Genomic DNA, 144,179 nt, shown 5'->3' on the forward strand with positions numbered 1-144,179 from the left:
CGCTGAAAATGAACGTGCGCGTCTTTCACTCTTCCCGAGGGACTTAGAAGAATTTTGTGATATTTTTTATTAAAATGGTGAATAAGGGTATATATATAAATTTATTTTATGCACTGTATATGAGCTGGCGATTTCTAAGTCTGTGGTTCCGAGAGGGGGTAACCAGGCTCACTAATAAAGGTCAAGCCACTTGGCTGCCAGAATGCCCTGCTTCAGCACAGACCAGAAAGGCATTGTGATAAGCGTATCCCCGGTATAGTCAGGGGTTAATGGGAGTCGTCCCCGTCCCCCCAGTATACGCCCAGAACCATCGACCCGGTACTTGTTGTTCGGACTGTCTCCAACCAGCCATAATGTTGTGAGAGTGAAATTATGTCTAAGTCCAGCTTTGGTACATTAGAAGCAACTCTGAAAATTAACCTAAGCGTTTTTCGAAGCTACTTTTTGGCTAACTTCTTATAGGAAGGTCTAGCAGCTCTGAAAATGAACGTCCGCGTCTTTCACTCTTCCCGAGGGACTTAGAAGAATTTTGTGATATTTTTTATTAAAATGGTGTATAAGGGTATATATATAAATATATTTTATGCACTGTATATGAGCTGGCGATTTCTATGTCTGTGGTTCCGAGAGGGGGTAACCAGGCTCACTAATAAAGGTCAAGCCACTTGGCTGCCAGAATGCCCTGCTTCAGCACAGACCAGAAAGGCATTGTGATAAGCGTATCCCCTTTATAGTCAGGGGTTAATGGGAGTCGTCCCCGTCCCCCCCAGTATACGCCCAGAACCATGGACCCGGTACTTGTGGTTCGGACTGTCTCCAACCAGCCATAATGTTGTGAGAGTGAAATTATGTCTAAGTCCAGCTTTGGTACATTAGAAGCAACTCTGAAACTTAACCTAAGCGTTTTTCGAAGCTACTTTTTGGCTAACTTCTTATAGGAAGGTCTAGGAGCGCTGAAAATAAACGTGCGCGTCTTTCACTCTTCCCGAGGGACTTAGAAGAATTTTGTGATATTTTTTATTATAATGGTGTATAAGGGTATATATATAAATATATTATATAAATATATTTTATGCACTGTATATGAGCTGGCGATTTCTAAGTCTGTGGTTCCGAGAGGGGGTAACCAGGCTCACTAATAAAGGTCAAGCCACTTGGTTTCCAGAATGCCCTGCTTCAGCACAGACCAGAAAGGCATTGTGATAAGCGTATCCCCGGTATAGTCAGGGGTTAATGGGAGTCGTCCCCGTCCCCCCAGTATACGCCCAGATCCATCGACCCGGGACTTGTGGTTCGGACTGTCTCCAACCAGCCATAATGTTGTGAGAGTGAAATTATGTCTAAGTCCAGCTTTGGTACATTAGAAGCAACTCTGAAACTTAACCTAAGCGTTTTTCGAAGCTACTTTTTGGCTAACTTCTTATAGGAAGGTCTAGGAGCGCTGAAAATGAACGTGCGCGTCTTTCACTCTTCCCGAGGGACTTAGAAGAATTTTGTGATATTTTTTATTAAAATGGTGTATAAGGGTATATATATAAATATATTATATAAATTTATTTTATGCACTGTATGAGCTGGCGATTTCTAAGTCTGTGGTTCCGAGAGGGGTTAACCAGGCTCACTAATAAAGGTCAAGCCACTTGGTTTCCAGAATGCCCTGCTTCAGCACAGACCAGAAAGGCATTGTGATAAGCGTATCCCCGGTATAGTCAGGGGTTAATGGGAGTCGTCCCCGTCCCCCCAGTATACGCCCAGATCCATCGACCCGGGACTTGTGGTTCGGACTGTCTCCAACCAGCCATAATGTTGTGAGAGTGAAATTATGTCTAAGTCCAGCTTTGGTACATTAGAAGCAACTCTGAAACTTAACCTAAGCGTTTTTCGAAGCTACTTTTTATCTAACTTCTTATAGGAAGGTCTAGGAGCGCTGAAAATGAACGTGCGCGTCTTTCACTCTTCCCGAGGGACTTAGAAGAATTTTGTGATATTTTTTATTAAAATGGTGTATAAGGGTATATATATAAATATATTTTATGCACTGTATATGAGCTGGCGATTTCTAAGTCTGTGGTTCCGAGAGGGGGTAACCAGGCTCACTAATAAAGGTCAAACCACTTGGTTTCCAGAATGCCCTGCTTCAGCACAGACCAGAAAGGCATTGTGATAAGCGTATCCCCGGTATAGTCAGGGGTTAATGGGAGTCGTCCCCGTCCCCCCAGTATACGGCCAGAGCCATGGACCCGGTACTTGTGCTTCGGACTGTCTCCAACCAGCCATAATGTTGTGAGAGTGAAATTATGTCTAAGTCCAGCTTTGGTACATTAGAAGCAACTCTGAAACTTAACCTAAGCGTTTTTCGAAGCTACTTTTTGGCTAACTTCTTATAGGAAGGTCTAGGAGCGCTGAAAATGAACGTGCGCGTCTTTCACTCTTCCCGAGGGACTTAGAAGTATTTTGTGATATTTTTTATTAAAATGGTGTATAAGGGTATATATATAAATATATTATATAAATATATTTTATGCACTGTATATGAGCTGGCGATTTCTAAGTCTGTTGTTCCGAGACGGGGTAACCAGGCTCACTAATAAAGGTCAAGCCACTTGGTTTCCAGAATGCCCTGCTTCAGCACAGACCAGAAAGGCATTGTGATAAGCGTATCCCCGGTATAGTCAGGGGTTAATGGGAGTCGTCCCCGTCCCCCCAGTATACGGCCAGAACCATGGACCCGGTACTTGTGCTTCGGACTGTCTCCAACCAGCCATAATGTTGTGAGAGTGAAATTATGTCTAAGTCCAGCTTTGGTACATTAGAAGCAACTCTGAAAATTAACCTAAGCGTTTTTCGAAGCTACTTTTTTGCTAACTTCTTATAGGAAGGTCTAGGAGCTCTGAAAATGAACGTGCGCGTCTTTCACTCTTCCCGAGGGACTTAGAAGAATTTTGTGATATTTTTTATTAAAATGGTGTATAAGGGTATATATATAAATATATTTTATGCACTGTATATGAGCTGGCGATTTCTAAGTCTGTGGTTCCGAGAGGGGGTAACCAGGCTCACTAATAAAGGTCAAGCCACTTGGTTTCCAGAATGCCCTGCTTCAGCACAGACCAGAAAGGCATTGTGATAAGCGTATCCCCGGTATAGTCAGGGGTTAATGGGAGTCGTCCCCGTCCCCCCAGTATACGGCCAGAACCATGGACCCGGTACTTGTGCTTCGGACTGTCTCCAACCAGCCATAATGTTGTGAGAGTGAAATTATGTCTAAGTCCAGCTTTGGTACATTAGAAGCAACTCTGAAACTTAACCTAAGCGTTTTTCGAAGCTACTTTTTGGCTAACTTCTTATAGGAAGGTCTAGGAGCGCTGAAAATGAACGTGCGCGTCTTTCACTCTTCCCGAGGGACTTAGAAGAATTTTGTGATATTTTTTATTAAAATGGTGTATAAGGGTATATATATAAATATATTATATAAATATATTTTATGCACTGTATATGAGCTGGCGATTTCTAAGTCTGTGGTTCCGAGAGGGGGTAACCAGGCTCACTAATAAAGGTCAAGCCACTTGGCTGCCAGAATGCCCTGCTTCAGCACAGACCAGAAAGGCATTGTGATAAGCGTATCCCCGGTATAGTCAGGGGTTAATGGGAGTCGTCCCCATCCCCCCCCAGTATACGCCCAGAACCATGGACCCGGTACTTGTGGTTCGGACTGTCTCCAACCAGCCATAATGTTGTGAGAGTCAAATTATGTCTAAGTCCAGCTTTGGTACATTAGAAGCAACTCTGAAACTTAACCTAAGCGTTTTTCGAAGCTACTTTTTGGCTAACTTCTTATAGGAAGGTCTAGGAGCTCTGAAAATGAACGTGCGCGTCTTTCACTCTTCCCGAGGGACTTAGAAGAATTTTGTGATATTTTTTATTAAAATGGTGTATAAGGGTATATATATAAATATATTTTATGCACTGTATATGAGCTGGCGATTTCTAAGTCTGTGGTTCCGAGAGGGGGTAACCAGGCTCACTAATAAAGGTCAAGCCACTTGGTTTCCAGAATGCCCTGCTTCAGCACAGACCAGAAAGGCATTGTGATAAGCGTATCCCCGGTATAGTCAGGGGTTAATGGGAGTCGTCCCCGTCCCCCCAGTATACGGCCAGAACCATGGACCCGGTACTTGTGCTTCGGACTGTCTCCAACCAGCCATAATGTTGTGAGAGTGAAATTATGTCTAAGTCCAGCTTTGGTACATTAGAAGCAACTCTGAAACTTAACCTAAGCGTTTTTCGAAGCTACTTTTTGGCTAACTTCTTATAGGAAGGTCTAGGAGCGCTGAAAATGAACGTGCGCGTCTTTCACTCTTCCCGAGGGACTTAGAAGAATTTTGTGATATTTTTTATTAAAATGGTGTATAAGGGTATATATATAAATATATTATATAAATATATTTTATGCACTGTATATGAGCTGGCGATTTCTAAGTCTGTGGTTCGAAGAGGGGGTAACCAGGCTCACTAATAAAGGTCAAGCCACTTGGCTGCCAGAATGCCCTGCTTCAGCACAGACCAGAAAGGCATTGTGATAAGCGTATCCCCGGTATAGTCAGGGGTTAATGGGAGTCGTCCCCGTCCCCCCCAGTATACGCCCAGAACCATGGACCCGGTACTTGTGGTTCGGACTGTCTCCAACCAGCCATAATGTTGTGAGAGTGAAATTATGTCTAAGTCCAGCTTTGGTACATTAGAAGCAACTCTGAAACTTAACCTAAGCGTTTTTCGAAGCTACTTTTTGGCTAACTTCTTATAGGAAGGTCTAGGAGCGCTGAAAATGAACGTGCGCGTCTTTCACTCTTCCCGAGGGACTTAGAAGAATTTTGTGATATTTTTTATTAAAATGGTGTATAAGGGTATATATATAAATATATTATATAAATATATTTTATGCACTGTATATGAGCTGGCGATTTCTAAGTCTGTGGTTCGAAGAGGGGGTAACCAGGCTCACTAATAAAGGTCAAGCCACTTGGCTGCCAGAATGCCCTGCTTCAGCACAGACCAGAAAGGCATTGTGATAAGCGTATCCCCGGTATAGTCAGGGGTTAATGGGAGTCGTCCCCGTCCCCCCCAGTATACGCCCAGAACCATGGACCCGGTACTTGTGGTTCGGACTGTCTCCAACCAGCCATAATGTTGTGAGAGTGAAATTATGTCTAAGTCCAGCTTTGGTACATTAGAAGCAACTCTGAAAATTAACCTAAGCGTTTTTCGAAGCTACTTTTTGGCTAACTTCTTATAGGAAAGTCTAGGAGCTCTGAAAATGAACGTCCGCGTCTTTCACTCTTCCCGAGGGACTTTGAAGAATTTTGTGATATTTTTTATTAAAATGGTGTATAAGGGTATATATATAAATATATTTTATGCACTGTATATGAGCTGGCGATTTCTAAGTCTGTGGTTCCGAGAGGGGGTAACCAGGCTCACTAATAAAGGTCAAACCACTTGGTTTCCAGAATGCCCTGCTTCAGCACAGACCAGAAAGGCATTGTGATAAGCGTATCCCCGGTATAGTCAGGTGTTAATGGGAGTCGTCCCCGTCCCCCCAGTATACGGCCAGAACCATCGACCCGGTACTTGTGGTTCGGACTGTCTCCAACCAGCCATAATGTTGTGAGAGTGAAATTATGTCTAAGTCCAGCTTTGGTACATTAGAAGCAACTCTGAAAATTAACCTAAGCGTTTTTCGAAGCTACTTTTTGGCTAACTTCTTATAGGAAGGTCTAGGAGCTCTGAAAATGAACGTCCGCGTCTTTCACTCTTCCCGAGGGACTTAGAAGAATTTTGTGATATTTTTTATTAAAATGGTGTATAAGGGTATATATATAAATATATTTTATGCACTGTATATGAGCTGGCGATTTCTAAGTCTGTGGTTCCGAGAGGGGGTAACCAGGCTCACTAATAAAGGTCAAACCACTTGGTTTCCAGAATGCCCTGCTTCAGCACAGACCAGAAAGGCATTGTGATAAGCGTATCCCCGGTATAGTCAGGGGTTAATGGGAGTCGTCCCCGTCCCCCCAGTATACGGCCAGAACCATGGACCCGGTACTTGTGCTTCGGACTGTCTCCAACCAGCCATAATGTTGTGAGAGTGAAATTATGTCTAAGTCCAGCTTTGGTACATTAGAAGCAACTCTGAAACTTAACCTAAGCGTTTTTCGAAGCTACTTTTTGGCTAACTTCTTATAGGAAGGTCTAGGAGCGCTGAAAATGAACGTGCGCGTCTTTCACTCTTCCCGAGGGACTTAGAAGAATTTTGTGATATTTTGTATTAAAATGGTGTATAAGGGTATATATATAAATATATTATATAAATATATTTTATGCACTGTATATGAGCTGGCGATTTCTAAGTCTGTGGTTCCGAGAGGGGGTAACCAGGCTCACTAATAAAGGTCAAGCCACTTGGCTGCCAGAATGCCCTGCTTCAGCACAGACCAGAAAGGCATTGTGATAAGCGTATCCCCGGTATAGTCAGGGGTTAATGGGAGTCGTCCCCGTCCCCCCAGTATACGCCCAGAACCATCGACCCGGGACTTGTGGTTCGGACTGTCTCCAACCAGCCATAATGTTGTGAGAGTGAAATTATGTCTAAGTCCAGCTTTGGTACATTAGAAGCAACTCTGAAACTTAACCTAAGCGTTTTTCGAAGCTACTTTTTGGCTAACTTCTTATAGGAAGGTCTAGGAGCGCTGAAAATGAACGTGCGCGTCTTTCACTCTTCCCGAGGGACTTAGAAGAATTTTGTGATATTTTTTATTAAAATGGTGAATAAGGGTATATATATAAATTTATTTTATGCACTGTATATGAGCTGGCGATTTCTAAGTCTGTGGTTCCGAGAGGGGGTAACCAGGCTCACTAATAAAGGTCAAGCCACTTGGCTGCCAGAATGCCCTGCTTCAGCACAGACCAGAAAGGCATTGTGATAAGCGTATCCCCGGTATAGTCAGGGGTTAATGGGAGTCGTCCCCGTCCCCCCAGTATACGCCCAGAACCATCGACCCGGTACTTGTTGTTCGGACTGTCTCCAACCAGCCATAATGTTGTGAGAGTGAAATTATGTCTAAGTCCAGCTTTGGTACATTAGAAGCAACTCTGAAAATTAACCTAAGCGTTTTTCGAAGCTACTTTTTGGCTAACTTCTTATAGGAAGGTCTAGCAGCTCTGAAAATGAACGTCCGCGTCTTTCACTCTTCCCGAGGGACTTAGAAGAATTTTGTGATATTTTTTATTAAAATGGTGTATAAGGGTATATATATAAATATATTTTATGCACTGTATATGAGCTGGCGATTTCTATGTCTGTGGTTCCGAGAGGGGGTAACCAGGCTCACTAATAAAGGTCAAGCCACTTGGCTGCCAGAATGCCCTGCTTCAGCACAGACCAGAAAGGCATTGTGATAAGCGTATCCCCTTTATAGTCAGGGGTTAATGGGAGTCGTCCCCGTCCCCCCCAGTATACGCCCAGAACCATGGACCCGGTACTTGTGGTTCGGACTGTCTCCAACCAGCCATAATGTTGTGAGAGTGAAATTATGTCTAAGTCCAGCTTTGGTACATTAGAAGCAACTCTGAAACTTAACCTAAGCGTTTTTCGAAGCTACTTTTTGGCTAACTTCTTATAGGAAGGTCTAGGAGCGCTGAAAATAAACGTGCGCGTCTTTCACTCTTCCCGAGGGACTTAGAAGAATTTTGTGATATTTTTTATTATAATGGTGTATAAGGGTATATATATAAATATATTATATAAATATATTTTATGCACTGTATATGAGCTGGCGATTTCTAAGTCTGTGGTTCCGAGAGGGGGTAACCAGGCTCACTAATAAAGGTCAAGCCACTTGGTTTCCAGAATGCCCTGCTTCAGCACAGACCAGAAAGGCATTGTGATAAGCGTATCCCCGGTATAGTCAGGGGTTAATGGGAGTCGTCCCCGTCCCCCCAGTATACGCCCAGATCCATCGACCCGGGACTTGTGGTTCGGACTGTCTCCAACCAGCCATAATGTTGTGAGAGTGAAATTATGTCTAAGTCCAGCTTTGGTACATTAGAAGCAACTCTGAAACTTAACCTAAGCGTTTTTCGAAGCTACTTTTTGGCTAACTTCTTATAGGAAGGTCTAGGAGCGCTGAAAATGAACGTGCGCGTCTTTCACTCTTCCCGAGGGACTTAGAAGAATTTTGTGATATTTTTTATTAAAATGGTGTATAAGGGTATATATATAAATATATTATATAAATTTATTTTATGCACTGTATGAGCTGGCGATTTCTAAGTCTGTGGTTCCGAGAGGGGTTAACCAGGCTCACTAATAAAGGTCAAGCCACTTGGTTTCCAGAATGCCCTGCTTCAGCACAGACCAGAAAGGCATTGTGATAAGCGTATCCCCGGTATAGTCAGGGGTTAATGGGAGTCGTCCCCGTCCCCCCAGTATACGCCCAGATCCATCGACCCGGGACTTGTGGTTCGGACTGTCTCCAACCAGCCATAATGTTGTGAGAGTGAAATTATGTCTAAGTCCAGCTTTGGTACATTAGAAGCAACTCTGAAACTTAACCTAAGCGTTTTTCGAAGCTACTTTTTATCTAACTTCTTATAGGAAGGTCTAGGAGCGCTGAAAATGAACGTGCGCGTCTTTCACTCTTCCCGAGGGACTTAGAAGAATTTTGTGATATTTTTTATTAAAATGGTGTATAAGGGTATATATATAAATATATTTTATGCACTGTATATGAGCTGGCGATTTCTAAGTCTGTGGTTCCGAGAGGGGGTAACCAGGCTCACTAATAAAGGTCAAACCACTTGGTTTCCAGAATGCCCTGCTTCAGCACAGACCAGAAAGGCATTGTGATAAGCGTATCCCCGGTATAGTCAGGGGTTAATGGGAGTCGTCCCCGTCCCCCCAGTATACGGCCAGAGCCATGGACCCGGTACTTGTGCTTCGGACTGTCTCCAACCAGCCATAATGTTGTGAGAGTGAAATTATGTCTAAGTCCAGCTTTGGTACATTAGAAGCAACTCTGAAACTTAACCTAAGCGTTTTTCGAAGCTACTTTTTGGCTAACTTCTTATAGGAAGGTCTAGGAGCGCTGAAAATGAACGTGCGCGTCTTTCACTCTTCCCGAGGGACTTAGAAGTATTTTATGATATTTTTTATTAAAATGGTGTATAAGGGTATATATATAAATATATTATATAAATATATTTTATGCACTGTATATGAGCTGGCGATTTCTAAGTCTGTTGTTCCGAGACGGGGTAACCAGGCTCACTAATAAAGGTCAAGCCACTTGGTTTCCAGAATGCCCTGCTTCAGCACAGACCAGAAAGGCATTGTGATAAGCGTATCCCCGGTATAGTCAGGGGTTAATGGGAGTCGTCCCCGTCCCCCCAGTATACGGCCAGAACCATGGACCCGGTACTTGTGCTTCGGACTGTCTCCAACCAGCCATAATGTTGTGAGAGTGAAATTATGTCTAAGTCCAGCTTTGGTACATTAGAAGCAACTCTGAAAATTAACCTAAGCGTTTTTCGAAGCTACTTTTTTGCTAACTTCTTATAGGAAGGTCTAGGAGCTCTGAAAATGAACGTCCGCGTCTTTCACTCTTCCCGAGGGACTTAGAAGAATTTTGTGATATTTTTTATTAAAATGGTGTATAAGGGTATATATATAAATATATTTTATGCACTGTATATGAGCTGGCGATTTCTAAGTCTGTGGTTCCGAGAGGGGGTAACCAGGCTCACTAATAAAGGTCAAACCACTTGGTTTCCAGAATGCCCTGCTTCAGCACAGACCAGAAAGGCATTGTGATAAGCGTATCCCCGGTATAGTCAGGGGTTAATGGGAGTCGTACCCGTCCCCCCAGTATACGGCCAGAACCATGGACCCGGTACTTGTGCTTCGGACTGTCTCCAACCAGCCATAATGTTGTGAGAGTGAAATTATGTCTAAGTCCAGCTTTGGTACATTAGAAGCAACTCTGAAACTTAACCTAAGCGTTTTTCGAAGCTACTTTTTGGCTAACTTCTTATAGGAAGGTCTAGGAGCGCTGAAAATGAACGTGCGCGTCTTTCACTCTTCCCGAGGGACTTAGAAGAATTTTGTGATATTTTTTATTAAAATGGTGTATAAGGGTATATATATAAATATATTATATAAATATATTTTATGCACTGTATATGAGCTGGCGATTTCTAAGTCTGTGGTTCCGAGAGGGGGTAACCAGGCTCACTAATAAAGGTCAAGCCACTTGGCTGCCAGAATGCCCTGCTTCAGCACAGACCAGAAAGGCATTGTGATAAGCGTATCCCCGGTATAGTCAGGGGTTAATGGGAGTCGTCCCCGTCCCCCCAGTATACGCCCAGAACCATCGACCCGGGACTTGTGGTTCGGACTGTCTCCAACCAGCCATATTGTTGTGAGAGTGAAATTATGTCTAAGTCCAGCTTTGGTACATTAGAAGCAACTCTGAAACTTAACCTAAGCGTTTTTCGAAGCTACTTTTTGGCTAACTTCTTATAGGAAGGTCTAGGAGCGCTGAAAATGAACGTGCGCGTCTTTGACTCTTCCCGAGGGACTTAGAAGAATTTTGTGATATTTTTTATTAAAATGGTGAATAAGGGTATATATATAAATTTATTTTATGCACTGTATATGAGCTGGCGATTTCTAAGACTGTGGTTCCGAGAGGGGGTAACCAGGCTCACTAATAAAGGTCAAGCCACTTGGCTGCCAGAATGCCCTGCTTCAGCACAGACCAGAAAGGCATTGTGATAAGCGTATCCCCGGTATAGTCAGGGGTTAATGGGAGTCGTCCCCGTCCCCCCAGTATACGCCCAGAACCATCGACCCGGTACTTGTTGTTCGGACTGTCTCCAACCAGCCATAATGTTGTGAGAGTGAAATTATGTCTAAGTCCAGCTTTGGTACATTAGAAGCAACTCTGAAAATTAACCTAAGCGTTTTTCGAAGCTACTTTTTGGCTAACTTCTTATAGGAAGGTCTAGGAGCTCTGAAAATGAACGTCCGCGTCTTTCACTCTTCCCGAGGGACTTAGAAGAATTTTGTGATATTTTTTATTAAAATGGTGTATAAGGGTATATATATAAATATATTTTATGCACTGTATATGAGCTGGCGATTTCTATGTCTGTGGTTCCGAGAGGGGGTAACCAGGCTCACTAATAAAGGTCAAGCCACTTGGCTGCCAGAATGCCCTGCTTCAGCACAGACCAGAAAGGCATTGTGATAAGCGTATCCCCTTTATAGTCAGGGGTTAATGGGAGTCGTCCCCGTCCCCCCCAGTATACGCCCAGAACCATGGACCCGGTACTTGTGGTTCGGACTGTCTCCAACCAGCCATAATGTTGTGAGAGTGAAATTATGTCTAAGTCCAGCTTTGGTACATTAGAAGCAACTCTGAAACTTAACCTAAGCGTTTTTCGAAGCTACTTTTTGGCTAACTTCTTATAGGAAGGTCTAGGAGCGCTGAAAATGAACGTGCGCGTCTTTCACTCTTCCCGAGGGACTTAGAAGAATTTTGTGATATTTTTTATTATAATGGTGTATAAGGGTATATATATAAATATATTATATAAATATATTTTATGCACTGTATATGAGCTGGCGATTTCTAAGTCTGTGGTTCCGAGAGGGGGTAACCAGGCTCACTAATAAAGGTCAAGCCACTTGGTTTCCAGAATGCCCTGCTTCAGCACAGACCAGAAAGGCATTGTGATAAGCGTATCCCCGGTATAGTCAGGGGTTAATGGGAGTCGTCCCCGTCCCCCCAGTATACGCCCAGATCCATCGACCCGGGACTTGTGGTTCGGACTGTCTCCAACCAGCCATAATGTTGTGAGAGTGAAATTATGTCTAAGTCCAGCTTTGGTACATTAGAAGCAACTCTGAAACTTAACCTAAGCGTTTTTCGAAGCTACTTTTTGGCTAACTTCTTATAGGAAGGTCTAGGAGCGCTGAAAATGAACGTGCGCGTCTTTCACTTTTCCCGAGGGACTTAGAAGAATTTTGTGATATTTTTTATTAAAATGGTGTATAAGGGTATATATATAAATATATTATATAAATTTATTTTATGCACTGTATGAGCTGGCGATTTCTAAGTCTGTGGTTCCGAGAGGGGTTAACCAGGCTCACTAATAAAGGTCAAGCCACTTGGTTTCCAGAATGCCCTGCTTCAGCACAGACCAGAAAGGCATTGTGATAAGCGTATCCCCGGTATAGTCAGGGGTTAATGGGAGTCGTCCCCGTCCCCCCAGTATACGCCCAGATCCATCGACCCGGGACTTGTGGTTCGGACTGTCTCCAACCAGCCATAATGTTGTGAGAGTGAAATTATGTCTAAGTCCAGCTTTGGTACATTAGAAGCAACTCTGAAACTTAACCTAAGCGTTTTTCGAAGCTACTTTTTATCTAACTTCTTATAGGAAGGTCTAGGAGCGCTGAAAATGAACGTGCGCGTCTTTCACTCTTCCCGAGGGACTTAGAAGAATTTTGTGATATTTTTTATTAAAATGGTGTATAAGGGTATATATATAAATATATTTTATGCACTGTATATGAGCTGGCGATTTCTAAGTCTGTGGTTCCGAGAGGGGGTAACCAGGCTCACTAATAAAGGTCAAACCACTTGGTTTCCAGAATGCCCTGCTTCAGCACAGACCAGAAAGGCATTGTGATAAGCGTATCCCCGGTATAGTCAGGGGTTAATGGGAGTCGTCCCCGTCCCCCCAGTATACGGCCAGAGCCATGGACCCGGTACTTGTGCTTCGGACTGTCTCCAACCAGCCATAATGTTGTGAGAGTGAAATTATGTCTAAGTCCAGCTTTGGTACATTAGAAGCAACTCTGAAACTTAACCTAAGCGTTTTTCGAAGCTACTTTTTGGCTAACTTCTTATAGGAAGGTCTAGGAGCGCTGAAAATGAACGTGCGCGTCTTTCACTCTTCCCGAGGGACTTAGAAGTATTTTGTGATATTTTTTATTAAAATGGTGTATAAGGGTATATATATAAATATATTATATAAATATATTTTATGCACTGTATATGAGCTGGCGATTTCTAAGTCTGTGGTTCCGAGACGGGGTAACCAGGCTCACTAATAAAGGTCAAGCCACTTGGTTTCCAGAATGCCCTGCTTCAGCACAGACCAGAAAGGCATTGTGATAAGCGTATCCCCGGTATAGTCAGGGGTTAATGGGAGTCGTCCCCGTCCCCCCAGTATACGGCCAGAACCATGGACCCGGTACTTGTGCTTCGGACTGTCTCCAACCAGCCATAATGTTGTGAGAGTGAAATTATGTCTAAGTCCAGCTTTGGTACATTAGAAGCAACTCTGAAACTTAACCTAAGCGTTTTTCGAAGCTACTTTTTGGCTAACTTCTTATAGGAAGGTCTAGGAGCGCTGAAAATGAACGTGCGCGTCTTTCACTCTTCCCGAGGGACTTAGAAGAATTTTGTGATATTTTTTATTAAAATGGTGTATAAGGGTATATATATAAATATATTATATAAATATATTTTATGCACTGTATATGAGCTGGCGATTTCTAAGTCTGTGGTTCCGAGAGGGGGTAACCAGGCTCACTAATAAAGGTCAAGCCACTTGGCTGCCAGAATGCCCTGCTTCAGCACAGACCAGAAAGGCATTGTGATAAGCGTATCCCCTTTATAGTCAGGGGTTAATGGGAGTCGTCCCCGTCCCCCCCAGTATACGCCCAGAACCATGGACCCGGTACTTGTGGTTCGGACTGTCTCCAACCAGCCATAATGTTGTGAGAGTGAAATTATGTCTAAGTCCAGCTTTGGTACATTAGAAGCAACTCTGAAACTTAACCTAAGCGTTTTTCGAAGCTACTTTTTGGCTAACTTCTTATAGGAAGGTCTAGGAGCGCTGAAAATGAACGTGCGCGTCTTTCACTCTTCCCGAGGGACTTAGAAGAATTTTGTGATATTTTTTATTAAAATGGTGTATAAGGGTATATATATAAATATATTATATAAATTTATTTTATGCACTGTATGAGCTGGCGATTTCTAAGTCTGTGGTTCCGAGAGGGGTTAACCAGGCTCACTAATAAAGGTCAAGCCACTTGGTTTCCAGAATGCCCTGCTTCAGCACAGACCAGAAAGGCATTGTGATAAGCGTATCCCCGGTATAGTCAGGGGTTAATGGGAGTCGTCCCCGTCCCCCCAGTATACGCCCAGAACCATCGACCCGGGACTTGTGGTTCGGACTGTCTCCAACCAGCCATAATGTTGTGAGAGTGAAATTATGTCTAAGTCCAGCTTTGGTACATTAGAAGCAACTCTGAAACTTAACCTAAGCGTTTTTCGAAGCTACTTTTTGGCTAACTTCTTATAGGAAGGTCTAGGAGCGCTGAAAATGAACGTGCGCGTCTTTCACTCTTCCCGAGGGACTTAGAAGAATTTTGTGATATTTTTTATTAAAATGGTGTATAAGGGTATATATATAAATATATTTTATGCACTGTATATGAGCTGGCGATTTCTAAGTCTGTGGTTCCGAGAGGGGGTAACCAGGCTCACTAATAAAGGTCAAACCACTTGGTTTCCAGAATGCCCTGCTTCAGCACAGACCAGAAAGGCATTGTGATAAGCGTATCCCCGGTATAGTCAGGGGTTAATGGGAGTCGTCCCCGTCCCCCCAGTATACGGCCAGAGCCATGGACCCGGTACTTGTGCTTCGGACTGTCTCCAACCAGCCATAATGTTGTGAGAGTGAAATTATGTCTAAGTCCAGCTTTGGTACATTAGAAGCAACTCTGAAACTTAACCTAAGCGTTTTTCGAAGCTACTTTTTGGCTAACTTCTTATAGGAAGGTCTAGGAGCGCTGAAAATGAACGTGCGCGTCTTTCACTCTTCCCGAGGGACTTAGAAGAATTTTGTGATATTTTTTATTAAAATGGTGTATAAGGGTATATATATAAATATATTTTATGCACTGTATATGAGCTGGCGATTTCTAAGTCTGTGGTTCCGAGAGGGGGTAACCAGGCTCACTAATAAAGGTCAAGCCACTTGGTTTCCAGAATGCCCTGCTTCAGCACAGACCAGAAAGGCATTGTGATAAGCGTATCCCCGGTATAGTCAGGGGTTAATGGGAGTCGTCCCCGTCCCCCCAGTATACGGCCAGAACCATGGACCCGGTACTTGTGCTTCGGACTGTCTCCAACCAGCCATAATGTTGTGAGAGTGAAATTATGTCTAAGTCCAGCTTTGGTACATTAGAAGCAACTCTGAAACTTAACCTAAGCGTTTTTCGAAGCTACTTTTTGGCTAACTTCTTATAGGAAGGTCTAGGAGCGCTGAAAATGAACGTGCGCGTCTTTCACTCTTCCCGAGGGACTTAGAAGAATTTTGTGATATTTTTTATTAAAATGGTGTATAAGGGTATATATATAAATATATTATATAAATATATTTTATGCACTGTATATGAGCTGGCGATTTCTAAGTCTGTGGTTCCGAGAGGGGGTAACCAGGCTCACTAATAAAAGTCAAGCCACTTGGCTGCCAGAATGCCCTGCTTCAGCACAGACCAGAAAGGCATTGTGATAAGCGTATCCCCGGTATAGTCAGGGGTTAATGGGAGTCGTCCCCGTCCCCCCAGTATACGCCCAGAACCATGGACCCGGTACTTGTGGTTCGGACTGTCTCCAACCAGCCATAATGTTGTGAGAGTGAAATGATGTCTAAGTCCAGCTTTGGTACATTAGAAGCAACTCTGAAACTTAACCTAAGCGTTTTTCGAAGCTACTTTTTGGCTAACTTCTTATAGGAAGGTCTAGGAGCTCTGAAAATGAACGTGCGCGTCTTTCACTCTTCCCGAGGGACTTAGAAGAATTTTGTGATATTTTTTATTAAAATGGTGTATAAGGGTATATATATAAATATATTTTATGCACTGTATATGAGCTGGCGATTTCTAAGTCTGTGGTTCCGAGAGGGGGTAACCAGGCTCACTAATAAAGGTCAAACCACTTGGTTTCCAGAATGCCCTGCTTCAGCACAGACCAGAAAGGCATTGTGATAAGCGTATCCCCGGTATAGTCAGGTGTTAATGGGAGTCGTCCCCGCCCCCCCAGTATACGGCCAGAACCATCGACCCGGTACTTGTGGTTCGGACTGTCTCCAACCAGCCATAATGTTGTGAGAGTGAAATTATGTCTAAGTCCAGCTTTGGTACATTAGAAGCAACTCTGAAAATTAACCTAAGCGTTTTTCGAAGCTACTTTTTGGCTAACTTCTTATAGAAAGGTCTAGGAGCTCTGAAAATGAACGTCCGCGTCTTTCACTCTTCCCGAGGGACTTAGAAGAATTTTGTGATATTTTTTATTAAAATGGTGTATAAGGGTATATATATAAATATATTTTATGCACTGTATATGAGCTGGCGATTTCTAAGTCTGTGGTTCCGAGAGGGGGTAACCAGGCTCACTAATAAAGGTCAAACCACTTGGTTTCCAGAATGCCCTGCTTCAGCACAGACCAGAAAGGCATTGTGATAAGCGTACAGTATCCCCGGTATAGTCAGGGGTTAATGGGAGTCGTCCCCGTCCCCCCAGTATACGGCCAGAGCCATGGACCCGGTACTTGTGCTTCGGACTGTCTCCAACCAGCCATAATGTTGTGAGAGTGAAATTATGTCTAAGTCCAGCTTTGGTACATTAGAAGCAACTCTGAAACTTAACCTAAGCGTTTTTCGAAGCTACTTTTTGGCTAACTTCTTATAGGAAGGTCTAGGAGCGCTGAAAATGAACGTGCGCGTCTTTCACTCTTCCCGAGGGACTTAGAAGTATTTTGTGATATTTTTTATTAAAATGGTGTATAAGGGTATATATATAAATATATTATATAAATATATTTTATGCACTGTATATGAGCTGGCGATTTCTAAGTCTGTGGTTCCGAGACGGGGTAACCAGGCTCACTAATAAAGGTCAAGCCACTTGGTTTCCAGAATGCCCTGCTTCAGCACAGACCAGAAAGGCATTGTGATAAGCGTATCCCCGGTATAGTCAGGGGTTAATGGGAGTCGTCCCCGTCCCCCCAGTATACGGCCAGAACCATGGACCCGGTACTTGTGCTTCGGACTGTCTCCAACCAGCCATAATGTTGTGAGAGTGAAATTATGTCTAAGTCCAGCTTTGGTACATTAGAAGCAACTCTGAAACTTAACCTAAGCGTTTTTCGAAGCTACTTTTTGGCTAACTTCTTATAGGAAGGTCTAGGAGCGCTGAAAATGAACGTGCGCGTCTTTCACTCTTCCCGAGGGACTTAGAAGAATTTTGTGATATTTTTTATTAAAATGGTGTATAAGGGTATATATATAAATATATTATATAAATATATTTTATGCACTGTATATGAGCTGGCGATTTCTAAGTCTGTGGTTCCGAGAGGGGGTAACCAGGCTCACTAATAAAGGTCAAGCCACTTGGCTGCCAGAATGCCCTGCTTCAGCACAGACCAGAAAGGCATTGTGATAAGCGTATCCCCGGTATAGTCAGGGGTTAATGGGAGTCGTCCCCGTCCCCCCCAGTATACGCCCAGAACCATGGACCCGGTACTTGTGGTTCGGACTGTCTCCAACCAGCCATAATGTTGTGAGAGTGAAATTATGTCTAAGTCCAGCTTTGGTACATTAGAAGCAACTCTGAAACTTAACCTAAGCGTTTTTCGAAGCTACTTTTTGGCTAACTTCTTATAGGAAGGTCTAGGAGCGCTGAAAATGAACGTGCGCGTCTTTCACTCTTCCCGAGGGACTTAGAAGAATTTTGTGATATTTTTTATTAAAATGGTGTATAAGGGTATATATATAAATATATTATATAAATTTATTTTATGCACTGTATGAGCTGGCGATTTCTAAGTCTGTGGTTCCGAGAGGGGTTAACCAGGCTCACTAATAAAGGTCAAGCCACTTGGTTTCCAGAATGCCCTGCTTCAGCACAGACCAGAAAGGCATTGTGATAAGCATATCCCCGGTATAGTCAGAGGTTAATGGGAGTCGTCCCCGTCCCCCCAGTATACGCCCAGAACCATCGACCCGGGACTTGTGGTTCGGACTGTCTCCAACCAGCCATAATGTTGTGAGAGTGAAATTATGTCTAAGTCCAGCTTTGGTACATTAGAAGCAACTCTGAAACTTAACCTAAGCGTTTTTCGAAGCTACTTTTTATCTAACTTCTTATAGGAAGGTCTAGGAGCGCTGAAAATGAACGTGCGCGTCTTTCACTCTTCCCGAGGGACTTAGAAGAATTTTGTGATATTTTTTATTAAAATGGTGTATAAGGGTATATATATAAATATATTTTATGCACTGTATATGAGCTGGCGATTTCTAAGTCTGTGGTTCCGAGAGGGGGTAACCAGGCTCACTAATAAAGGTCAAACCACTTGGTTTCCAGAATGCCCTGCTTCAGCACAGACCAGAAAGGCATTGTGATAAGCGTATCCCCGGTATAGTCAGGGGTTAATGGGAGTCGTCCCCGTCCCCCCAGTATACGGCCAGAGCCATGGACCCGGTACTTGTGCTTCGGACTGTCTCCAACCAGCCATAATGTTGTGAGAGTGAAATTATGTCTAAGTCCAGCTTTGGTACATTAGAAGCAACTCTGAAACTTAACCTAAGCGTTTTTCGAAGCTACTTTTTGGCTAACTTCTTATAGGAAGGTCTAGGAGCGCTGAAAATGAACGTGCGCGTCTTTCACTCTTCCCGAGGGACTTAGAAGAATTTTGTGATATTTTTTATTAAAATGGTGTATAAGGGTATATATATAAATATATTTTATGCACTGTATATGAGCTGGCGATTTCTAAGTCTGTGGTTCCGAGAGGGGGTAACCAGGCTCACTAATAAAGGTCAAGCCACTTGGTTTCCAGAATGCCCTGCTTCAGCACAGACCAGAAAGGCATTGTGATAAGCGTATCCCCGGTATAGTCAGGGGTTAATGGGAGTCGTCCCCGTCCCCCCAGTATACGGCCAGAACCATGGACCCGGTACTTGTGCTTCGGACTGTCTCCAACCAGCCATAATGTTGTGAGAGTGAAATTATGTCTAAGTCCAGCTTTGGTACATTAGAAGCAACTCTGAAACTTAACCTAAGCGTTTTTCGAAGCTACTTTTTGGCTAACTTCTTATAGGAAGGTCTAGGAGCGCTGAAAATGAACGTGCGCGTCTTTCACTCTTCCCGAGGGACTTAGAAGAATTTTGTGATATTTTTTATTAAAATGGTGTATAAGGGTATATATATAAATATATTATATAAATATATTTTATGCACTGTATATGAGCTGGCGATTTCTAAGTCTGTGGTTCCGAGAGGGGGTAACCAGGCTCACTAATAAAGGTCAAGCCACTTGGCTGCCAGAATGCCCTGCTTCAGCACAGACCAGAAAGGCATTGTGATAAGCGTATCCCCGGTATAGTCAGGGGTTAATGGGAGTCGTCCCCGTCCCCCCCAGTATACGCCCAGAACCATGGACCCGGTACTTGTGGTTCGGACTGTCTCCAACCAGCCATAATGTTGTGAGAGTGAAATTATGTCTAAGTCCAGCTTTGGTACATTAGAAGCAACTCTGAAACTTAACCTAAGCGTTTTTCGAAGCTACTTTTTGGCTAACTTCTTATAGGAAGGTCTAGGAGCTCTGAAAATGAACGTGCGCGTCTTTCACTCTTCCCGAGGGACTTAGAAGAATTTTGTGATATTTTTTATTAAAATGGTGTATAAGGGTATATATATAAATATATTTTATGCACTGTATATGAGCTGGCGATTTCTAAGTCTGTGGTTCCGAGAGGGGGTAACCAGGCTCACTAATAAAGGTCAAACCACTTGGTTTCCAGAATGCCCTGCTTCAGCACAGACCAGAAAGGCATTGTGATAAGCGTATCCCCGGTATAGTCAGGTGTTAATGGGAGTCGTCCCCGCCCCCCCAGTATACGGCCAGAACCATCGACCCGGTACTTGTGGTTCGGACTGTCTCCAACCAGCCATAATGTTGTGAGAGTGAAATTATGTCTAAGTCCAGCTTTGGTACATTAGAAGCAACTCTGAAAATTAACCTAAGCGTTTTTCGAAGCTACTTTTTGGCGAACTTCTTATAGAAAGGTCTAGGAGCTCTGAAAATGAACGTCCGCGTCTTTCACTCTTCCCGAGGGACTTAGAAGAATTTTGTGATATTTTTTATTAAAATGGTGTATAAGGGTATATATATAAATATATTTTATGCACTGTATATGAGCTGGCGATTTCTAAGTCTGTGGTTCCGAGAGGGGGTAACCAGGCTCACTAATAAAGGTCAAACCACTTGGTTTCCAGAATGCCCTGCTTCAGCACAGACCAGAAAGGCATTGTGATAAGCGTATCCCCGGTATAGTCAGGGGTTAATGGGAGTCGTCCCCGTCCCCCCAGTATACGGCCAGAGCCATGGACCCGGTACTTGTGCTTCGGACTGTCTCCAACCAGCCATAATGTTGTGAGAGTGAAATTATGTCTAAGTCCAGCTTTGGTACATTAGAAGCAACTCTGAAACTTAACCTAAGCGTTTTTCGAAGCTACTTTTTGGCTAACTTCTTATAGGAAGGTCTAGGAGCGCTGAAAATGAACGTGCGCGTCTTTCACTCTTCCCGAGGGACTTAGAAGAATTTTGTGATATTTTTTATTAAAATGGTGTATAAGGGTATATATATAAATATATTTTATGCACTGTATATGAGCTGGCGATTTCTAAGTCTGTGGTTCCGAGAGGGGGTAACCAGGCTCACTAATAAAGGTCAAGCCACTTGGTTTCCAGAATGCCCTGCTTCAGCACAGACCAGAAAGGCATTGTGATAAGCGTATCCCCGGTATAGTCAGGGGTTAATGGGAGTCGTCCCCGTCCCCCCAGTATACGGCCAGAACCATGGACCCGGTACTTGTGCTTCGGACTGTCTCCAACCAGCCATAATGTTGTGAGAGTGAAATTATGTCTAAGTCCAGCTTTGGTACATTAGAAGCAACTCTGAAACTTAACCTAAGCGTTTTTCGAAGCTACTTTTTGGCTAACTTCTTATAGGAAGGTCTAGGAGCGCTGAAAATGAACGTGCGCGTCTTTCACTCTTCCCGAGGGACTTAGAAGAATTTTGTGATATTTTTTATTAAAATGGTGTATAAGGGTATATATATAAATATATTATATAAATATATTTTATGCACTGTATATGAGCTGGCGATTTCTAAGTCTGTGGTTCCGAGAGGGGGTAACCAGGCTCACTAATAAAGGTCAAGCCACTTGGCTGCCAGAATGCCCTGCTTCAGCACAGACCAGAAAGGCATTGTGATAAGCGTATCCCCGGTATAGTCAGGGGTTAATGGGAGTCGTCCCCGTCCCCCCCAGTATACGCCCAGAACCATGGACCCGGTACTTGTGGTTCGGACTGTCTCCAACCAGCCATAATGTTGTGAGAGTGAAATTATGTCTAAGTCCAGCTTTGGTACATTAGAAGCAACTCTGAAACTTAACCTAAGCGTTTTTCGAAGCTACTTTTTGGCTAACTTCTTATAGGAAGGTCTAGGAGCTCTGAAAATGAACGTGCGCGTCTTTCACTCTTCCCGAGGGACTTAGAAGAATTTTGTGATATTTTTTATTAAAATGGTGTATAAGGGTATATATATAAATATATTTTATGCACTGTATATGAGCTGGCGATTTCTAAGTCTGTGGTTCCGAGAGGGGGTAACCAGGCTCACTAATAAAGGTCAAACCACTTGGTTTCCAGAATGCCCTGCTTCAGCACAGACCAGAAAGGCATTGTGATAAGCGTATCCCCGGTATAGTCAGGTGTTAATGGGAGTCGTCCCCGCCCCCCCAGTATACGGCCAGAACCATCGACCCGGTACTTGTGGTTCGGACTGTCTCCAACCAGCCATAATGTTGTGAGAGTCAAATTATGTCTAAGTCCAGCTTTGGTACATTAGAAGCAACTCTGAAAATTAACCTAAGCGTTTTTCGAAGCTACTTTTTGGCTAACTTCTTATAGAAAGGTCTAGGAGCTCTGAAAATGAACGTCCGCGTCTTTCACTCTTCCCGAGGGACTTAGAAGAATTTTGTGATATTTTTTATTAAAATGGTGTATAAGGGTATATATATAAATATATTTTATGCACTGTATATGAGCTGGCGATTTCTAAGTCTGTGGTTCCGAGAGGGGGTAACCAGGCTCACTAATAAAGGTCAAACCACTTGGTTTCCAGAATGCCCTGCTTCAGCACAGACCAGAAAGGCATTGTGATAAGCGTATCCCCGGTATAGTCAGGGGTTAATGGGAGTCGTCCCCGTCCCCCCAGTATACGGCCAGAACCATGGACCCGGTACTTGTGCTTCGGACTGTCTCCAACCAGCCATAATGTTGTGAGAGTGAAATTATGTCTAAGTCCAGCTTTGGTACATTAGAAGCAACTCTGAAACTTAACCTAAGCGTTTTTCGAAGCTACTTTTTGGCTAACTTCTTATAGGAAGGTCTAGGAGCTCTGAAAATGAACATGCGCGTCTTTCACTCTTCCCGAGGGACTTAGAAGAATTTTGTGATATTTTTTATTAAAATGGTGTATAAGGGTATATATATAAATATATTTTATGCACTGTATATGAGCTGGCGATTTCTAAGTCTGTGGTTCCGAGAGGGGGTAACCAGGCTCACTAATAAAGGTCAAACCACTTGGTTTCCAGAATGCCCTGCTTCAGCACAGACCAGAAAGGCATTGTGATAAGCGTATCCCCGGTATAGTCAGGTGTTAATGGGAGTCGTCCCCGCCCCCCCAGTATACGGCCAGAACCATCGACCCGGTACTTGTGGTTCGGACTGTCTCCAACCAGCCATAATGTTGTGAGAGTGAAATTATGTCTAAGTCCAGCTTTGGTACATTAGAAGCAACTCTGAAAATTAACCTAAGCGTTTTTCGAAGCTACTTTTTGGCTAACTTCTTATAGAAAGGTCTAGGAGCTCTGAAAATGAACGTCCGCGTCTTTCACTCTTCCCGAGGGACTTAGAAGAATTTTGTGATATTTTTTATTAAAATGGTGTATAAGGGTATATATATAAATATATTTTATGCACTGTATATGAGCTGGCGATTTCTAAGTCTGTGGTTCCGAGAGGGGGTAACCAGGCTCACTAATAAAGGTCAAACCACTTGGTTTCCAGAATGCCCTGCTTCAGCACAGACCAGAAAGGCATTGTGATAAGCGTATCCCCGGTATAGTCAGGGGTTAATGGGAGTCGTCCCCGTCCCCCCAGTATACGGCCAGAGCCATGGACCCGGTACTTGTGCTTCGGACTGTCTCCAACCAGCCATAATGTTGTGAGTGAAATTATGTCTAAGTCCAGCTTTGGTACATTAGAAGCAACTCTGAAACTTAACCTAAGCGTTTTTCGAAGCTACTTTTTGGCTAACTTCTTATAGGAAGGTCTAGGAGCGCTGAAAATGAACGTGCGCGTCTTTCACTCTTCCCGAGGGACTTAGAAGAATTTTGTGATATTTTTTATTAAAATGGTGTATAAGGGTATATATATAAATATATTTTATGCACTGTATATGAGCTGGCGATTTCTAAGTCTGTGGTTCCGAGAGGGGGTAACCAGGCTCACTAATAAAGGTCAAGCCACTTGGTTTCCAGAATGCCCTGCTTCAGCACAGACCAGAAAGGCATTGTGATAAGCGTATCCCCGGTATAGTCAGGGGTTAATGGGAGTCGTCCCCGTCCCCCCAGTATACGGCCAGAACCATGGACCCGGTACTTGTGCTTCGGACTGTCTCCAACCAGCCATAATGTTGTGAGAGTGAAATTATGTCTAAGTCCAGCTTTGGTACATTAGAAGCAACTCTGAAACTTAACCTAAGCGTTTTTCGAAGCTACTTTTTGGCTAACTTCTTATAGGAAGGTCTAGGAGCGCTGAAAATGAACGTGCGCGTCTTTCACTCTTCCCGAGGGACTTAGAAGAATTTTGTGATATTTTTTATTAAAATGGTGTATAAGGGTATATATATAAATATATTATATAAATATATTTTATGCACTGTATATGAGCTGGCGATTTCTAAGTCTGTGGTTCCGAGAGGGGGTAACCAGGCTCACTAATAAAGGTCAAGCCACTTGGTTTCCAGAATGCCCTGCTTCAGCACAGACCAGAAAGGCATTGTGATAAGCGTATCCCCGGTATAGTCAGGGGTTAATGGGAGTCGTCCCCGTCCCCCCAGTATACGGCCAGAACCATGGACCCGGTACTTGTGCTTCGGACTGTCTCCAACCAGCCATAATGTTGTGAGAGTGAAATTATGTCTAAGTCCAGCTTTGGTACATTAGAAGCAACTCTGAAACTTAACCTAAGCGTTTTTCGAAGCTACTTTTTGGCTAACTTCTTATAGGAAGGTCTAGGAGCGCTGAAAATGAACGTGCGCGTCTTTCACTCTTCCCGAGGGACTTAGAAGAATTTTGTGATATTTTTTATTAAAATGGTGTATAAGGGTATATATATAAATATATTATATAAATATATTTTATGCACTGTATATGAGCTGGCGATTTCTAAGTCTGTGGTTCCGAGAGGGGGTAACCAGGCTCACTAATAAAGGTCAAGCCACTTGGCTGCCAGAATGCCCTGCTTCAGCACAGACCAGAAAGGCATTGTGATAAGCGTATCCCCGGTATAGTCAGGGGTTAATGGGAGTCGTCCCCGTCCCCCCCAGTATACGCCCAGAACCATGGACCCGGTACTTGTGGTTCGGACTGTCTCCAACCAGCCATAATGTTGTGAGAGTGAAATTATGTCTAAGTCCAGCTTTGGTACATTAGAAGCAACTCTGAAACTTAACCTAAGCGTTTTTCGAAGCTACTTTTTGGCTAACTTCTTATAGGAAGGTCTAGGAGCTCTGAAAATGAACGTGCGCGTCTTTCACTCTTCCCGAGGGACTTAGAAGAATTTTGTGATATTTTTTATTAAAATGGTGTATAAGGGTATATATATAAATATATTTTATGCACTGTATATGAGCTGGCGATTTCTAAGTCTGTGGTTCCGAGAGGGGGTAACCAGGCTCACTAATAAAGGTCAAACCACTTGGTTTCCAGAATGCCCTGCTTCAGCACAGACCAGAAAGGCATTGTGATAAGCGTATCCCCGGTATAGTCATGTGTTAATGGGAGTCGTCCCCGCCCCCCCAGTATACGGCCAGAACCATCGACCCGGTACTTGTGGTTCGGACTGTCTCCAACCAGCCATAATGTTGTGAGAGTGAAATTATGTCTAAGTCCAGCTTTGGTACATTAGAAGCAACTCTGAAAATTAACCTAAGCGTTTTTCGAAGCTACTTTTTGGCTAACTTCTTATAGAAAGGTCTAGGAGCTCTGAAAATGAACGTCCGCGTCTTTCACTCTTCCCGAGGGACTTAGAAGAATTTTGTGATATTTTTTATTAAAATGGTGTATAAGGGTTTATATATAAATATATTTTATGCACTGTATATGAGCTGGCGATTTCTAAGTCTGTGGTTCCGAGAGGGGGTAACCAGGCTCACTAATAAAGGTCAAACCACTTGGTTTCCAGAATGCCCTGCTTCAGCACAGACCAGAAAGGCATTGTGATAAGCGTATCCCCGGTATAGTCAGGGGTTAATGGGAGTCGTCCCCGTCCCCCCAGTATACGGCCAGAACCATGGACCCGGTACTTGTGCTTCGGACTGTCTCCAACCAGCCATAATGTTGTGAGAGTGAAATTATGTCTAAGTCCAGCTTTGGTACATTAGAAGCAACTCTGAAACTTAACCTAAGCGTTTTTCGAAGCTACTTTTTGGCTAACTTCTTATAGGAAGGTCTAGGAGCGCTAAAAATGAACGTGCGCGTCTTTCACTCTTCCCGAGGGACTTAGAAGAATTTTGTGATATTTTTTATTAAAATGGTGTATAAGGGTATATATATAAATATATTATATAAATATATTTTATGCACTGTATATGAGCTGGCGATTTCTAAGTCTGTGGTTCCGAGAGGGGGTAACCAGGCTCACTAATAAAGGTCAAGCCACTTGGCTGCCAGAATGCCCTGCTTCAGCACAGACCAGAAAGGCATTGTGATAAGCGTATCCCCGGTATAGTCAGGGGTTAATGGGAGTCGTCCCCGTCCCCCCCAGTATACGCCCAGAACCATGGACCCGGTACTTGTGGTTCGGACTGTCTCCAACCAGCCATAATGTTGTGAGAGTGAAATTATGTCTAAGTCCAGCTTTGGTACATTAGAAGCAACTCTGAAACTTAACCTAAGCGTTTTTCGAAGCTACTTTTTGGCTAACTTCTTATAGGAAGGTCTAGGAGCTCTGAAAATGAACGTGCGCGTCTTTCACTCTTCCCGAGGGACTTAGAAGAATTTTGTGATATTTTTTATTAAAATGGTGTATAAGGGTATATATATAAATATATTTTATGCACTGTATATGAGCTGGCGATTTCTAAGTCTGTGGTTCCGAGAGGGGGTAACCAGGCTCACTAATAAAGGTCAAACCACTTGGTTTCCAGAATGCCCTGCTTCAGCACAGACCAGAAAGGCATTGTGATAAGCGTATCCCCGGTATAGTCAGGGGTTAATGGGAGTCGTCCCCGCCCCCCAGTATACGGCCAGAACCATCGACCCGGTACTTGTGGTTCGGACTGTCTCCAACCAGCCATAATGTTGTGAGAGTGAAATTATGTCTAAGTCCAGCTTTGGTACATTAGAAGCAACTCTGAAAATTAACCTAAGCGTTTTTCGAAGCTACTTTTTGGCTAACTTCTTATAGAAAGGTCTAGGAGCTCTGAAAATGAACGTCCGCGTCTTTCACTCTTCCCGAGGGACTTAGAAGAATTTTGTGATATTTTTTATTAAAATGGTGTATAAGGGTTTATATATAAATATATTTTATGCACTGTATATGAGCTGGCGATTTCTAAGTCTGTGGTTCCGAGAGGGGGTAACCAGGCTCACTAATAAAGGTCAAACCACTTGGTTTCCAGAATGCCCTGCTTCAGCACAGACCAGAAAGGCATTGTGATAAGCGTATCCCCGGTATAGTCAGGGGTTAATGGGAGTCGTCCCCGTCCCCCCAGTATACGGCCAGAACCATGGACCCGGTACTTGTGCTTCGGACTGTCTCCAACCAGCCATAATGTTGTGAGAGTGAAATTATGTCTAAGTCCAGCTTTGGTACATTAGAAGCAACTCTGAAACTTAACCTAAGCGTTTTTCGAAGCTACTTTTTGGCTAACTTCTTATAGGAAGGTCTAGGAGCGCTAAAAATGAACGTGCGCGTCTTTCACTCTTCCCGAGGGACTTAGAAGAATTTTGTGATATTTTTTATTAAAATGGTGTATAAGGGTATATATATAAATATATTATATAAATATATTTTATGCACTGTATATGAGCTGGCGATTTCTAAGTCTGTGGTTCCGAGAGGGGGTAACCAGGCTCACTAATAAAGGTCAAGCCACTTGGCTGCCAGAATGCCCTGCTTCAGCACAGACCAGAAAGGCATTGTGATAAGCGTATCCCCGGTATAGTCAGGGGTTAATGGGAGTCGTCCCCGTCCCCCCCAGTATACGCCCAGAACCATGGACCCGGTACTTGTGGTTCGGACTGTCTCCAACCAGCCATAATGTTGTGAGAGTGAAATTATGTCTAAGTCCAGCTTTGGTACATTAGAAGCAACTCTGAAACTTAACCTAAGCGTTTTTCGAAGCTACTTTTTGGCTAACTTCTTATAGGAAGGTCTAGGAGCTCTGAAAATGAACGTGCGCGTCTTTCACTCTTCCCGAGGGACTTAGAAGAATTTTGTGATATTTTTTATTAAAATGGTGTATAAGGGTATATATATAAATATATTTTATGCACTGTATATGAGCTGGCGATTTCTAAGTCTGTGGTTCCGAGAGGGGGTAACCAGGCTCACTAATAAAGGTCAAACCACTTGGTTTCCAGAATGCCCTGCTTCAGCACAGACCAGAAAGGCATTGTGATAAGCGTATCCCCGGTATAGTCAGGGGTTAATGGGAGTCGTCCCCGTCCCCCCAGTATACGGCCAGAACCATGGACCCGGTACTTGTGCTTCGGACTGTCTCCAACCAGCCATAATGTTGTGAGAGTGAAATTATGTCTAAGTCCAGCTTTGGTACATTAGAAGCAACTCTGAAACTTAACCTAAGCGTTTTTCGAAGCTTCTTTTTGGCTAACTTCTTATAGGAAGGTCTAGGAGCTCTGAAAATGAACGTGCGCGTCTTTCACTCTTCCCGAGGGACTTAGAAGAATTTTGTGATATTTTTTATTAAAATGGTGTATAAGGGTATATATATAAATATATTTTATGCACTGTATATGAGCTGGCGATTTCTAAGTCTGTGGTTCCGAGAGGGGGTAACCAGGCTCACTAATAAAGGTCAAACCACTTGGTTTCCAGAATGCCCTGCTTCAGCACAGACCAGAAAGGCATTGTGATAAGCGTATCCCCGGTATAGTCAGGTGTTAATGGGAGTCGTCCCCGCCCCCCCAGTATACGGCCAGAACCATCGACCCGGTACTTGTGGTTCGGACTGTCTCCAACCAGCCATAATGTTGTGAGAGTGAAATTATGTCTAAGTCCAGCTTTGGTACATTAGAAGCAACTCTGAAAATTAACCTAAGCGTTTTTCGAAGCTACTTTTTGGCTAACTTCTTATAGAAAGGTCTAGGAGCTCTGAAAATGAACGTCCGCGTCTTTCACTCTTCCCGAGGGACTTAGAAGAATTTTGTGATATTTTTTATTAAAATGGTGTATAAGGGTATATATATAAATATATTTTATGCACTGTATATGAGCTGGCGATTTCTAAGTCTGTGGTTCCGAGAGGGGGTAACCAGGCTCACTAATAAAGGTCAAACCACTTGGTTTCCAGAATGCCCTGCTTCAGCACAGACCAGAAAGGCATTGTGATAAGCGTATCCCCGGTATAGTCAGGGGTTAATGGGAGTCGTCCCCGTCCCCCCAGTATACGGCCAGAGCCATGGACCCGGTACTTGTGCTTCGGACTGTCTCCAACCAGCCATAATGTTGTGAGAGTGAAATTATGTCTAAGTCCAGCTTTGGTACATTAGAAGCAACTCTGAAACTTAACCTAAGCGTTTTTCGAAGCTACTTTTTGGCTAACTTCTTATAGGAAGGTCTAGGAGCGCTGAAAATGAACGTGCGCGTCTTTCACTCTTCCCGAGGGACTTAGAAGAATTTTGTGATATTTTTTATTAAAATGGTGTATAAGGGTATATATATAAATATATTTTATGCACTGTATATGAGCTGGCGATTTCTAAGTCTGTGGTTCCGAGAGGGGGTAACCAGGCTCACTAATAAAGGTCAAGCCACTTGGTTTCCAGAATGCCCTGCTTCAGCACAGACCAGAAAGGCATTGTGATAAGCGTATCCCCGGTATAGTCAGGGGTTAATGGGAGTCGTCCCCGTCCCCCCAGTATACGGCCAGAACCATGGACCCGGTACTTGTGCTTCGGACTGTCTCCAACCAGCCATAATGTTGTGAGAGTGAAATTATGTCTAAGTCCAGCTTTGGTACATTAGAAGCAACTCTGAAACTTAACCTAAGCGTTTTTCGAAGCTACTTTTTGGCTAACTTCTTATAGGAAGGTCTAGGAGCGCTGAAAATGAACGTGCGCGTCTTTCACTCTTCCCGAGGGACTTAGAAGAATTTTGTGATATTTTTTATTAAAATGGTGTATAAGGGTATATATATAAATATATTATATAAATATATTTTATGCACTGTATATGAGCTGGCGATTTCTAAGTCTGTGGTTCCGAGAGGGGGTAACCAGGCTCACTAATAAAGGTCAAGCCACTTGGCTGCCAGAATGCCCTGCTTCAGCACAGACCAGAAAGGCATTGTGATAAGCGTATCCCCGGTATAGTCAGGGGTTAATGGGAGTCGTCCCCGTCCCCCCCAGTATACGCCCAGAACCATGGACCCGGTACTTGTGGTTCGGACTGTCTCCAACCAGCCATAATGTTGTGAGAGTGAAATGATGTCTAAGTCCAGCTTTGGTACATTAGAAGCAACTCTGAAACTTAACCTAAGCGTTTTTCGAAGCTACTTTTTGGCTAACTTCTTATAGGAAGGTCTAGGAGCTCTGAAAATGAACGTGCGCGTCTTTCACTCTTCCCGAGGGACTTAGAAGAATTTTGTGATATTTTTTATTAAAATGGTGTATAAGGGTATATATATAAATATATTTTATGCACTGTATATGAGCTGGCGATTTCTAAGTCTGTGGTTCCGAGAGGGGGTAACCAGGCTCACTAATAAAGGTCAAACCACTTGGTTTCCAGAATGCCCTGCTTCAGCACAGACCAGAAAGGCATTGTGATAAGCGTATCCCCGGTATAGTCAGGTGTTAATGGGAGTCGTCCCCGCCCCCCCAGTATACGGCCAGAACCATCGACCCGGTACTTGTGGTTCGGACTGTCTCCAACCAGCCATAATGTTGTGAGAGTCAAATTATGTCTAAGTCCAGCTTTGGTACATTAGAAGCAACTCTGAAAATTAACCTAAGCGTTTTTCGAAGCTACTTTTTGGCTAACTTCTTATAGAAAGGTCTAGGAGCTCTGAAAATGAACGTCCGCGTCTTTCACTCTTCCCGAGGGACTTAGAAGAATTTTGTGATATTTTTTATTAAAATGGTGTATAAGGGTATATATATAAATATATTTTATGCACTGTATATGAGCTGGCGATTTCTAAGTCTGTGGTTCCGAGAGGGGGTAACCAGGCTCACTAATAAAGGTCAAACCACTTGGTTTCCAGAATGCCCTGCTTCAGCACAGACCAGAAAGGCATTGTGATAAGCGTATCCCCGGTATAGTCAGGGGTTAATGGGAGTCGTCCCCGTCCCCCCAGTATACGGCCAGAATCATGGACCCGGTACTTGTGCTTCGGACTGTCTCCAACCAGCCATAATGTTGTGAGAGTGAAATTATGTCTAAGTCCAGCTTTGGTACATTAGAAGCAACTCTGAAACTTAACCTAAGCGTTTTTCGAAGCTACTTTTTGGCTAACTTCTTATAGGAAGTTCTAGGAGCGCTGAAAATGAACGTGCGCGTCTTTCACTCTTCCCGAGGGACTTAGAAGAATTTTGTGATATTTTTTATTAAAATGGTGTATAAGGGTATATATATAAATATATTATATAAATATATTTTATGCACTGTATATGAGCTGGCGATTTCTAAGTCTGTGGTTCCGAGAGGGGGTAACCAGGCTCACTAATAAAGGTCAAGCCACTTGGTTTCCAGAATGCCCTGCTTCAGCACAGACCAGAAAGGCATTGTGATAAGCGTATCCCCGGTATAGTCAGGGGTTAATGGGAGTCGTCCCCGTCCCCCCAGTATACGGCCAGAACCATGGACCCGGTACTTGTGCTTCGGACTGTCTCCAACCAGCCATAATGTTGTGAGAGTGAAATTATGTCTAAGTCCAGCTTTGGTACATTAGAAGCAACTCTGAAACTTAACCTAAGCGTTTTTCGAAGCTACTTTTTGGCTAACTTCTTATAGGAAGGTCTAGGAGCGCTGAAAATGAACGTGCGCGTCTTTCACTCTTCCCGAGGGACTTAGAAGAATTTTGTGATATTTTTTATTAAAATGGTGTATAAGGGTATATATATAAATATATTATATAAATATATTTTATGCACTGTATATGAGCTGGCGATTTCTAAGTCTGTGGTTCCGAGAGGGGGTAACCAGGCTCACTAATAAAGGTCAAGCCACTTGGCTGCCAGAATGCCCTGCTTCAGCACAGACCAGAAAGGCATTGTGATAAGCGTATCCCCGGTATAGTCAGGGGTTAATGGGAGTCGTCCCCGTCCCCCCCAGTATACGCCCAGAACCATGGACCCGGTACTTGTGGTTCGGACTGTCTCCAACCAGCCATAATGTTGTGAGAGTGAAATTATGTCTAAGTCCAGCTTTGGTACATTAGAAGCAACTCTGAAACTTAACCTAAGCGTTTTTCGAAGCTACTTTTTGGCTAACTTCTTATAGGAAGGTCTAGGAGCTCTGAAAATGAACGTGCGCGTCTTTCACTCTTCCCGAGGGACTTAGAAGAATTTTGTGATATTTTTTATTAAAATGGTGTATAAGGGTATATATATAAATATATTTTATGCACTGTATATGAGCTGGCGATTTCTAAGTCTGTGGTTCCGAGAGGGGGTAACCAGGCTCACTAATAAAGGTCAAACCACTTGGTTTCCAGAATGCCCTGCTTCAGCACAGACCAGAAAGGCATTGTGATAAGCGTATCCCCGGTATAGTCATGTGTTAATGGGAGTCGTCCCCGCCCCCCCAGTATACGGCCAGAACCATCGACCCGGTACTTGTGGTTCGGACTGTCTCCAACCAGCCATAATGTTGTGAGAGTGAAATTATGTCTAAGTCCAGCTTTGGTACATTAGAAGCAACTCTGAAAATTAACCTAAGCGTTTTTCGAAGCTACTTTTTGGCTAACTTCTTATAGAAAGGTCTAGGAGCTCTGAAAATGAACGTCCGCGTCTTTCACTCTTCCCGAGGGACTTAGAAGAATTTTGTGATATTTTTTATTAAAATGGTGTATAAGGGTATATATATAAATATATTTTATGCACTGTATATGAGCTGGCGATTTCTAAGTCTGTGGTTCCGAGAGGGGGTAACCAGGCTCACTAATAAAGGTCAAACCACTTGGTTTCCAGAATGCCCTGCTTCAGCACAGACCAGAAAGGCATTGTGATAAGCGTATCCCCGGTATAGTCAGGGGTTAATGGGAGTCGTCCCCGTCCCCCCAGTATACGGCCAGAACCATGGACCCGGTACTTGTGCTTCGGACTGTCTCCAACCAGCCATAATGTTGTGAGAGTGAAATTATGTCTAAGTCCAGCTTTGGTACATTAGAAGCAACTCTGAAACTTAACCTAAGCGTTTTTCGAAGATACTTTTTGGCTAACTTCTTATAGGAAGGTCTAGGAGCGCTAAAAATGAACGTGCGCGTCTTTCACTCTTCCCGAGGGACTTAGAAGAATTTTGTGATATTTTTTATTAAAATGGTGTATAAGGGTATATATATAAATATATTATATAAATATATTTTATGCACTGTATATGAGCTGGCGATTTCTAAGTCTGTGGTTCCGAGAGGGGGTAACCAGGCTCACTAATAAAGGTCAAGCCACTTGGCTGCCAGAATGCCCTGCTTCAGCACAGACCAGAAAGGCATTGTGATAAGCGTATCCCCGGTATAGTCAGGGGTTAATGGGAGTCGTCCCCGTCCCCCCCAGTATACGCCCAGAACCATGGACCCGGTACTTGTGGTTCGGACTGTCTCCAACCAGCCATAATGTTGTGAGAGTGAAATTATGTCTAAGTCCAGCTTTGGTACATTAGAAGCAACTCTGAAACTTAACCTAAGCGTTTTTCGAAGCTACTTTTTGGCTAACTTCTTATAGGAAGGTCTAGGAGCTCTGAAAATGAACGTGCGCGTCTTTCACTCTTCCCGAGGGACTTAGAAGAATTTTGTGATATTTTTTATTAAAATGGTGTATAAGGGTATATATATAAATATATTTTATGCACTGTATATGAGCTGGCGATTTCTAAGTCTGTGGTTCCGAGAGGGGGTAACCAGGCTCACTAATAAAGGTCAAACCACTTGGTTTCCAGAATGCCCTGCTTCAGCACAGACCAGAAAGGCATTGTGATAAGCGTATCCCCGGTATAGTCAGGGGTTAATGGGAGTCGTCCCCGTCCCCCCAGTATACGGCCAGAACCATGGACCCGGTACTTGTGCTTCGGACTGTCTCCAACCAGCCATAATGTTGTGAGAGTGAAATTATGTCTAAGTCCAGCTTTGGTACATTAGAAGCAACTCTGAAACTTAACCTAAGCGTTTTTCGAAGCTACTTTTTGGCTAACTTCTTATAGGAAGGTCTAGGAGCTCTGAAAATGAACGTGCGCGTCTTTCACTCTTCCCGAGGGACTTAGAAGAATTTTGTGATATTTTTTATTAAAATGGTGTATAAGGGTATATATATAAATATATTTTATGCACTGTATATGAGCTGGCGATTTCTAAGTCTGTGGTTCCGAGAGGGGGTAACCAGGCTCACTAATAAAGGTCAAACCACTTGGTTTCCAGAATGCCCTGCTTCAGCACAGACCAGAAAGGCATTGTGATAAGCGTATCCCCGGTATAGTCAGGGGTTAATGGGAGTCGTCCCCGTCCCCCCAGTATACGGCCAGAGCCATGGACCCGGTACTTGTGCTTCGGACTGTCTCCAACCAGCCATAATGTTGTGAGAGTGAAATTATGTCTAAGTCCAGCTTTGGTACATTAGAAGCAACTCTGAAACTTAACCTAAGCGTTTTTCGAAGTTACTTTTTGGCTAACTTCTTATAGGAAGGTCTAGGAGCGCTGAAAATGAACGTGCGCGTCTTTCACTCTTCCCGAGGGACTTAGAAGAATTTTGTGATATTTTTTATTAAAATGGTGTATAAGGGTATATATATAAATATATTTTATGCACTGTATATGAGCTGGCGATTTCTAAGTCTGTGGTTCCGAGAGGGGGTAACCAGGCTCACTAATAAAGGTCAAGCCACTTGGTTTCCAGAATGCCCTGCTTCAGCACAGACCAGAAAGGCATTGTGATAAGCGTATCCCCGGTATAGTCAGGGGTTAATGGGAGTCGTCCCCGTCCCCCCAGTATACGGCCAGAACCATGGACCCGGTACTTGTGCTTCGGACTGTCTCCAACCAGCCATAATGTTGTGAGAGTGAAATTATGTCTAAGTCCAGCTTTGGTACATTAGAAGCAACTCTGAAACTTAACCTAAGCGTTTTTCGAAGCTACTTTTTGGCTAACTTCTTATAGGAAGGTCTAGGAGCGCTGAAAATGAACGTGCGCGTCTTTCACTCTTCCCGAGGGACTTAGAAGAATTTTGTGATATTTTTTATTAAAATGGTGTATAAGGGTATATATATAAATATATTATATAAATATATTTTATGCACTGTATATGAGCTGGCGATTTCTAAGTCTGTGGTTCCGAGAGGGGGTAACCAGGCTCACTAATAAAGGTCAAGCCACTTGGCTGCCAGAATGCCCTGCTTCAGCACAGACCAGAAAGGCATTGTGATAAGCGTATCCCCGGTATAGTCAGGGGTTAATGGGAGTCGTCCCCGTCCCCCCCAGTATACGCCCAGAACCATGGACCCGGTACTTGTGGTTCGGACTGTCTCCAACCAGCCATAATGTTGTGAGAGTGAAATTATGTCTAAGTCCAGCTTTGGTACATTAGAAGCAACTCTGAAACTTAACCTAAGCGTTTTTCGAAGCTACTTTTTGGCTAACTTCTTATAGGAAGGTCTAGGAGCTCTGAAAATGAACGTGCGCGTCTTTCACTCTTCCCGAGGGACTTAGAAGAATTTTGTGATATTTTTTATTAAAATGGTGTATAAGGGTATATATATAAATATATTTTATGCACTGTATATGAGCTGGCGATTTCTAAGTCTGTGGTTCCGAGAGGGGGTAACCAGGCTCACTAATAAAGGTCAAACCACTTGGTTTCCAGAATGCCCTGCTTCAGCACAGACCAGAAAGGCATTGTGATAAGCGTATCCCCGGTATAGTCAGGTGTTAATGGGAGTCGTCCCCGCCCCCCCAGTATACGGCCAGAACCATCGACCCGGTACTTGTGGTTCGGACTGTCTCCAACCAGCCATAATGTTGTGAGAGTCAAATTATGTCTAAGTCCAGCTTTGGTACATTAGAAGCAACTCTGAAAATTAACCTAAGCGTTTTTCGAAGCTACTTTTTGGCTAACTTCTTATAGAAAGGTCTAGGAGCTCTGAAAATGAACGTCCGCGTCTTTCACTCTTCCCGAGGGACTTAGAAGAATTTTGTGATATTTTTTATTAAAATGGTGTATAAGGGTATATATATAAATATATTTTATGCACTGTATATGAGCTGGCGATTTCTAAGTCTGTGGTTCCGAGAGGGGGTAACCAGGCTCACTAATAAAGGTCAAACCACTTGGTTTCCAGAATGCCCTGCTTCAGCACAGACCAGAAAGGCATTGTGATAAGCGTATCCCCGGTATAGTCAGGGGTTAATGGGAGTCGTCCCCGTCCCCCCAGTATACGGCCAGAACCATGGACCCGGTACTTGTGCTTCGGACTGTCTCCAACCAGCCATAATGTTGTGAGAGTGAAATTATGTCTAAGTCCAGCTTTGGTACATTAGAAGCAACTCTGAAACTTAACCTAAGCGTTTTTCGAAGCTACTTTTTGGCTAACTTCTTATAGGAAGTTCTAGGAGCGCTGAAAATGAACGTGCGCGTCTTTCACTCTTCCCGAGGGACTTAGAAGAATTTTGTGATATTTTTTATTAAAATGGTGTATAAGGGTATATATATAAATATATTATATAAATATATTTTATGCACTGTATATGAGCTGGCGATTTCTAAGTCTGTGGTTCCGAGAGGGGGTAACCAGGCTCACTAATAAAGGTCAAGCCACTTGGTTTCCAGAATGCCCTGCTTCAGCACAGACCAGAAAGGCATTGTGATAAGCGTATCCCCGGTATAGTCAGGGGTTAATGGGAGTCGTCCCCGTCCCCCCAGTATACGGCCAGAACCATGGACCCGGTACTTGTGCTTCGGACTGTCTCCAACCAGCCATAATGTTGTGAGAGTGAAATTATGTCTAAGTCCAGCTTTGGTACATTAGAAGCAACTCTGAAACTTAACCTAAGCGTTTTTCGAAGCTACTTTTTGGCTAACTTCTTATAGGAAGGTCTAGGAGCGCTGAAAATGAACGTGCGCGTCTTTCACTCTTCCCGAGGGACTTAGAAGAATTTTGTGATATTTTTTATTAAAATGGTGTATAAGGGTATATATATAAATATATTATATAAATATATTTTATGCACTGTATATGAGCTGGCGATTTCTAAGTCTGTGGTTCCGAGAGGGGGTAACCAGGCTCACTAATAAAGGTCAAGCCACTTGGCTGCCAGAATGCCCTGCTTCAGCACAGACCAGAAAGGCATTGTGATAAGCGTATCCCCGGTATAGTCAGGGGTTAATGGGAGTCGTCCCCGTCCCCCCCAGTATACGCCCAGAACCATGGACCCGGTACTTGTGGTTCGGACTGTCTCCAACCAGCCATAATGTTGTGAGAGTGAAATTATGTCTAAGTCCAGCTTTGGTACATTAGAAGCAACTCTGAAACTTAACCTAAGCGTTTTTCGAAGCTACTTTTTGGCTAACTTCTTATAGGAAGGTCTAGGAGCTCTGAAAATGAACGTGCGCGTCTTTCACTCTTCCCGAGGGACTTAGAAGAATTTTGTGATATTTTTTATTAAAATGGTGTATAAGGGTATATATATAAATATATTTTATGCACTGTATATGAGCTGGCGATTTCTAAGTCTGTGGTTCCGAGAGGGGGTAACCAGGCTCACTAATAAAGGTCAAACCACTTGGTTTCCAGAATGCCCTGCTTCAGCACAGACCAGAAAGGCATTGTGATAAGCGTATCCCCGGTATAGTCATGTGTTAATGGGAGTCGTCCCCGCCCCCCCAGTATACGGCCAGAACCATCGACCCGGTACTTGTGGTTCGGACTGTCTCCAACCAGCCATAATGTTGTGAGAGTGAAATTATGTCTAAGTCCAGCTTTGGTACATTAGAAGCAACTCTGAAAATTAACCTAAGCGTTTTTCGAAGCTACTTTTTGGCTAACTTCTTATAGAAAGGTCTAGGAGCTCTGAAAATGAACGTCCGCGTCTTTCACTCTTCCCGAGGGACTTAGAAGAATTTTGTGATATTTTTTATTAAAATGGTGTATAAGGGTATATATATAAATATATTTTATGCACTGTATATGAGCTGGCGATTTCTAAGTCTGTGGTTCCGAGAGGGGGTAACCAGGCTCACTAATAAAGGTCAAACCACTTGGTTTCCAGAATGCCCTGCTTCAGCACAGACCAGAAAGGCATTGTGATAAGCGTATCCCCGGTATAGTCAGGGGTTAATGGGAGTCGTCCCCGTCCCCCCAGTATACGGCCAGAACCATGGACCCGGTACTTGTGCTTCGGACTGTCTCCAACCAGCCATAATGTTGTGAGAGTGAAATTATGTCTAAGTCCAGCTTTGGTACATTAGAAGCAACTCTGAAAATTAACCTAAGCGTTTTTCGAAGCTACTTTTTGGCTAACTTCTTATAGAAAGGTCTAGGAGCTCTGAAAATGAACGTCCGCGTCTTTCACTCTTCCCGAGGGACTTAGAAGAATTTTGTGATATTTTTTATTAAAATGGTGTATAAGGGTATATATATAAATATATTTTATGCACTGTATATGAGCTGGCGATTTCTAAGTCTGTGGTTCCGAGAGGGGGTAACCAGGCTCACTAATAAAGGTCAAACCACTTGGTTTCCAGAATGCCCTGCTTCAGCACAGACCAGAAAGGCATTGTGATAAGCGTATCCCCGGTATAGTCAGGGGTTAATGGGAGTCGTCCCCGTCCCCCCAGTATACGGCCAGAACCATGGACCCGGTACTTGTGCTTCGGACTGTCTCCAACCAACCATAATGTTGTGAGAGTGAAATTATGTCTAAGTCCAGCTTTGGTACATTAGAAGCAACTCTGAAACTTAACCTAAGCGTTTTTCGAAGCTACTTTTTGGCTAACTTCTTATAGGAAGTTCTAGGAGCGCTGAAAATGAACGTGCGCGTCTTTCACTCTTCCCGAGGGACTTAGAAGAATTTTGTGATATTTTTTATTAAAATGGTGTATAAGGGTATATATATAAATATATTATATAAATATATTTTATGCACTGTATATGAGCTGGCGATTTCTAAGTCTGTGGTTCCGAGAGGGGGTAACCAGGCTCACTAATAAAGGTCAAGCCACTTGGCTGCCAGAATGCCCTGCTTCAGCACAGACCAGAAAGGCATTGTGATAAGCGTATCCCCGGTATAGTCAGGGGTTAATGGGAGTCGTCCCCGTCCCCCCAGTATACGCCCAGAACCATCGACCCGGGACTTGTGGTTCGGACTGTCTCCAACCAGCCATAATGTTGTGAGAGTGAAATTATGTCTAAGTCCAGCTTTGGTACATTAGAAGCAACTCTGAAACTTAACCTAAGCGTTTTTCGAAGCTACTTTTTGGCTAACTTCTTATAGGAAGGTCTAGGAGCGCTGAAAATGAACGTGCGCGTCTTTCACTCATCCCGAGGGACTTAGAAGAATTTTGTGATATTTTTTATTAAAATGGTGAATAAGGGTATATATATAAATTTATTTTATGCACTGTATATGAGCTGGCGATTTCTAAGTCTGTGGTTCCGAGAGGGGGTAACCAGGCTCACTAATAAAGGTCAAGCCACTTGGTTTCCAGAATGCCCTGCTTCAGCACAGACCAGAAAGGCATTGTGATAAGCGTATCCCCGGTATAGTCAGGGGTTAATGGGAGTCGTCCCCGTCCCCCCAGTATACGGCCAGAACCATGGACCCGGTACTTGTGCTTCGGACTGTCTCCAACCAGCCATAATGTTGTGAGAGTGAAATTATGTCTAAGTCCAGCTTTGGTACATTAGAAGCAACTCTGAAACTTAACCTAAGCGTTTTTCGAAGCTACTTTTTGGCTAACTTCTTATAGGAAGGTCTAGGAGCGCTGAAAATGAACGTGCGCGTCTTTCACTCTTCCCGAGGGACTTAGAAGAATTTTGTGATATTTTTTATTAAAATGGTGTATAAGGGTATATATATATAAATATATTATATAAATATATTTTATGCACTGTATATGAGCTGGCGATTTCTAAGTCTGTGGTTCCGAGAGGGGGTAACCAGGCTCACTAATAAAGGTCAAGCCACTTGGCTGCCAGAATGCCCTGCTTCAGCACAGACCAGAAAGGCATTGTGATAAGCGTATCCCCGGTATAGTCAGGGGTTAATGGGAGTCGTCCCCGTCCCCCCCAGTACACGCCCAGAACCATGGACCCGGTACTTGTGGTTCGGACTGTCTCCAACCAGCCATAATGTTGTGAGAGTGAAATTATGTCTAAGTCCAGCTTTGGTACATTAGAAGCAACTCTGAAACTTAACCTAAGCGTTTTTCGAAGCTACTTTTTGGCTAACTTCTTATAGGAAGGTCTAGGAGCTCTGAAAATGAACGTGCGCGTCTTTCACTCTTCCCGAGGGACTTAGAAGAATTTTGTGATATTTTTTATTAAAATGGTGTATAAGGGTATATATATAAATATATTTTATGCACTGTATATGAGCTGGCGATTTCTAAGTCTGTGGTTCCGAGAGGGGGTAACCAGGCTCACTAATAAAGGTCAAACCACTTGGTTTCCAGAGAAAGGCATTGTGATAAGCGTATCCCCGGTATAGTCAGGTGTTAATGGGAGTCGTCCCCGCCCCCCCAGTATACGGCCAGAACCATCGACCCGGTACTTGTGGTTCGGACTGTCTCCAACCAGCCATAATGTTGTGAGAGTGAAATTATGTCTAAGTCCAGTTTTGGTACATTAGAAGCAACTCTGAAAATTAACCTAAGCGTTTTTCGAAGCTACTTTTTGGCTAACTTCTTATAGAAAGGTCTAGGAGCTCTGAAAATGAACGTCCGCGTCTTTCACTCTTCCCGAGGGACTTAGAAGAATTTTGTGATATTTTTTATTAAAATGGTGTATAAGGGTATATATATAAATATATTTTATGCACTGTATATGAGCTGGCGATTTCTAAGTCTGTGGTTCCGAGAGGGGGTAACCAGGCTCACTAATAAAGGTCAAACCACTTGGTTTCCAGAATGCCCTGCTTCAGCACAGACCAGAAAGGCATTGTGATAAGCGTATCCCCGGTATAGTCATGTGTTAATGGGAGTCGTCCCCGCCCCCCCAGTATACGGCCAGAACCATCGACCCGGTACTTGTGGTTCGGACTGTCTCCAACCAGCCATAATGTTGTGAGAGTGAAATTATGTCTAAGTCCAGCTTTGGTACATTAGAAGCAACTCTGAAAATTAACCTAAGCGTTTTTCGAAGCTACTTTTTGGCTAACTTCTTATAGAAAGGTCTAGGAGCTCTGAAAATGAACGTCCGCGTCTTTCACTCTTCCCGAGGGACTTAGAAGAATTTTGTGATATTTTTTATTAAAATGGTGTATAAGGGTATATATATAAATATATTTTATGCACTGTATATGAGCTGGCGATTTCTAAGTCTGTGGTTCCGAGAGGGGGTAACCAGGCTCACTAATAAAGGTCAAACCACTTGGTTTCCAGAATGCCCTGCTTCAGCACAGACCAGAAAGGCATTGTGATAAGCGTATCCCCGGTATAGTCAGGGGTTAATGGGAGTCGTCCCCGTCCCCCCAGTATACGGCCAGAACCATGGACCCGGTACTTGTGCTTCGGACTGTCTCCAACCAGCCATAATGTTGTGAGAGTGAAATTATGTCTAAGTCCAGCTTTGGTACATTAGAAGCAACTCTGAAAATTAACCTAAGCGTTTTTCGAAGCTACTTTTTGGCTAACTTCTTATAGAAAGGTCTAGGAGCTCTGAAAATGAACGTCCGCGTCTTTCACTCTTCCCGAGGGACTTAGAAGAATTTTGTGATATTTTTTATTAAAATGGTGTATAAGGGTATATATATAAATATATTTTATGCACTGTATATGAGCTGGCGATTTCTAAGTCTGTGGTTCCGAGAGGGGGTAACCAGGCTCACTAATAAAGGTCAAACCACTTGGTTTCCAGAATGCCCTGCTTCAGCACAGACCAGAAAGGCATTGTGATAAGCGTATCCCCGGTATAGTCAGGGGTTAATGGGAGTCGTCCCCGTCCCCCCAGTATACGGCCAGAACCATGGACCCGGTACTTGTGCTTCGGACTGTCTCCAACCAACCATAATGTTGTGAGAGTGAAATTATGTCTAAGTCCAGCTTTGGTACATTAGAAGCAACTCTGAAACTTAACCTAAGCGTTTTTCGAAGCTACTTTTTGGCTAACTTCTTATAGGAAGTTCTAGGAGCGCTGAAAATGAACGTGCGCGTCTTTCACTCTTCCCGAGGGACTTAGAAGAATTTTGTGATATTTTTTATTAAAATGGTGTATAAGGGTATATATATAAATATATTATATAAATATATTTTATGCACTGTATATGAGCTGGCGATTTCTAAGTCTGTGGTTCCGAGAGGGGGTAACCAGGCTCACTAATAAAGGTCAAGCCACTTGGCTGCCAGAATGCCCTGCTTCAGCACAGACCAGAAAGGCATTGTGATAAGCGTATCCCCGGTATAGTCAGGGGTTAATGGGAGTCGTCCCCGTCCCCCCAGTATACGCCCAGAACCATCGACCCGGGACTTGTGGTTCGGACTGTCTCCAACCAGCCATAATGTTGTGAGAGTGAAATTATGTCTAAGTCCAGCTTTGGTACATTAGAAGCAACTCTGAAACTTAACCTAAGCGTTTTTCGAAGCTACTTTTTGGCTAACTTCTTATAGGAAGGTCTAGGAGCGCTGAAAATGAACGTGCGCGTCTTTCACTCATCCCGAGGGACTTAGAAGAATTTTGTGATATTTTTTATTAAAATGGTGAATAAGGGTATATATATAAATTTATTTTATGCACTGTATATGAGCTGGCGATTTCTAAGTCTGTGGTTCCGAGAGGGGGTAACCAGGCTCACTAATAAAGGTCAAGCCACTTGGTTTCCAGAATGCCCTGCTTCAGCACAGACCAGAAAGGCATTGTGATAAGCGTATCCCCGGTATAGTCAGGGGTTAATGGGAGTCGTCCCCGTCCCCCCAGTATACGGCCAGAACCATGGACCCGGTACTTGTGCTTCGGACTGTCTCCAACCAGCCATAATGTTGTGAGAGTGAAATTATGTCTAAGTCCAGCTTTGGTACATTAGAAGCAACTCTGAAACTTAACCTAAGCGTTTTTCGAAGCTACTTTTTGGCTAACTTCTTATAGGAAGGTCTAGGAGCGCTGAAAATGAACGTGCGCGTCTTTCACTCTTCCCGAGGGACTTAGAAGAATTTTGTGATATTTTTTATTAAAATGGTGTATAAGGGTATATATATATAAATATATTATATAAATATATTTTATGCACTGTATATGAGCTGGCGATTTCTAAGTCTGTGGTTCCGAGAGGGGGTAACCAGGCTCACTAATAAAGGTCAAGCCACTTGGCTGCCAGAATGCCCTGCTTCAGCACAGACCAGAAAGGCATTGTGATAAGCGTATCCCCGGTATAGTCAGGGGTTAATGGGAGTCGTCCCCGTCCCCCCCAGTACACGCCCAGAACCATGGACCCGGTACTTGTGGTTCGGACTGTCTCCAACCAGCCATAATGTTGTGAGAGTGAAATTATGTCTAAGTCCAGCTTTGGTACATTAGAAGCAACTCTGAAACTTAACCTAAGCGTTTTTCGAAGCTACTTTTTGGCTAACTTCTTATAGGAAGGTCTAGGAGCTCTGAAAATGAACGTGCGCGTCTTTCACTCTTCCCGAGGGACTTAGAAGAATTTTGTGATATTTTTTATTAAAATGGTGTATAAGGGTATATATATAAATATATTTTATGCACTGTATATGAGCTGGCGATTTCTAAGTCTGTGGTTCCGAGAGGGGGTAACCAGGCTCACTAATAAAGGTCAAACCACTTGGTTTCCAGAGAAAGGCATTGTGATAAGCGTATCCCCGGTATAGTCAGGTGTTAATGGGAGTCGTCCCCGCCCCCCCAGTATACGGCCAGAACCATCGACCCGGTACTTGTGGTTCGGACTGTCTCCAACCAGCCATAATGTTGTGAGAGTGAAATTATGTCTAAGTCCAGTTTTGGTACATTAGAAGCAACTCTGAAAATTAACCTAAGCGTTTTTCGAAGCTACTTTTTGGCTAACTTCTTATAGAAAGGTCTAGGAGCTCTGAAAATGAACGTCCGCGTCTTTCACTCTTCCCGAGGGACTTAGAAGAATTTTGTGATATTTTTTATTAAAATGGTGTATAAGGGTATATATATAAATATATTTTATGCACTGTATATGAGCTGGCGATTTCTAAGTCTGTGGTTCCGAGAGGGGGTAACCAGGCTCACTAATAAAGGTCAAACCACTTGGTTTCCAGAATGCCCTGCTTCAGCACAGACCAGAAAGGCATTGTGATAAGCGTATCCCCGGTATAGTCAGGGGTTAATGGGAGTCGTCCCCGTCCCCCCAGTATACGGCCAGAACCATGGACCCGGTACTTGTGCTTCGGACTGTCTCCAACCAGCCATAATGTTGTGAGAGTGAAATTATGTCTAAGTCCAGCTTTGGTACATTAGAAGCAACTCTGAAACTTAACCTAAGCGTTTTTCGAAGCTACTTTTTGGCTAACTTCTTATAGGAAGGTCTAGGAGCGCTGAAAATGAACGTGCGCGTCTTTCACTCTTCCCGAGGGACTTAGAAGAATTTTGTGATATTTTTTATTAAAATGGTGTATAAGGGTATATATATAAATATATTATATAAATATATTTTATGCACTGTATATGAGCTGGCGATTTCTAAGTCTGTGGTTCCGAGAGGGGGTAACCAGGCTCACTAATAAAGGTCAAGCCACTTGGCTGCCAGAATGCCCTGCTTCAGCACAGACCAGAAAGGCATTGTGATAAGCGTATCCCCGGTATAGTCAGGGGTTAATGGGAGTCGTCCCCGTCCCCCCAGTATACGCCCAGAACCATCGACCCGGGACTTGTGGTTCGGACTGTCTCCAACCAGCCATAATGTTGTGAGAGTGAAATTATGTCTAAGTCCAGCTTTGGTACATTAGAAGCAACTCTGAAACTTAACCTAAGCGTTTTTCGAAGCTACTTTTTGGCTAACTTCTTATAGGAAGGTCTAGGAGCGCTGAAAATGAACGTGCGCGTCTTTCACTCTTCCCGAGGGACTTAGAAGAATTTTGTGATATTTTTTATTAAAATGGTGTATAAGGGTATATATATAAATATATTTTATGCACTGTATATGAGCTGGCGATTTCTAAGTCTGTGGTTCCGAGAGGGGGTAACCAGGCTCACTAATAAAGGTCAAACCACTTGGTTTCCAGAGAAAGGCATTGTGATAAGCGTATCCCCGGTATAGTCAGGTGTTAATGGGAGTCGTCCCCGCCCCCCCAGTATACGGCCAGAACCATCGACCCGGTACTTGTGGTTCGGACTGTCTCCAACCAGCCATAATGTTGTGAGAGTGAAATTATGTCTAAGTCCAGCTTTGGTACATTAGAAGCAACTCTGAAAATTAACCTAAGCGTTTTTCGAAGCTACTTTTTGGCTAACTTCTTATAGAAAGGTCTAGGAGCTCTGAAAATGAACGTCCGCGTCTTTCACTCTTCCCGAGGGACTTAGAAGAATTTTGTGATATTTTTTATTAAAATGGTGTATAAGGGTATATATATAAATATATTTTATGCACTGTATATGAGCTGGCGATTTCTAAGTCTGTGGTTCCGAGAGGGGGTAACCAGGCTCACTAATAAAGGTCAAACCACTTGGTTTCCAGAATGCCCTGCTTCAGCACAGACCAGAAAGGCATTGTGATAAGCGTATCCCCGGTATAGTCAGGGGTTAATGGGAGTCGTCCCCGTCCCCCCAGTATACGCCCAGAACCATCGACCCGGGACTTGTGGTTCGGACTGTCTCCAACCAGCCATAATGTTGTGAGAGTGAAATTATGTCTAAGTCCAGCTTTGGTACATTAGAAGCAACTCTGAAACTTAACCTAAGCGTTTTTCGAAGCTACTTTTTGGCTAACTTCTTATAGGAAGGTCTAGGAGCGCTGAAAATGAACGTGCGCGTCTTTCACTCTTCCCGAGGGACTTAGAAGAATTTTGTGATATTTTTTATTAAAATGGTGTATAAGGGTATATATATAAATATATTTTATGCACTGTATATGAGCTGGCGATTTCTAAGTCTGTGGTTCCGAGAGGGGGTAACCAGGCTCACTAATAAAGGTCAAACCACTTGGTTTCCAGAGAAAGGCATTGTGATAAGCGTATCCCCGGTATAGTCAGGTGTTAATGGGAGTCGTCCCCGCCCCCCCAGTATACGGCCAGAACCATCGACCCGGTACTTGTGGTTCGGACTGTCTCCAACCAGCCATAATGTTGTGAGAGTGAAATTATGTCTAAGTCCAGCTTTGGTACATTAGAAGCAACTCTGAAAATTAACCTAAGCGTTTTTCGAAGCTACTTTTTGGCTAACTTCTTATAGAAAGGTCTAGGAGCTCTGAAAATGAACGTCCGCGTCTTTCACTCTTCCCGAGGGACTTAGAAGAATTTTGTGATATTTTTTATTAAAATGGTGTATAAGGGTATATATATAAATATATTTTATGCACTGTATATGAGCTGGCGATTTCTAAGTCTGTGGTTCCGAGAGGGGGTAACCAGGCTCACTAATAAAGGTCAAACCACTTGGTTTCCAGAATGCCCTGCTTCAGCACAGACCAGAAAGGCATTGTGATAAGCGTATCCCCGGTATAGTCAGGGGTTAATGGGAGTCGTCCCCGTCCCCCCAGTATACGGCCAGAACCATGGACCCGGTACTTGTGCTTCGGACTGTCTCCAACCAGCCATAATGTTGTGAGAGTGAAATTATGTCTAAGTCCAGCTTTGGTACATTAGAAGCAACTCTGAAACTTAACCTAAGCGTTTTTCGAAGCTACTTTTTGGCTAACTTCTTATAGGAAGGTCTAGGAGCGCTGAAAATGAACGTGCGCGTCTTTCACTCTTCCCGAGGGACTTAGAAGAATTTTGTGATATTTTTTATTAAAATGGTGTATAAGGGTATATATATAAATATATTATATAAATATATTTTATGCACTGTATATGAGCTGGCGATTTCTAAGTCTGTGGTTCCGAGAGGGGGTAACCAGGCTCACTAATAAAGGTCAAGCCACTTGGCTGCCAGAATGCCCTGCTTCAGCACAGACCAGAAAGGCATTGTGATAAGCGTATCCCCGGTATAGTCAGGGGTTAATGGGAGTCGTCCCCGTCCCCCCAGTATACGCCCAGAACCATCGACCCGGGACTTGTGGTTCGGACTGTCTCCAACCAGCCATAATGTTGTGAGAGTGAAATTATGTCTAAGTCCAGCTTTGGTACATTAGAAGCAACTCTGAAACTTAACCTAAGCGTTTTTCGAAGCTACTTTTTGGCTAACTTCTTATAGGAAGGTCTAGGAGCGCTGAAAATGAACGTGCGCGTCTTTCACTCTTCCCGAGGGACTTAGAAGAATTTTGTGATATTTTTTATTAAAATGGTGAATAAGGGTATATATATAAATTTATTTTATGCACTGTATATGAGCTGGCGATTTCTAAGTCTGTGGTTCCGAGAGGGGGTAACCAGGCTCACTAATAAAGGTCAAGCCACTTGGTTTCCAGAATGCCCTGCTTCAGCACAGACCAGAAAGGCATTGTGATAAGCGTATCCCCGGTATAGTCAGGGGTTAATGGGAGTCGTCCCCGTCCCCCCAGTATACGGCCAGAACCATGGACCCGGTACTTGTGCTTCGGACTGTCTCCAACCAGCCATAATGTTGTGAGAGTGAAATTATGTCTAAGTCCAGCTTTGGTACATTAGAAGCAACTCTGAAACTTAACCTAAGCGTTTTTCGAAGCTACTTTTTGGCTAACTTCTTATAGGAAGGTCTAGGAGCGCTGAAAATGAACGTGCGCGTCTTTCACTCTTCCCGAGGGACTTAGAAGAATTTTGTGATATTTTTTATTAAAATGGTGTATAAGGGTATATATATAAATATATTATATAAATATATTTTATGCACTGTATATGAGCTGGCGATTTCTAAGTCTGTGGTTCCGAGAGGGGGTAACCAGGCTCACTAATAAAGGTCAAGCCACTTGGCTGCCAGAATGCCCTGCTTCAGCACAGACCAGAAAGGCATTGTGATAAGCGTATCCCCGGTATAGTCAGGGGTTAATGGGAGTCGTCCCCGTCCCCCCCAGTATACGCCCAGAACCATGGACCCGGTTCTTGTGGTTCGGACTGTCTCCAACCAGCCATAATGTTGTGAGAGTGAAATTATGTCTAAGTCCAGCTTTGGTACATTAGAAGCAACTCTGAAACTTAACCTAAGCGTTTTTCGAAGCTTCTTTTTGGCTAACTTCTTATAGGAAGGTCTAGGAGCTCTGAAAATGAACGTGCGCGTCTTTCACTCTTCCCGAGGGACTTAGAAGAATTTTGTGATATTTTTTATTAAAATGGTGTATAAGGGTATATATATAAATATATTTTATGCACTGTATATGAGCTGGCGATTTCTAAGTCTGTGGTTCCGAGAGGGGGTAACCAGGCTCACTAATAAAGGTCAAACCACTTGGTTTCCAGAATGCCCTGCTTCAGCACAGACCAGAAAGGCATTGTGATAAGCGTATCCCCGGTATAGTCAGGTGTTAATGGGAGTCGTCCCCGCCCCCCCAGTATACGGCCAGAACCATCGACCCGGTACTTGTGGTTCGGACTGTCTCCAACCAGCCATAATGTTGTGAGAGTGAAATTATGTCTAAGTCCAGCTTTGGTACATTAGAAGCAACTCTGAAAATTAACCTAAGCGTTTTTCGAAGCTACTTTTTGGCTAACTTCTTATAGGAAGGTCTAGGAGCTCTGAAAATGAACGTCCGCGTCTTTCACTATTCCCGAGGGACTTAGAAGAATTTTGTGATATTTTTTATTAAAATGGTGTATAAGGGTATATATATAAATATATTTTATGCACTGTATATGAGCTGGCGATTTCTAAGTCTGTGGTTCCGAGAGGGGGTAACCAGGCTCACTAATAAAGGTCAAACCACTTGGTTTCCAGAATGCCCTGCTTCAGCTCAGACCAGAAAGGCATTGTGATAAGCGTATCCCCGGTATAGTCAGGGGTTAATGGGAGTCGTCCCCGTCCCCCCAATATACGGCCAGAACCATGGACCCGGTACTTGTGCTTCGGACTGTCTCCAACAAGCCATAATGTTGTGAGAGTGAAATTATGTCTAAGTCCAGCTTTGGTACATTAGAAGCAACTCTGAAAATTAACCTAAGCGTTTTTCGAAGCTACTTTTTGGCTAACTTCTTATAGGAAGGTCTAGGAGCTCTGAAAATGAACGTCCGCGTCTTTCACTCTTCCCGAGGGACTTAGAAGAATTTTGTGATATTTTTTATTAAAATGGTGTATAAGGGTATATATATAAATATATTTTATGCACTGTATATGAGCTGGCGATTTCTAAGTCTGTGGTTCCGAGAGGGGGTAACCAGGCTCACTAATAAAGGTCAAACCACTTGGTTTCCAGAATGCCCTGCTTCAGCACAGACCAGAAAGGCATTGTGATAAACGTATCCCCGGTATAGTCAGGGGTTAATGGGAGTCGTCCCCGTCCCCCCAGTATACGGCCAGAACCATGGACCCGGTACTTGTGCTTCGGACTGTCTCCAACCAGCCATAATGTTGTGAGAGTGAAATTATGTCTAAGTCCAGCTTTGGTACATTAGAAGCAACTCTGAAACTTAACCTAAGCGTTTTTCGAAGCTACTTTTTGGCTAACTTCTTATAGGAAGGTCTAGGAGCGCTGAAAATGAACGTGCGCGTCTTTCACTCTTCCCGAGGGACTTAGAAGAATTTTGTGATATTTTTTATTAAAATGGTGTATAAGGGTATATATATAAATATATTATATAAATATATTTTATGCACTGTATATGAGCTGGCGATTTCTAAGTCTGTGGTTCCGAGAGAGGGTAACCAGGCTCACTAATAAAGGTCAAGCCACTTGGCTGCCAGAATGCCCTGCTTCAGCACAGACCAGAAAGGCATTGTGATAAGCGTATCCCCGGTATAGTCAGGGGTTAATGGGAGTCGTCCCCGTCCCCCCCAGTATACGCCCAGAACCATGGACCCGGTACTTGTGGTTCGGACTGTCTCCAACCAGCCATAATGTTGTGAGAGTGAAATTATGTCTAAGTCCAGCTTTGGTACATTAGAAGCAACTCTGAAACTTAACCTAAGCGTTTTTCGAAGCTACTTTTTGGCTAACTTCTTATAGGAAGGTCTAGGAGCTCTAAAAATGAACGTGCGCGTCTTTCACTCTTCCCGAGGGACTTAGAAGAATTTTGTGATATTTTTTATTAAAATGGTGTATAAGGGTATATATATAAATATATTTTATGCACTGTATATGAGCTGGCGATTTCTAAGTCTGTGGTTCCGAGAGGGGGTAACCAGGCTCACTAATAAAGGTCAAACCACTTGGTTTCCAGAATGCCCTGCTTCAGCACAGACCAGAAAGGCATTGTGATAAGCGTATCCCCGGTATAGTCAGGTGTTAATGGGAGTCGTCCCCGCCCCCCCAGTATACGGCCAGAACCATCGACCCGGTACTTGTGGTTCGGACTGTCTCCAACCAGCCATAATGTTGTGAGAGTGAAATTATGTCTAAGTCCAGCTTTGGTACATTAGAAGCAACTCTGAAAATTAACCTAAGCGTTTTTCGAAGCTACTTTTTGGCTAACTTCTTATAGGAAGGTCTAGGAGCTCTGAAAATGAACGTCCGCGTCTTTCACTCTTCCCGAGGGACTTAGAAGAATTTTGTGATATTTTTTATTAAAATGGTGTATAAGGGTATATATATAAATATATTTTATGCACTGTATATGAGCTGGCGATTTCTAAGTCTGTGGTTCCGAGAGGGGGTAACCAGGCTCACTAATAAAGGTCAAACCACTTGGTTTCCAGAATGCCCTGCTTCAGCACAGACCAGAAAGGCATTGTGATAAGCGTATCCCCGGTATAGTCAGGGGTTAATGGGAGTCGTCCCCGTCCCCCCAGTATACGGCCAGAACCATGGACCCGGTACTTGTGCTTCGGACTGTCTCCAACCAGCCATAATGTTGTGAGAGTGAAATTATGTCTAAGTCCAGCTTTGGTACATTAGAAGCAACTCTGAAACTTAACCTAAGCGTTTTTCGAAGCTTCTTTTTGGCTAACTTCTTATAGGAAGGTCTAGGAGCTCTGAAAATGAACGTGCGCGTCTTTCACTCTTCCCGAGGGACTTAGAAGAATTTTGTGATATTTTTTATTAAAATGGTGTATAAGGGTATATATATAAATATATTTTATGCACTGTATATGAGCTGGCGATTTCTAAGTCTGTGGTTCCGAGAGGGGGTAACCAGGCTCACTAATAAAGGTCAAACCACTTGGTTTCCAGAATGCCCTGCTTCAGCACAGACCAGAAAGGCATTGTGATAAGCGTATCCCCGGTATAGTCAGGTGTTAATGGGAGTCGTCCCCGCCCCCCCAGTATACGGCCAGAACCATCGACCCGGTACTTGTGGTTCGGACTGTCTCCAACCAGCCATAATGTTGTGAGAGTGAAATTATGTCTAAGTCCAGCTTTGGTACATTAGAAGCAACTCTGAAAATTAACCTAAGCGTTTTTCGAAGCTACTTTTTGGCTAACTTCTTATAGGAAGGTCTAGGAGCTCTGAAAATGAACGTCCGCGTCTTTCACTATTCCCGAGGGACTTAGAAGAATTTTGTGATATTTTTTATTAAAATGGTGTATAAGGGTATATATATAAATATATTTTATGCACTGTATATGAGCTGGCGATTTCTAAGTCTGTGGTTCCGAGAGGGGGTAACCAGGCTCACTAATAAAGGTCAAACCACTTGGTTTCCAGAATGCCCTGCTTCAGCTCAGACCAGAAAGGCATTGTGATAAGCGTATCCCCGGTATAGTCAGGGGTTAATGGGAGTCGTCCCCGTCCCCCCAATATACGGCCAGAACCATGGACCCGGTACTTGTGCTTCGGACTGTCTCCAACCAGCCATAATGTTGTGAGAGTGAAATTATGTCTAAGTCCAGCTTTGGTACATTAGAAGCAACTCTGAAAATTAACCTAAGCGTTTTTCGAAGCTACTTTTTGGCTAACTTCTTATAGGAAGGTCTAGGAGCTCTGAAAATGAACGTCCGCGTCTTTCACTCTTCCCGAGGGACTTAGAAGAATTTTGTGATATTTTTTATTAAAATGGTGTATAAGGGTATATATATAAATATATTTTATGCACTGTATATGAGCTGGCGATTTCTAAGTCTGTGGTTCCGAGAGGGGGTAACCAGGCTCACTAATAAAGGTCAAACCACTTGGTTTCCAGAATGCCCTGCTTCAGCACAGACCAGAAAGGCATTGTGATAAGCGTATCCCCGGTATAGTCAGGGGTTAATGGGAGTCGTCCCCGTCCCCCCAGTATACGGCCAGAACCATGGACCCGGTACTTGTGCTTCGGACTGTCTCCAACCAGCCATAATGTTGTGAGAGTGAAATTATGTCTAAGTCCAGCTTTGGTACATTAGAAGCAACTCTGAAACTTAACCTAAGCGTTTTTCGAAGCTACTTTTTGGCTAACTTCTTATAGGAAGGTCTAGGAGCGCTGAAAATGAACGTGCGCGTCTTTCACTCTTCCCGAGGGACTTAGAAGAATTTTGTGATATTTTTTATTAAAATGGTGTATAAGGGTATATATATAAATATATTATATAAATATATTTTATGCACTGTATATGAGCTGGCGATTTCTAAGTCTGTGGTTCCGAGAGGGGGTAACCAGGCTCACTAATAAAGGTCAAGCCACTTGGCTGCCAGAATGCCCTGCTTCAGCACAGACCAGAAAGGCATTGTGATAAGCGTATCCCCGGTATAGTCAGGGGTTAATGGGAGTCGTCCCCGTCCCCCCCAGTATACGCCCAGAACCATGGACCCGGTACTTGTGGTTCGGACTGTCTCCAACCAGCCATAATGTTGTGAGAGTGAAATTATGTCTAAGTCCAGCTTTGGTACATTAGAAGCAACTCTGAAACTTAACCTAAGCGTTTTTCGAAGCTACTTTTTGGCTAACTTCTTATAGGAAGGTCTAGGAGCTCTGAAAATGAACGTGCGCGTCTTTCACTCTTCCCGAGGGACTTAGAAGAATTTTGTGATATTTTTTATTAAAATGGTGTATAAGGGTATATATATAAATATATTTTATGCACTGTATATGAGCTGGCGATTTCTAAGTCTGTGGTTCCGAGAGGGGGTAACCAGGCTCACTAATAAAGGTCAAACCACTTGGTTTCCAGAATGCCCTGCTTCAGCACAGACCAGAAAGGCATTGTGATAAGCGTATCCCCGGTATAGTCAGGTGTTAATGGGAGTCGTCCCCGCCCCCCCAGTATACGGCCAGAACCATCGACCCGGTACTTGTGGTTCGGACTGTCTCCAACCAGCCATAATGTTGTGAGAGTGAAATTATGTCTAAGTCCAGCTTTGGTACATTAGAAGCAACTCTGAAAATTAACCTAAGCGTTTTTCGAAGCTACTTTTTGGCTAACTTCTTATAGGAAGGTCTAGGAGCTCTGAAAATGAACGTCCGCGTCTTTCACTCTTCCCGAGGGACTTAGAAGAATTTTGTGATATTTTTTATTAAAATGGTGTATAAGGGTATATATATAAATATATTTTATGCACTGTATATGAGCTGGCGATTTCTAAGTCTGTGGTTCCGAGAGGGGGTAACCAGGCTCACTAATAAAGGTCAAACCACTTGGTTTCCAGAATGCCCTGCTTCAGCACAGACCAGAAAGGCATTGTGATAAGCGTATCCCCGGTATAGTCAGGGGTTAATGGGAGTCGTCCCCGTCCCCCCAGTATACGGCCAGAACCATGGACCCGGTACTTGTGCTTCGGACTGTCTCCAACCAGCCATAATGTTGTGAGAGTGAAATTATGTCTAAGTCCAGCTTTGGTACATTAGAAGCAACTCTGAAACTTAACCTAAGCGTTTTTCGAAGCTACTTTTTGGCTAACTTCTTATAGGAAGGTCTAGGAGCGCTGAAAATGAACGTGCGCGTCTTTCACTCTTCCCGAGGGACTTAGAAGAATTTTGTGATATTTTTTATTAAAATGGTGTACAGGTATAAGGGTATATATATAAATATATTATATAAATATATTTTATGCACTGTATATGAGCTGGCGATTTCTAAGTCTGTGGTTCCGAGAGGGGGTAACCAGGCTCACTAATAAAGGTCAAGCCACTTGGCTGCCAGAATGCCCTGCTTCAGCACAGACCAGAAAGGCATTGTGATAAGCGTATCCCCGGTATAGTCAGGGGTTAATGGGAGTCGTCCCCGTCCCCCCCAGTATACGCCCAGAACCATGGACCCGGTACTTGTGGTTCGGACTGTCTCCAACCAGCCATAATGTTGTGAGAGTGAAATTATGTCTAAGTCCAGCTTTGGTACATTAGAAGCAACTCTGAAACTTAACCTAAGCGTTTTTCGAAGCTACTTTTTGGCTAACTTCTTATAGGAAGGTCTAGGAGCGCTGAAAATGAACGTGCGCGTCTTTCACTCTTCCCGAGGGACTTAGAAGAATTTTGTGATATTTTTTATTAAAATGGTGAATAAGGGTATATATATAAATTTATTTTATGCACTGTATATGAGCTGGCGATTTCTAAGTCTGTGGTTCCGAGAGGGGGTAACCAGGCTCACTAATAAAGGTCAAGCCACTTGGCTGCCAGAATGCCCTGCTTCAGCACAGACCAGAAAGGCATTGTGATAAGCGTATCCCCGGTATAGTCAGGGGTTAATGGGAGTCGTCCCCGTCCCCCCAGTATACGCCCAGAACCATCGACCCGGTACTTGTTGTTCGGACTGTCTCCAACCAGCCATAATGTTGTGAGAGTGAAATTATGTCTAAGTCCAGCTTTGGTACATTAGAAGCAACTCTGAAAATTAACCTAAGCGTTTTTCGAAGCTACTTTTTGGCTAACTTCTTATAGGAAGGTCTAGGAGCTCTGAAAATGAACGTCCGCGTCTTTCACTCTTCCCGAGGGACTTAGAAGAATTTTGTGATATTTTTTATTAAAATGGTGTATAAGGGTATATATATAAATATATTTTATGCACTGTATATGAGCTGGCGATTTCTATGTCTGTGGTTCCGAGAGGGGGTAACCAGGCTCACTAATAAAGGTCAAGCCACTTGGCTGCCAGAATGCCCTGCTTCAGCACAGACCAGAAAGGCATTGTGATAAGCGTATCCCCTTTATAGTCAGGGGTTAATGGGAGTCGTCCCCGTCCCCCCCAGTATACGCCCAGAACCATGGACCCGGTACTTGTGGTTCGGACTGTCTCCAACCAGCCATAATGTTGTGAGAGTGAAATTATGTCTAAGTCCAGCTTTGGTACATTAGAAGCAACTCTGAAACTTAACCTAAGCGTTTTTCGAAGCTACTTTTTGGCTAACTTCTTATAGGAAGGTCTAGGAGCGCTGAAAATGAACGTGCGCGTCTTTCACTCTTCCCGAGGGACTTAGAAGAATTTTGTGATATTTTTTATTAAAATGGTGTATAAGGGTATATATATAAATATATTATATAAATATATTTTATGCACTGTATATGAGCTGGCGATTTCTAAGTCTGTGGTTCCGAGAGGGGGTAACCAGGCTCACTAATAAAGGTCAAGCCACTTGGCTGCCAGAATGCCCTGCTTCAGCACAGACCAGAAAGGCATTGTGATAAGCGTATCCCCGGTATAGTCAGGGGTTAATGGGAGTCGTCCCCGTCCCCCCCAGTATACGCCCAGAACCATGGACCCGGTACTTGTGGTTCGGACTGTCTCCAACCAGCCATAATGTTGTGAGAGTGAAATTATGTCTAAGTCCAGCTTTGGTACATTAGAAGCAACTCTGAAACTTAACCTAAGCGTTTTTCGAAGCTACTTTTTGGCTAACTTCTTATAGGAAGGTCTAGGAGCGCTGAAAATGAACGTGCGCGTCTTTCACTCTTCCCGAGGGACTTAGAAGAATTTTGTGATATTTTTTATTAAAATGGTGTATAAGGGTATATATATAAATATATTTTATGCACTGTATATGAGCTGGCGATTTCTAAGTCTGTGGTTCCGAGAGGGGGTAACCAGGCTCACTAATAAAGGTCAAGCCACTTGGTTTCCAGAATGCCCTGCTTCAGCACAGACCAGAAAGGCATTGTGATAAGCGTATCCCCGGTATAGTCAGGGGTTAATGGGAGTCGTCCCCGTCCCCCCAGTATACGGCCAGAACCATGGACCCGGTACTTGTGCTTCGGACTGTCTCCAACCAGCCATAATGTTGTGATAGTGAAATTATGTCTAAGTCCAGCTTTGGTACATAAGAAGCAACTCTGAAACTTAACCTAAGCGTTTTTCGAAGCTACTTTTTGGCTAACTTCTTATAGGAAGGTCTAGGAGCGCTGAAAATGAACGTGCGCGTCTTTCACTCTTCCCGAGGGACTTAGAAGAATTTTGTGATATTTTTTATTAAAATGGTGTATAAGGGTATATATATAAATATATTATATAAATATATTTTATGCACTGTATATGAGCTGGCGATTTCTAAGTCTGTGGTTCCGAGAGGGGGTAACCAGGCTCACTAATAAAGGTCAAGCCACTTGGCTGCCAGAATGCCCTGCTTCAGCACAGACCAGAAAGGCATTGTGATAAGCGTATCCCCGGTATAGTCAGGGGTTAATGGGAGTCGTCCCCGTCCCCCCCAGTATACGCCCAGAACCATGGACCCGGTACTTGTGGTTCGGACTGTCTCCAACCAGCCATAATGTTGTGAGAGTGAAATTATGTCTAAGTCCAGCTTTGGTACATTAGAAGCAACTCTGAAACTTAACCTAAGCGTTTTTCGAAGCTACTTTTTGGCTAACTTCTAATAGGAAGGTCTAGGAGCTCTGAAAATGAACATGCGCGTCTTTCACTCTTCCCGAGGGACTTAGAAGAATTTTGTGATATTTTTTATTAAAATGGTGTATAAGGGTATATATATAAATATATTATATAAATTTATTTTATGCACTGTATATGAGCTGGCGATTTCTAAGTCTGTGGTTCCGAGAGGGGTTAACCAGGCTCACTAATAAAGGTCAAGCCACTTGGCTGCCAGAATGCCCTGCTTCAGCACAGACCAGAAAGGCATTGTGATAAGCGTATCCCCGGTATAGTCAGGGGTTAATGGGAGTCGTCCCCGTCCCCCCAGTATACGCCCAGAACCATCGACCCGGGACTTGTGGTTCGGACTGTCTCCAACCAGCCATAATGTTGTGAGAGTGAAATTATGTCTAAGTCCAGCTTTGGTACATTAGAAGCAACTCTGAAACTTAACCTAAGAGTTTTTCGAAGCTACTTTTTATCTAACTTCTTATAGGAAGGTCTAGGAGCGCTGAAAATGAACGTGCGCGTCTTTCACTCTTCCCGAGGGACTTAGAAGAATTTTGTGATATTTTTTATTAAAATGGTGTATAAGGGTATATATATAAATATATTTTATGCACTGTATATGAGCTGGCGATTTCTAAGTCTGTGGTTCCGAGAGGGGGTAACCAGGCTCACTAATAAAGGTCAAACCACTTGGTTTCCAGAATGCCCTGCTTCAGCACAGACCAGAAAGGCATTGTGATAAGCGTATCCCCGGTATAGTCAGGGGTTAATGGGAGTCGTCCCCGTCCCCGATGTATACGGCCAGAGCCATGGACCCGGTACTTGTGCTTCGGACTGTCTCCAACCAGCCATAATGTTGTGAGAGTGAAATTATGTCTAAGTCCAGCTTTGGTACATTAGAAGCAACTCTGAAACTTAACCTAAGCGTTTTTCGAAGCTACTTTTTGGCTAACTTCTTATAGGAAGGTCTAGGAGCGCTGAAAATGAACGTGCGCGTCTTTCACTCTTCCCGAGGGACTTAGAAGTATTTTGTGATATTTTTTATTAAAATGGTGTATAAGGGTATATATATAAATATATTATATAAATATATTTTATGCACTGTATATGAGCTGGCGATTTCTAAGTCTGTGGTTCCGAGAGGGGGTAACCAGGCTCACTAATAAAGGTCAAGCCACTTGGCTGCCAGAATGCCCTGCTTCAGCACAGACCAGAAAGGCATTGTGATAAGCGTATCCCCGGTATAGTCAGGGGTTAATGGGAGTCGTCCCCGTCCCCCCCAGTATACGCCCAGAACCATGGACCCGGTACTTGTGGTTCGGACTGTCTCCAACCAGCCATAATGTTGTGAGAGTCAAATTATGTCTAAGTCCAGCTTTGGTACATTAGAAGCAACTCTGAAACTTAACCTAAGCGTTTTTCGAAGCTACTTTTTGGCTAACTTCTTATAGGAAGGTCTAGGAGCTCTGAAAATGAACGTGCGCGTCTTTCACTCTTCCCGAGGGACTTAGAAGAATTTTGTGATATTTTTTATTAAAATGGTGTATAAGGGTATATATATAAATATATTTTATGCACTGTATATGAGCTGGCGATTTCTAAGTCTGTGGTTCCGAGAGGGGGTAACCAGGCTCACTAATAAAGGTCAAGCCACTTGGTTTCCAGAATGCCCTGCTTCAGCACAGACCAGAAAGGCATTGTGATAAGCGTATCCCCGGTATAGTCAGGGGTTAATGGGAGTCGTCCCCGTCCCCCCAGTATACGGCCAGAACCATGGACTCGGTACTTGTGCTTCGGACTGTCTCCAACCAGCCATAATGTTGTGAGAGTGAAATTATGTCTAAGTCCAGCTTTGGTACATTAGAAGCAACTCTGAAACTTAACCTAAGCGTTTTTCGAAGCTACTTTTTGGCTAACTTCTTATAGGAAGGTCAAGGAGCGCTGAAAATGAACGTGCGCGTCTTTCACTCTTCCCGAGGGACTTAGAAGAATTTTGTGATATTTTTTATTAAAATGGTGTATAAGGGTATATATATAAATATATTATATAAATATATTTTATGCACTGTATATGAGCTGGCGATTTCTAAGTCTGTGGTTCCGAGAGGGGGTAACCAGGCTCACTAATAAAGGTCAAGCCACTTGGCTGCCAGAATGCCCTGCTTCAGCACAGACCAGAAAGGCATTGTGATAAGCGTATCCCCGGTATAGTCAGGGGTTAATGGGAGTCGTCCCCGTCCCCCCAGTATACGCCCAGAACCATCGACCCGGTACTTGTGGTTCGGACTGTCTCCAACCAGCCATAATGTTGTGAGAGTGAAATTATGTCTAAGTCCAGCTTTGGTACATTAGAAGCAACTCTGAAAATTAACCTAAGCGTTTTTCGAAGCTACTTTTTGGCTAACTTCTTATAGGAAGGTCTAGGAGCTCTGAAAATGAACGTCCGCGTCTTTCACTCTTCCCGAGGGACTTAGAAGAATTTTGTGATATTTTTTATTAAAATGGTGTATAAGGGTATATATATAAATATATTTTATGCACTGTATATGAGCTGGCGATTTCTAAGTCTGTGGTTCTTAGAGGGGGTAACCAGGCTCACTAATAAAGGTCAAACGACTTGGTTTCCAGAATGCCCTGCTTCAGCACAGACCAGAAAGGCATTGTGATAAGCGTATCCCCGGTATAGTCAGGGGTTAATGGGAGTCGTCCCCGTCCCCCCAGTATACGGCCAGAACCATGGACCCGGTACTTGTGCTTCGGACTGTCTCCAACCAGCCATAATGTTGTGAGAGTGAAATTATGTCTAAGTCCAGCTTTGGTACATTAGAAGCAACTCTGAAAATTAACCTAAGCGTTTTTCGAAGCTACTTTTTGGCTAACTTCTTATAGGAAGGTCTAGGAGCTCTGAAAATGAACGTCCGCGTCTTTCACTCTTCCCGAGGGACTTAGAAGAATTTTGTGATATTTTTTATTAAAATGGTGTATAAGGGTATATATATAAATATATTTTATGCACTGTATATGAGCTGGCGATTTCTATGTCTGTGGTTCCGAGAGGGGGTAACCAGGCTCACTAATAAAGGTCAAGCCACTTGGCTGCCAGAATGCCCTGCTTCAGCACAGACCAGAAAGGCATTGTGATAAGCGTATCCCCTTTATAGTCAGGGGTTAATGGGAGTCGTCCCCGTCCCCCCCAGTATACGCCCAGAACCATGGACCCGGTACTTGTGGTTCGGACTGTCTCCAACCAGCCATAATGTTGTGAGAGTGAAATTATGTCTAAGTCCAGCTTTGGTACATTAGAAGCAACTCTGAAACTTAACCTAAGCGTTTTTCGAAGCTACTTTTTGGCTAACTTCTTATAGGAAGGTCAAGGAGCGCTGAAAATGAACGTGCGCGTCTTTCACTCTTCCCGAGGGACTTAGAAGAATTTTGTGATATTTTTTATTAAAATGGTGTATAAGGGTATATATATAAATATATTATATAAATATATTTTATGCACTGTATATGAGCTGGCGATTTCTAAGTCTGTGGTTCCGAGAGGGGGTAACCAGGCTCACTAATAAAGGTCAAGCCACTTGGCTGCCAGAATGCCCTGCTTCAGCACAGACCAGAAAGGCATTGTGATAAGCGTATCCCCGGTATAGTCAGGGGTTAATGGGAGTCGTCCCCGTCCCCCCAGTATACGCCCAGAACCATCGACCCGGTACTTGTGGTTCGGACTGTCTCCAACCAGCCATAATGTTGTGAGAGTGAAATTATGTCTAAGTCCAGCTTTGGTACATTAGAAGCAACTCTGAAAATTAACCTAAGCGTTTTTCGAAGCTACTTTTTGGCTAACTTCTTATAGGAAGGTCTAGGAGCTCTGAAAATGAACGTCCGCGTCTTTCACTCTTCCCGAGGGACTTAGAAGAATTTTGTGATATTTTTTATTAAAATGGTGTATAAGGGTATATATATAAATATATTTTATGCACTGTATATGAGCTGGCGATTTCTAAGTCTGTGGTTCTTAGAGGGGGTAACCAGGCTCACTAATAAAGGTCAAACGACTTGGTTTCCAGAATGCCCTGCTTCAGCACAGACCAGAAAGGCATTGTGATAAGCGTATCCCCGGTATAGTCAGGGGTTAATGGGAGTCGTCCCCGTCCCCCCAGTATACGGCCAGAACCATGGACCCGGTACTTGTGCTTCGGACTGTCTCCAACCAGCCATAATGTTGTGAGAGTGAAATTATGTCTAAGTCCAGCTTTGGTACATTAGAAGCAACTCTGAAAATTAACCTAAGCGTTTTTCGAAGCTACTTTTTGGCTAACTTCTTATAGGAAGGTCTAGGAGCTCTGAAAATGAACGTCCGCGTCTTTCACTCTTCCCGAGGGACTTAGAAGAATTTTGTGATATTTTTTATTAAAATGGTGTATAAGGGTATATATATAAATATATTATATAAATATATTTTATGCACTGTATATGAGCTGGCGATTTCTATGTCTGTGGTTCCGAGAGGGGGTAACCAGGCTCACTAATAAAGGTCAAGCCACTTGGCTGCCAGAATGCCCTGCTTCAGCACAGACCAGAAAGGCATTGTGATAAGCGTATCCCCTTTATAGTCAGGGGTTAATGGGAGTCGTCCCCGTCCCCCCCAGTATACGCCCAGAACCATGGACCCGGTACTTGTGGTTCGGACTGTCTCCAACCAGCCATAATGTTGTGAGAGTGAAATTATGTCTAAGTCCAGCTTTGGTACATTAGAAGCAACTCTGAAACTTAACCTAAGCGTTTTTCGAAGCTACTTTTTGGCTAACTTCTTATAGGAAGGTCTAGGAGCTCTGAAAATGAACGTCCGCGTCTTTCACTCTTCCCGAGGGACTTAGAAGAATTTTGTGATATTTTTTATTAAAATGGTGTATAAGGGTATATATATAAATATATTATATAAATATATTTTATGCACTGTATATGAGCTGGCGATTTCTAAGTCTGTGGTTCCGAGAGGGGGTAACCAGGCTCACTAATAAAGGTCAAGCCACTTGGCTGCCAGAATGCCCTGCTTCAGCACAGACCAGAAAGGCATTGTGATAAGCGTATCCCCGGTATAGTCAGGGGTTAATGGGAGTCGTCCCCGTCCCCCCCAGTATACGCCCAGAACCATGGACCCGGTACTTGTGCTTCGGACTGTCTCCAACCAGCCATAATGTTGTGAGAGTGAAATTATGTCTAAGTCCAGCTTTGCTACATTAGAAGCAACTCTGAAACTTAACCTAAGCGTTTTTCGAAGCTACTTTTTGGCTAACTTCTTATAGGAAGGTCTAGGAGCTCTGAAAATGAACATGCGCGTCTTTCACTCTTCCCGAGGGACTTAGAAGAATTTTGTGATATTTTTTATTAAAATGGTGTATAAGGGTATATATATAAATATATTATATAAATATATTTTATGCACTGTATATGAGCTGGCGATTTCTAAGTCTGTGGTTCCGAGAGGGGGTAACCAGGCTCACTAATAAAGGTCAAGCCACTTGGCTGCCAGAATGCCCTGCTTCAGCACAGACCAGAAAGGCATTGTGATAAGCGTATCCCCGGTATAGTCAGGGGTTAATGGGAGTCGTCCCCGTCCCCCCCAGTATACGCCCAGAACCATGGACCCGGTACTTGTGCTTCGGACTGTCTCCAACCAGCCATAATGTTGTGAGAGTGAAATTATGTCTAAGTCCAGCTTTGGTACATTAGAAGCAACTCTGAAAATTAACCTAAGCGTTTTTAGAAGCTACTTTTTGGCTAACTTCTTATAGGAAGGTCTAGGAGCTCTGAAAATGAACGTCCGCGTCTTTCACTCTTCCCGAGGGACTTAGAAGAATTTTGTGATATTTTTTATTAAAATGGTGTATAAGGGTATATATATATAAATATATTTTATGCACTGTATATGAGCTGGCGATTTCTATGTCTGTGGTTCCGAGAGGGGGTAACCAGGCTCACTAATAAAGGTCAAGCCACTTGGCTGCCAGAATGCCCTGCTTCAGCACAGACCAGAAAGGCATTGTGATAAGCGTATCCCCGGTATAGTCAGGGGTTAATGGGAGTCCCCCCCGTCCCCCCCAGTATATGCCCAGAACCATGGACCCGGTACTTGTGCTTCGGACTGTCTCCAACCAGCCATAATGTTGTGAGAGTGAAATTATGTCTAAGTCCAGCTTTGCTACATTAGAAGCAACTCTGAAACTTAACCTAAGCGTTTTTCGAAGCTACTTTTTGGCTAACTTCTTATAGGAAGGTCTAGGAGCTCTGAAAATGAACATGCGCGTCTTTCACTCTTCCCGAGGGACTTAAAAGAATTTTGTGATATTTTTTATTAAAATGGTGTATAAGGGTATATATATAAATATATTATATAAATATATTTTATGCACTGTATATGAGCTGGCGATTTCTAAGTCTGTGGTTCCGAGAGGGGGTAACCAGGCTCACTAATAAAGGTAAAGCCACTTGGCTGCCAGAATGCCCTGCTTCAGCACAGACCAGAAAGGCATTGTGATAAGCGTATCCCCGGTATAGTCAGGGGTTAATGGGAGTCGTCCCCGTCCCCCCAGTATACGCCCAGAACCATCGACCCGGTACTTGTGGTTCGGACTGTCTCCAACCAGCCATAATGTTGTGAGAGTGAAATTATGTCTAAGTCCAGCTTTGGTACATTAGAAGCAACTCTGAAACTTAACCTAAGCGTTTTTCGAAGCTACTTTTTGGCTAACTTCTTATACCAGTAGGAAGGTCTAGGAGCTCTGAAAATGAACGTGCGCGTCTTTCACTCTTCCCGAGGGACTTAGAAGAATTTTGTGATATTTTTTATTAAAATGGTGTATAAGGGTATATATATAAATATATTATATAAATATATTTTATGCACTGTATATGAGCTTGCGATTTCTAAGTCTGTGGTTCCGAGAGGGGGTAACCAGGCTCACTAATAAAGGTCAAGCCACTTGGCTGCCAGAATGCCCTGCTTCAGCACAGACCAGAAAGGCATTGTGATAAGCGTATCCCCGGTATAGTCAGGGGTTAATGGGAGTCGTCCCCGTCCCCCCCAGTATACGCCCAGAACCATGGACCCGGTACTTGTGCTTCGGACTGTCTCCAACCAGCCATAATGTTGTGAGAGTGAAATTATGTCTAAGTCCAGCTTTGGTACATTAGAAGCAACTCTGAAAATTAACCTAAGCGTTTTTCGAAGCTACTTTTTGGCTAACTTCTTATAGGAAGGTCTAGGAGCTCTGAAAATGAACGTCCGCGTCTTTCACTCTTCCCGAGGGACTTAGAAGAATTTTGTGATATTTTTTATTAAAATGGTGTATAAGGGTATATATATATAAATATATTTTATGCACTGTATATGAGCTGGCGATTTCTATGTCTGTGGTTACGAGAGGGGGTAACCAGGCTCACTAATAAAGGTCAAGCCACTTGGCTGCCAGAATGCCCTGCTTCAGCACAGACCAGAAAGGCATTGTGATAAGCGTATCCCCGGTATAGTCAGGGGTTAATGGGAGTCGTCCCCGTCCCCCCCAGTATACGCCCAGAACCATAGACCCGGTACTTGTGCTTCGGACTGTCTCCAACCAGCCATAATGTTGTGAGAGTGAAATTATGTCTAAGTCCAGCTTTGGTACATTAGAAGCAACTCTGAAACTTAACTTAAGCGTTTTTCGAAGCTACTTTTTGGCTAACTTCTTATAGGAAGGTCTAGGAGCTCTGAAAATGAACATGCGCGTCTTTCACTCTTCCCGAGGGACTTAGAAGAATTTTGTGATATTTTTTATTAAAATGGTGTATAAGGGTATATATAAATATATTATATAAATATATTTTATGCACTGTATATGAGCTGGCGATTTCTATGTCTGTGGTTCCGAGAGGGGGTAACCAGGCTCACTAATAAAGGTCAAGCCACTTGGCTGCCAGAATGCCCTGCTTCAGCACAGACCAGAAAGGCATTGTGATAAGCGTATCCCCGGTATAGTCAGGGGTTAATGGGAGTCCCCCCCGTCCCCCCCAGTATATGCCCAGAACCATGGACCCGGTACTTGTGCTTCGGACTGTCTCCAACCAGCCATAATGTTGTGAGAGTGAAATTATGTCTAAGTCCAGCTTTGCTACATTAGAAGCAACTCTGAAACTTAACCTAAGCGTTTTTCGAAGCTACTTTTTGGCTAACTTCTTATAGGAAGGTCTAGGAGCTCTGAAAATGAACATGCGCGTCTTTCACTCTTCCCGAGGGACTTAAAAGAATTTTGTGATATTTTTTATTAAAATGGTGTATAAGGGTATATATATAAATATATTATATAAATATATTTTATGCACTGTATATGAGCTGGCGATTTCTAAGTCTGTGGTTCCGAGAGGGGGTAACCAGGCTCACTAATAAAGGTCAAGCCACTTGGCTGCCAGAATGCCCTGCTTCAGCACAGACCAGAAAGGCATTGTGATAAGCGTATCCCCTTTATAGTCAGGGGTTAATGGGAGTCGTCCCCGTCCCCCCCAGTATACGCCCAGAACCATAGACCCGGTACTTGTGCTTCGGACTGTCTCCAACCAGCCATAATGTTGTGAGAGTGAAATTATGTCTAAGTCCAGCTTTGGTACATTAGAAGCAACTCTGAAACTTAACTTAAGCGTTTTTCGAAGCTACTTTTTGGCTAACTTCTTATAGGAAGGTCTAGGAGCTCTGAAAATGAACATGCGCGTCTTTCACTCTTCCCGAGGGACTTAGAAGAATTTTGTGATATTTTTTATTAAAATGGTGTATAAGGGTATATATATAAATATATTATATAAATATATTTTATGCACTGTATATGAGCTGGCGATTTCTAAGTCTGTGGTTCCGAGAGGGGGTAACCAGGCTCACTAATAAAGGTCAAGCCACTTGGCTGCCAGAATGCCCTGCTTCAGCACAGACCAGAAAGGCATTGTGATAAGCGTATCCCCGGTATAGTCAGGGGTTAATGGGAGTCGTCCCCGTCCCCCCCAGTATACGCCCAGAACCATGGACCCGGTACTTGTGCTTCGGACTGTCTCCAACCAGCCATAATGTTGTGAGAGTGAAATTATGTCTAAGTCCAGCTTTGCTACATTAGAAGCAACTCTGAAACTTAACCTAAGCGTTTTTCGAAGCTACTTTTTGGCTAACTTCTTATAGGAAGGTCTAGGAGCTCTGAAAATGAACATGCGCGTCTTTCACTCTTCCCGAGGGACTTAGAAGAATTTTGTGATATTTTTTATTAAAATGGTGTATAAGGGTATATATATAAATATATTATATAAATATATTTTATGCACTGTATATGAGCTGGCGATTTCTAAGTCTGTGGTTCCGAGAGGGGGTAACCAGGCTCACTAATAAAGGTCAAGCCACTTGGCTGCCAGAATGCCCTGCTTCAGCACAGACCAGAAAGGCATTGTGATAAGCGTATCCCCGGTATAGTCAGGGGTTAATGGGAGTCGTCCCCGTCCCCCCCAGTATACGCCCAGAACCATGGACCCGGTACTTGTGCTTCGGACTGTCTCCAACCAGCCATAATGTTGTGAGAGTGAAATTATGTCTAAGTCCAGCTTTGCTACATTAGAAGCAACTCTGAAACTTAACCTAAGCGTTTTTCGAAGCTACTTTTTGGCTAACTTCTTATAGGAAGGTCTAGGAGCTCTGAAAATGAACATGCGCGTCTTTCACTCTTCCCGAGGGACTTAGAAGAATTTTGTGATATTTTTTATTAAAATGGTGTATAAGGGTATATATATAAATATATTATATAAATATATTTTATGCACTGTATATGAGCTGGCGATTTCTAAGTCTGTGGTTCCGAGAGGGGGTAACCAGGCTCACTAATAAAGGTCAAGCCACTTGGCTGCCAGAATGCCCTGCTTCAGCACAGACCAGAAAGGCATTGTGATAAGCGTATCCCCGGTATAGTCAGGGGTTAATGGGAGTCGTCCCCGTCCCCCCCAGTATACGCCCAGAACCATGGACCCGGTACTTGTGCTTCGGACTGTCTCCAACCAGCCATAATGTTGTGAGAGTGAAATTATGTCTAAGTCCAGCTTTGGTACATTAGAAGCAACTCTGAAAATTAACCTAAGCGTTTTTAGAAGCTACTTTTTGGCTAACTTCTTATAGGAAGGTCTAGGAGCTCTGAAAATGAACGTCCGCGTCTTTCACTCTTCCCGAGGGACTTAGAAGAATTTTGTGATATTTTTTATTAAAATGGTGTATAAGGGTATATATATATAAATATATTTTATGCACTGTATATGAGCTGGCGATTTCTATGTCTGTGGTTCCGAGAGGGGGTAACCAGGCTCACTAATAAAGGTCAAGCCACTTGGCTGCCAGAATGCCCTGCTTCAGCACAGACCAGAAAGGCATTGTGATAAGCGTATCCCCGGTATAGTCAGGGGTTAATGGGAGTCCCCCCCGTCCCCCCCAGTATATGCCCAGAACCATGGACCCGGTACTTGTGCTTCGGACTGTCTCCAACCAGCCATAATGTTGTGAGAGTGAAATTATGTCTAAGTCCAGCTTTGCTACATTAGAAGCAACTCTGAAACTTAACCTAAGCGTTTTTCGAAGCTACTTTTTGGCTAACTTCTTATAGGAAGGTCTAGGAGCTCTGAAAATGAACATGCGCGTCTTTCACTCTTCCCGAGGGACTTAAAAGAATTTTGTGATATTTTTTATTAAAATGGTGTATAAGGGTATATATATAAATATATTATATAAATATATTTTATGCACTGTATATGAGCTGGCGATTTCTAAGTCTGTGGTTCCGAGAGGGGGTAACCAGGCTCACTAATAAAGGTAAAGCCACTTGGCTGCCAGAATGCCCTGCTTCAGCACAGACCAGAAAGGCATTGTGATAAGCGTATCCCCGGTATAGTCAGGGGTTAATGGGAGTCGTCCCCGTCCCCCCAGTATACGCCCAGAACCATCGACCCGGTACTTGTGGTTCGGACTGTCTCCAACCAGCCATAATGTTGTGAGAGTGAAATTATGTCTAAGTCCAGCTTTGGTACATTAGAAGCAACTCTGAAACTTAACCTAAGCGTTTTTCGAAGCTACTTTTTGGCTAACTTCTTATACCAGTAGGAAGGTCTAGGAGCTCTGAAAATGAACGTGCGCGTCTTTCACTCTTCCCGAGGGACTTAGAAGAATTTTGTGATATTTTTTATTAAAATGGTGTATAAGGGTATATATATAAATATATTATATAAATATATTTTATGCACTGTATATGAGCTGGCGATTTCTAAGTCTGTGGTTCCGAGAGGGGGTAACCAGGCTCACTAATAAAGGTCAAGCCACTTGGCTGCCAGAATGCCCTGCTTCAGCACAGACCAGAAAGGCATTGTGATAAGCGTATCCCCGGTATAGTCAGGGGTTAATGGGAGTCGTCCCCGTCCCCCCCAGTATACGCCCAGAACCATGGACCCGGTACTTGTGCTTCGGACTGTCTCCAACCAGCCATAATGTTGTGAGAGTGAAATTATGTCTAAGTCCAGCTTTGGTACATTAGAAGCAACTCTGAAAATTAACCTAAGCGTTTTTCGAAGCTACTTTTTGGCTAACTTCTTATAGGAAGGTCTAGGAGCTCTGAAAATGAACGTCCGCGTCTTTCACTCTTCCCGAGGGACTTAGAAGAATTTTGTGATATTTTTTATTAAAATGGTGTATAAGGGTATATATATATAAATATATTTTATGCACTGTATATGAGCTGGCGATTTCTATGTCTGTGGTTACGAGAGGGGGTAACCAGGCTCACTAATAAAGGTCAAGCCACTTGGCTGCCAGAATGCCCTGCTTCAGCACAGACCAGAAAGGCATTGTGATAAGCGTATCCCCGGTATAGTCAGGGGTTAATGGGAGTCGTCCCCGTCCCCCCCAGTATACGCCCAGAACCATAGACCCGGTACTTGTGCTTCGGACTGTCTCCAACCAGCCATAATGTTGTGAGAGTGAAATTATGTCTAAGTCCAGCTTTGGTACATTAGAAGCAACTCTGAAACTTAACTTAAGCGTTTTTCGAAGCTACTTTTTGGCTAACTTCTTATAGGAAGGTCTAGGAGCTCTGAAAATGAACATGCGCGTCTTTCACTCTTCCCGAGGGACTTAGAAGAATTTTGTGATATTTTTTATTAAAATGGTGTATAAGGGTATATATAAATATATTATATAAATATATTTTATGCACTGTATATGAGCTGGCGATTTCTATGTCTGTGGTTCCGAGAGGGGGTAACCAGGCTCACTAATAAAGGTCAAGCCACTTGGCTGCCAGAATGCCCTGCTTCAGCACAGACCAGAAAGGCATTGTGATAAGCGTATCCCCGGTATAGTCAGGGGTTAATGGGAGTCCCCCCCGTCCCCCCCAGTATATGCCCAGAACCATGGACCCGGTACTTGTGCTTCGGACTGTCTCCAACCAGCCATAATGTTGTGAGAGTGAAATTATGTCTAAGTCCAGCTTTGCTACATTAGAAGCAACTCTGAAACTTAACCTAAGCGTTTTTCGAAGCTACTTTTTGGCTAACTTCTTATAGGAAGGTCTAGGAGCTCTGAAAATGAACATGCGCGTCTTTCACTCTTCCCGAGGGACTTAAAAGAATTTTGTGATATTTTTTATTAAAATGGTGTATAAGGGTATATATATAAATATATTATATAAATATATTTTATGCACTGTATATGAGCTGGCGATTTCTAAGTCTGTGGTTCCGAGAGGGGGTAACCAGGCTCACTAATAAAGGTCAAGCCACTTGGCTGCCAGAATGCCCTGCTTCAGCACAGACCAGAAAGGCATTGTGATAAGCGTATCCCCTTTATAGTCAGGGGTTAATGGGAGTCGTCCCCGTCCCCCCCAGTATACGCCCAGAACCATAGACCCGGTACTTGTGCTTCGGACTGTCTCCAACCAGCCATAATGTTGTGAGAGTGAAATTATGTCTAAGTCCAGCTTTGGTACATTAGAAGCAACTCTGAAACTTAACTTAAGCGTTTTTCGAAGCTACTTTTTGGCTAACTTCTTATAGGAAGGTCTAGGAGCTCTGAAAATGAACATGCGCGTCTTTCACTCTTCCCGAGGGACTTAGAAGAATTTTGTGATATTTTTTATTAAAATGGTGTATAAGGGTATATATATAAATATATTATATAAATATATTTTATGCACTGTATATGAGCTGGCGATTTCTAAGTCTGTGGTTCCGAGAGGGGGTAACCAGGCTCACTAATAAAGGTCAAGCCACTTGGCTGCCAGAATGCCCTGCTTCAGCACAGACCAGAAAGGCATTGTGATAAGCGTATCCCCGGTATAGTCAGGGGTTAATGGGAGTCGTCCCCGTCCCCCCCAGTATACGCCCAGAACCATGGACCCGGTACTTGTGCTTCGGACTGTCTCCAACCAGCCATAATGTTGTGAGAGTGAAATTATGTCTAAGTCCAGCTTTGCTACATTAGAAGCAACTCTGAAACTTAACCTAAGCGTTTTTCGAAGCTACTTTTTGGCTAACTTCTTATAGGAAGGTCTAGGAGCTCTGAAAATGAACATGCGCGTCTTTCACTCTTCCCGAGGGACTTAGAAGAATTTTGTGATATTTTTTATTAAAATGGTGTATAAGGGTATATATATAAATATATTATATAAATATATTTTATGCACTGTATATGAGCTGGCGATTTCTAAGTCTGTGGTTCCGAGAGGGGGTAACCAGGCTCACTAATAAAGGTCAAGTCACTTGGCTGCCAGAATGCCCTGCTTCAGCACAGACCAGAAAGGCATTGTGATAAGCGTATCCCCGGTATAGTCAGGGGTTAATGGGAGTCGTCCCCGTCCCCCCCAGTATACGCCCAGAACCATGGACCCGGTACTTGTGCTTCGGACTGTCTCCAACCAGCCATAATGTTGTGAGAGTGAAATTATGTCTAAGTCCAGCTTTGCTACATTAGAAGCAACTCTGAAACTTAACCTAAGCGTTTTTCGAAGCTACTTTTTGGCTAACTTCTTATAGGAAGGTCTAGGAGCTCTGAAAATGAACATGCGCGTCTTTCACTCTTCCCGAGGGACTTAGAAGAATTTTGTGATATTTTTTATTAAAATGGTGTATAAGGGTATATATATAAATATATTATATAAATATATTTTATGCACTGTATATGAGCTGGCGATTTCTAAGTCTGTGGTTCCGAGAGGGGGTAACCAGGCTCACTAATAAAGGTCAAGCCACTTGGCTGCCAGAATGCCCTGCTTCAGCACAGACCAGAAAGGCATTGTGATAAGCGTATCCCCGGTATAGTCAGGGGTTAATGGGAGTCGTCCCCGTCCCCCCAGTATACGCCCAGAACCATCGACCCGGGACTTATGGTTCGGACTGTCTCCAACCAGCCATAATGTTGTGAGAGTGAAATTATGTCTAAGTCCAGCTTTGGTACATTAGAAGCAACTCTGAAACTTAACCTAAGCGTTTTTCGAAGCTACTTTTTGGCTAACTTCTTATAGGAAGGTCTAGGAGCGCTGAAAATGAACGTGCGCGTCTTTCACTCTTCCCGAGGGACTTAGAAGAATTTTGTGATATTTTTTATTAAAATGGTGAATAAGGGTATATATATAAATTTATTTTATGCACTGTATATGAGCTGGCGATTTCTAAGTCTGTGGTTCCGAGAGGGGGTAACCAGGCTCACTAATAAAGGTCAAGCCACTTGGCTGCCAGAATGCCCTGCTTCAGCACAGACCAGAAAGGCATTGTGATAAGCGTATCCCCGGTATAGTCAGGGGTTAATGGGAGTCGTCCCCGTCCCCCCAGTATACGCCCAGAACCATCGACCCGGTACTTGTTGTTCGGACTGTCTCCAACCAGCCATAATGTTGTGAGAGTGAAATTATGTCTAAGTCCAGCTTTGGTACATTAGAAGCAACTCTGAAAATTAACCTAAGCGTTTTTCGAAGCTACTTTTTGGCTAACTTCTTATAGGAAGGTCTAGGAGCTCTGAAAATGAACGTCCGCGTCTTTCACTCTTCCCGAGGGACTTAGAAGAATTTTGTGATATGTTTTATTAAAATGGTGTATAAGGGTATATATATAAATATATTTTATGCACTGTATATGAGCTGGCGATTTCTATGTCTGTGGTTCCGAGAGGGGGTAACCAGGCTCACTAATAAAGGTCAAGCCACTTGGCTGCCAGAATGCCCTGCTTCAGCACAGACCAGAAAGGCATTGTGATAAGCGTATCCCCTTTATAGTCAGGGGTTAATGGGAGTCGTCCCCGTCCCCCCCAGTATACGCCCAGAACCATGGACCCGGTACTTGTGGTTCGGACTGTCTCCAACCAGCCATAATGTTGTGAGAGTGAAATTATGTCTAAGTCCAGCTTTGGTACATTAGAAGCAACTCTGAAACTTAACCTAAGCGTTTTTCGAAGCTACTTTTTGGCTAACTTCTTATAGGAAGGTCTAGGAGCTCTGAAAATGAACGTCCGCGTCTTTCACTCTTCCCGAGGGACTTAGAAGAATTTTGTGATATTTTTTATTAAAATGGTGTATAAGGGTATATATATATAAATATATTTTATGCACTGTATATGAGCTGGCGATTTCTAAGTCTGTGGTTCCGAGAGGGGGTAACCAGGCTCACTAATAAAGGTCAAGCCACTTGGCTGCCAGAATGCCCTGCTTCAGCACAGACCAGAAAGGCATTGTGATAAGCGTATCCCCGGTATAGTCAGGGGTTAATGGGAGTCGTCCCCGTCCCCCCCCAGTATACGCCCAGAACCATAGACCCGGTACTTGTGCTTCGGACTGTCTCCAACCAGCCATAATGTTGTGAGAGTGAAATTATGTCTAAGTCCAGCTTTGGTACATTAGAAGCAACTCTGAAACTTAACCTAAGCGTTTTTCGAAGCTACTTTTTGGCTAACTTCTTATAGGAAGGTCTAGGAGCTCTGAAAATGAACATGCGCGTCTTTCACTCTTCCCGAGGGACTTAGAAGAATTTTGTGATATTTTTTATTAAAATGGTGTATAAGGGTATATATATAAATATATTATATAAATATATTTTATGCACTGTATATGAGCTGGCGATTTCTAAGTCTGTGGTTCCGAGAGGGGGTAACCAGGCTCACTAATAAAGGTCAAGCCACTTGGCTGCCAGAATGCCCTGCTTCAGCACAGACCAGAAAGGCATTGTGATAAGCGTATCCCCGGTATAGTCAGGGGTTAATGGGAGTCGTCCCCGTCCCCCCCAGTATACGCCCAGAACCATGGACCCGGTACTTGTGCTTCGGACTGTCTCCAACCAGCCATAATGTTGTGAGAGTGAAATTATGTCTAAGTCCAGCTTTGCTACATTAGAAGCAACTCTGAAACTTAACCTAAGCGTTTTTCGAAGCTACTTTTTGGCTAACTTCTTATAGGAAGGTCTAGGAGCTCTGAAAATGAACATGCGCGTCTTTCACTCTTCCCGAGGGACTTAGAAGAATTTTGTGATATTTTTTATTAAAATGGTGTATAAGGGTATATATATAAATATATTATATAAATATATTTTATGCACTGTATATGAGCTGGCGATTTCTAAGTCTGTGGTTCCGAGAGGGGGTAACCAGGCTCACTAATAAAGGTCAAGCCACTTGGCTGCCAGAATGCCCTGCTTCAGCACAGACCAGAAAGGCATTGTGATAAGCGTATCCCCGGTATAGTCAGGGGTTAATGGGAGTCGTCCCCGTCCCCCCAGTATACGCCCAGAACCATCGACCCGGGACTTATGGTTCGGACTGTCTCCAACCAGCCATAATGTTGTGAGAGTGAAATTATGTCTAAGTCCAGCTTTGGTACATTAGAAGCAACTCTGAAACTTAACCTAAGCGTTTTTCGAAGCTACTTTTTGGCTAACTTCTTATAGGAAGGTCTAGGAGCTCTGAAAATGAACGTCCGCGTCTTTCACTCTTCCCGAGGGACTTAGAAGAATTTTGTGATATGTTTTATTAAAATGGTGTATAAGGGTATATATATAAATATATTTTATGCACTGTATATGAGCTGGCGATTTCTATGTCTGTGGTTCCGAGAGGGGGTAACCAGGCTCACTAATAAAGGTCAAGCCACTTGGCTGCCAGAATGCCCTGCTTCAGCACAGACCAGAAAGGCATTGTGATAAGCGTATCCCCTTTATAGTCAGGGGTTAATGGGAGTCGTCCCCGTCCCCCCCAGTATACGCCCAGAACCATGGACCCGGTACTTGTGGTTCGGACTGTCTCCAACCAGCCATAATGTTGTGAGAGTGAAATTATGTCTAAGTCCAGCTTTGGTACATTAGAAGCAACTCTGAAACTTAACCTAAGCGTTTTTCGAAGCTACTTTTTGGCTAACTTCTTATAGGAAGGTCTAGGAGCTCTGAAAATGAACGTCCGCGTCTTTCACTCTTCCCGAGGGACTTAGAAGAATTTTGTGATATTTTTTATTAAAATGGTGTATAAGGGTATATATATATAAATATATTTTATGCACTGTATATGAGCTGGCGATTTCTAAGTCTGTGGTTCCGAGAGGGGGTAACCAGGCTCACTAATAAAGGTCAAGCCACTTGGCTGCCAGAATGCCCTGCTTCAGCACAGACCAGAAAGGCATTGTGATAAGCGTATCCCCGGTATAGTCAGGGGTTAATGGGAGTCGTCCCCGTCCCCCCCCAGTATACGCCCAGAACCATAGACCCGGTACTTGTGCTTCGGACTGTCTCCAACCAGCCATAATGTTGTGAGAGTGAAATTATGTCTAAGTCCAGCTTTGGTACATTAGAAGCAACTCTGAAACTTAACCTAAGCGTTTTTCGAAGCTACTTTTTGGCTAACTTCTTATAGGAAGGTCTAGGAGCTCTGAAAATGAACATGCGCGTCTTTCACTCTTCCCGAGGGACTTAGAAGAATTTTGTGATATTTTTTATTAAAATGGTGTATAAGGGTATATATATAAATATATTATATAAATATATTTTATGCACTGTATATGAGCTGGCGATTTCTAAGTCTGTGGTTCCGAGAGGGGGTAACCAGGCTCACTAATAAAGGTCAAGCCACTTGGCTGCCAGAATGCCCTGCTTCAGCACAGACCAGAAAGGCATTGTGATAAGCGTATCCCCGGTATAGTCAGGGGTTAATGGGAGTCGTCCCCGTCCCCCCCAGTATACGCCCAGAACCATGGACCCGGTACTTGTGCTTCGGACTGTCTCCAACCAGCCATAATGTTGTGAGAGTGAAATTATGTCTAAGTCCAGCTTTGCTACATTAGAAGCAACTCTGAAACTTAACCTAAGCGTTTTTCGAAGCTACTTTTTGGCTAACTTCTTATAGGAAGGTCTAGGAGCTCTGAAAATGAACATGCGCGTCTTTCACTCTTCCCGAGGGACTTAGAAGAATTTTGTGATATTTTTTATTAAAATGGTGTATAAGGGTATATATATAAATATATTATATAAATATATTTTATGCACTGTATATGAGCTGGCGATTTCTAAGTCTGTGGTTCCGAGAGGGGGTAACCAGGCTCACTAATAAAGGTCAAGCCACTTGGCTGCCAGAATGCCCTGCTTCAGCACAGACCAGAAAGGCATTGTGATAAGCGTATCCCCGGTATAGTCAGGGGTTAATGGGAGTCGTCCCCGTCCCCCCCAGTATACGCCCAGAACCATGGACCCGGTACTTGTGCTTCGGACTGTCTCCAACCAGCCATAATGTTGTGAGAGTGAAATTATGTCTAAGTCCAGCTTTGCTACATTAGAAGCAACTCTGAAACTTAACCTAAGCGTTTTTCGAAGCTACTTTTTGGCTAACTTCTTATAGGAAGGTCTAGGAGCTCTGAAAATGAACATGCGCGTCTTTCACTCTTCCCGAGGGACTTAGAAGAATTTTGTGATATTTTTTATTAAAATGGTGTATAAGGGTATATATATAAATATATTATATAAATATATTTTATGCACTGTATATGAGCTGGCGATTTCTAAGTCTGTGGTTCCGAGAGGGGGTAACCAGGCTCACTAATAAAGGTCAAGCCTCTTGGCTGCCAGAATGCCCTGCTTCAGCACAGACCAGAAAGACATTGTGATAAGCGTATCCCCGGTATAGTCAGGGGTTAATGGGAGTCGTCCCCGTCCCCCCAGTATACGCCCAGAACCATCGACCCGGGACTTATGGTTCGGACTGTCTCCAACCAGCCATAATGTTGTGAGAGTGAAATTATGTCTAAGTCCAGCTTTGGTACATTAGAAGCAACTCTGAAACTTAACCTAAGCGTTTTTCGAAGCTACTTTTTGGCTAACTTCTTATAGGAAGGTCTAGGAGCTCTGAAAATGAACATGCGCGTCTTTCACTCTTCCCGAGGGACTTAGAAGAATTTTGTGATATTTTTTATTAAAATGGTGTATAAGGGTATATATATAAATATATTATATAAATATATTTTATGCACTGTATATGAGCTGGCGATTTCTAAGTCTGTGGTTCCGAGAGGGGGTAACCAGGCTCACTAATAAAGGTCAAGCCACTTGGCTGCCAGAATGCCCTGCTTCAGCACAGACCAGAAAGGCATTGTGATAAGCGTATCCCCGGTATAGTCAGGGGTTAATGGGAGTCGTCCCCGTCCCCCCCAGTATACGCCCAGAACCATGGACCCGGTACTTGTGCTTCGGACTGTCTCCAACCAGCCATAATGTTGTGAGAGTGAAATTATGTCTAAGTCCAGCTTTGCTACATTAGAAGCAACTCTGAAACTTAACCTAAGCGTTTTTCGAAGCTACTTTTTGGCTAACTTCTTATAGGAAGGTCTAGGAGCTCTGAAAATGAACATGCGCGTCTTTCACTCTTCCCGAGGGACTTAGAAGAATTTTGTGATATTTTTTATTAAAATGGTGTATAAGGGTATACTGTATATATAAATATATTTTATGCACTCTATATGAGCTGGCGATTTCTAAGTCTGTGGTTCCGAGAGGGGGTAACCAGGCTCACTAATAAAGGTCAAGCCACTTGGCTGCCAGAATGCCCTGCTACAGCACAGACCAGAAAGGCATTGTGATTAGCGTATCCCCGGTATAGTCAGGGGTTAATGGGAGTCGTCCCCGTCCCCCCAGTATACGCCCAGAACCATCGACCCGGTACTTGTGGTTCGGACTGTCTCCAACCAGCCATAATGTTGTGAGAGTGAAATTATGTCTAAGTCCAGCTTTGGTACATTAGAAGCAACTCTGAAAATTAACCTAAGCGTTTTTCGAAGCTACTTTTTGGCTAACTTCTTATAGGAAGGTCTAGGAGCTCTGAAAATGAACGTCCGCGTCTTTCACTCTTCCCGAGGGACTTAGAAGAATTTTGTGATATTTTTTATTAAAATGGTGTATAAGGGTATATATATATATAAATATATTTTATGCACTGTATATGAGCTGGCGATTTCTATGTCTGTGGTTCCGAGAGGGGGTAACCAGGCTCACTAATAAAGGTCAAGCCACTTGGCTGCCAGAATGCCCTGCTTCAGCACAGACCAGAGAGGCATTGTGATAAGCGTATCCCCGGTATAGTCAGGGGTTAATGGGAGTCGTCCCCGTCCCCCCCAGTATACGCCCAGAACCATGGACCCGGTACTTGTGGTTCGGACTGTCTCCAACCAGCCATAATGTTGTGAGAGTGAAATTATGTCTAAGTCCAGCTTTGGTACATTAGAAGCAACTCTGAAACTTAACCTAAGCGTTTTTCGAAGCTACTTTTTGGCTAACTTCTTATAGGAAGGTCACGGAGCTCTGAAAATGAACGTCCGCGTCTTTCACTCTTCCCGAGGGACTTAGAAGAATTTTGTGATATTTTTTATTAAAATGGTGTATAAGGGTATATATATAAATATATTTTATGCACTGTATATGAGCTGGCGATTTCTAAGTCTGTGGTTCCGAGAGGGGGTAACCAGGCTCACTAATAAAGGTCAAGCCACTTGGCTGCCAGAATGCCCTGCTTCAGCACAGACCAGAAAGGCATTGTGATAAGCGTATCCCCGGTATAGTCAGGGGTTAATGGGAGTCGTCCCCGTCCCCCCAGTATACGCCCAGAACCATCGACCCGGTAATTGTGGTTCGGACTGTCTCCAACCAGCCATAATGTTGTGAGAGTGAAATTATGTCTAAGTCCAGCTTTGGTACATTAGAAGCAACTCTGAAACTTAACCTAAGCGTTTTTCGAAGCTACTTTTTGGCTAACTTCTTATACCAGTAGGAAGGTCTAGGAGCTCTGAAAATGAACGTGCGCGTCTTTCACTCTTCCCGAGGGACTTAGAAGAATTTTGTGATATTTTTTATTAAAATGGTGTATAAGTGTATATATATAAATATATTATATAAATATATTTTATGCACTGTATATGAGCTGGCGATTTCTAAGTCTGTGGTTCCGAGAGGGGGTAACCAGACTCACTAATAAAGGTCAAGCCACTTGGCTGCCAGAATGCCCTGCTTCAGCACAGACCAGAAAGGCATTGTGATAAGCGTATCCCCGGTATAGTCAAGGGTTAATGGGAGTCGTCCCCGTCCCCCCAGTATACGCCCAGAACCATCGACCCGGTACTTGTGGTTCGGACTGTCTCCAACCAGCCATAATGTTGTGAGAGTGAAATTATGTCTAAGTCCAGCTTTGGTACATTAGAAGCAACTCTGAAAATTAACCTAAGCGTTTTTCGAAGCTACTTTTTGGCTAACTTCTTATAGGAAGGTCTAGGAGCTCTGAAAATGAACGTCCGCGTCTTTCACTCTTCCCGAGGGACTTAGAAGAATTTTGTGATATTTTTTATTAAAATGGTGTATAAGGGTATATATATATAAATATATTTTATGCACTGTATATGAGCTGGCGATTTCTATGTCTGTGGTTCCGAGAGGGGGTAACCAGGCTCACTAATAAAGGTCAAGCCACTTGGCTGCCAGAATGCCCTGCTTCAGCACAGACCAGAGAGGCATTGTGATAAGCGTATCCCCGGTATAGTCAGGGGTTAATGGGAGTCGTCCCCGTCCCCCCCAGTATACGCCCAGAACCATGGACCCGGTACTTGTGGTTCGGACTGTCTCCAACCAGCCATAATGTTGTGAGAGTGAAATTATGTCTAAGTCCAGCTTTGGTACATTAGAAGCAACTCTGAAACTTAACCTAAGCGTTTTTCGAAGCTACTTTTTGGCTAACTTCTTATAGGAAGGTCACGGAGCTCTGAAAATGAACGTCCGCGTCTTTCACTCTTCCCGAGGGACTTAGAAGAATTTTGTGATATTTTTTATTAAAATGGTGTATAAGGGTATATATATAAATATATTTTATGCACTGTATATGAGCTGGCGATTTCTAAGTCTGTGGTTCCGAGAGGGGGTAACCAGGCTCACTAATAAAGGTCAAGCCACTTGGCTGCCAGAATGCCCTGCTTCAGCACAGACCAGAAAGGCATTGTGATAAGCGTATCCCCGGTATAGTCAGGGGTTAATGGGAGTCGTCCCCGTCCCCCCAGTATACGCCCAGAACCATCGACCCGGTAATTGTGGTTCGGACTGTCTCCAACCAGCCATAATGTTGTGAGAGTGAAATTATGTCTAAGTCCAGCTTTGGTACATTAGAAGCAACTCTGAAACTTAACCTAAGCGTTTTTCGAAGCTACTTTTTGGCTAACTTCTTATACCAGTAGGAAGGTCTAGGAGCTCTGAAAATGAACGTGCGCGTCTTTCACTCTTCCCGAGGGAATTAGAAGAATTTTGTGATATTTTTTATTAAAATGGTGTATAAGTGTATATATATAAATATATTATATAAATATATTTTATGCACTGTATATGAGCTGGCGATTTCTAAGTCTGTGGTTCCGAGAGGGGGTAACCAGACTCACTAATAAAGGTCAAGCCACTTGGCTGCCAGAATGCCCTGCTTCAGCACAGACCAGAAAGGCATTGTGATAAGCGTATCCCCGGTATAGTCAAGGGTTAATGGGAGTCGTCCCCGTCCCCCCAGTATACGCCCAGAACCATCGACCCGGGACTTCTGGTTCGGACTGTCTCCAACCAGCCATAATGTTGTGAGAGTGAAATTATGTCTAAGTCCAGCTTTGGTACATTAGAAGCAACTCTGAAACTTAACCTAAGCGTTTTTCGAAGCTACTTTTTGACTAACTTCTTATAGGAAGGTCTAGGAGCGCTGAAAAAGAACGTGCGCGTCTTTGACTCTTCCCGAGGGACTTAGAAGAATTTTGTGATATTTTTTATTAAAATGGTGTATAAGGGTATATATATAAATATATTTTATGCACTGTATATGAGCTGGCGATTTCTAAGTCTGTGGTTCCGAGAGGGGGTAACCAGGCTCACTAATAAAGGTCAAGCCACTTGGCTGCCAGAATGCCCTGCTTCAGCACAGACCAGAAAGGCATTGTGATAAGCGTATCCCGGTATAGTCAGGGGTTAATGGGAGTCGTCCCCGTCCCCCCAGTATACGCCCAGAACCATCGACCCGGTACTTGTGGTTCGGACTGTCTCCAACCAACCATAATGTTGTGAGAGTGAAATTATGTCTAAGTCCAGCTTTGGTACATTAGAAGCAACTCTGAAACTTAACCTAAGCGTTTTTCGAAGCTACTTTTTGGCTAACTTCTTATACCAGTAGGAAGGTCTAGGAGCTCTGAAAATGAACGTGCGCGTCTTTCACTCTTCCCGAGGGACTTAGAAGAATTTTGTGATATTTTTTATTAAAATGGTGTATAAGGGTATATATATAAATATATTATATAAATATATTTTATGCACTGTATATGAGCTGGCGATTTCTAAGTCTGTGGTTCCGAGAGGGGGTAACCAGGCTCACTAATAAAGGTCAAGCCACTTGGCTGCCAGAATGCCCTGCTTCAGCACAGACCAGAAAGGCATTGTGATAAGCGTATCCCCGGTATAGTCAGGGGTTAATGGGAGTCGTCCCCGTCCCCCCCAGTATACGCCCAGAACCATGGACCCGGTACTTGTGCTTCGGACTGTCTCCAACCAGCCATAATGTTGTGAGAGTGAAATTATGTCTAAGTCCAGCTTTGCTACATTAGAAGCAACTCTGAAACTTAACCTAAGCGTTTTTCGAAGCTACTTTTTGGCTAACTTCTTATAGGAAGGTCTAGGAGCACTGAAAATGAACGTGCGCGTCTTTCACTCTTCCCGAGGGACTTAGAAGAATTTTGTGATATTTTTTATTAAAATGGTGTATAAGGGTATATATATAAATATATTTTATGCACTGTATATGAGCTGGCGATTTCTAAGTCTGTGGTTCCGAGAGGGGGTAACCAGGCTCACTAATAAAGGTCAAGCCACTTGGCTGCCAGAATGCCCTGCTTCAGCACAGACCAGAAAGGCATTGTGATAAGCGTATCCCCGGTATAGTCAGGGGTTAATGGGAGTCGTCCCCGTCCCCCCAGTATACGCCCAGAACCATCGACCCGGGACTTATGGTTCGGACTGTCTCCAACCAGCCATAATGTTGTGAGAAGGAAATTATGTCTAAGTCCAGCTTTGGTACATTAGAAGCAACTCTGAAACTTAACCTAAGCGTTTTTCGAAGCTACTTTTTGGCTAACTTCTTATAGGAAGGTCTAGGAGCGCTGAAAATGAACGTGCGCGTCTTTCACTCTTCCCGAGGGACTTAGAAGAATTTTGTGATATTTTTTATTAAAATGGTGTATAAGGGTATATATATAAATATATTATATAAATATATTTTATGCACTGTATATGAGCTGGCGATTTCTAAGTCTGTGGTTCCGAGAGGGGGTAACCAGGCTCACTAATAAAGGTCAAGCCACTTGGCTGCCAGAATGCCCTGCTTCAGCACAGACCAGAAAGGCATTGTGATAAGCGTATCCCCGGTATAGTCAGGGGTTAATGGGAGTCGTCCCCGTCCCCCCAGTATACGCCCAGAACCATCGACCCGGGACTTATGGTTCGGACTGTCTCCAACCAGCCATAATGTTGTGAGAGTGAAATTATGTCTGAGTCCAGCTTTGGTACATTAGAAGCAACTCTGAAACTTAACCTAAGCGTTTTTCGAAGCTACTTTTTGGCTAACTTCTTATAGGAAGGTCTAGGAGCGCTGAAAATGAACGTGCGCGTCTTTCACTCTTCCCGAGGGACTTAGAAGAATTTTGTGATATTTTTTATTAAAATGGTGTATAAGGGTATACTGTATATATAAATATATTTTATGCACTGTATATGAGCTGGCGATTTCTAAGTCTGTGGTTCCGAGAGGGGGTAACCAGGCTTACTAATAAAGGTCAAGCCACTTGGCTGCCAGAATGCCCTGCTTCAGCACAGACCAGAAAGGCATTGTGATAAGCGTATCCCCGGTATAGTCAGGGGTTAATGGGAGTCGTCCCCGTCCCCCCAGTATACGCCCAGAACCATCGACCCGGTACTTGTGGTTCGGACTGTCTCCAACCAGCCATAATTTTGTGAGAGTGAAATTATGTCTAAGTCCAGCTTTGGTACATTAGAAGCAACTCTGAAAATTAACCTAAGCGTTTTTCGAAGCTACTTTTTGGCTAACTTCTTATAGGAAGGTCTAGGAGCTCTGAAAATGAACGTCCGCGTCTTTCACTCTTCCCGAGGGACTTAGAAGAATTTTGTGATATTTTTTATTAAAATGGTGTATAAGGGTATATATATATAAATATATTTTATGCACTGTATATGAGCTGGCGATTTCTATGTCTGTGGTTCCGAGAGGGGGTAACCAGGCTCACTAATAAAGGTCAAGCCACTTGGCTGCCAGAATGCCCTGCTTCAGCACAGACCAGAGAGGCATTGTGATAAGCGTATCCCCGGTATAGTCAGGGGTTAATGGGAGTCGTCCCCGTCCCCCCCAGTATACGCCCAGAACCATGGACCCGGTACTTGTGGTTCGGACTGTCTCCAACCAGCCATAATGTTGTGAGAGTGAAATTATGTCTAAGTCCAGCTTTGGTACATTAGAAGCAACTCTGAAACTTAACCTAAGCGTTTTTCGAAGCTACTTTTTGGCTAACTTCTTATAGGAAGGTCTAGGAGCGCTGAAAATGAACGTGCGCGTCTTTCACTCTTCCCGAGGGACTTAGAAGAATTTTGTGATATTTTTTATTAAAATGGTGAATAAGGGTATATATATAAATTTATTTTATGCACTGTATATGAGCTGGCGATTTCTAAGTCTGTGGTTCCGAGAGGGGGTAACCAGGCTCACTAATAAAGGTCAAGCCAATTGGCTGCCAGAATGCCCTGCTTCAGCACAGACCAGAAAGGCATTGTGATAAGCGTATCCCCGGTATAGTCAGGGGTTAATGGGAGTCGTCCCCGTCCCCCCAGTATACGCCCAGAACCATCGACCCGGTACTTGTTGTTCGGACTGTCTCCAACCAGCCATAATGTTGTGAGAGTGAAATTATGTCTAAGTCCAGCTTTGGTACATTAGAAGCAACTCTGAAAATTAACCTAAGCGTTTTTCGAAGCTACTTTTTGGCTAACTTCTTATAGGAAGGTCTAGGAGCTCTGAAAATGAACGTCCGCGTCTTTCACTCTTCCCGAGGGACTTAGAAGAATTTTGTGATATTTTTTATTAAAATGGTGTATAAGGGTATATATATAAATATATTTTATGCACTGTATATGAGCTGGCGATTTCTATGTCTGTGGTTCCGAGAGGGGGTAACCAGGCTCACTAATAAAGGTCAAGCCACTTGGCTGCCAGAATGCCCTGCTTCAGCACAGCCCAGAAAGGCATTGTGATAAGCGTATCCCCTTTATAGTCAGGGGTTAATGGGAGTCCCCCCCGTCCCCCCCAGTATACGCCCAGAACCATGGACCCGGTACTTGTGGTTCGGACTGTCTCCAACCAGCCATAATGTTGTGAGAGTGAAATTATGTCTAAGTCCAGCTTTGGTACATTAGAAGCAACTCTGAAACTTAACCTAAGCGTTTTTCGAAGCTACTTTTTGGCTAACTTCTTATAGGAAGGTCTAGGAGCTCTGAAAATGAACGTCCGCGTCTTTCACTCTTCCCGAGGGACTTAGAAGAATTTTGTGATATTTTTTATTAAAATGGTGTATAAGGGTATATATATATAAATATATTTTATGCACTGTATATGAGCTGGCGATTTCTAAGTCTGTGGTTCCGAGAGGGGGTAACCAGGCTCACTAATAAAGGTCAAGCCACTTGGCTGCCAGAATGCCCTGCTTCAGCACAGACCAGAAAGGCATTGTGATAAGCGTATCCCCGGTATAGTCAGGGGTTAATGGGAGTCGTCCCCGTCCCCCCAGTATACGCCCAGAACCATCGACCCGGGACTTGTGGTTCGGACTGTCTCCAACCAGCCATAATGTTGTGAGAGTGAAATTATGTCTAAGTCCAGCTTTGGTACATTAGAAGCAACTCTGAAACTTAACCTAAGCGTTTTTCGAAGCTACTTTTTGGCTAACTTCTTATACCAGTAGGAAGGTCTAGGAGCTCTGAAAATGAACGTGCGCGTCTTTCACTCTTCCCGAGGGACTTAGAAGAATTTTGTGATATTTTTTATTAAAATGGTGTATAAGTGTATATATATAAATATATTATATAAATATATTTTATGCACTGTATATGAGCTGGCGATTTCTAAGTCTGTGGTTCCGAGAGGGGGTAACCAGGCTCACTAATAAAGGTCAAGCCACTTGGCTGCCAGAATGCCCTGCTTCAGCACAGACCAGAAAGGCATTGTGATAAGCGTATCCCCGGTATAGTCAGGGGTTAATGGGAGTCGTCCCCGTCCCCCCAGTATACGCCCAGAACCATCGACCCGGGACTTGTGGTTCGGACTGTCTCCAACCAGCCATAATGTTGTGAGAGTGAAATTATGTCTAAGTCCAGCTTTGGTACATTAGAAGCAACTCTGAAACTTAACCTAAGCGTTTTTCGAAGCTACTTTTTGACTAACTTCTTATAGGAAGGTCTAGGAGCGCTGAAAAAGAACGTGCGCGTCTTTGACTCTTCCCGAGGGACTTAGAAGAATTTTGTTTTTTTTTTTATTAAAATGGTGTATAAGGGTATATATATAAATATATTTTATGCACTGTATATGAGCTGGCGATTTCTAAGTCTGTGGTTCCGAGAGGGGGTAACCAGGCTCACTAATAAAGGTCAAGCCACTTGGCTGCCAGAATGCCCTGCTTCAGCACAGACCAGAAAGGCATTGTGATAAGCGTATCCCCGGTATAGTCAGGGGTTAATGGGAGTCGTCCCCGTCCCCCCAGTATACGCCCAGAACCATCGACCCGGTACTTGTGGTTCGGACTGTCTCCAACCAGCAATAATGTTGTGAGAGTGAAATTATGTCTAAGTCCAGCTTTGGTACATTAGAAGCAACTCTGAAACTTAACCTAAGCGTTTTTCGAAGCTACTTTTTGGCTAACTTCTTATACCAGTAGGAAGGTCTAGGAGCTCTGAAAATGAACGTGCGCGTCTTTCACTCTTCCCGAGGGACTTAGAAGAATTTTGTGATATTTTTTATTAAAATGGTGTATAAGGGTATATATATAAATATATTATATAAATATATTTTATGCACTGTATATGAGCTGGCGATTTCTAAGTCTGTGGTTCCGAGAGGGGGTAACCAGGCTCACTAATAAAGGTCAAGCCACTTGGCTGCCAGAATGCCCTGCTTCAGCACAGACCAGAAAGGCATTGTGATAAGCGTATCCCCGGTATAGTCAGGGGTTAATGGGAGTCGTCCCCGTCCCCCCAGTATACGGCCAGAACCATGGACCCGGTACTTGTGCTTCGGACTGTCTCCAACCAGCCATAATGTTGTGAGAGTGAAATTATGTCTAAGTCCAGCTTTGGTACATTAGAAGCAACTCTGAAACTTAACCTAAGCGTTTTTCGAAGCTACTTTTTGGCTAACTTCTTATAGGAAGGTCTAGAAGCTCTGAAAATGAACTTGCGCGTCTTTCACTCTTCCCGAGGGACTTAGAAGAATTTTGTGATATTTTTTATTAAAATGGTGTATAAGGGTATATATATAAATATATTATATAAATATATTTAATGCACTGTATATGAGCTGGCGATTTCTAAGTCTGTGGTTCCGAGAGGGGGTGACCAGGCTCACTAATAAAGGTCAAACCACTTGGTTTCCAGAATGCCCTGCTTCAGCACAGACCAGAAAGGCATTGAGATAAGCGTATCCCCGGTATAGTCAGGGGTTAATGGGAGTCGTCCCCGTCCCCCCAGTATACGGCCAGAACCATGGACCCGGTACTTGTGCTTCGGACTGTCTCCAACCAGCCATAATGTTGTGAGAGTGAAATTATGTCTAAGTCCAGCTTTGGTACATTAGAAGCAACTCTGAAACTTAACCTAAGCGTTTTTCGAAGCTACTTTTTGGCTAACTTCTTATAGGAAGGTCTAGGAGCGCTGAAAATGAACGTGCGCGTCTTTCACTCTTCCCGAGGGACTTAGAAGAATTTTGTGATATTTTTTATTAAAATGGTTTATAAGGGTATATATATATAAATATATTTCATGCACTTTATATGAGCTGGCGATTTCTATGTCTGTGGTTCCGAGAGGGGGTAACCAGGCTCACTAATAAAGGTCAAGCCACTTGGCTGCCAGAATGCCCTGCTTCAGCACAGACCAGAAAGGCATTGTGATAAGCGTATCCGCGGTATAGTCAGGGGTTAATGGGAGTCGTCCCCGTCCCCCCCAGTATACGCCCAGAACCATGGACCCGATACTTGTGGTTCGGACTGTCTCCAACCAGCCATAATGTTGTGAGAGTGAAATTATGTCTAAGTCCAGCTTTGGTACATTAGAAGCAACTCTGAAACTTAACCTAAGCGTTTTTCGAAGCTACTTTTTGGCTAACTTCTTATAGGAAGGTCTAGGAGCTCTGAAAATGAACGTGCGCGTCTTTCACTCTTCCCGAGGGACTTAGAAGAATTTTGTGATATTTTTTATTAAAATGGTGTATAAGGGTATATATATAAATATATTTTATGCACTGTATATGAGCTGGCGATTTCTAAGTCGGTAGTTCCGAGAGGGGGTAACCAGGCTCACTAATAAAGGTCAAGCCACTTGGCTGCCAGAATGCCCTGCTTCAGCACAGACCAGAAAGGCATTGTGATAAGCGTATCCCCGGTATAGTCAAGGGTTAATGGGAGTCGTCCCCGTCCCCCCAGTATACGCCCAGAACCATCGACCCGGGACTTGTGGTTCGGACTGTCTCCAACCAGCCATAATGTTGTGAGAGTGAAATTATGTCTAAGTCCAGCTTTGGTACATTAGAAGCAACTCTGAAACTTAACCTAAACGTTTTTCGAAGCTACTTTTTGGCTAACTTCTTATAGGAAGGTCTAGGAGCTCTTTAAATGAACGTCCGCGTCTTTTACTCTTCCCGAGGGACTTAGAAGAATTTTGTGATATTTTTTATTAAAATGGTGTATATGGGTATATATATATATAAATATATTTTATGCACTGTATATGAGCTGGCGATTTCTAAGTCGGTAGTTCCGAGAGGGGGTAACCAGGCTCACTAATAAAGGTCAAGCCACTTGGTTGCCAGAATGCCCTGCTTCAGCACAGACCAGAAAGGCATTGTGATAAGCGTATCCCCGGTATAGTCAGGGGTTAATGGGAGTCGTCCCCGTCCCCCCAGTATACGCCCAGAACCATGGACCCGGTACTTGTGGTTCGGACTGTCTCCAACCAGCCATAATGTTGTGAGAGTGAAATTATGTCTAAGTCCAGCTTTGGTACATTAGAAGCAACTCTGAAACTTAACCTAAGCGTTTTTCGAAGCTACTTTTTGGCTAACTTCTTATACCAGTAGGAAGGTCTAGGAGCTCTGAAAATGAACGTGCGCGTCTTTCACTCTTCCCGAGGGACTTAGAAGAATTTTGTGATATTTTTTATTAAAATGGTGTATAAGGGTATATATATAAATATATTATATAAATATATTTTATGCACTGTATATGAGCTTGCGATTTCTAAGTCTGTGGTTCCGAGAGGGGGTAACCAGGCTCACTAATAAAGGTCAAGCCACTTGGCTGCCAGAATGCCCTGCTTCAGCACAGACCAGAAAGGCATTGTGATAAGCGTATCCCCGGTATAGTCAGGGGTTAATGGGAGTCGTCCCCGTCCCCCCCAGTATACGCCCAGAACCATGGACCCGGTACTTGTGGTTCGGACTGTCTCCAACCAGCCATAATGTTGTGAGAGTGAAATTATGTCTAAGTCCAGCTTTGGTACATTAGAAGCAACTCTGAAACTTAACCTAAGCGTTTTTCGAAGCTACTTTTTGGCTAACTTCTTATAGGAAGGTCTAGGAGCTCTGAAAATGAACGTGCGCGTCTTTCACTCTTCCCGAGGCACTTAGAAGAATTTTGTGATATTTTTTATTAAAATGGTGTTTAAGGGTATATATATATATAAATATATTTTATGCACTGTATATGAGCTGGCGATTTCTAAGTCGGTAGTTCCGAGAGGGGGTAACCAGGCTCACTAATAAAGGTCAAGCCACTTGGTTGCCAGAATGCCCTGCTTCAGCACAGACCAGAAAGGCATTGTGATAAGCGTATCCCCGGTATAGTCAGGGGTTAATGGGAGTCGTCCCCGTCCCCCCAGTATACGCCCAGAACCATCGACCCGGTACTTGTGGTTCGGACTGTCTCCAACCAGCCATAATGTTGTGAGAGTGAAATTATGTCTAAGTCCAGCTTTGGTACATTAGAAGCAACTCTGAAACTTAACCTAAGCGTTTTTCGAAGCTACTTTTTGGCTAACTTCTTATAGGAAGGTCTAGGAGCTCTGAAAATGAACGTGCGCGTCTTTCACTCTTCCCGAGGGACTTAGAAGAATTTTGTGATATTTTTTATTAAAATGGTGTATAATTGTATATATATAAATATATTTTATGCACTGTATATGAGCTGGCGATTTCTAAGTCTGTGGTTCCGAGAGGGGGTAACCAGGCTCACTAATAAAGGTCAAGCCACTTGGCTGCCAGAATGCCCTGCTTCAGCACAGACCAGAAAGGCATTGTGATAAGCGTATCCCCGGTATAGTCAGGGGTTAATGGGAGTCGTCCCCGTCCCCCCCAGTATACGCCCAGAACCATGGACCCGGTACTTGTGGTTCGGACTGTCTCCAACCAGCCATAATGTTGTGAGAGTGAAATTATGTCTAAGTCCAGCTTTGGTACATTAGAAGCAACTCTGAAACTTAACCTAAGCGTTTTTCGAAGCTACTTTTTGGCTAACTTCTTATAGGAAGGTCTAGGAGCTCTGAAAATGAACGTCCGCGTCTTTCACTCTTCCCGAGGGACTTAGAAGAATTTTGTGATATTTTTTATTAAAATGGTGTATAAGGGTATATATATAAATATATTTTATGCACTGTATATGAGCTGGCGATTTCTAAGTCTGTGGTTCCGAGAGGGGGTAACCAGGCTCACTAATAAAGGTCAAGCCACTTGGCTGCCAGAATGCCCTGCTTCAGCACAGACCAGAAAGGCATTGTGATAAGCGTATCCCCGGTATAGTCAGGGGTTAATGGGAGTCGTCCCCGTCCCCCCCAGTATACGCCCAGAACCATGGACCCGGTACTTGTGGTTCGGACTGTCTCCAACCAGCCATAATGTTGTGAGAGTGAAATTATGTCTAAGTCCAGCTTTGGTACATTAGAAGCAACTCTGAAACTTAACCTAAGCGTTTTTCGAAGCTACTTTTTGGCTAACTTCTTATAGGAAGGTCTAGGAGCGCTGAAAATGAACGTGCGCGTCTTTCACTCTTCCCGAGGGACTTAGAAGAATTTTGTGATATTTTTTATTAAAATGGTGTATAAGGGTATATATATAAATATATTATATAAATATATTTTATGCACTGTATATGAGCTGGCGATTTCTAAGTCTGTGGTTCCGAGAGGGGGTAACCAGGCTCACTAATAAAGGTCAAGCCACTTGGCTGCCAGAATGCCCTGCTTCAGCACAGACCAGAAAGGCATTGTGATAAGCGTATCCCCGGTATAGTCAGGGGTTAATGGGAGTCGTCCCCGTCCCCCCCAGTATACGCCCAGAACCATGGACCCGGTACTTGTGGTTCGGACTGTCTCCAACCAGCCATAATGTTGTGAGAGTGAAATTATGTCTAAGTCCAGCTTTGGTACATTAGAAGCAACTCTGAAACTTAACCTAAGCGTTTTTCGAAGCTACTTTTTGGCTAACTTCTTATAGGAAGGTCTAGGAGCTCTGAAAATGAACGTCCGCGTCTTTCACTCTTCCCGAGGGACTTAGAAGAATTTTGTGATATTTTTTATTAAAATGGTGTATAAGGGTATATATATAAATATATTTTATGCACTGTATATGAGCTGGCGATTTCTAAGTCTGTGGTTCCGAGAGGGGGTAACCAGGCTCACTAATAAAGGTCAAGCCACTTGGCTGCCAGAATGCCCTGCTTCAGCACAGACCAGAAAGGCATTGTGATAAGCGTATCCCCGGTATAGTCAGGGGTTAATGGGAGTCGTCCCCGTCCCCCCCAGTATACGCCCAGAACCATGGACCCGGTACTTGTGGTTCGGACTGTCTCCAACCAGCCATAATGTTGTGAGAGTGAAATTATGTCTAAGTCCAGCTTTGGTACATTAGAAGCAACTCTGAAACTTAACCTAAGCGTTTTTCGAAGCTACTTTTTGGCTAACTTCTTATAGGAAGGTCTAGGAGCGCTGAAAATGAACGTGCGCGTCTTTCACTCTTCCCGAGGGACTTAGAAGAATTTTGTGATATTTTTTATTAAAATGGTGTATAAGGGTATATATATAAATATATTATATAAATATATTTTATGCACTGTATATGAGCTGGCGATTTCTAAGTCTGTGGTTCCGAGAGGGGGTAACCAGGCTCACTAATAAAGGTCAAGCCACTTGGCTGCCAGAATGCCCTGCTTCAGCACAGACCAGAAAGGCATTGTGATAAGCGTATCCCCGGTATAGTCAGGGGTTAATGGGAGTCGTCCCCGTCCCCCCCAGTATACGCCCAGAACCATCGACCCGGTACTTGTGGTTCGGACTGTCTCCAACCAGCCATAATGTTGTGAGAGTGAAATTATGTCTAAGTCCAGCTTTGGTACATTAGAAGCAACTCTGAAACTTAACCTAAGCGTTTTTCGAAGCTACTTTTTGGCTAACTTCTTATAGGAAGGTCTAGGAGCGCTGAAAATGAACGTGCGCGTCTTTCACTATTCCCGAGGGACTTAGAAGAATTTTGTGATATTTTTTATTAAAATGGTGTATAAGGGTATATATATAAATATTATATAAATATATTTTATGCACTGTATATGAGCTGGCGATTTCTAAGTCTGTGGTTCCGAGAGGGGGTAACCAGTCTCACTAATAAAGGTCAAGCCACTTGGCTGCCAGAATGCCCTGCTTCAGCACAGACCAGAAAGGCATTGTGATAAGCGTATCCCCGGTATAGTCAGGGGTTAATGGGAGTCGTCCCCGTCCCCCCAGTATACGCCCAGAACCATGGACCCGGTACTTGTGGTTCGGACTGTCTCCAACCAGCCATAATGTTGTGAGAGTGAAATTATGTCTAAGTCCAGCTTTGGTACATTAGAAGCAACTCTGAAACTTAACCTAAGCGTTTTTCGAAGCTACTTTTTGGCTAACTTCTTATAGGAAGGTCTAGGAGCGCTGAAAATGAACGTGCGCGTCTTTCACTCTTCCCGAGGGACTTAGAAGAATTTTGTGATATTTTTTATTAAAATGGTGTATAAGGGTATATATATAAATATATTATATAAATATATTTTATGCACTGTATATGAGCTGGCGATTTCTAAGTCTGTGGTTCCGAGAGGGGGTAACCAGGCTCACTAATAAAGGTCAAGCCACTTGGCTGCCAGAATGCCCTGCTTCAGCACAGACCAGAAAGGCATTGTGATAAGCGTATCCCCGGTATAGTCAGGGGTTAATGGGAGTCGTCCCCGTCCCCCCCAGTATACGCCCAGAACCATCGACCCGGTACTTGTGGTTCGGACTGTCTCCAACCAGCCATAATGTTGTGAGAGTGAAATTATGTCTAAGTCCAGCTTTGGTACATTAGAAGCAACTCTGAAACTTAACCTAAGCGTTTTTCGAAGCTACTTTTTGGCTAACTTCTTATAGGAAGGTCTAGGAGCGCTGAAAATGAACGTGCGCGTCTTTCACTATTCCCGAGGGACTTAGAAGAATTTTGTGATATTTTTTATTAAAATGGTGTATAAGGGTATATATATAAATATTATATAAATATATTTTATGCACTGTATATGAGCTGGCGATTTCTAAGTCTGTGGTTCCGAGAGGGGGTAACCAGTCTCACTAATAAAGGTCAAGCCACTTGGCTGCCAGAATGCCCTGCTTCAGCACAGACCAGAAAGGCATTGTGATAAGCGTATCCCCGGTATAGTCAGGGGTTAATGGGAGTCGTCCCCGTCCCCCCAGTATACGCCCAGAACCATGGACCCGGTACTTGTGGTTCGGACTGTCTCCAACCAGCCATAATGTTGTGAGAGTGAAATTATGTCTAAGTCCAGCTTTGGTACATTAGAAGCAACTCTGAAACTTAACCTAAGCGTTTTTCGAAGCTACTTTTTGGCTAACTTCTTATAGGAAGGTCTAGGAGCGCTGAAAATGAACGTGCGCGTCTTTCACTCTTCCCGAGGGACTTAGAAGAATTTTGTGATATTTTTTATTAAAATGGTGTATAAGGGTATATATATAAATATATTATATAAATATATTTTATGCACTGTATATGAGCTGGCGATTTCTAAGTCTGTGGTACCGAGAGGGGGTAACCAGGCTCACTAATAAAGGTCAAGCCACTTGGCTGCCAGAATGCCCTGCTTCAGCACAGACCAGAAAGGCATTGTGATAAGCGTATCCCCGGTATAGTCAGGGGTTAATGGGAGTCGTCCCCGTCCCCCCAGTATACGCCCAGAACCATCGACCCGGTACTTGTGGTTCGGACTGTCTCCAACCAGCCATAATGTTGTGAGAGTGAAATTATGTCTAAGTCCAGCTTTGGTACATTAGAAGCAACTCTGAAACTTAACCTAAGCGTTTTTCGAAGCTACTTTTTGGCTAACTTCTTATAGGAAGGTCTAGGAGCGCTGAAAATGAACGTGCGCGTCTTTCACTATTCCCGAGGGACTTAGAAGAATTTTGTGATATTTTTTATTAAAATGGTGTATAAGGGTATATATATAAATATTATATAAATATATTTTATGCACTGTATATGAGCTGGCGATTTCTAAGTCTGTGGTTCCGAGAGGGGGTAACCAGTCTCACTAATAAAGGTCAAGCCACTTGGCTGCCAGAATGCCCTGCTTCAGCACAGACCAGAAAGGCATTGTGATAAGCGTATCCCCGGTATAGTCAGGGGTTAATGGGAGTCGTCCCCGTCCCCCCAGTATACGCCCAGAACCATCGACCCGGTACTTGTGGTTTGGACTGTCTCCAACCAGCCATAATGTTGTGAGAGTGAAATTATGTCTAAGTCCAGCTTTGGAACATTAGAAGCAACTCTGAAACTTAAACTAAGCGTTTTTCGAAGCTACTTTTTGGCTAACTTCTTATAGGAAGGTCTAGGAGCTCTGAAAATGAATGTGCGCGTCTTTCACTCTTCCCGAGGGACTTAGAAGAATTTTGTGATATTTTTTATTAAAATGGTGTATAAGGGTATATATATAAATATATTTTATGCACTGTATATGAGCTGGCGATTTCTAAGTCTGTGGTTCCGAGAGGGGGTAACCAGGCTCACTAATAAAGGTCAAGCCACTTGGCTGCCAGAATGCCCTGCTTCAGCACAGACCAGAAAGGCATTGTGATAAGCGTATCCCCGGTATAGTCAGGGGTTAATGGGAGTCGTCCCCGTCCCCCCAGTATACGCCCAGAACCATCGACCCGGTACTTGTGGTTCAGAATGTGTCCAACCAGCCATAATGTTGTGAGAGTGAAATTATGTCTAAGTCCAGCTTTGGTACATTAGAAGCAACTCTGAAACTTAACCTAAGCGTTTTTCGAAGCTACTTTTTGGCTAACTTCTTATAGGAAGGTCTAGGAGCGCTGAAAATGAACGTGCGCGTCTTTCACTCTTCCCGAGGGACTTAGAAGAATTTTGTGATATTTTTTATTAAAATGGTGTATAAGGGTATATATATAAATATTATATAAATATATTTTATGCACTGTATATGAGCTGGCGATTTCTAAGTCTGTGGTTCCGAGAGGGGGTAACCAGTCTCACTAATAAAGGTCAAGCCACTTGGCTGCCAGAATGCCCTGCTTCAGCACAGACCAGAAAGGCATTGTGATAAGCGTATCCCCGGTATAGTCAGGGGTTAATGGGAGTCGTCCCCGTCCCCCCAGTATACGCCCAGAACCATGGACCCGGTACTTGTGGTTCGGACTGTCTCCAACCAGCCATAATGTTGTGAGAGTGAAATTATGTCTAAGTCCAGCTTTGGTACATTAGAAGCAACTCTGAAACTTAACCTAAGCGTTTTTCGAAGCTACTTTTTGGCTAACTTCTTATAGGAAGGTCTAGGAGCGCTGAAAATGAACGTGCGCGTCTTTCACTCTTCCCGAGGGACTTAGAAGAATTTTGTGATATTTTTTATTAAAATGGTGTATAAGGGTATATATATAAATATATTATATAAATATATTTTATGCACTGTATATGAGCTGGCGATTTCTAAGTCTGTGGTACCGAGAGGGGGTAACCAGGCTCACTAATAAAGGTCAAGCCACTTGGCTGCCAGAATGCCCTGCTTCAGCACAGACCAGAAAGGCATTGTGATAAGCGTATCCCCGGTATAGTCAGGGGTTAATGGGAGTCGTCCCCGTCCCCCCAGTATACGCCCAGAACCATCGACCCGGTACTTGTGGTTCGGACTGTCTCCAACCAGCCATAATGTTGTGAGAGTGAAATTATGTCTAAGTCCAGCTTTGGTACATTAGAAGCAACTCTGAAACTTAACCTAAGCGTTTTTCGAAGCTACTTTTTGGCTAACTTCTTATAGGAAGGTCTAGGAGCGCTGAAAATGAACGTGCGCGTCTTTCACTATTCCCGAGGGACTTAGAAGAATTTTGTGATATTTTTTATTAAAATGGTGTATAAGGGTATATATATAAATATTATATAAATATATTTTATGCACTGTATATGAGCTGGCGATTTCTAAGTCTGTGGTTCCGAGAGGGGGTAACCAGTCTCACTAATAAAGGTCAAGCCACTTGGCTGCCAGAATGCCCTGCTTCAGCACAGACCAGAAAGGCATTGTGATAAGCGTATCCCCGGTATAGTCAGGGGTTAATGGGAGTCGTCCCCGTCCCCCCAGTATACGCCCAGAACCATCGACCCGGTACTTGTGGTTTGGACTGTCTCCAACCAGCCATAATGTTGTGAGAGTGAAATTATGTCTAAGTCCAGCTTTGGAACATTAGAAGCAACTCTGAAACTTAAACTAAGCGTTTTTCGAAGCTACTTTTTGGCTAACTTCTTATAGGAAGGTCTAGGAGCTCTGAAAATGAATGTGCGCGTCTTTCACTCTTCCCGAGGGACTTAGAAGAATTTTGTGATATTTTTTATTAAAATGGTGTATAAGGGTATATATATAAATATATTTTATGCACTGTATATGAGCTGGCGATTTCTAAGTCTGTGGTTCCGAGAGGGGGTAACCAGGCTCACTAATAAAGGTCAAGCCACTTGGCTGCCAGAATGCCCTGCTTCAGCACAGACCAGAAAGGCATTGTGATAAGCGTATCCCCGGTATAGTCAGGGGTTAATGGGAGTCGTCCCCGTCCCCCCAGTATACGCCCAGAACCATCGACCCGGTACTTGTGGTTCAGAATGTGTCCAACCAGCCATAATGTTGTGAGAGTGAAATTATGTCTAAGTCCAGCTTTGGTACATTAGAAGCAACTCTGAAACTTAACCTAAGCGTTTTTCGAAGCTACTTTTTGGCTAACTTCTTATAGGAAGGTCTAGGAGCGCTGAAAATGAACGTGCGCGTCTTTCACTCTTCCCGAGGGACTTAGAAGAATTTTGTGATATTTTTTATTAAAATGGTGTATAAGGGTATATATATAAATATATTATATAAATATATTTTATGCACTGTATATGAGCTGGCGATTTCTAAGTCTGTGGTTCCGAGAGGGGGTAACCAGTCTCACTAATAAAGGTCAAGCCACTTGGCTGCCAGAATGCCCTGCTTCAGCACAGACCAGAAAGGCATTGTGATAAGTGTATCCCCGGTATAGTCAGGGGTTAATGGGAGTCGTCCCCGTCCCCCCAGTATACGCCCAGAACCATCGACCCGGTACTTGTGGTTCGGACTGTCTCCAACCAGCCATAATGTTGTGAGAGTGAAATTATGTCTAAGTCCAGCTTTGGTACATTAGAAGCAACTCTGAAACTTAACCTAAGCGTTTTTCGAAGCTACTTTTTGGCTAACTTCTTATAGGAAGGTCTAGGAGCTCTGAAAATGAAGGTGCGCGTCTTTCACTCTTCCCGAGGGACTTAGAATAATTTTGTGATATTTTTTATTAAAATGGTGTATAAGGGTATATATATAAATATATTTTATGCACTGTATATGAGCTGGCGATTTCTAAGTCTGTGGTTCCGAGAGGGGGTAACCAGGCTCACTAATAAAGGTCAAGCCACTTGGCTGCCAGAATGCCCTGCTTCAGCACAGACCAGAAAGGCATTGTGATAAGCGTATCCCCGGTATAGTCAGGGGTTAATGGGAGTCGTCCCCGTCCCCCCAGTATACGCCCAGAACCATCGACCCGGTACTTGTGGTTCAGAATGTCTCCAACCAGCCATAATGTTGTGAGAGTGAAATTATGTCTAAGTCCAGCTTTGGTACATTAGAAGCAACTCTGAAACTTAACCTAAGCGTTTTTCGAAGCTACTTTTAGGCTAACTTCTTATAGGAAGGTCTAGGAGCTCTGAAAATGAACGTGCGCGTCTTTCACTCTTCCTGAGGGACTTAGAAGAATTTTGTGATATTTTTTATTAAAATGGTGTATAAGGGTATATATATAAATATATTTTATGCACTGTATATGAGCTGGCGATTTCTAAGTCTGTGGTTCCGAGAGGGGGTAACCAGGCTCACTAATAAAGGTCAAGCCAAGCCACTTGGCTGCCAGAATGCCCTGCTTCAGCACAGACCAGAAAGGCATTGTGATAAGCGTATCCCCGGTATAGTCAGGGGTTAATGGGAGTCGTCCCCGTCCCCCCCAGTATACGCCCAGAACCATTGACCCGGTACTTGTGGTTCGGACTGTCTCCAACCAGCCATAATGTTGTGAGAGTGAAATTATGTCTAAGTCCAGCTTTGGTACATTAGAAGCAACTCTGAAACTTAACCTAAGCGTTTTTCGAAGCTACTTCTTGGCTAACTTCTTATAGGAAGGTCTAGGAGCGCTGAAAATGAACGTGCGCGTCTTTCACTCTTCCCGAGGGACTTAGAAGAATTTTGTGATATTTTTTATTAAAATGGTGTATAAGGGTATATATATAAATATATTATATAAATATATTTTATGCACTGTATATGAGCTGGCGATTTCTAAGTCTGTGGTTCCGAGAGGGGGTAACCAGTCTCACTAATAAAGGTCAAGCCACTTGGCTGCCAGAATGCCCTGCTTCAGCACAGACCAGAAAGGCATTGTGATAAGCGTATCCCCGGTATAGTCAGGGGTTAATGGGAGTCGTCCCCGTCCCCCCAGTATACGCCCAGAACCATCGACCCGGTACTTGTGGTTCGGACTGTCTCCAACCAGCCATAATGTTGTGAGAGTGAAATTATGTCTAAGTCCAGCTTTGGTACATTAGAAGCAACTCTGAAACTTAACCTAAGCGTTTTTCGAAGCTACTTTTTGGCTAACTTCTTATAGGAAGGTCTAGGAGCGCTGAAAATGAACATGCGCGTCTTTCACTCTTCCCGAGGGACTTAGAAGAATTTTGTGATATTTTTTATTAAAATGGTGTATAAGGGTATATATATAAATATATTTTATGCACTGTATATGAGCTGGCAAATTTCTAAGTCTGTGGTTCCGAGAGGGGGTAACCAGGCTCACTAATAAAGGTCAAGCCACTTGGCTGCCAGAATGCCCTGCTTCAGCACAGACCAGAAAGGCATTGTGATAAGCGTATCCCCGGTATAGTCAGGGGTTAATGGGAGTCGTCTCCGTCCCCCCAGTATACGCCCAGAACCATCGACCCGGTACTTGTGGTTCAGAATGTCTCCAACCAGCCATAATGTTGTGAGAGTGAAATTATGTCTAAGTCCAGCTTTGGTACATTAGAAGCAACTCTGAAACTTAACCTATGCGTTTTTCGAAGCTACTGTACTTTTTGGCTAACTTCTTATAGGAAGGTCTAGGAGCTCTGAAAATGAACGTGCGCGTCTTTCTCTCTTCCCGAGGGACTTAGAAGAATTTTGTGATATTTTTTATTAAAATGGTGTATAAGGGTATATATATACATATATTTTATGCACTGTATATGAGCTGGCGATTTCTAAGTCTGTGGTTCCGAGAGGGGGTAACCAGGCGCACTAATAAAGGTCAAGCCACTTGGCTGCCAGAATGCCCTGCTTCAGCACAGACCAGAAAGGCATTGTGATAAGCGTATCCCCGGTATAGTCAGGGGTTAATGGGAGTCGTCCCCGTCTCCCCAGTATACGCCCAGAACCATGGACCCGGTACTTGTGGTTCGGACTCTCTCCAACCAGCCATAATGTTGTGAGAGTGAAATTATGTCTAAGTCCAGCTTTGGTACATTAGAAGCAACTCTGAAACTTAACCTAAGCGTTTTTCGAAGCTACTTTTTGGCTAACTTCTTATAGGAAGGTCTAGAAGCGCTGAAAATGAACGTGCGCGTCTTTCACTCTTCCCGAGGGACTTAGAAGAATTTTGTGATATTTTTTATTAAAATGGTGTATAAGGGTATATATATAAATATATTATATAAATATATTTTATGCACTGTATATGAGCTGGCGATTTCTAAGTCTGTGGTTCCGAGAGGGGGTAACCAGTCTCACTAATAAAGGTCAAGCCACTTGGCTGCCAGAATGCCCTGCTTCAGCACAGACCAGAAAGGCATTGTGATAAGTGTATCCCCGGTATAGTCAGGGGTTAATGGGAGTCGTCCCCGTCCCCCCAGTATACGCCCAGAACCATGGACCCGGTACTTGTGGTTCGGACTGTCTCCAACCAGCCATAATGTTGTGAGAGTGAAATTATGTCTAAGTCCAGCTTTGGTACATTAGAAGCAACTCTGAAACTTAACCTAAGCGTTTTTCGAAGCTACTTTATGGCTAACTTCTTATAGGAAGGTCTAGGAGCTCTGAAAATGAACGTGCGCGTCTTTCACTCTTCCCGAGGGACTTAGAAGAATTTTGTGATATTTTTTATTAAAATGGTGTATAAGGGTATATATATAAATATATTTTATGCACTGTATATGAGCTGGCGATTTCTAAGTCTGTGGTTCCGAGAGGGGGTAACCAGGCGCACTAATAAAGGTCAAGCCACTTGGCTGCCAGAATGCCCTGCTTCAGCACAGACCAGAAAGGCATTGTGATAAGCGTATCCCCGGTATAGTCAGGGGTTAATGGGAGTCGTCCCCGTCCCCCCAGTATACGCCCAGAACCATGGACCCGGTACTTGTGGTTCGGACTGTCTCCAACCAGCCATAATGTTGTGAGAGTGAAATTATGTCTAAGTCCAGCTTTGGTACATTAGAAGCAACTCTGAAACTTAACCTAAGCGTTTTTCGAAGCTACTTTTTGGCTAACTTCTTATACCAGTAGGAAGGTCTAGGAGCTCTGAAAATGAACGTGCGCGTCTTTCACTCTTCCCGAGGGACTTAGAAGAATTTTGTGATATTTTTTATTAAAATGGTGTATAAGGGTATATATATATAAATATATTATATAAATATATTTTATGCACTGTATATGAGCTGGCGATTTCTAAGTCTGTGGTTCCGAGAGGGGGTAACCAGGCTCACTAATAAAGGTCAAGCCACATGGCTGCCAGAATGCCCTGCTTCAGCACAGACCAGAAAGGCATTGTGATAAGCGTATCCCCGGTATAGTCAGGGGTTAATGGGAGTCGCCCCCGTCCCCCCAGTATACGGCCAGAACCATGGACCCGGTACTTGTGCTTCGGACTGTCTCCAACCAGCCATAATGTTGTGAGAGTGAAATTATGTCTAAGTCCAGCTTTGGTACATTAGAAGCAACTCTGAAACTTAACCTAAGCGTTTTTCGAAGCTACTTTTTGGCTAACTTCTTATACCAGTAGGAAGGTCTAAGAGCTCTGAAAATGAACGTGCGCGTCTTTCACTCTTCCCGAGGGACTTAGAAGAATTTTGTGATATTTTTTATTAAAATGGTGTATAAGGGTATATATATAAATATATTTTATGCACTGTATATGAGCTGGCGATTTCTAAGTCGGTAGTTCCGAGAGGGGGTAACCAGGCTCACTAATAAAGGTCAAGCCACTTGGCTGCCAGAATGCCCTGCTTCAGGACTGACCAGAAAGGCATTGTGATAAGCGTATCCCCGGTATAGTCAGGGGTTAATGGGAGTCGTCCCCGTCCCCCCAGTATACGGCCAGAACCATGGACCCGGTACTTGTGGTTCGGACTGTCTCCAACCAGCCATAATGTTGTGAGAGTGAAATTATGTCTAAGTCCAGCTTTGGTACATTAGAAGCAACTCTGAAACTTAACCTAAGCGTTTTTCGAAGCTACTTTTTGGCTAACTTCTTATACCAGTAGGAAGGTCTAGGAGCTCTGAAAATGAACGTGCGCGTCTTTCACTCTTCCCGAGGGACTTAGAAGAATTTTGTGATATTTTTTTTAAAATGGTGTATAAGGGTATATATATATAAATATATTATATAAATATATTTTATGCACTGTATATGAGCTGGCGATTTCTAAGTCTGTTGTTCCGAGAGGGGGTAACCAGGCTCACTAATAAAGGTCAAGCCACTTGGCTGCCAGAATGCCCTGCTTCAGCACAGACCAGAAAGGCATTGTGATAAGCGTATCCCCGGTATAGTCAGGGGTTAATGGGAGTCGCCCCCGTCCCCCCAGTATACGGCCAGAACCATGGGCCCGGTACTTGTGCTTCGGACTGTCTCCAACCAGCCATAATGTTGTGAGAGTGAAATTATGTCTAAGTCCAGCTTTGGTACATTAGAAGCAACTCTGAAACTTAAACTAAGCGTTTTTCGAAGCTACTTTTTGGCTAACTTCTTATACCAGTAGGAAGGTCTAGGAGCTCTGAAAAAGAACGTGCGCGTCTTTCACTCTTCCCGAGGGACTTAGAAGAATTTTGTGATATTTTTTATTAAAATGGTGTATAAGGGTATATATATAAATATATTATATAAATATATTTTATGCACTGTATATGAGCTGGCGATTTCTAAGTCTGTGGTTCCGAGAGGGGGTAACCAGGCTCACTAATAAAGGTCAAGCCACTTGGTTGCCAGAATGCCCTGCTTCAGCACAGACCAGAAAGGCATTGTGTTAAGCGTATCCCCGGTATAGTCAGGGGTTAATGGGAGTCGCCCCCGTCCCCCCAGTATACGGCCAGAACCATGGACCCGGTACTTGTGCTTCGGACTGTCTCCAACCAGCCATAATGTTGTGAGAGTGAAATTATGTCTAAGTCCAGCTTTGGTACATTAGAAGCAACTCTGAAACTTAACCTAAGCGTTTTTCGAAGCTACTTTTTGGCTAACTTCTTATACCAGTAGGAAGGTCTAGGAGCTCTGAAAAAGAACGTGCGCGTCTTTCACTCTTCCCGAGGGACTTAGAAGAATTTTGTGATATTTTTTATTAAAATGGTGTATAAGGGTATATATATAAATATATTATATAAATATATTTTATGCACTGTATATGAGCTGGCGATTTCTAAGTCTGTGGTTCCGAGAGGGGGTAACCAGGCTCACTAATAAAGGTCAAGCCACTTGGCTGCCAGAATGCCCTGCTTCAGCACAGACCAGAAAGGCATTGTGATAAGCGTATCCCCGGTATAGTCAGGGGTTAATGGGAGTTGTCCTCGTCCCCCCCAGTATACGCCCAGTACCATGGACCCGGTACTTGTGGTTCGGACTGTCTCCAACCAGCCACAATGTTGTGAGAGTGAAATTATGTCTAAGTCCAGCTTTGGTACATTAGAACAACTCTGAAACTTAACCTAAGCGTTTTTCGAAGCTACTTTTTGGGTAACTTCATATAGGAAGGTCTAGGAGCTCTGAAAATGAACGTGCGCGTCTTTCACTCTTCCCGAGGGACTTAGAAGAATTTTGTGATATTTTTTATTAAAATGGTGTATAAGGGTATATATATAAATATATTTTATGCACTGTATATGAGCTGGCGATTTCTAAGTCGGTAGTTCCGAGAGGGGGTAACCAGGCTCACTAATAAAGGTCAAGCCACTTGGCTGCCAGAATGCCCTGCTTCAGCACAGACCAGAAAGGCATTGTGATAAGCGTATCCCCGGTATAGTCAGGGGTTAATGGGAGTCGTCCCCGTCCCCCCAGTATACGCCCAGAACCATCGACCCGGTACTTGTGGTTCGGACTGTCTCCAACCAGCCATAATGTTGTGAGAGTGAAATTATGTCTAAGTCCAGCTTTGGTACATTAGAAGCAACTCTGAAACTTAACCTAAGCGTTTTTCGAAGCTACTTTTTGGCTAACTTCTTATACCAGTAGGAAGGTCTAGGAGCTCTGAAAATGAACGTGCGCGTCTTTCACTCTTCCCGAGGGACTTAGAAGAATTTTGTGATATTTTTTATTAAAATGGTGTATAAGGGTATATATATAAATATATTTTATGCACTGTATATGAGCTGGCGATTTCTAAGTCGGTAGTTCCGAGAGGGGGTAACCAGGCTCACTAATAAAGGTCAAGCCACTTGGCTGCCAGAATGCCCTGCTTCAGCACAGACCAGAAAGGCATTGTGATATGCGTATCCCCGGTATAGTCAGGGGTTAATGGGAGTCGCCCCCGTCCCCCCAGTATACGGCCAGAACCATGGGCCCGGTACTTGTGCTTCGGACTGTCTCCAACCAGCCATAATGTTGTGAGAGTGAAATTATGTCTAAGTCCAGCTTTGGTACATTAGAAGCAACTCTGAAACTTAAACTAAGCGTTTTTCGAAGCTACTTTTTGGCTAACTTCTTATACCAGTAGGAAGGTCTAGGAGCTCTGAAAAAGAACGTGCGCGTCTTTCACTCTTCCCGAGGGACTTAGAAGAATTTTGTGATATTTTTTATTAAAATGGTGTATAAGGGTATATATATAAATATATTATATAAATATATTTTATGCACTGTATATGAGATGGCGATTTCTAAGTCTGTGGTTCCGAGAGGGGGTAACCAGGCTCACTAATAAAGGTCAAGCCACTTGGTTGCCAGAATGCCCTGCTTCAGCACAGACCAGAAAGGCATTGTGTTAAGCGTATCCCCGGTATAGTCAGGGGTTAATGGGAGTCGCCCCCGTCCCCCCAGTATACGGCCAGAACCATGGACCCGGTACTTGTGCTTCGGACTGTCTCCAACCAGCCATAATGTTGTGAGAGTGAAATTATGTCTAAGTCCAGCTTTGGTACATTAGAAGCAACTCTGAAACTTAACCTAAGCGTTTTTCGAAGCTACTTTTTGGCTAACTTCTTATACCAGTAGGAAGGTCTAGGAGCTCTGAAAAAGAACGTGCGCGTCTTTCACTCTTCCCGAGGGACTTAGAAGAATTTTGTGATATTTTTTATTAAAATGGTGTATAAGGGTATATATATAAATATATTTTATGCACTGTATATGAGCTGGCGATTTCTAAGTCGGTAGTTCCGAGAGGGGGTAACCAGGCTCACTAATAAAGGTCAAGCCACTTGGCTGCCAGAATGCCCTGCTTCAGCACAGACCAGAAAGGCATTGTGATATGCGTATCCCCGGTATAGTCAGGGGTTAATGGGAGTCGCCCCCGTCCCCCCAGTATACGGCCAGAACCATGGGCCCGGTACTTGTGCTTCGGACTGTCTCCAACCAGCCATAATGTTGTGAGAGTGAAATTATGTCTAAGTCCAGCTTTGGTACATTAGAAGCAACTCTGAAACTTAAACTAAGCGTTTTTCGAAGCTACTTTTTGGCTAACTTCTTATACCAGTAGGAAGGTCTAGGAGCTCTGAAAAAGAACGTGCGCGTCTTTCACTCTTCCCGAGGGACTTAGAAGAATTTTGTGATATTTTTTATTAAAATGGTGTATAAGGGTATATATATAAATATATTATATAAATATATTTTATGCACTGTATATGAGATGGCGATTTCTAAGTCTGTGGTTCCGAGAGGGGGTAACCAGGCTCACTAATAAAGGTCAAGCCACTTGGTTGCCAGAATGCCCTGCTTCAGCACAGACCAGAAAGGCATTGTGTTAAGCGTATCCCCGGTATAGTCAGGGGTTAATGGGAGTCGCCCCCGTCCCCCCAGTATACGGCCAGAACCATGGACCCGGTACTTGTGCTTCGGACTGTCTCCAACCAGCCATAATGTTGTGAGAGTGAAATTATGTCTAAGTCCAGCTTTGGTACATTAGAAGCAACTCTGAAACTTAACCTAAGCGTTTTTCGAAGCTACTTTTTGGCTAACTTCTTATACCAGTAGGAAGGTCTAGGAGCTCTGAAAAAGAACGTGCGCGTCTTTCACTCTTCCCGAGGGACTTAGAAGAATTTTGTGATATTTTTTATTAAAATGGTGTATAAGGGTATATATATAAATATATTATATAAATATATTTTATGCACTGTATATGAGCTGGCGATTTCTAAGTCTGTGGTTCCGAGAGGGGGTAACCAGGCTCACTAATAAAGGTCAAGCCACTTGGCTGCCAGAATGCCCTGCTTCAGCACAGACCAGAAAGGCATTGTGATAAGCGTATCCCCGGTATAGTCAGGGGTTAATGGGAGTTGTCCTCGTCCCCCCCAGTATACGCCCAGTACCATGGACCCGGTACTTGTGGTTCGGACTGTCTCCAACCAGCCACAATGTTGTGAGAGTGAAATTATGTCTAAGTCCAGCTTTGGTACATTAGAACAACTCTGAAACTTAACCTAAGCGTTTTTCGAAGCTACTTTTTGGGTAACTTCATATAGGAAGGTCTAGGAGCTCTGAAAATGAACGTGCGCGTCTTTCACTCTTCCCGAGGGACTTAGAAGAATTTTGTGATATTTTTTATTAAAATGGTGTATAAGGGTATATATATAAATATATTTTATGCACTGTATATGAGCTGGCGATTTCTAAGTCGGTAGTTCCGAGAGGGGGTAACCAGGCTCACTAATAAAGGTCAAGCCACTTGGCTGCCAGAATGCCCTGCTTCAGCACAGACCAGAAAGGCATTGTGATAAGCGTATCCCCGGTATAGTCAGGGGTTAATGGGAGTCGTCCCCGTCCCCCCAGTATACGCCCAGAACCATCGACCCGGTACTTGTGGTTCGGACTGTCTCCAACCAGCCATAATGTTGTGAGAGTGAAATTATGTCTAAGTCCAGCTTTGGTACATTAGAAGCAACTCTGAAACTTAACCTAAGCGTTTTTCGAAGCTACTTTTTGGCTAACTTCTTATACCAGTAGGAAGGTCTAGGAGCTCTGAAAATGAACGTGCGCGTCTTTCACTCTTCCCGAGGGACTTAGAAGAATTTTGTGATATTTTTTATTAAAATGGTGTATAAGGGTATATATATAAATATATTTTATGCACTGTATATGAGCTGGCGATTTCTAAGTCGGTAGTTCCGAGAGGGGGTAACCAGGCTCACTAATAAAGGTCAAGCCACTTGGCTGCCAGAATGCCCTGCTTCAGCACAGACCAGAAAGGCATTGTGATATGCGTATCCCCGGTATAGTCAGGGGTTAATGGGAGTCGCCCCCGTCCCCCCAGTATACGGCCAGAACCATGGGCCCGGTACTTGTGCTTCGGACTGTCTCCAACCAGCCATAATGTTGTGAGAGTGAAATTATGTCTAAGTCCAGCTTTGGTACATTAGAAGCAACTCTGAAACTTAAACTAAGCGTTTTTCGAAGCTACTTTTTGGCTAACTTCTTATACCAGTAGGAAGGTCTAGGAGCTCTGAAAAAGAACGTGCGCGTCTTTCACTCTTCCCGAGGGACTTAGAAGAATTTTGTGATATTTTTTATTAAAATGGTGTATAAGGGTATATATATAAATATATTATATAAATATATTTTATGCACTGTATATGAGATGGCGATTTCTAAGTCTGTGGTTCCGAGAGGGGGTAACCAGGCTCACTAATAAAGGTCAAGCCACTTGGTTGCCAGAATGCCCTGCTTCAGCACAGACCAGAAAGGCATTGTGTTAAGCGTATCCCCGGTATAGTCAGGGGTTAATGGGAGTCGCCCCCGTCCCCCCAGTATACGGCCAGAACCATGGACCCGGTACTTGTGCTTCGGACTGTCTCCAACCAGCCATAATGTTGTGAGAGTGAAATTATGTCTAAGTCCAGCTTTGGTACATTAGAAGCAACTCTGAAACTTAACCTAAGCGTTTTTCGAAGCTACTTTTTGGCTAACTTCTTATACCAGTAGGAAGGTCTAGGAGCTCTGAAAAAGAACGTGCGCGTCTTTCACTCTTCCCGAGGGACTTAGAAGAATTTTGTGATATTTTTTATTAAAATGGTGTATAAGGGTATATATATAAATATATTATATAAATATATTTTATGCACTGTATATGAGCTGGCGATTTCTAAGTCTGTGGTTCCGAGAGGGGGTAACCAGGCTCACTAATAAAGGTCAAGCCACTTGGCTGCCAGAATGCCCTGCTTCAGCACAGACCAGAAAGGCATTGTGATAAGCGTATCCCCGGTATAGTCAGGGGTTAAAGGGAGTTGTCCCCGTCCCCCCCAGTATACGCCCAGTACCATGGACCCGGTACTTGTGGTTCGGACTGTCTCCAACCAGCCACAATGTTGTGAGAGTGAAATTATGTCTAAGTCCAGCTTTGGTACATTAGAACAACTCTGAAACTTAACCTAAGCGTTTTTCGAAGCTACTTTTTGGGTAACTTCATATAGGAAGGTCTAGGAGCTCTTAAAATGAACGTGCGCGTCTTTCACTCTTCCCGAGGGACTTAGAAGAATTTTGTGATATTTTTTATTAAAATGGTGTATAAGGGTATATATATAAATATATTATATAAATATATTTTATGCACTGTATATGAGCTGGCTATTTCTAAGTCTGTGGTTCCGAGAGGGGGTAACCAGGCTCACTAATAAAGGTCAAGCCACTTGGCTGCCAGAATGCCCTGCTTCAGCACAGACCAGAAAGGCATTGTGATAAGCGTATCCCCGGTATAGTCAGGGGTTAATGGGAGTTGTCCCCGTCCCCCCCAGTATACGCCCAGTACCATGGACCCGGTACTTGTGGTTCGGACTGTCTCCAACCAGCCATAATGTTGTGAGAGTGAAATTATGTCTAAGTCCAGCTTTGGTACATTAGAACCAACTCTGAAACTTAACCTAAGCGTTTTTCGAAGCTACTTTTTGGCTAACTTCTTATAGGAAGGTCTAGGAGCTCTGAAAATGAATGTGCGCGTCTTTCACTCTTCCCGAGGGACTTAGAAAATTTTGTGATATTTTTTATTAAAATGGTGTATAAGGGTATATATATAAATATATTTTATGCACTGTATATGAGCTGGCGATTTCTAAGTCGGTAGTTCCGAGAGGGGGTAACCAGGCTCACTAATAAAGGTCAAGCCACTTGGCTGCCAGAATGCCCTGCTTCAGCACAGACCAGAAAGGCATTGTGATAAGCGTATCCCCGGTATAGTCAGGGGTTAATGGGAGTCGCCCCCGTCCCCCCAGTATACGGCCAGAACCATGGGCCCGGTACTTGTGCTTCGGACTGTCTCCAACCAGCCATAATGTTGTGAGAGTGAAATTATGTCTAAGTCCAGCTTTGGTACATTAGAAGCAACTCTGAAACTTAAACTAAGCGTTTTTCGAAGCTACTTTTTGGCTAACTTCTTATACCAGTAGGAAGGTCTAGGAGCTCTGAAAAAGAACGTGCGCGTCTTTCACTCTTCCCGAGGGACTTAGAAGAATTTTGTGATATTTTTTATTAAAATGGTGTATAAGGGTATATATATATAAATATATTATATAAAAATATTTTATGCACTGTATATGAGCTGGCGATTTCTAAGTCTGTGGTTCCGAGAGGGGGTAACCAGGCTCACTAATAAAGGTCAAGCCACTTGGTTGCCAGAATGCCCTGCTTCAGCACAGACCAGAAAGGCATTGTGTTAAGCGTCTCCCCGGTATAGTCAGGGGTTAATGGGAGTCGCCCCCGTCCCCCCAGTATACGGCCAGAACCATGGACCCGGTACTTGTGCTTCGGACTGTCTCCAACCAGCCATAATGTTGTGAGAGTGAAATTATGTCTAAGTCCAGCTTTGGTACATTAGAACAACTCTGAAACTTAACCTAAGCGTTTTTCGATGCTACTTTTTGGGTAACTTCATATAGGAAGGTCTAGGAGCTCTGAAAATGAACGTGCGCGTCTTTCACTCTTCCTGAGGGACTTAGAAGAATTTTGTGATATTTTTTATTAAAATGGTGTATAAGGGTATATATATAAATATATTATATAAATATATTTTATGCACTGTATATGAGCTGGCGATTTCTAAGTCTGTGGTTCCGAGAGGGGGTAACCAGGCTCACTAATAAAGGTCAAGCCACTTGGCTGCCAGAATGCCCTGCTTCAGCACAGACCAGAAAGGCATTGTGATAAGCGTATCCCCGGTATAGTCAGGGGTTAATGGGAGTTGTCCCCGTCCCCCCCAGTATACGCCCAGTACCATGGACCCGGTACTTGTGGTTCGGACTGTCTCCAACCAGCCATAATGTTGTGAGAGTGAAATTATGTCTAAGTCCAGCTTTGGTACATTAGAAGCAACTCTGAAACTTAACCTAAGCGTTTTTCGAAGCTACTTTTTGGCTAACTTCTTATAGGAAGGTCTAGGAGCTCTGAAAATGAATGTGCGCGTCTTTCACTCTTCCCGAGGGACTTAGAAGAATTTTGTGATATTTTTTATTAAAATGGTGTATAAGGGTATATATATAAATATATTTTATGCACTGTATATGAGCTGGCGATTTCTAAGTCGGTAGTTCCGAGAGGGGGTAACCAGGCTCACTAATAAAGGTTAAGCCACTTGGCTGCCAGAATGCCCTGCTTCAGGACAGACCAGAAAGGCATTGTGATAAGCGTATACCCGGTATAGTCAGGGGTTAATGGGAGTCGTCCCCGTCCCCCCAGTATACTCCCAGAACCATGGACCCGGTACTTGTGGTTCAGACTGTCTCCAACCAGCCATAATGTTGTGAGAGTGAAATTATGTCTAAGTCCAGCTTTGGTACATTAGAAGCAACTCTGAAACTTAACCTAAGCGTTTTTCGAAGCTACTTTTTGTCTAACTTCTTATACCAGTAGGAAGGTCTAGGAGCTCTGAAAATGAAAGTGCGCGTCTTTCACTCTTCCCGAGGGACTTAGAAGAATTTTGTGATATTTTTTATTAAAATGGTGTATAAGGGTATATATATATAAATATATTATATAAATATATTTTATGCACTGTATATGAGCTGGCGATTTCTAAGTCTGTGGTTCCGAGAGGGGGTAACCAGGCTCACTAATAAAGGTCAAGCCACTTGGCTGCCAGAATGCCCTGCTTCAGCACAGACCAGAAAGGCATTGTGATAAGCGTATCCCCGGTATAGTCAGGGGTTAATGGGAGTCGCCCCCGTCCCCCCAGTATACGGCCAGAACCATGGACCCGGTACTTGTGCTTCGGACTGTCTCCAACCAGCCATAATGTTGTGAGAGTGAAATTATGTCTAAGTCCAGCTTTGGTACATTAGAAGCAACTCTGAAACTTAACCTAAGCGTTTTTCGAAGCTACTTTTTGGCTAACTTCTTATACCAGTAGGAAGGTCTAGGAGCTCTGAAAATGAACGTGCGCGTCTTTCACTCTTCCCGAGGGACTTAGAAGAATTTTGTGATATTTTTTATTAAAATGGTGTATAAGGGTATATATATAAATATATTATATAAATATATTTTATGCACTGTATATGAGCTGGCGATTTCTAAGTCTGTGGTTCCGAGAGGGGGTAACCAGGCTCACTAATAAAGGTCAAGCCACATGGCTGCCAGAATGCCCTGCTTAAGCACAGACCAGAAAGGCATTGTGATAAGCGTATCCCCGGTATAGTCAGGGGTTAATGGGAGTTGTCCCCGTCCCCCCCAGTATACGCCCAGTACCATGGACCCGGTACTTGTGGTTCGGACTGTCTCCAACCAGCCATAATGTTGTGAGAGTGAAATTATGTCTAAGTCCAGCTTTGGTACATTAGAAGCAACTCTGAAACTTAACCTAAGCGTTTTTCGAAGCTACTTTTTGGCTAACTTCTTATAGGAAGGTCTAGGAGCTCTGAAAATGAACGTGCGCGTCTTTCACTCTTCCCGAGGGACTTAGAAGAATTTTCTGATATTTTTTATTAAAATGGTGTATAAGGGTATATATATAAATATATTTTATGCACTGTATATGAGCTGGCGATTTCTAAGTCGGTAGTTCCGAGAGGGGGTAACCAGGCTCACAAATAAAGGTCAAGCCACTTGGCTGCCAGAATGCCCTGCTTCAGGACAGACCAGAAAGGCATTGTGATAAGCGTATCCCCGGTATAGTCAGGGGTTAATGGGAGTCGTCCCCGTCCCCCCAGTATACGCCCAGAACCATGGACCCGGTACTTGTGGTTCGGACTGTCTCCAACCAGCCATAATGTTGTGAGAGTGAAATTATGTCTAAGTCCAGCTTTGGTACATTAGAAGCAACTCTGAAACTTAACCTAAGAGTTTTTCGAAGCTACTTTTTGGCTAACTTCTTATACCAGTAGGAAGGTCTAGGAGCTCTGAAAATGAACGTGCGCGTCTTTCACTCTTCCCGAGGGACTTAGAAGAATTTTGTGATATTTTTTATTAAAATGGTGTATAAGGGTATATATATAATAATATATTTTATGCACTGTATATGAGCTGGCGATTTCTAAGTCTGTGGTTCCGAGAGGGGGTAACCAGGCTCACTAATAAAGGTCAAGCCACTTGGCTGCCAGAATGCCCTGCTTCAGCACAGACCAGAAAGGCATTGTGATAAGCGTATCCCCGGTATAGTCAGGGGTTAATGGGAGTCGTCCCCGTCCCCCCCAGTATACGCCCAGAACCATGGACCCGGTACTTGTGCTTCGGACTGTCTCCAACCAGCCATAATGTTGTGAGAGTGAAATTATGTCTAAGTCCAGCTTTGGTACATTAGAAGCAACTCTGAAACTTAACCTAAGCGTTTTTCGAAGCTACTTTTTGGCTAACTTCTTATACCAGTAGGAAGGTCTAGGAGCTCTGAAAATGAACGTGCGCGTCTATCACTCTTCCCGAGGGACTTAGAAGAATTTTGTGATATTTTTTATTAAAATGGTGTATAAGGGTATATATATAAATATATTATATAAATATATTTTATGCACTGTAAATGAGCTGGCGATTTCTAAGTCTGTGGTTCCGAGAGGGGGTAACCAGGCTCACTAATAAAGGTCAAGCCACTTGGCTGCCAGAATGCCCTGCTTCAGCACAGACCAGAAAGGCATTGTGATAAGCGTATCCCCGGTATAGTCAGGGGTTAATGGGAGTTGTCCCCGTCCCCCCCAGTATACGCCCAGTACCATGGACCCGGTACTTGTGGTTCGGACTGTTTCCAACCAGCCATAATGTTGTGAGAGTGAAATTATGTCTAAGTCCAGCTTTGGTACATTAGAAGCAACTCTGAAACTTAACCTAAGCGTTTTTCGAAGATACTTTTTGGCTAACTTCTTATAGGAAGGTCTAGGAGCTCTGAAAATGTACGTGCGCGTCTTTCACTCTTCCCGAGGGACTTAGAAGAATTTTGTGATATTTTTTATTAAAATGGTGTATAAGGGTATATATATAAATATATTTTATGCACTGTATATGAGCTGGCGATTTCTAAGTCTGTGGTTCCGAGAGGGGGTAACCAGGCTCACTAATAAAGGTCAAGCCATTTGGCTGCCAGAATGCCCTGCTTCAGCACAGACCAGAAAGGCATTGTGATAAGCGTATCCCCGGTATAGTCAGGGGTTAATGGGAGTCGTCCCCGTCCCCCCAGTATACGCCCAGAACCATCGACCCGGTACTTGTGGTTCAGACTGTCTCCAACCAGCCATAATGTTGTGAGAGTGAAATTATGTCTAAGTCCAGCTTTGGTACATTAGAAGCAACTCTGAAACTTAACCTAAGCGTTTTTCGAAGCTACTTTTTGGCTAACTTCTTATACCAGTAGGAAGGTCTAGGAGCTCTGAAAATGAACGTGCGCGTCTATCACTCTTCCCGAGGGACAAAGAAGAATTTTGTGATATTTTTTATTAAAATGGTGTATAAGGGTATATATATAAATATATTATATAAATATATTTTATGCACTGTATATGAGCTGGCGATTTCTAAGTCTGTGGTTCCGAGAGGGGGTAACCAGGCTCACTAATAAAGGTCAAGCCACTTGGCTGCCAGAATGCCCTGCTTCAGCACAGACCAGAAAGGCATTGTGATAAGCGTATCCCCGGTATAGTCAGGGGTTAATGGGAGTTGTCCCCGTCCCCCCCAGTATACGCCCAGTACCATGGACCCGGTACTTGTGGTTCGGACTGTTTCCAACCAGCCATAATGTTGTGAGAGTGAAATTATGTCTAAGTCCAGCTTTGGTACATTAGAAGCAACTCTGAAACTTAACCTAAGCGTTTTTCGAAGATACTTTTTGGCTAACTTCTTATAGGAAGGTCTAGGAGCTCTGAAAATGTACGTGCGCGTCTTTCACTCTTCCCGAGGGACTTAGAAGAATTTTGTGATATTTTTTATTAAAATGGTGTATAAGGGTATATATATAAATATATTTTATGCACTGTATATGAGCTGGCGATTTCTAAGTCGGTAGTTCCGAGAGGGGGTAACCAGGCTCACTAATAAAGGTCAAGCCACTTGGCTGCCAGAATGCCCTGCTTCAGGACAGACCAGAAAGGCATTGTGATAAGCGTATCCCCGGTATAGTCAGGGGTTAATGGGAGTCGTCCCCGTCCCCCCAGTATACGAACAGAACCATCGACCCGGTACTTGTGGTTCGGACTGTCTCCAACCAGCCATAATGTTGTGAGAGTGAAATTATGTCTAAGTCCAGCTTTGGTACATTAGAAGCAACTCTGAAACTTAACCTAAGCGTTTTTCGAAGCTACTTACTTTTTGGCTAACTTCTTATAGGAAGGTCTAGGAGCTCTGAAAATGTACGTGCGCGTCTTTCACTCTTCCCGAGGGACTTAGAAGAATTTTGTGATATTTTTTATTAAAATGGTGTATAAGGGTATATATATAAATATATTTTATGCACTGTATATGAGCTGGCGATTTCTAAGTCTGTGGTTCCGAGAGGGGGTAACCAGGCTCACTAATAAAGGTCAAGCCACTTGGCTGCCAGAATGCCCTGCTTCAGCACAGACCAGAAAGGCATTGTGATAAGCGTATCCCCGGTATAGTCAGGGGTTAATGGGAGTCGTCCCCGTCCCCCCCCGTATACGCCCAGAACCATGGACCCGGTACTTGTGCTTCGGACTGTCTCCAACCAGCCATAATGTTGTGAGAGTGAAATTATGTCTAAGTCCAGCTTTGGTACATTAGAAGCAACTCTGAAACTTAACCTAAGCGTTTTTCGAAGCTACTTTTTGGCTAACTTCTTATACCAGTAGGAAGGTCTAGGAGCTCTGAAAATGAACGTGCGCGTCTTTCACTCTTCCCGAGGGACTTAGAAGAATTTTGTGATATTTTTTATTAAAATGGTGTATAAGGGTATATATATATAAATATATTATATAAATATATTTTATGCACTGTATATGAGCTGGCGATTTCTAAGTCTGTGGTTCCGAGAGGGGGTAACCAGGCTCACTAATAAAGGTCAAGCCACTTGGCTGCCAGAATGCCCTGCTTCAGCACAGACCAGAAAGGCATTGTGATAAGCGTATCCCCGGTATAGTCAGGGGTTAATGGGAGTCGCCCCCGTCCCCCCAGTATACGGCCAGAACCATGGACCCGGTACTTGTGCTTCGGACTGTCTCCAACCAGCCATAATGTTGTGAGAGTGAAATTATGTCTAAGTCCAGCTTTGGTACATTAGAAGCAACTCTGAAACTTAACCTAAGCGTTTTTCGAAGCTACTTTTTGGCTAACTTCTTATACCAGTAGGAAGGTCTAGGAGCTCTGAAAATGAACGTGCGCGTCTTTCACTCTTCCCGAGGGACTTAGAAGAATTTTGTGATATTTTTTATTAAAATGGTGTATAAGGGTATATATATAAATATATTATATAAATATATTTTATGCACTGTATATGAGCTGGCGATTTCTAAGTCTGTGGTTCCGAGAGGGGGTAACCAGGCTCACTAATAAAGGTCAAGCCACTTGGCTGCCAGAATGCCCTGCTTCAGCACAGACCAGAAAGGCATTGTGATAAGCATATCCCCGGTATAGTCAGGGGTTAATGGGAGTTGTCCCCGTCCCCCACAGTATACGCCCAGTACCATGGACCCGGTACTTGTGGTTCGGACTGTCTCCAACCAGCCATAATGTTGTGAGAGTGAAATTATGTCTAAGTCCAGCTTTGGTACATTAGAAGCAACTCTGAAACTTAACCTAAGCGTTTTTTCTAAGCTACTTTTTGGCTAACTTCTTATAGGAAGGTCTAGGAGCTCTGAAAATGAACGTGCGCGTCTTTCACTCTTCCCGAGGGACTTAGAAGAATTTTGTGATATTTTTTATTAAAATGGTGTATAAGGGTATATATATAAATATATTTTATGCACTGTATATGAGCTGGCGATTTCTAAGTCGGTAGTTCCGAGAGGGGGTAACCAGGCTCACTAATAAAGGTCAAGCCACTTGGCTGCCAGAATGCCCTGCTTCAGGACAGACCAGAAAGGCATTGTGATAAGCGTATCCCCGGTATAGTCAGGGGTTAATGGGAGTCGTCCCCGTCCCCCCAGTATACGAACAGAACCATCGACCCGGTACTTGTGGTTCGGATTGTCTCCAACCAGCCATAATGTTGTGAGAGTGAAATTATGTCTAAGTCCAGCTTTGGTACATTAGAAGCAACTCTGAAACTTAACCTAAGCGTTTTTCGAAGCTACTTTTTGGCTAACTTCTTATAGGAAGGTCTAGGAGCGCTGAAAATGAACGTGCGCGTCTTTCACTCTTCCCGAGGGACTTAGAAGAATTTTGTGATATTTTTTATTAAAATGGTGTATAAGGGTATATATATAAATATATTTTATGCACTGTATATGAGCTGGCGATTTCTAAGTCTGTGGTTCCGAGAGGGGGTAACCAGGCTCACTAATAAAGGTCAAGCCACTTGGCTGCCAGAATGCCCTGCTTCAGCACAGACCAGAAAGGCATTGTGATAAGCGTATCCCCGGTATAGTCAGGGGTTAATGGGAGTCGTCCCCGTCCCCCCAGTATACGGCCAGAACCATGGACCCGGTACTTGTGCTTCGGACTGTCTCCAACCAGCCATAATGTTGTGAGAGTGAAATTATGTCTAAGTCCAGCTTTGGTACATTAGAAGCAACTCTGAAACTTAACCTAAGCGTTTTTCGAAGCTACTTTTTGGCTAACTTCTTATAGGAAGGTCTAGGAGCGCTGAAAATGAACGTGCGCGTCTTTCACTCTTCCCGAGGGACTTAGAAGAATTTTGTGATATTTTTTATTAAAATGGTGTATAAGGGTATATATATAAATATATTATATAAATATATTTTATGCACTGTATATGAGCTGGCGATTTCTAAGTCTGTGGTTCCGAGAGGGGGTAACCAGGCTCACTAATAAAGGTCAAGCCACTTGGCTGCCAGAATGCCCTGCTTCAGCACAGACCAGAAAGGCATTGTGATAAGCGTATCCCCGGTATAGTCAGGGGTTAATGGGAGTCGTCCCCGTCCCCCCAGTATACGCCCAGAACCATCGACCCGGGACTTGTGGTTCGGACTGTCTCCAACCAGCCATAATGTTGTGAGAGTGAAATTATGTCTAAGTCCAGCTTTGGTACATTAGAAGCAACTCTGAAACTTAACCTAAGCGTTTTTCGAAGCTACTTTTTGGCTAACTTCTTATAGGAAAGTCTAGGAGCGCTGAAAATGAACGTGCGCGTCTTTCACTCTTCCTAAGGGACTTAGAAGAATTTTGTGATATTTTTTATTAAAATGGTGAATAAGGGTATATATATAAATATATTTTATGCACTGTATATGAGCTGGCGATTTCTAAGTCTGTGGTTCCGAGAGGGGGTAACCAGGCTCACTAATAAAGGTCAAGCCACTTGGCTGCCAGAATGCCCTGCTTCAGCACAGACCAGAAAGGCATTGTGATAAGCGTATCCCCGGTATAGTCAGGGGTTAATGGGAGTCGTCCCCGTCCCCCCAGTATACGCCCAGAACCATCGACCCGGTACTTGTGGTTCGGACTGTCTCCAACCAGCCATAATGTTATGAGAGTGAAATTATGTCTAAGTCCAGCTTTGGTACATTAGAAGCAACTCTGAAACTTAACCTAAGCGTTTTTCGAAGCTACTTATTGGCTAACTTCTTATAGGAAGGTCTAGGAGCTCTGAAAATGAACGTCCGCGTCTTTCACTCTTCCCGAGGGACTTAGAAGAATTTTGTGATATTTTTTATTAAAATGGTGTATAAGGGTATATATATATAAATATATTTTATGCACTGTATATGAGCTGGCGATTTCTATGTCTGTGGTTCCGAGAGGGGGTAACCAGGCTCACTAATAAAGGTCAAGCCACTTGGCTGCCAGAATGCCCTGCTTCAGCACAGACCAGAAAGGCATTGTGATAAGCGTATCCCCGGTATAGTCAGGGGTTAATGGGAGTCGTCCCCGTCCCCCCCAGTATACGCCCAGAACCATGGACCCGGTACTTGTGCTTCGGACTGTCTCCAACCAGCCATAATGTTGTGAGAGTGAAATTATGTCTAAGTCCAGCTTTGGTACATTAGAAGCAACTCTGAAACTTAACCTAAGCGTTTTTCGAAGCTACTTTTTGGCTAACTTCTTATAGGAAGGTCTATGAGCTCTGAAAATGAACATGCGCGTCTTTCACTCTTCCCGAAGGACTTAGAAGAATTTTGTGATATTTTTTATTAAAATGGTGTATAAGGGTATATATATAAATATATTTTATGCACTGTATATGAGCTGGCGATTTCTAAGTCTGTGGTTCCGAGAGGGGGTAACCAGGCTCACTAATAAAGGTCAAACGACTTGGTTTCCAGAATGCCCTGCTTCAGCACAGACCAGAAAGGCATTGTGATAAGCGTATCCCCGGTATAGTCAGGGGTTAATGGGAGTCGTCCCCGTCCCCCCAGTATACGGCCAGAACCATGGACCCGGTACTTGTGCTTCGGACTGTCTCCAACCAGCCATAATGTTGTGAGAGTGAAATTATGTCTAAGTCCAGCTTTGGTACATTAGAAGCAACTCTGAAACTTAACCTAAGCGTTTTTCGAAGCTACTTTTTGGCTAACTTCTTATAGGAAGGTCTAGGAGCGCTGAAAATGAACGTGCGCGTCTTTCACTCTTCCCGAGGGACTTAGAAGAATTTTGTGATATTTTTTATTAAAATGGTGTATAAGGGTATATATATAAATATATTATATAAATATATTTTATGCACTGTATATGAGCTGGCGATTTCTAAGTCTGTGGTTCCGAGAGGGGGTAACCAGGCTCACTAATAAAGGTCAAGCCACTTGGCTGCCAGAATGCCCTGCTTTAGCACAGACCAGAAAGGCATTGTGATAAGCGTATCCCCGGTATAGTCAGGGGTTAATGGGAGTCGTCCCCGTCCCCCCAGTATACGGCCAGAACCATGGACCCGGGACTTGTGGTTCGGACTGTCTCCAACCAGCCATAATGTTGTGAGAGTCAAATTATGTCTAAGTCCAGCTTTGGTACATTAGAAGCAACTCTGAAACTTAACCTAAGCGTTTTTCGAAGCTACTTTTTGGCTAACTTCTTATAGGAAGGTGTAGGAGCTCTGAAAATGAACGTCCGCGTCTTTCACTCTTCCCGAGGGACTTAGAAGAATTTTGTGATATTTTTTATTAAAATGGTGTATAAGGGTATATATATATATATAAATATATTTTATGCACTGTATATGAGCTGGCGATTTCTATGTCTGTGGTTCCGAGAGGGGGTAACCAGGCTCACTAATAAAGGTCAAGCCAATTGGCTGCCAGAATGCCCTGCTTCAGCACAGACCAGAAAGGCATTGTGATAAGCGTATCCCCGGTATAGTCAGGGGTTAATGGGAGTCGTCCCCGTCCCCCCCAGTATACGCCCAGAACCATGGACCCGGTACTTGTGCTTCGGACTGTCTCCAACCAGCCATAATGTTGTGAGAGTGAAATTATGTCTAAGTCCAGCTTTGGTACATTAGAAGCAACTCTGAAACTTAACCTAAGCGTTTTTCAAAGCTACTTTTTGGCTAACTTCTTATAGGAAGGTCTAGGAGCGCTGAAAATGAACGTGCGCGTCTTTCACTCTTCCCGAGGGACTTAGAAGAATTTTGTGATATTTTTTATTAAAATGGTGTATAAGGGTATATATATAAATATATTATATAAATATATTTTATGCACTGTATATGAGCTGGCGATTTCTAAGTCTGTGGTTCCGAGAGGGGGTAACCAGGCTCACTAATAAAGGTCAAGCCACTTGGCTGCCAGAATGCCCTGCTTCAGCACAGACCAGAAAGGCATTGTGATAAGCGTATCCCCGGTATAGTCAGGGGTTAATGGGAGTCGTCCCCGTCCCCCCAGTATACGCCCAGAACCATCGACCCGGGACTTGTGGTTCGGACTGTCTCCAACCAGCCATAATGTTGTGAGAGTGACATTATGTCTAAGTCCAGCTTTGGTACATTAGAAGCAACTCTGAAACTTAACCTAAGCGTTTTTCGAAGCTACTTTTTGGCTAACTTCTTATAGGAAGGTCTAGGAGCGCTGAAAATGAACGTGCGCGTCTTTCACTCTTCCCGAGGGACTTAGAAGAATTTTGTGATATTTTTTATTAAAATGGTGTATAAGGGTATATATATAAATATATTATATAAATATATTTTATGCACTGTATATGAGCTGGCGATTTCTAAGTCTGTGGTTCCGAGAGGGGGTAACCAGGCTCACTAATAAAGGTCAAGCCACTTGGCTGCCAGAATGCCCTGCTTTAGCACAGACCAGAAAGGCATTGTGATAAGCGTATCCCCGGTATAGTCAGGGGTTAATGGGAGTCGTCCCCGTCCCCCCAGTATACGGCCAGAACCATGGACCCGGGACTTGTGGTTCGGACTGTCTCCAACCAGCCATAATGTTGTGAGAGTCAAATTATGTCTAAGTCCAGCTTTGGTACATTAGAAGCAACTCTGAAACTTAACCTAAGCGTTTTTCGAAGCTACTTTTTGGCTAACTTCTTATAGGAAGGTGTAGGAGCTCTGAAAATGAACGTCCGCGTCTTTCACTCTTCCCGAGGGACTTAGAAGAATTTTGTGATATTTTTTATTAAAATGGTGTATAAGGGTATATATATATATAAATATATTTTATGCACTGTATATGAGCTGGCGATTTCTATGTCTGTGGTTCCGAGAGGGGGTAACCAGGCTCACTAATAAAGGTCAAGCCAATTGGCTGCCAGAATGCCCTGCTTCAGCACAGACCAGAAAGGCATTGTGATAAGCGTATCCCCGGTATAGTCAGGGGTTAATGGGAGTCGTCCCCGTCCCCCCCAGTATACGCCCAGAACCATGGACCCGGTACTTGTGCTTCGGACTGTCTCCAACCAGCCATAATGTTGTGAGAGTGAAATTATGTCTAAGTCCAGCTTTGGTACATTAGAAGCAACTCTGAAACTTAACCTAAGCGTTTTTCAAAGCTACTTTTTGGCTAACTTCTTATAGGAAGGTCTAGGAGCGCTGAAAATGAACGTGCGCGTCTTTCACTCTTCCCGAGGGACTTAGAAGAATTTTGTGATATTTTTTATTAAAATGGTGTATAAGGGTATATATATAAATATATTATATAAATATATTTTATGCACTGTATATGAGCTGGCGATTTCTAAGTCTGTGGTTCCGAGAGGGGGTAACCAGGCTCACTAATAAAGGTCAAGCCACTTGGCTGCCAGAATGCCCTGCTTCAGCACAGACCAGAAAGGCATTGTGATAAGCGTATCCCCGGTATAGTCAGGGGTTAATGGGAGTCGTCCCCGTCCCCCCAGTATACGCCCAGAACCATCGACCCGGGACTTGTGGTTCGGACTGTCTCCAACCAGCCATAATGTTGTGAGAGTGAAATTATGTCTAAGTCCAGCTTTGGTACATTAGAAGCAACTCTGAAACTTAACCTAAGCGTTTTTCAAAGCTACTTTTTGGCTAACTTCTTATAGGAAGGTCTAGGAGCGCTGAAAATGAACGTGCGCGTCTTTCACTCTTCCCGAGGGACTTAGAAGAATTTTGTGATATTTTTTATTAAAATGGTGTATAAGGGTATATATATAAATATATTTTATGCACTGTATATGAGCTGGCGATTTCTAAGTCTGTGGTTCCGAGAGGGGGTAACCAGGCTCACTAATAAAGGTCAAGCCACTTGGCTGCCAGAATGCCCTGCTTCAGCACAGACCAGAAAGGCATTGTGATAAGCGTATCCCCGGTATAGTCAGGGGTTAATGGGAGTCGTCCCCGTCCCCCCAGTATACGGCCAGAACCATGGACCCGGTACTTGTGGTTCGGACTGTCTCCAACCAGCCATAATGTTGTGAGAGTGAAATGATGTCTAAGTCCAGCTTTGGTACATTAGAAGCAACTCTGAAAATTAACCTAAGCGTTTTTCGAAGCTACTTTTTGGCTAACTTCTTATAGGAAGGTCTAGGAGCTCTGAAAATGAACGTCCGCGTCTTTCACTCTTCCCGAGGGACTTAGAAGAATTTTGTGATATTTTTTATTAAAATGGTGTATAAGGGTATATATACTGTATATAAATATATTTTATGCACTGTATATGAGCTGGCGATTTCTATGTCTGTGGTTCCGAGAGGGGGTAACCAGGCTCACTAATAAAGGTCAAGCCACTTGGCTGCCAGAATGCCCTGCTTCAGCACAGACCAGAAAGGCATTGTGATAAGCGTATCCCCGGTATAGTCAGGGGTTAATGGGAGTCGTCCCCGTCCCCCCCAGTATACGCCCAGAACCATGGACCCGGTACTTGTGCTTCGGACTGTCTCCAACCAGCCATAATGTTGTGAGAGTGAAATTATGTCTAAGTCAAGCTTTGGTACATTAGAAGCAACTCTGAAACCTAACCTAAGCGTTTTTCGAAGATACTTTATGGCTAACTTCTTATAGGAAGGTCTAGGAGCGCTGAAAATGAACGTGCGCGTCTTTCACTCTTTCCGAGGCACTTAGAAGAATTTTGTGATATTTTTTATTAAAATGGTGTATAAGGGTATATATATAAATATATTATATAAATATATTTTATGCACTGTATATGAGCTGGCGATTTCTAAGTCTGTGGTTCCGAGAGGGGGTAACCAGGCTCACTAATAAAGGTCAAGCCACTTGGCTGCCAGAATGCCCTGCTTCAGCACAGACCAGAAAGGCATTGTGATAAGCGTATCCCCGGTATAGTCAGGGGTTAATGGGAGTCGTCCCCGTCCCCCCAGTATACGGCCAGAACCATGGACCCGGTACTTGTGCTTCGGACTGTCTCCAACCAGCCATAATGTTGTGAGAGTGAAATTATGTCTAAGTCCAGCTTTGGTACATTAGAAGCAACTCTGAAACTTAACCTAAGCGTTTTTCGAAGCTACTTTTTGGCTAACTTCTTATAGGAAGGTCTAGGAGCGCTGAAAATGAACGTGCGCGTCTTTCACTCTTCCCGAGGGACTTAGAAGAATTTTGTGATATTTTTTATTAAAATGGTGTATAAGGGTATATATATAAATATATTATATAAATATATTTTATGCACTGTATATGAGCTGGCGATTTCTAAGTCTGTGGTTCCGAGAGGGGGTAACCAGGCTCACTAATAAAGGTCAAGCCACTTGGCTGCCAGAATGCCCTGCTTTAGCACAGACCAGAAAGGCATTGTGATAAGCGTATCCCCGGTATAGTCAGGGGTTAATGGGAGTCGTCCCCGTCCCCCCAGTATACGGCCAGAACCATGGACCCGGGACTTGTGGTTCGGACTGTCTCCAACCAGCCATAATGTTGTGAGAGTCAAATTATGTCTAAGTCCAGCTTTGGTACATTAGAAGCAACTCTGAAACTTAACCTAAGCGTTTTTCGAAGCTACTTTTTGGCTAACTTCTTATAGGAAGGTGTAGGAGCTCTGAAAATGAACGTCCGCGTCTTTCACTCTTCCCGAGGGACTTAGAAGAATTTTGTGATATTTTTTATTAAAATGGTGTATAAGGGTATATATATATATAAATATATTTTATGCACTGTATATGAGCTGGCGATTTCTATGTCTGTGGTTCCGAGAGGGGGTAACCAGGCTCACTAATAAAGGTCAAGCCAATTGGCTGCCAGAATGCCCTGCTTCAGCACAGACCAGAAAGGCATTGTGATAAGCGTATCCCCGGTATAGTCAGGGGTTAATGGGAGTCGTCCCCGTCCCCCCCAGTATACGCCCAGAACCATGGACCCGGTACTTGTGCTTCGGACTGTCTCCAACCAGCCATAATGTTGTGAGAGTGAAATTATGTCTAAGTCCAGCTTTGGTACATTAGAAGCAACTCTGAAACTTAACCTAAGCGTTTTTCAAAGCTACTTTTTGGCTAACTTCTTATAGGAAGGTCTAGGAGCGCTGAAAATGAACGTGCGCGTCTTTCACTCTTCCCGAGGGACTTAGAAGAATTTTGTGATATTTTTTATTAAAATGGTGTATAAGGGTATATATATAAATATATTATATAAATATATTTTATGCACTGTATATGAGCTGGCGATTTCTAAGTCTGTGGTTCCGAGAGGGGGTAACCAGGCTCACTAATAAAGGTCAAGCCACTTGGCTGCCAGAATGCCCTGCTTCAGCACAGACCAGAAAGGCATTGTGATAAGCGTATCCCCGGTATAGTCAGGGGTTAATGGGAGTCGTCCCCGTCCCCCCAGTATACGCCCAGAACCATCGACCCGGGACTTGTGGTTCGGACTGTCTCCAACCAGCCATAATGTTGTGAGAGTGAAATTATGTCTAAGTCCAGCTTTGGTACATTAGAAGCAACTCTGAAACTTAACCTAAGCGTTTTTCAAAGCTACTTTTTGGCTAACTTCTTATAGGAAGGTCTAGGAGCGCTGAAAATGAACGTGCGCGTCTTTCACTCTTCCCGAGGGACTTAGAAGAATTTTGTGATATTTTTTATTAAAATGGTGTATAAGGGTATATATATAAATATATTTTATGCACTGTATATGAGCTGGCGATTTCTAAGTCTGTGGTTCCGAGAGGGGGTAACCAGGCTCACTAATAAAGGTCAAGCCACTTGGCTGCCAGAATGCCCTGCTTCAGCACAGACCAGAAAGGCATTGTGATAAGCGTATCCCCGGTATAGTCAGGGGTTAATGGGAGTCGTCCCCGTCCCCCCAGTATACGCCCAGAACCATCGACCCGGTACTTGTGGTTCGGACTGTCTCCAACCAGCCATAATGTTGTGAGAGTGAAATGATGTCTAAGTCCAGCTTTGGTACATTAGAAGCAACTCTGAAAATTAACCTAAGCGTTTTTCGAAGCTACTTTTTGGCTAACTTCTTATAGGAAGGTCTAGGAGCTCTGAAAATGAACGTCCGCGTCTTTCACTCTTCCCGAGGGACTTAGAAGAATTTTGTGATATTTTTTATTAAAATGGTGTATAAGGGTATATATACTGTATATAAATATATTTTATGCACTGTATATGAGCTGGCGATTTCTATGTCTGTGGTTCCGAGAGGGGGTAACCAGGCTCACTAATAAAGGTCAAGCCACTTGGCTGCCAGAATGCCCTGCTTCAGCACAGACCAGAAAGGCATTGTGATAAGCGTATCCCCGGTATAGTCAGGGGTTAATGGGAGTCGTCCCCGTCCCCCCCAGTATACGCCCAGAACCATGGACCCGGTACTTGTGCTTCGGACTGTCTCCAACCAGCCATAATGTTGTGAGAGTGAAATTATGTCTAAGTCAAGCTTTGGTACATTAGAAGCAACTCTGAAACTTAACCTAAGCGTTTTTCGAAGATACTTTATGGCTAACTTCTTATAGGAAGGTCTAGGAGCGCTGAAAATGAACGTGCGCGTCTTTCACTCTTTCCGAGGCACTTAGAAGAATTTTGTGATATTTTTTATTAAAATGGTGTATAAGGGTATATATATAAATATATTATATAAATATATTTTATGCACTGTATATGAGCTGGCGATTTCTAAGTCTGTGGTTCCGAGAGGGGGTAACCAGGCTCACTAATAAAGGTCAAGCCACTTGGCTGCCAGAATGCCCTGCTTCAGCACAGACCAGAAAGGCATTGTGATAAGCGTATCCCCGGTATAGTCAGGGGTTAATGGGAGTCGTCCCCGTCCCCCCAGTATACGCCCAGAACCATCGACCCGGGACTTGTGGTTCGGACTGTCTCCAACCAGCCATAATGTTGTGAGAGTGAAATTATGTCTAAGTCCAGCTTTGGTACATTAGAAGCAACTCTGAAACTTAACCTAAGCGTTTTTCGAAGCTACTTTTTGGCTAACTTCTTATAGGAAGGTCTAGGAGCGCTGAAAATGAACGTGCGCGTCTTTCACTCTTCCTAAGGGACTTAGAAGAATTTTGTGATATTTTTTATTAAAATGGTGTATAAGGGTATATATATAAATATATTATATAAATATATTTTATGCACTGTATATGAGCTGGCGATTTCTAAGTCTGTGGTTCCGAGAGGGGGTAACCAGGCTCACTAATAAAGGTCAAGCCACTTGGCTGCCAGAATGCCCTGCTTCAGCACAGACCAGAAAGGCATTGTGATAAGCGTATCCCCGGTATAGTCAGGGGTTAATGGGAGTCGTCCCCGTCCCCCCAGTATACGCCCAGAACCATCGACCCGGGACTTGTGGTTCGGACTGTCTCCAACCAGCCATAATGTTGTGAGAGTGAAATTATGTCTAAGTCCAGCTTTGGTACATTAGAAGCAACTCTGAAACTTAACCTAAGCGTTTTTCGAAGCTACTTTTTGGCTAACTTCTTATAGGAAGGTCTAGGAGCTCTGAAAATGAACATGCGCGTCTTTCACTCTTCCCGAGGGACTTAGAAGAATTTTGTGATATTTTTTATTAAAATGGTGTATAAGGGTATATATATATAAATATAATTTATGCACTGTATATGAGCTGGCGATTTCTAAGTCTGTGGTTCCGAGAGGGGGTAACCAGGCTCACTAATAAAGGTCAAACGACTTGGTTTCCAGAATGCCCTGCTTCAGCACAGACCAGAAAGGCATTGTGATAAGCGTATCCCCGGTATAGTCAGGGGTTAATGGGAGTCGTCCCCGTCCCCCCAGTATACGGCCAGAACCATGGACCCGGTACTTGTGCTTCGGACTGTCTACAACCAGCCATAATGTTGTGAGAGGGAAATTATGTCTAAGTCCAGCTTTGGTACATTAGAAGCAACTCTGAAACTTAACCTAAGCGTTTTTCGAAGCTACTTTTTGGCTAACTTCTTATAGGAAGGTCTAGGAGCGCTGAAAATGAACGTGCGCGTCTTTCACTCTTCCCGAGGGACTTAGAAGAATTTTGTGATATTTTTTATTAAAATGGTGTATAAGGGTATATATATAAATATATTATATAAATATATTTTATGCACTGTATATGAGCTGGCGATTTCTAAGTCTGTGGTTCCGAGAGGGGGTATCCAGGCTCACTAATAAAGGTCAAGCCACTTGGCTGCCAGAATGCCCTGCTTCAGCACAGACCAGAAAGGCATTGTGATAAGCGTATCCCCGATATAGTCAGGGGTTAATGGGAGTCGTCCCCGTCCCCCCAGTATACGCCCAGAACCATCGACCCGGGACTTGTGGTTCGGACTGTCTCCAACCAGCCATAATGTTGTGAGAGTCAAATTATGTCTAAGTCCAGCTTTGGTACATTAGAAGCAACTCTGAAACTTAACCTAAGCGTTTTTCAAAGCTACTTTTTGGCTAACTTCTTATAGGAAGGTCTAGGAGCGCTGAAAATGAACGTGCGCGTCTTTCACTCTTCCCGAGGGACTTAGAAGAATTTTGTGATATTTTTTATTAAAATGGTGTATAAGGGTATATATATAAATATATTATATAAATATATTTTATGCACTGTATATGAGCTGGCGATTTCTAAGTCTGTGGTTCCGAGAGGGGGTAACCAGGCTCACTAATAAAGGTCAAGCCACTTGGCTGCCAGAATGCCCTGCTTCAGCACAGACCAGAAAGGCATTGTGATAAGCGTATCCCCGGTATAGTCAGGGGTTAATGGGAGTCGTCCCCGTCCCCCCAGTATACGCCCAGAACCATCGACCCGGGACTTGTGGTTCGGACTGTCTCCAACCAGCCATAATGTTGTGAGAGTGAAATTATGTCTAAGTCCAGCTTTGGTACATTAGAAGCAACTCTGAAACTTAACCTAAGCGTTTTTCAAAGCTACTTTTTGGCTAACTTCTTATAGGAAGGTCTAGGAGCGCTGAAAATGAACGTGCGCGTCTTTCACTCTTCCCGAGGGACTTAGAAGAATTTTGTGATATTTTTTATTAAAATGGTGTATAAGGGTATATATATAAATATATTTTATGCACTGTATATGAGCTGGCGATTTCTAAGTCTGTGGTTCCGAGAGGGGGTAACCAGGCTCACTAATAAAGGTCAAGCCACTTGGCTGCCAGAATGCCCTGCTTCAGCACAGACCAGAAAGGCATTGTGATAAGCGTATCCCCGGTATAGTCAGGGGTTAATGGGAGTCGTCCCCGTCCCCCCAGTATACGCCCAGAACCATCGACCCGGTACTTGTGGTTCGGACTGTCTCCAACCAGCCATAATGTTGTGAGAGTGAAATGATGTCTAAGTCCAGCTTTGGTACATTAGAAGCAACTCTGAAAATTAACCTAAGCGTTTTTCGAAGCTACTTTTTGGCTAACTTCTTATAGGAAGGTCTAGGAGCTCTGAAAATGAACGTCCGCGTCTTTCACTCTTCCCGAGGGACTTAGAAGAATTTTGTGATATTTTTTATTAAAATGGTGTATAAGGGTATATATACTGTATATAAATATATTTTATGCACTGTATATGAGCTGGCGATTTCTATGTCTGTGGTTCCGAGAGGGGGTAACCAGGCTCACTAATAAAGGTCAAGCCACTTGGCTGCCAGAATGCCCTGCTTCAGCACAGACCAGAAAGGCATTGTGATAAGCGTATCCCCGGTATAGTCAGGGGTTAATGGGAGTCGTCCCCGTCCCCCCCAGTATACGCCCAGAACCATGGACCCGGTACTTGTGCTTCGGACTGTCTCCAACCAGCCATAATGTTGTGAGAGTGAAATTATGTCTAAGTCAAGCTTTGGTACATTAGAAGCAACTCTGAAACTTAACCTAAGCGTTTTTCGAAGATACTTTATGGCTAACTTCTTATAGGAAGGTCTAGGAGCGCTGAAAATGAACGTGCGCGTCTTTCACTCTTTCCGAGGCACTTAGAAGAATTTTGTGATATTTTTTATTAAAATGGTGTATAAGGGTATATATATAAATATATTATATAAATATATTTTATGCACTGTATATGAGCTGGCGATTTCTAAGTCTGTGGTTCCGAGAGGGGGTAACCAGGCTCACTAATAAAGGTCAAGCCACTTGGCTGCCAGAATGCCCTGCTTCAGCACAGACCAGAAAGGCATTGTGATAAGCGTATCCCCGGTATAGTCAGGGGTTAATGGGAGTCGTCCCCGTCCCCCCAGTATACGCCCAGAACCATCGACCCGGGACTTGTGGTTCGGACTGTCTCCAACCAGCCATAATGTTGTGAGAGTGAAATTATGTCTAAGTCCAGCTTTGGTACATTAGAAGCAACTCTGAAACTTAACCTAAGCGTTTTTCGAAGCTACTTTTTGGCTAACTTCTTATAGGAAGGTCTAGGAGCGCTGAAAATGAACGTGCGCGTCTTTCACTCTTCCTAAGGGACTTAGAAGAATTTTGTGATATTTTTTATTAAAATGGTGTATAAGGGTATATATATAAATATATTATATAAATATATTTTATGCACTGTATATGAGCTGGCGATTTCTAAGTCTGTGGTTCCGAGAGGGGGTAACCAGGCTCACTAATAAAGGTCAAGCCACTTGGCTGCCAGAATGCCCTGCTTCAGCACAGACCAGAAAGGCATTGTGATAAGCGTATCCCCGGTATAGTCAGGGGTTAATGGGAGTCGTCCCCGTCCCCCCAGTATACGCCCAGAACCATCGACCCGGGACTTGTGGTTCGGACTGTCTCCAACCAGCCATAATGTTGTGAGAGTGAAATTATGTCTAAGTCCAGCTTTGGTACATTAGAAGCAACTCTGAAACTTAACCTAAGCGTTTTTCGAAGCTACTTTTTGGCTAACTTCTTATAGGAAGGTCTAGGAGCTCTGAAAATGAACATGCGCGTCTTTCACTCTTCCCGAGGGACTTAGAAGAATTTTGTGATATTTTTTATTAAAATGGTGTATAAGGGTATATATATATAAATATAATTTATGCACTGTATATGAGCTGGCGATTTCTAAGTCTGTGGTTCCGAGAGGGGGTAACCAGGCTCACTAATAAAGGTCAAACGACTTGGTTTCCAGAATGCCCTGCTTCAGCACAGACCAGAAAGGCATTGTGATAAGCGTATCCCCGGTATAGTCAGGGGTTAATGGGAGTCGTCCCCGTCCCCCCAGTATACGGCCAGAACCATGGACCCGGTACTTGTGCTTCGGACTGTCTACAACCAGCCATAATGTTGTGAGAGGGAAATTATGTCTAAGTCCAGCTTTGGTACATTAGAAGCAACTCTGAAACTTAACCTAAGCGTTTTTCGAAGCTACTTTTTGGCTAACTTCTTATAGGAAGGTCTAGGAGCGCTGAAAATGAACGTGCGCGTCTTTCACTCTTCCCGAGGGACTTAGAAGAATTTTGTGATATTTTTTATTAAAATGGTGTATAAGGGTATATATATAAATATATTATATAAATATATTTTATGCACTGTATATGAGCTGGCGATTTCTAAGTCTGTGGTTCCGAGAGGGGGTATCCAGGCTCACTAATAAAGGTCAAGCCACTTGGCTGCCAGAATGCCCTGCTTCAGCACAGACCAGAAAGGCATTGTGATAAGCGTATCCCCGATATAGTCAGGGGTTAATGGGAGTCGTCCCCGTCCCCCCAGTATACGCCCAGAACCATCGACCCGGGACTTGTGGTTCGGACTGTCTCCAACCAGCCATAATGTTGTGAGAGTCAAATTATGTCTAAGTCCAGCTTTGGTACATTAGAAGCAACTCTGAAACTTAACCTAAGCGTTTTTCGAAGCTACTTTTTGGCTAACTTCTTATAGGAAGGTGTAGGAGCTCTGAAAATGAACGTCCGCGTCTTTCACTCTTCCCGAGGGACTTAGAAGAATTTTGTGATATTTTTTATTAAAATGGTGTATAAGGGTATATATATATAAATATATTTTATGCACTGTATATGAGCTGGCGATTTCTATGTCTGTGGTTCCGAGAGGGGGTAACCAGGCTCACTAATAAAGGTCAAGCCAATTGGCTGCCAGAATGCCCTGCTTCAGCACAGACCAGAAAGGCATTGTGATAAGCGTATCCCCGGTATAGTCAGGGGTTAATGGGAGTCGTCCCCGTCCCCCCCAGTATACGCCCAGAACCATGGACCCGGTACTTGTGCTTCGGACTGTCTCCAACCAGCCATAATGTTGTGAGAGTGAAATTATGTCTAAGTCCAGCTTTGGTACATTAGAAGCAACTCTGAAACTTAACCTAAGCGTTTTTCGAAGATACTTTTTGGCTAACTTCTTATAGGAAGGTCTAGGAGCGCTGAAAATGAACGTGCGCGTCTTGCACTCTTCCCGAGGGACTTAGAAGAATTTTGTGATATTTTTTATTAAAATGGTGTATAAGGGTATATATATAAATATATTATATAAATATATTTTATGCACTGTATATGAGCTGGCGATTTCTAAGTCTGTGGTTCCGAGAGGGGGTAACCAGGCTCACTAATAAAGGTCAAGCCACTTGGCTGCCAGAATGCCCTGCTTCAGCACAGACCAGAAAGGCATTGTGATAAGCGTATCCCCGGTATAGTCAGGGGTTAATGGGAGTCGTCCCCGTCCCCCCAGTATACGCCCAGAACCATCGACCCGGGACTTGTGGTTCGGACTGTCTCCAACCAGCCATAATGTTGTGAGAGTGAAATTATGTCTAAGTTAGCTTTGGTACATTAGAAGCAACTCTGAAACTTAACCTAAGCGTTTTTCAAAGCTACTTTTTGGCTAACTTCTTATAGGAAGGTCTAGGAGCGCTGAAAATGAACGTGCGCGTCTTTCACTCTTCCCGAGGGACTTAGAAGAATTTTGTGATATTTTTTATTAAAATGGTGTATAAGGGTATATATATAAATATATTTTATGCACTGTATATGAGCTGGCGATTTCTAAGTCTGTGGTTCCGAGAGGGGGTAACCAGGCTCACTAATAAAGGTCAAGCCACTTGGCTGCCAGAATGCCCTGCTTCAGCACAGACCAGAAAGGCATTGTGATAAGCGTATCCCCGGTATAGTCAGGGGTTAATGGGAGTCGTCCCCGTCCCCCCAGTATACGCCCAGAACCATCGACCCGGTACTTGTGGTTCGGACTGTCTCCAACCAGCCATAATGTTGTGAGAGTGAAATGATGTCTAAGTCCAGCTTTGGTACATTAGAAGCAACTCTGAAAATTAACCTAAGCGTTTTTCGAAGCTACGTTTTGGCTAACTTCTTATAGGAAGGTCTAGGAGCTCTGAAAATGAACGTCCGCGTCTTTCACTCTTCCCGAGGGACTTAGAAGAATTTTGTGATATTTTTTATTAAAATGGTGAATAAGGGTATATATATATAAATATATTTTATGCACTGTATATGAGCTGGCGATTTCTATGTCTGTGGTTCCGAGAGGGGGTAACCAGGCTCACTAATAAAGGTCAAGCCACTTGGCTGCCAGAATGCCCTGCTTCAGCACAGACCAGAAAGGCATTGTGATAAGCGTATCCCCGGTATAGTCAGGGGTTAATGGGAGTCGTCCCCGTCCCCCCCAGTATACGCCCAGAACCATGGACCCGGTACTTGTGCTTCAGACTGTCTCCAACCAGCCATAATGTTGTGAGAGTGACATTATGTCTAAGTCCAGCTTTGGTACATTAGAAGCAACTCTGAAACTTAACCTAAGCGTTTTTCGAAGATACTTTTTGGCTAACTTCTTATAGGAAGGTCTAGGAGCGCTGAAAATGAACGTGCGCGTCTTTCACTCTTCCCGAGGGACTTAGAAGAATTTTGTGATATTTTTTATTAAAATGGTGTATAAGGGTATATATATAAATATATTATATAAATATATTTTATGCACTGTATATGAGCTGGCGATTTCTAAGTCTGTGGTTCCGAGAGGGGGTAACCAGGCTCACTAATAAAGGTCAAGCCACTTGGCTGCCAGAATGCCCTGCTTCAGCACAGACCAGAAAGGCATTGTGATAAGCGTATCCCCGGTATAGTCAGGGGTTAATGGGAGTCGTCCCCTTCCCCCCAGTATACGCCCAGAACCATCGACCCAGTACTTGTGGTTCGGACTGTCTCCAACCAGCCATAATGTTGTGAGAGTGAAATTATGTCTAAGTCCAGCTTTGGTACATTAGAAGCAACTCTGAAACTTAACCTAAGCGTTTTTCGAAGCTACTTTTTGGCTAACTTCTTATAAGAAGGTCTAGGAGCGCTGAAAATGAACGTGCGCGTCTTTCACTCTTCCCGAGGGACTTAGAAGAATTTTGTGATATTTTTTATTAAAATGGTGTATAAGGGTATATATATAAAAATATTTTATGCACTGTATATGAGCTGGCGATTTCTAAGTCTGTGGTTCCGAGAGGGGGTAACCAGGCTCACTAATAAAGGTCAAGCCACTTGGCTGCCAGAATGCCCTGCTTCAGCACAGACCAGAAAGGCATTGTGATAAGCGTATCCCCGGTATAGTCAGGGGTTAATGGGAGTCGTCCCCGTCCCCCCAGTATACGCCCAGAACCATCGACCCGGTACTTGTGGTTCGGACTGTCTCCAACCAGCCATAATGTTGTGAGAGTGAAATGATGTCTAAGTCCAGCTTTGGTACATTAGAAGCAACTCTGAAAATTAACCTAAGCGTTTTTCGAAGCTACGTTTTGGCTAACTTCTTATAGGAAGGTCTAGGAGCTCTGAAAATGAACGTCCGCGTCTTTCACTCTTCCCGAGGGACTTAGAAGAATTTTGTGATATTTTTTATTAAAATGGTGTATAAGGGTATATATATATAAATATATTTTATGCACTGTATATGAGCTGGCGATTTCTATGTCTGTGGTTCCGAGAGGGGGTAACCAGGCTCACTAATAAAGGTCAAGCCACTTGGCTGCCAGAATGCCCTGCTTCAGCACAGACCAGAAAGGCATTGTGATAAGCGTATCCCCGGTATAGTCAGGGGTTAATGGGAGTCGTCCCCGTCCCCCCCAGTATACGCCCAGAACCATGGACCCGGTACTTGTGCTTCGGACTGTCTCCAACCAGCCATAATGTTGTGAGAGTGAAATTATGTCTAAGTCCAGCTTTGGTACATTAGAAGCAACTCTGAAACTTAACCTAAGCGTTTTTCGAAGATACTTTTTGGCTAACTTCTTATAGGAAGGTCTAGGAGCGCTAAAAATGAACGTGCGCGTCTTTCACTCTTCCCGAGGGACTTAGAAGAATTTTGTGATATTTTTTATTAAAATGGTGTATAAGGGTATATATATATAAATATATTATATAAATATATTTTATGCACTGTATATGAGCTGGCGATTTCTAAGTCTGTGGTTCCGAGAGGGGGTAACCAGGCTCACTAATAAAGGTCAAGCCACTTGGCTGCCAGAATGCCCTGCTTCAGCACAGACCAGAAAGGCATTGTGATAAGCGTATCCCCGGTATAGTCAGGGGTTAATGGGAGTCGTCCCCTTCCCCCCAGTATACGCCCAGAACCATCGACCCAGTACTTGTGGTTCGGACTGTCTCCAACCAGCCATAATGTTGTGAGAGTGAAATTATGTCTAAGTCCAGCTTTGGTACATTAGAAGCAACTCTGAAACTTAACCTAAGCGTTTTTCGAAGCTACTTTTTGGCTAACTTCTTATAAGAAGGTCTAGGAGCGCTGAAAATGAACGTGCGCGTCTTTCACTCTTCCCGAGGGACTTAGAAGAATTTTGTGATATTTTTTATTAAAATGGTGTATAAGGGTATATATATAAATATATTTATGCACTGTATATGAGCTGGCGATTTCTAAGTCTGTGGTTCCGAAAGGGGGTAACCAGGCTCACTAATAAATGTCAAGCCACTTGGCTGCCAGAATGCCCTGCTTCAGCACAGACCAGAAAGGCATTGTGATAAGCGTATCCCCGGTATAGTCAGGGGTTAATGGGAGTCATCCCCGTCCCCCCCAGTATACGCCCAGAACCATGGACCCGGTACTTGTGGTTCGGACTGTCTCCAACCAGCCATAATGTTGTGAGAGTGAAATTATGTCTAAGTCCAGCTTTGGTACATTAGAAGCAACTCTGAAACTTAACCTAAGCGTTTTTCGAAGCTACTTTTTGGCTAACTTCTTATAGGAAGGCCTGGGAGCGCTGAAAATGAACGTGCGCGTCTTTCACTCTTCCCGAGGGACTTAGAAGAATTTTGTGATATTTTTTATTAAAATGGTGTATAAGGGTATATATATAAATATATTATATAAATATATTTTATGCACTGTATATGAGCTGGCGATTTCTAAGTCTGTGGTTCCGAGAGGGGGTAACCAGGCTCACTAATAAAGGTCAAGCCACTTGGCTGCCAGAATGCCCTGCTTCAGCACAGACCAGAAAGGCATTGTGATAAGCGTATCCCCGGTATAGTCAGGGGTTAATGGGAGTCGTCCCCGTCCCCCCAGTATACGCCCAGAACCATCGACCCGGTACTTGTGGTTCAGACTGTCTCCAACCAGCCATAATGTTGTGAGAGTGAAATTATGTCTAAGTCCAGCTTTGGTACATTAGAAGCAACTCTGAAACTTAACCTAAGCGTTTTTCGAAGCTACTTTTTGGCTAACTTCTTATAGGAAGGTCTAGGAGCTCTGAAAATGAACGTGCGCGTCTTTCACTCTTCCCGAGGGACTTAGAAGAATTTTGTGATATTTTTTATTAAAATGGTGTATAAGGGTATATATATAAATATATTTTATGCACTGTATATGAGCTGGCGATTTCTAAGTCTGTGGTTCCGAGAGGGGGTAACCAGGCTCACTAATAAAGGTCAAGCCACTTGGCTGCCAGAATGCCCTGCTTCAGCACAGACCAGAAAGGCATTGTGATAAACGTATCCCCGGTATAGTCAGGGGTTAATGGGAGTCGTCCCCGTCCCCCCAGTATACGCCCAGAACCATCGACCCGGTACTTGTGGTTCAGACTGTCTCCAACCAGCCATAATGTTGTGAGAGTGAAATTATGTCTAAGTCCAGCTTTGGTACATTAGAAGCAACTCTGAAACTTAACCTAAGCGTTTTTCGAAGCTACTTTTTGGCTAACTTCTTATAGGAAGGTCTAGGAGCGCTGAAAATGAACGTGCGCGTCTTTCCCTCTTCCCGAGGGACTTTGAAGAATTTTGTGATATTTTTTATTAAAATGGTGTATAAGGGTATATATAGAAATATATTTTATGCACTTTATATGAGCTGGCGATTTCTAAGTCTGTGGTTCCGAGAGGGGGTAACCAGGCTCACTAATAAAGGTCAAGCTCTTGGTTTCCAGAATGCCCTGCTTCAGCACAGACCAGAAAGGCATTGTGATAAGCGTATCCCCGGTATAGTCAGGGGTTAATGGGAGTCGCCCCCGTCCCCCCAGTATACGGCCAGAACCATGGACACGGTACTTGTGCTTCGGACTGTCTCCAACCAGCCATAATGTTGTGAGAGTGAAATTATGTCTAAGTCCAGCTTTGGTACATTAGAAGCAACTCTGAAACTTAACCTAAGCGTTTTTCGAAGCTACTTACTTTTTGGCTAACTTCTTATAGGAAGGTCTAGGAGCGCTGAAAATGAACGTGCGCGTCTTTCACTCTTCCCGAGGGACTTAGAATAATTTTGTGATATTTTTTATTAAAATGGTGTATAAGGGTATATATATAAATATATTATATAAATATATTTTATGCACTGTATATGAGCTGGCGATTTCTAAGTCTGTGGTTCCGAGAGGGGGTAACCAGGCTCACTAATAAAGGTCAAGCCACTTGGCTGCCAGAATGCCCTGCTTCAGCACAGACCAGAAAGGCATTGTGATAAGCGTATCCCCGGTATAGTCAGGGGTTAATGGGAGTCGTCCCCGTCCCCCCAGTATACGCCCAGAACCATCGACCCGGTACATGTGCTTCGGACTGTCTCCAACCAGCCATAATGTTGTGAGAGTGAAATTATGTCTAAGTCCAGCTTTGGTACCTTAGAAGCAACTCTGAAACTTAACCTAAGCGTTTTTCGAAGCTACTTTTTGGCTAACTACTTATAGGAAGGTCTAGGAGCGCTGAAAATGAACGTGCGCGTCTTTCACTCTTCCCGAGGGACTTAGAAGAATTTTGTGATATTTTTTATTAAAATGGTGTATAAGGGTATATATATATAAATATATTTTATGCACTGTATATGAGCTGGCGATTTCTAAGTCTATGGTTCCGAGAGGGGGTAACCAGGCTCACTAATAAAGGTCAAGCCACTTGGCTGCCAGAATGCCCTGCTTCAGCACAGACCAGAAAGGCATTGTGTTAAGCGTATCCCCGGTATAGTCAGGGGTTAATGGGAGTCGTCCCCGTCCCCCCCAGTATACGCCCAGAACCATGGACCCGGTACTTGTGGTTCGGACTGTCTCCAACCAGCCATAATGTTGTGAGAGTGAAATTATGTCTAAGTCCAGCTTTGGTACATTAGAAGCAACTCTGAAACTTAACCTAAGCGTTTTTCGAAGCTACTTTTTGGCTAACTTCTTATAGGAAGGTCTGGGAGAGCTGAAAATGAACGTGCGCGTCTTTCACTCTTCCCGAGGGACTTAGAAGAATTTTGTGATATTTTTTATTAAAATGGTGTATAAGGGTATATATATAAATATATTTTATGCACTGTATATGAGCTGGCGATTTCTAAGTCTGTGGTTCCGAGAGGGGGTAACCAGGCTCACTAATAAAGGTCAAGCCACTTGGCTGCCAGAATGCCCTGCTTCAGCACAGACCAGAAAGGCATTGTGATAAGCGTATCCCCGGTATAGTCAGGGGTTAATGGGAGTCGTTCCCGTCCCCCCCAGTATACGCCCAGAACCATGGACCCGGTACTTGTGGTTCGGACTGTCTCCAACCAGCCATAATGTTGTGAGAGTGACATTATGTCTAAGTCCAGCTTTGGTACATTAGAAGCAACTCTGAAACTTAACCTAAGCGTTTTTCGAAGCTACTTTTTGGCTAACTTCTTATAGGAAGGTCTGGAAGCGCTGAAAATGAACGTACGCGTCTTTCACTCTTCCCGAGGGACTTAGAAGAATTTTGTGATATTTTTTATTAAAATGGTGTATAAGGGTATATATATAAATATATTATATAAATATATTTTATGCACTGTATATGAGCTGGCGATTTCTAAGTCTGTGGTTCCGAGAGGGGGTAACCAGGCTCACTAATAAAGGTCAAGCCACTTGGCTGCCAGAATGCCCTGCTTCAGCACAGACCAGAAAGGCATTGTGATAAACGTATCCCCGGTATAGTCAGGGGTTAATGGGAGTCGTCCCCGTCCCCCCAGTATACGCCCAGAACCATCGACCCGGTACTTGTGGTTCAGACTGTCTCCAACCAGCCATAATGTTGTGAGAGTGAAATTATGTCTAAGCCCAGCTTTGGTACATTAGAAGCAACTCTGAAACTTAACCTAAGCGTTTTTCGAAGCTACTTTTTGGCTAACTTCTTATTGGAAGGTCTAGGAGCGCTGAAAATGAACGTGCGCGTCTTTCCCTCTTCCCGAGGGACTTTGAAGAATTTTGTGATATTTTTTATTAAAATGGTGTATAAGGGTATATATAGAAATATATTTTATGCACTTTATATGAGCTGGCGATTTCTAAGTCTGTGGTTCCGAGAGGGGGTAACCAGGCTCACTAATAAAGGTCAAGCTCTTGGTTTCCAGAATGCCCTGCTTCAGCACAGACCAGAAAGGCATTGTGATAAGCGTATCCCCGGTATAGTCAGGGGTTAATGGGAGTCGCCCCCGTCCCCCCAGTATACGGCCAGAACCATGGACAAGGTACTTGTGCTTCGGACTGTCTCCAACCAGCCATAATGTTGTGAGAGTGAAATTATGTCTAAGTCCAGCTTTGGTACATTAGAAGCAACTCTGAAACTTAACCTAAGCGTTTTTCGAAGCTACTTACTTTTTGGCTAACTTCTTATAGGAAGGTCTAGGAGCGCTGAAAATGAACGTGCGCGTCTTTCACTCTTCCCGAGGGACTTAGAATAATTTTGAGATATTTTTTATTAAAATGGTGTATAAGGGTATATATATAAATATATTATATAAATATATTTTATGCACTGTATATGAGCTGGCGATTTCTAAGTCTGTGGTTCCGAGAGGGGGTAACCAGGCTCACTAATAAAGGTCAAGCCACTTGGCTGCCAGAATGCCCTGCTTCAGCACAGACCAGAAAGGCATTGTGATAAGCGTATCCCCGGTATAGTCAGGGGTTAATGGGAGTCGTCCCCGTCCCCCCAGTATACGCCCAGAACCATCGACCCGGTACTTGTGGTTCGGACTGTCTCCAACCAGCCATAATGTTGTGAGAGTGAAATTATGTCTAAGTCCAGCTTTGGTACCTTAGAAGCAACTCTGAAACTTAACCTAAGCGTTTTTCGAAGCTACTTTTTGGCTAACTACTTATAGGAAGGTCTAGGAGCGCTGAAAATGAACGTGCGCGTCTTTCACTCTTCCCGAGGGACTTAGAAGAATTTTGTGATATTTTTTATTAAAATGGTGTATAAGGGTATATATATAAATATATTTTATGCACTGTATATGAGCTGGCGATTTCTAAGTCTATGGTTCCGAGAGGGGGTAACCAGGCTCACTAATAAAGGTCAAGCCACTTGGCTGCCAGAATGCCCTGCTTCAGCACAGACCAGAAAGGCATTGTGATAAGCGTATCCCCGGTATAGTCAGGGGTTAATGGGAGTCGTCCCCGTCCCCCCCAGTATACGCCCAGAACCATGGACCCGGTACTTGTGGTTCGGACTGTCTCCAACCAGCCATAATGTTGTGAGAGTGAAATTATGTCTAAGTCCAGCTTTGGTACATTAGAAGCAACTCTGAAACTTAACCTAAGCGTTTTTCGAAGCTACTTTTTGGCTAACTTCTTATAGGAAGGTCTAGGAGCGCTGAAAATGAACGTGCGCGTCTTTCCCTCTTCCCGAGGGACTTTGAAGAATTTTGTGATATTTTTTATTAAAATGGTGTATAAGGGTATATATAGAAATATATTTTATGCACTTTATATGAGCTGGCGATTTCTAAGTCTGTGGTTCCGAGAGGGGGTAACCAGGCTCACTAATAAAGGTCAAGCTCTTGGTTTCCAGAATGCCCTGCTTCAGCACAGACCAGAAAGGCATTGTGATAAGCGTATCCCCGGTATAGTCAGGGGTTAATGGGAGTCGCCCCCGTCCCCCCAGTATACGGCCAGAACCATGGACACGGTACTTGTGCTTCGGACTGTCTCCAACCAGCCATAATGTTGTGAGAGTGAAATTATGTCTAAGTCCAGCTTTGGTACATTAGAAGCAACTCTGAAACTTAACCTAAGCGTTTTTCGAAGCTACTTACTTTTTGGCTAACTTCTTATAGGAAGGTCTAGGAGCGCTGAAAATGAACGTGCGCGTCTTTCACTCTTCCCGAGGGACTTAGAAGAATTTTGTGATATTTTTTATTAAAATGGTGTATAAGGGTATATATATAAATATATTTTATGCACTGTATATGAGCTGGCGATTTCTAAGTCTATGGTTCCGAGAGGGGGTAACCAGGCTCACTAATAAAGGTCAAGCCACTTGGCTGCCAGAATGCCCTGCTTCAGCACAGACCAGAAAGGCATTGTGATAAGCGTATCCCCGGTATAGTCAGGGGTTAATGGGAGTCGTCCCCGTCCCCCCCAGTATACGCCCAGAACCATGGACCCGGTACTTGTGGTTCGGACTGTCTCCAACCAGCCATAATGTTGTGAGAGTGAAATTATGTCTAAGTCCAGCTTTGGTACATTAGAAGCAACTCTGAAACTTAACCTAAGCGTTTTTCGAAGCTACTTTTTGGCTAACTTCTTATAGGAAGGTCTGGGAGAGCTGAAAATGAACGTGCGCGTCTTTCACTCTTCCCGAGGGACTTAGAAGAATTTTGTGATATTTTTTATTAAAATGGTGTATAAGGGTATATATATAAATATATTTTATGCACTGTATATGAGCTGGCGATTTCTAAGTCTGTGGTTCCGAGAGGGGGTAACCAGGCTCACTAATAAAGGTCAAGCCACTTGGCTGCCAGAATGCCCTGCTTCAGCACAGACCAGAAAGGCATTGTGATAAGCGTATCCCCGGTATAGTCAGGGGTTAATGGGAGTCGTTCCCGTCCCCCCCAGTATACGCCCAGAACCATGGACCCGGTACTTGTGGTTCGGACTGTCTCCAACCAGCCATAATGTTGTGAGAGTGACATTATGTCTAAGTCCAGCTTTGGTACATTAGAAGCAACTCTGAAACTTAACCTAAGCGTTTTTCGAAGCTACTTTTTGGCTAACTTCTTATAGGAAGGTCTGGAAGCGCTGAAAATGAACGTGCGCGTCTTTCACTCTTCCCGAGGGACTTAGAAGAATTGTGTGATATTTTTTATTAAAATGGTGTATAAGGGTATATATATAAATATATTATATAAATATATTTTATGCACTGTATATGAGCTGGCGATTTCTAAGTCTGTGGTTCCGAGAGGGGGTAACCAGGCTCACTAATAAAGGTCAAGCCACTTGGCTGCCAGAATGCCCTGCTTCAGCACAGACCAGAAAGGCATTGTGATAAGCGTATCCCCGGTATAGTCAGGGGTTAATGGGAGTTGTCCCCGTCCCCCCAGTATACGCCCAGAACCATCGACCCGGTACTTGTGGTTCGGAGTGTCTCCAACCAGCCATAATGTTGTGAGAGTGAAATTATGTCTAAGTCCAGCTTTGGTACATTAGAAGCAACTCTGAAACTTAACCTAAGCGTTTTTCGAAGCTACTTTTTGGCTAACTTCTTATAGGAAGGTCTAGGAGCTCTGAAAATGAACGTACGCGTCTTTCACTCTTCCCGAGGGACTTAGAAGAATTTTGTGATATTTTTTATTAAAATGGTGTATAAGGGTATATATATAAATATATTTTATGCACTGTATATGAGCTGGCGATTTCTAAGTCTGTGGTTCCGAGAGGGGGTAACCAGGCTCACTAATAAAGGTCAAGCCACTTGGTTTCCAGAATGCCCTGCTTCAGCACAGACCAGAAAGGCATTGTGATAAGCGTATCCCCTGTATAGTCAGGGGTTAATGGGAGTCGTCCCCGTCCCCCCAGTATACGCCCAGAACCATCGACCCGGTACTTGTGGTTCAGACTGTCTCCAACCAGCCATAATGTTGTGAGAGTGAAATTATGTCTAAGTCCAGCTTTGGTACATTAGAAGCAACTCTGAAACTTAACCTAAGCGTTTTTCGAAGCTACTTTTTGGCTAACTTCTTATAGGAAGGTCTAGGAGCTCTGAAAATGAACGTGCGCGTCTTTGACTCTTCCCGAGGGACTTAGAAGAATTTTGTGATATTTTTTATTAAAATGGTGTATAAGGGTATATATATAAATATATTTTATGCACTGTATATGAGCTGGCGATTTCTAAGTCTATGGTTCCGAGAGGGGGTAACCAGGCTCACTAATAAAGGTCAAGCCACTTGGCTGCCAGAATGCCCTGCTTCAGCACAGACCAGAAAGGCATTGTGATAAGCGTATCCCCGGTATAGTCAGGGGTTAATGGGAGTCGTCCCCGTCCCCCCCAGTATACGCCCAGAACCATGGACCCGGTACTTGTGGTTCGGACTGTCTCCAACCAGCCATAATGTTGTGAGAGTGAAATTATGTCTAAGTCCAGCTTTGGTACATTAGAAGCAACTCTGAAACTTAACCTAAGCGTTTTTCGAAGCTACTTTTTGGCTAACTTCTTATAGGAAGGTCTGGGAGAGCTGAAAATGAACGTGCGCGTCTTTCACTCTTCCCGAGGGACTTAGAAGAATTTTGTGATATTTTTTATTAAAATGGTGTATAAGGGTATATATATAAATATATTTTATGCACTGTATATGAGCTGGCGATTTCTAAGTCTGTGGTTCCGAGAGGGGGTAACCAGGCTCACTAATAAAGGTCAAGCCACTTGGCTGCCAGAATGCCCTGCTTCAGCACAGACCAGAAAGGCATTGTGATAAGCGTATCCCCGGTATAGTCAGGAGTTAATGGGAGTCGTCCCCGTCCCCCCCAGTATACGCCCAGAACCATGGACCCGGTACTTGTGGTTCGGACTGTCTCCAACCAGCCATAATGTTGTGAGAGTGAAATTATGTCTAAGTCCAGCTTTGGTACATTAGAAGCAACTCTGAAACTTAACCTAAGCGTTTTTCGAAGCTACTTTTTGGCTAACTTCTTATAGGAAGGTCTAGGAGCTCTGAAAATGAACGTGCGCGTCTTTCACTCTTCCCGAGGGACTTAGAAGAATTTTGTGATATTTTTTATTAAAATGGTGTATAAGGGTATATATATAAATATATTACAGTATATATATATATTTTATGCACTGTATATGAGCTGGCGATTTCTAAGTCTGTGGTTCCGAGAGGGGGTAACCAGGCTCACTAATAAAGGTCAAGCCACTTGGCTGCCAGAATGCCCTGCTTCAGCACAGACCAGAAAGGCATTGTGATAAGCGTATCCCCGGTATAGTCAGGGGTTAATGGGAGTTGTCCCCGTCCCCCCAGTATACGCCCAGAACCATCGACCCGGTACTTGTGGTTCGGAGTGTCTCCAACCAGCCATAATGTTGTGAGAGTGAAATTATGTCTAAGTCCAGCTTTGGTACATTAGAAGCAACTCTGAAACTTAACCTAAGCGTTTTTCGAAGCTACTTTTTGGCTAACTTCTTATAGGAAGGTCTAGGAGCTCTGAAAATGAACGTACGCGTCTTTCACTCTTCCCGAGGGACTTAGAAGAATTTTGTGATATTTTTTATTAAAATGGTGTATAAGGGTATATATATAAATATATTTTATGCACTGTATATGAGCTGGCGATTTCTAAGTCTGTGGTTCCGAGAGGGGGTAACCAGGCTCACTAATAAAGGTCAAGCCACTTGGTTTCCAGAATGCCCTGCTTCAGCACAGACCAGAAAGGCATTGTGATAAGCGTATCCCCTGTATAGTCAGGGGTTAATGGGAGTCGTCCCCGTCCCCCCAGTATACGCCCAGAACCATCGACCCGGTACTTGTGGTTCAGACTGTCTCCAACCAGCCATAATGTTGTGAGAGTGAAATTATGTCTAAGTCCAGCTTTGGTACATTAGAAGCAACTCTGAAACTTAACCTAAGCGTTTTTCGAAGCTACTTTTTGGCTAACTTCTTATAGGAAGGTCTAGGAGCTCTGAAAATGAACGTGCGCGTCTTTCACTCTTCCCGAGGGACTTAGAAGAATTTTGTGATATTTTTTATTAAAATGGTGTATAAGGGTATATATATAAATATATTTTATGCACTGTATATGAGCTGGCGATTTCTAAGTCTATGGTTCCGAGAGGGGGTAACCAGGCTCACTAATAAAGGTCAAGCCACTTGGCTGCCAGAATGCCCTGCTTCAGCACAGACCAGAAAGGCATTGTGATAAGCGTATCCCCGGTATAGTCAGGGGTTAATGGGAGTCGTCCCTGTCCCCCCCAGTATACGCCCAGAACCATGGACCCGGTACTTGTGGTTCGGACTGTCTCCAACCAGCCATAATGTTGTGAGAGTGAAATTATGTCTAAGTCCAGCTTTGGTACATTAGAAGCAACTCTGAAACTTAACCTAAGCGTTTTTCGAAGCTACTTTTTGGCTAACTTCTTATAGGAAGGTCTGGGAGAGCTGAAAATGAACGTGCGCGTCTTTCACTCTTCCCGAGGGACTTAGAAGAATTTTGTGATATTTTTTATTAAAATGGTGTATAAGGGTATATATATAAAT

The sequence above is a fragment of the Ascaphus truei genome, chromosome 1, assembly GCF_040206685.1.
Source record: "Ascaphus truei isolate aAscTru1 chromosome 1, aAscTru1.hap1, whole genome shotgun sequence".
Lineage (NCBI taxonomy): Eukaryota > Metazoa > Chordata > Amphibia > Anura > Ascaphidae > Ascaphus > Ascaphus truei.